The sequence below is a fragment of the Ctenopharyngodon idella genome, chromosome 11, assembly GCF_019924925.1.
Source record: "Ctenopharyngodon idella isolate HZGC_01 chromosome 11, HZGC01, whole genome shotgun sequence".
In the NCBI taxonomy this organism is placed as follows: Eukaryota; Metazoa; Chordata; class Actinopteri; order Cypriniformes; family Xenocyprididae; genus Ctenopharyngodon; species Ctenopharyngodon idella.
In genome coordinates, this window is record NC_067230.1 from 25,447,630 (window position 1) to 25,591,808 (window position 144,179).

The 144,179-nt window shown below is 36.1% G+C and overlaps 5 protein-coding genes and 1 long non-coding RNA gene across 10 annotated transcripts; 1 reads left to right on the top strand and 5 right to left on the bottom strand.

The window, feature by feature from the left end:
- Positions 1 to 3,567: 3,567 nt before the first annotated feature.
- Positions 3,568 to 7,760, bottom strand: tdo2b (tryptophan 2,3-dioxygenase b). The gene is made up of 12 exons (XM_051913290.1): positions 7,599 to 7,760; positions 7,331 to 7,433; positions 7,085 to 7,175; positions 6,920 to 6,990; positions 6,645 to 6,772; positions 6,183 to 6,369; positions 5,953 to 6,060; positions 5,750 to 5,861; positions 4,707 to 4,764; positions 4,540 to 4,619; positions 4,370 to 4,460; positions 3,568 to 4,035 (listed from the first exon to the last, which is right to left on the bottom strand). Exons 1-12 carry the CDS (start codon positions 7,631 to 7,633, stop codon positions 3,876 to 3,878), a joined length of 1,224 nt encoding a protein of 407 aa, XP_051769250.1. The 5' UTR covers positions 7,634 to 7,760; the 3' UTR covers positions 3,568 to 3,875.
- A 3,800-nt stretch (positions 7,761 to 11,560) lies between these two features.
- Positions 11,561 to 52,854, bottom strand: atp13a3 (ATPase 13A3). Of its 5 annotated transcripts, none has more exons than XM_051911967.1 (34): positions 52,669 to 52,853; positions 43,149 to 43,234; positions 39,407 to 39,497; positions 39,145 to 39,318; positions 36,984 to 37,160; positions 36,782 to 36,852; positions 35,610 to 35,693; positions 34,509 to 34,578; positions 34,240 to 34,374; positions 31,298 to 31,370; positions 30,914 to 31,045; positions 30,615 to 30,797; positions 30,323 to 30,480; positions 29,914 to 30,102; positions 28,917 to 28,978; positions 28,656 to 28,806; positions 28,423 to 28,539; positions 27,742 to 27,768; positions 27,506 to 27,659; positions 27,283 to 27,403; positions 27,018 to 27,142; positions 25,642 to 25,814; positions 24,899 to 25,021; positions 24,727 to 24,806; positions 24,216 to 24,258; positions 23,990 to 24,099; positions 21,704 to 21,800; positions 21,465 to 21,537; positions 20,326 to 20,491; positions 19,986 to 20,170; positions 19,812 to 19,900; positions 19,291 to 19,371; positions 17,529 to 17,621; positions 11,561 to 14,905 (listed from the first exon to the last, which is right to left on the bottom strand). In XM_051911967.1, the coding sequence occupies exons 3-34, from the start codon at positions 39,455 to 39,457 to the stop codon at positions 14,705 to 14,707; spliced, it is 3,768 nt and encodes a 1,255-aa protein (XP_051767927.1). In that variant the 5' UTR covers positions 39,458 to 39,497; positions 43,149 to 43,234; positions 52,669 to 52,853; the 3' UTR covers positions 11,561 to 14,704. The 5 variants fall into 5 exon arrangements, with proteins under 5 accessions (XP_051767927.1, XP_051767924.1, XP_051767926.1 ...); XM_051911964.1 differs by having other exon boundaries at positions 24,899 to 25,024; XM_051911966.1 differs by lacking the exon at positions 52,669 to 52,853 and adding an exon at positions 52,103 to 52,588 and having other exon boundaries at positions 24,899 to 25,024.
- Positions 52,855 to 56,768: 3,914 nt separating this feature from the next.
- tmem44 (transmembrane protein 44) lies at positions 56,769 to 65,701 on the bottom strand. Its single transcript, XM_051911970.1, has 9 exons — positions 64,964 to 65,701; positions 64,760 to 64,889; positions 64,113 to 64,203; positions 63,871 to 64,031; positions 63,672 to 63,758; positions 63,266 to 63,436; positions 61,785 to 62,006; positions 60,348 to 60,491; positions 56,769 to 57,985 (listed from the first exon to the last, which is right to left on the bottom strand). Exons 1-9 carry the CDS (start codon positions 65,107 to 65,109, stop codon positions 57,797 to 57,799), a joined length of 1,341 nt encoding a protein of 446 aa, XP_051767930.1. The 5' UTR covers positions 65,110 to 65,701; the 3' UTR covers positions 56,769 to 57,796.
- A 243-nt stretch (positions 65,702 to 65,944) lies between these two features.
- Positions 65,945 to 72,715, bottom strand: lsg1 (large 60S subunit nuclear export GTPase 1). Its single transcript, XM_051911969.1, has 14 exons — positions 72,360 to 72,715; positions 71,870 to 71,996; positions 71,096 to 71,216; positions 70,912 to 70,998; positions 70,740 to 70,826; positions 70,568 to 70,628; positions 70,304 to 70,480; positions 69,188 to 69,517; positions 68,992 to 69,093; positions 68,232 to 68,375; positions 67,782 to 67,905; positions 67,593 to 67,672; positions 67,320 to 67,493; positions 65,945 to 66,322 (listed from the first exon to the last, which is right to left on the bottom strand). The coding sequence occupies exons 1-14, from the start codon at positions 72,459 to 72,461 to the stop codon at positions 66,143 to 66,145; spliced, it is 1,896 nt and encodes a 631-aa protein (XP_051767929.1). The 5' UTR covers positions 72,462 to 72,715; the 3' UTR covers positions 65,945 to 66,142.
- A 1,314-nt stretch (positions 72,716 to 74,029) lies between these two features.
- fam43a (family with sequence similarity 43 member A) lies at positions 74,030 to 76,252 on the top strand. The gene has a single exon (XM_051913042.1). The coding sequence runs from the start codon at positions 74,240 to 74,242 to the stop codon at positions 75,281 to 75,283; it is 1,044 nt and encodes a 347-aa protein (XP_051769002.1). The 5' UTR covers positions 74,030 to 74,239; the 3' UTR covers positions 75,284 to 76,252.
- A 27,301-nt stretch (positions 76,253 to 103,553) lies between these two features.
- LOC127522248 (uncharacterized) lies at positions 103,554 to 119,750 on the bottom strand. The gene is made up of 3 exons (XR_007932547.1): positions 118,021 to 119,750; positions 117,743 to 117,921; positions 103,554 to 105,117 (listed from the first exon to the last, which is right to left on the bottom strand). It is a non-coding gene; the product is annotated as an uncharacterized LOC127522248 (long non-coding RNA).
- Between the last annotated feature and the right edge of the window lie 24,429 nt (positions 119,751 to 144,179).

Below are 144,179 nucleotides of genomic sequence, written 5' to 3' on the forward strand. Positions count from 1 at the left end.
AGATGGCTTGCGTTCGGCGGGTGAACTGCTAACTTCAGACCGCCGCCCTGTGTTTCACTCGTAGCCGAAAAATGCTGTGACTAACTCCATAACCTGGCCATTAATAATCAGTGTACAATTCTGAAAACATATTTTAACATCCTAAGTATTTATACTCTGTATCTTTTTAATACAAGCATAAAGTTGTAGGCAAGGCATCAGGCGTTTCCATCACGCGAAAAGACCGACGCGACACTCGTTTAGGTAAAAATTTTAAACGATTTACAGAACAATAACGAATTTTTCGATAAAAACGTACACAAACCTGTATTTTACCGAAGGCAAGCACCAATTTGATGGAGCTGCACTGCTCTCTCGTGAAGAAAAGCCCGCGATAAATAATTCAACCCCTGGCCCAGCTAACACACGACGTAACAGTTACGTAATGTATTCATACTTTTTGGTAATTTAATGACTTACTAACTGACAACGTAACTACGACGTCGCATGCCAGTAATTTCATTACCTTCAGATTACCATCTCACAACGTCGTCATTGCGATCTCCTAACGTTATAAGAAAATAAAGGACGTTGCAGATACGTACTCTATTTGTAATATAATGGTCATTCCATGACTTACTGGCAAAGTAACAGCAAGTCATGTGCTCGTAATTTCATTACCATCATTTACACGTTCTTTATATGTTATTATTACCAGAATTTGCTATTTAAAATGTGTAATTAAACGTCAGACAGAAGACTAAAATTTCCCTTAAGAAAAAAAAATTGTTTCTTTTCACCAAGTCAGAATATGATGACTGCTTTTTATATATAGTGACATACAGCGCGCGACTCCACAAATGGAGTACGCGCCGCGCGCACAGTATGTTGACAAGAGAGTAAAGTTAATTTTTCTGAGGTGTGAAACTTTTTTTTTTTTTTTTTTTTTTTTTTTTTACAATTTATGAGGCTAACGTTGGCATAATGACAGACAAAGCCTGGCTACATGTTCTCATCTGGCAGCAGATACATAAGGACAACTCAGGCAATTTTATTCAACTGCGTCTGACAGAAGAATTTATTTTTCCGAGGTGACAACGAATAAATGGCTTTTATAAAAAAAATTATAAAATAAAGTTAACTTTGGAAAGACGCTAAACCTTTTTTTTTTATTGTTATGTTTACGTTAGTGCTGGTGGCCGTTAGAGCTGCCATGGCAACCGGGAAAACATCCAAGCTGCTGGAGAGGCGTCAGCGTCGACATTTCTCCGTGTTTCTCGTCAGTTTTATAGCAATAAAGTTCAACAACTGCGTCAGATTGGTTAAGTAACATTACCCACAGTCTACTTTAAGTACTTTTGTTAATATTTTTACCTCTGTGATTATATGGTATCTTTCCTTGATCGTCTGAAATATATGTTAGCAAAATGTTACGCTAGCATAGCATATGTTTTTAATGATACTGAGTGCAAAACGTCTTGAATGCTTTTATTTTATGTTTCTATTATTTTTATTTGGATTTTTGTTCATGTTCTGTGTGTTTTTCAAAATAAATGAATTGAATTCATTTTGAGTCTGCATTCATCATTCACAGCTGTTGAAATAGCCTTTACATTAGTTTGGGCAAATGAGGACATAAATTAGGTTAAACTACTGCATGTCCGCCCATAGAAAAACAAATAAATATAAAAATTACCAACACACAACCATTGATACACAACGTTGCCACGACGTCGCAGTTACTAACTGGCAACGTTACAAAGTTACGTTGTGGCAATGTATCCGGGAATTTCACTTTTCCGGTTGCCACAACGTAACTAGTTACATCGCCACGACGAAAGTTTGGTCACCAAATTACGTTGCAGTTACGTAACAGTCACGCATTTTGGTTAGCTGGGGGGTGTTAAGTCTGACCCAGGATCTGTGTAACACAAAAACTACCCAAACACTGGAAAAATAACCCCAAAAAATGACCCAAAAGGCTCAACTGTCATTCTATCTATGAATTGAAACAGGTAATTATGTATCTGGAAAAGCCCTTTCCAAATAAATAAAACATATACAATAAGATAATTATGTAACTACGTATAAATTTATAGCATTCTATAAAGGAATATAGTATTCTACATTTATAGTCATCTACAGGTATGTAAACTTGAGCTCTTAACTTTTGCTCTTTTTAACAGACCCAATGACTGTGCACTTCTGTTATTTTCCCTGCAAACACTCCATCAGCAGGTTCATGCCCTCTGTACATCAGATTGTGGACAGTGCAGTTAATTTTTGAACAGAACTCACATGTTGTTTGCCTCATATTAAACACATCACTGTATATGGCCACACAACTCACACAAGCTTTGAGACAAAGTGTACTACAGGTTAACTGAATGATCTTGAAAGTTTGTGAATGAACCCTAAAGAAGATGTCACATACAAAAACACATAGTCAACTAATCGATTGTGCCTTAAGACTGTTCAGTAAAAAATATCAATCTAGTTGAGAGTAAATTTTAGGAAAGAATTAATAACCAAATTCATTCTCTCATATATAAGCTTGAAATTTTAGCAGTTAATTTATGACAAGTGGCAATAATAAAAAATACAAAAACGTGCCTTGAACGAAAATAGTTGTTTTTAGATACTATGTCCAGTGTTTTTAAGATATTATGTCCAACAACACACTTAAACTTTAACCTTTTAGAGGATTTACAGACATGTCTTTGTCTTGGATGACTAACTAGACGTGACAGCAGTAAATCAGAGTTATTTAGGAAGGGTACAGGTCAGGGTCAAAGTATTTATCATGAGAGAGAATCTTACAGTGAGGGTCTCAGCTTTATATATGCTTTTCAACTTACAAGTTACAATAACCCAGATATTTATAGTTTTATACTTCGTTCTTATGAAAAACAAAACAATATAACGCTTTACAATATGTCCTCATACGTTTCCATTAGCTAATGCATCGACTAAAAACGAGGAATATATTTTAAAACAATTTATAAATCTGTTTTAATTAATGTTTGTTCATGTTAGTTCACAGTGAATGTTAACATACAACTTTTAATTCTTAAAAATGTATTAGCATTAGTATTTAGATTAAGAATTTATATTAATAAATTCTGTTCAGTGTTGTTTCATGTTAACTAATGTAGATAGCTAATTTTAACCAATTAAAACTTACCGTAAAGTGTTTTTTTTTGGAGTTAGGGTTACATTTTTAGGCATATAAGAAGATTTTAGAATAATGATAGGAAAAAAATACTTTTTGCCTATTTTCACTCATTTGGAGCAGTTCATTTGTTTATTAAGAAGTCAAGGCGGCCCCCAATTCAAAACATTAGATCGATGTGACCGCGGTCACAAATATTTACCAACAGAACCTGGTGAACTGGGTCAGAGCAAATTCTGGAAATTCTGGAAAGTAGTGATGAAAATTTAGCTAGATTTGCTTATTAATATACAGTATCTTCGCTTTAAAACTATAAACTTCAGGATAAAGTTCTGTATAGTCCAAATGACATTCCATATAACTGTCAGCTTACAAAATACATAACCTATATTTACAAATGATCAGACAAATCAATGTGCATCATTCAAAAATAACTTTTTATTGGTACAAAAGGCTATTTTTTTTACACAAATGTTTAAAATATAAATAGTATATACAAGATTTCTTGATTTTTTTCATATATACACAATTACTTCATCATTAAACTTTTTTTTACATCTATATAATCTGTAAAGAAGCTTCTAGTTCTTCAGTATCTTAGTAAATCACATAGATGAAGCAAAAAGCACAAACTTTGGCTGATCAATACAGAGTACTTGGCATTATTCTTGAGTTCCTGGACATTATTTCATTTCATCAGCATGGACAAACAAGTTTGATCTTTCTAATCTGAATCCTCACTGCTGCATGAATTGTACGAGCTGTCGTAACACTCGGCCATGTAGGGGAACTTATGGACGTTTGGGTTCAGTTTGGGCACCCAAGCACGAGGTACCAGGAATGTCGCCAGGTTGAACAAATCCACAAACACTTTGTAACGGTCACTGAAAGAAGAGAGAATGTGGCATCATTGGTTTATGGCAAACCTTCATATTGTGGTCACTCTTATACACACCTTTCTGAGGTTAAAGTGTTACTGTTTATCACAGATTTTTATCGCCGGGTGAAAATGTGAATAAAAGCCTTTTATCTGCTTCAAACACTTGTAAACCATATCAGTAGAGATAAGTGGATCATAACTTGAAATAATTACGAGTAAATGAGTTGTATGAGTAATATGATGACCAAAACAACTCAAAACCCCACAGGAAGTGACTATTTCACATTGGCACAGAAAAAAAAAAAGCATCTTTCTCTGGTAATTTGTGAGACACACACCTGACAGTGGAGCGCAGGTAATGGTATCCTGAAGATCCACCTGTCCCTGCCTTGCTACCAATCATTCTGTGCACCATACAGACATGGTTATCTGAAGAGAAAGGTTTGTGATGTTAAATGTGGGATATGGCTGTAGATTCCTGAATGAGAGCTCAGAATCAAAGACTTACATCTCCACTTGGTCATAAGCATATCGATCTCCATCAGCGCAGTCAGGAGCTGGAAGGGCACCTGGAAGCGAGGCTCTTCCCTGGAAGGGGAAAAATGAAGTCTTCATTGTATAATGAACAAAAATAATATTTATATGAATATAGTGGATATTGTATGAAATGCATACCTATAGAAATTGATCATTAGAGCTCCCTGAAGGGCCTTGTAAGAAAGTCGACGTTCACCTTTTGGAAAAAGATTCAGATCTGATTGTTTATTATTGTTTGCATGTATTTACCATATTTATGCACTATGGTATTGAAATGGTACTATACAGTGACGGTAGTGTCTAAAACATACCATCATTTTGCCTTTGTATGAGTCCATATTAGGCCCTGTCAAAATGGCACCTGCTTAGTAGCGGTGTTTAGTATTGTTTGTATACTATTTTAGTTTTTATTATTTTAAATTAGCTAATATGTTTATATTTTAATCTCATTTTAATTTTTAGTAGTTTTGCTATGCATTTCTATTCATTTTAATTATTATATATTACTATTTAGGTTTAATTTACTTTTTATTTCAGATTTAGTTTTAGTTTTATTTATTAATTTTTTTTAAATAATAGTAATTTTAACTTAAAATAAATGAAAATTATGAAACTGTTGCTTTGGGAACTAACTGCAGTAAGTTTATGTTTTTCATGTAATATTTATATATTGTTTTATTTTTATTTTATTTCAGATTTATTTTAATTAACAAAAAATGTTTTTAATGGACCTTTATCACGTTTCCGGGGTTCTCAGAGTCATCATAGTTGGGTAAACTTCTATAGTGGTGAATGGGAGAACTCAACAAATATATATATATATATATATATATATATATATAATGATATAGTGTTTTCACGACTTTCCAAAACAGGATAAAAATATACAGAGATTGATTACGTAGGTCAGAAGAGAGAATGATATAAAAGTTGCCATCACTCCCTCAGCCGTTGTATTAGAAACGGTATTGTATTATTTTTTTTGTCATTTACTGCCAAGGTAATATAACACAAAGTATAGCATTATAAATGTGTATTTAAGTTTTTTAAAAATGAAACTATGAAAAACTTTACTTAGATTGTTATTATCATTAACTAAAACTATTAACATGATAATAACCCTATTATTAGTCTACACTACCTTAGCGGTTACCGGCAAAGCATTGTGGACTGGTCCTTACCTTTGCTTAAAAGATGCTCATGGCGTTTTGGGTCAAATAGGGAAGTGAAGACCTCAGACTGTTTGTTTAGATCTTCTAGAAGCTCCTGCTTTACCTCAGAATCTTCCATTTTCTATCAGTCAAAGCAATAAGTTAACCTTCAGCTCAGTAACATAACAAACTGGAAAAAAATCGTTGTGATTAAAAATGAGAGCAGAACGAACTTCCAGTTTGTGCTTCTCCATCTTGAGACCCTCTTCGATGTTGGATTGCAGTTTCCCCCAGAAATTGAATCCATCTCTTTCAAGTCCAGGAGTCCTCTCCAGCCATTGCTACAAAACACATAATAGCAGTAATTATGTAAAAATAGTGCCAAAATGCTAATTTCAGAATATTCTGAATGGGTCTTTGAAAGAGTTGTGTGTCTTCTGAACCTGAAGATGAGAGGTTTTACCTCCACCAGCTGAAGGAGAGAGGGTTCCTGCTCTGAACTCAGCAGCGTCTCACTCTCGTGTCCGTGGAAGTTATCTCTGTAGTGTCGTCGGTTGTAGGGGACTCTCAAATGATCCGCCACACCAATCTTACCCTCCAGAAGACGAAACTGAAGACTCTGGAACCCCGAGGCCGGGGACAGATACTCCCTACAACACGTACACAACAAAGTCTGATTTGTGAATGAATCACTCAAGTGATTCACTGAAAAGATTCAGCTCATTAGATTCACACACAAATTCACTCACAAATTATCTTCAATGATTTCTTTCAAGGACATAAATGTGGATTTTCAATTTCACAACTTTGTTTTTTAGTTTTGCTTTTGAGGCCTGTTGTTCAGGGTTGTTTGAGCTGAGGAAACCCGAGCTCATGAGAAAAATATTTTATGAGGTGGCGATTTTGTATGTTGACTGAGACTTACCTGAAGTCAAAGAAGTCCAAAGCAGTCATGGTCTCCAAGACCGCAAACTGTTCCACCAGCAGTTTGAAGATCATGGTGATCCTCTGGATCCTGCTCACCACCTTCAGCATGTTTCTCTCATCCCGAACCTGTGGACAAAGTCCACATTTTGTCATTTTTAATTTCATCACAAGAATATACATCTAAATAAAGTAAGAATGCTTGCGGTAAAGTCAACAATTCTCTTTAAAGTCACACTTATTTGAGTCAATATTCACTTTGTTAGTTTAACTCACATGGTTTTTAATGAACAGGCCCCGAACTGAATCAAGCTCCCATAATACCTGCTTAAACCACAACTCATATGCTAAAGGAGAAAACAGGATAACACAGTCAGGATTTGTGGAAATGGAACCTTAAACTGTAAAATAATGAGAGCTGAATACATATAAATAGATTACCTTGGTGGGTAACGATGAAGAGATGCTCATCATGGATTTTGTTACCTTTCAGTTGACTCTGCAAAACTTGAGCGCTCAGCACCTTGTCAAGCTAACAGTAAGATTGACACTATTACACTTTAATGCATTTCAGCTTTTCTTGCTGTGATTAAATCATTTGCAGCAAAACAGACTGAAATGTTAGATATGGATAATTAATATTTGGATCAGTACAGATATAAAGGTTGATGACTTTAAGTTAATTACCTGTAGGTATTCTCCATAGACGATTCCTCCTTTAGTGGCTTTGTTGATGCCCTTTTGGGATTCATCCTCTTCCTCTGCCTGACTGGGCTTACTGGTAAACAATCTAAATTTGAGAATAAAATATATATATATTTAAGTTTTTTCAGGTAAAAAAATAAATAAATCAATCAAACATTGCATTTTATTTTGATAATTTATTTCATTTAATTCTGACAGGAAATAAGAACACTTAGTTAAAAACAAATTCTAAAACAATAAAAAAACGCACTGATGCTTTCTTCCCAAATACGGACATCCACTCATGTTTTTCCTCAAAATGTCCGAAAGTAATTGATCTTATCAACGTTTACTGAATGTTATCACAAGGTTCTGGGTGTTTCACAGCAAAGTGAAGCATTTAAAGACTTGCAGTGTCCAATCAAATACTGGATTGCCAAACCCTGCCTATCCAAACAGTTGCACAGGCATGTGAGTCTGTGTGTCTGTGTGTGTGTTTGTGTTTGTGTACAGTTTATAGTGATTGTTTTGGATTTTTTTTTAAATCGATTATTATCAGGGTTATTATAGTTAATTAAAACTACAACCATAAAATATAGTTAGTTAAAAAAAAATGAGAACTGAAATAAAATATAAAATCTCACTTATTTTTATTTCAGCTAGTTGCCAAAGCAACATTTCTCATTTTATTTTAGTTTAACTTGATGCACTAAAATAACTAAAATTAAAACTGAAATAAAAATTTCTAAAAACTATATAGACATTAAAAAAAACTATAATGTCAAAACTACAAAAATTAAAGCTTTAACATGAAAAATATCTAAGAATATATAAGAATATATATATATATATATATATATATATATACACACACACACACACATATAATAATTAATAAACATAATTATGTACTTATAAATGTACTTGCATTTCGATTTTTTTTTTCCCACTTTAGCTTCTACACTAATGGCACCATACGTTTATGGACAGGTAAATATTTAGTCCGTATGGTCTTACTCTCTTAAAATTTAACAGAAACAGCCAATGGCAGCACACGATGGTCAGGGGGCTTATCACAACAAGGTCATGTGGGGTTAACACATTTCAGTGTAGAAACTTATGTGGGGGGAATCAAAACACAAGCACATTTTGAAAATGAGACACGGCATAAAGTCACAAGCACATTATCAAATGAAGAACATTTAGATGTAATTCATTTTCAAGACTGTATTAAATGGTCAAAAGTAACTGGACACCAAATTAAATATTCAACCACATTTGCTTGCGGTGTTTGGGACGGGGTGTCAACTTTTTGGCATCACTGACAGTCGCTTAAAGGCATTTTTATCCGTAATCAAACCTTTCAAGTCACTTAACCTTATTGAGAGAGGTCCTTTTGTACCAAGATTGGCCGTTATATAAGAGATGAATTTTGCAGTCGCATATGTTCTTGTGGAACCAGCATTCTCAAACAGTCACAGAACATCACTTGGAGCCTGACCTAAAAACTAAATCAATATATCAGAGACAGAGCACACAAGCAGTGATGACGTTGGAAATAGAGTTGGCGCTCAAACAAATCAACCTTGACACTGCTCGGGTCACATGGTCTGCCTGACAAAGAGTTAAAGTTTCTACGAACTCTTACACATAAAATGACTCGGACACATGAGGTAGCCAATCACAACGCACCTTTTGGGACCCAGCAGATGAAGAAATATCCCTCTAGCCATGTGACATTATTGTTAAAATTATGTTAGTGTGGTTGAAAACAGTGGAAGATCCTGGTATAGAAGATATTATGTTGGCTTGACAACAGGCAAAGCCTAACAGCTAGCTTAAAACATGCTAGCAACATGCTAATTCATGCTAACATGTTAAAACTTGTTAGCAATGTGGTAAAACATGCAAATTCATGGTAGAAAAGTGCTAAAACATACTAATTCATGCTAGCAATGTGCTAAAAAATGCTAGCAAAGTGTTACATCACAGGTGTCAAACACAAGGCCCGCGGACCGAATACGGCCCACAAAAGTGTCCAATCCGGCCCGGGAGATGATTTGAACAATAATTAAAAAAACAGTTATGCATGGTCCACCGGCCATAAATCCGAACGGTTAATTAGTTTTATTTTGGCCAATTCTGGACTTGCAAACACACTGCTTTGCAATAATTTCCCAAACTGTCGTTTGTGTGGAAATATTACGAAGTCTGTAAACAGGACGTTAACGCAGCCACATGCTGAATACGGACGCAAAGAGAAGAACACAGACGCGCCAGCAGAGCAAATACTGTACCAGGCTCACTGTTTGTGAAATGTAGGAAGAAAAATATAAATATTGAATTGGGTTTTATATTAATGTAACTTAGAAGGGAACTGTCTTCAGAAAAGTTTCGATCTCCATATAAGTAGCCTATTTTATTAGCGCAGTGCAGCGGTAACCAAGGAAACGCTATATCGCTGCTGTTCCACAAGCGCCACCTACTGTTAGAGAGTGAATTTGCATTTTCATTCAGTCCGTCTGCTATTTTTGTTTTGTTCAGGTGTCTTATGTAGTATAATTTCACAAAGCTATAAAGTCAGACCATGCTGTAAATCTTGAAATTATACAATCTAATTTAAATCAAAAACAACTGTTCATGCTCAAAATGCAGTGGGGTGCCTGTATACCAGTGGCTTCACATATTTTTTGTTTAAGGCCAGTTCGGCCGGTTATAGAACAAATAAAAAAATAAATTAAAGAAAATATCGGTATCAACCGGTATCAAATTTGCTCCAAAGGAATTGGAATTGGCCATAAAAAAATCAATAATAAAAAAAATTAAATTAAATATTATTTTAAAAGTCTAATAAAGTCTTTTCACAGTAAAAACAAATGCAGTTTTCAAAGAGCAAATTAATGTGTAGTTTGTATGGTTAATATTAATGTAACTGTCAGCTCACTAAGGTTTAAAAAAAAAAATCGGTCCGCACATGGTTACATTTTTTCCCATCCGGCCCTCAACCTAAAATGAGTTCGACACCCCTGTGTTAAATCATGTTAGCAATGTGTTAAACATGCTAATTCATGTTAATAACGTGTTAAAACATGCTAATTCATGCTAGCAACATGATAAACATGCTAACAACCTGCTAATTCATGCTAGCAACATGCTACAACATGCTAGTAACATTTTTTACTTTCTCTGAGTAGTAGAAGTCTCTGAGTAAAACCTTTAAACTTAAAGCTGTTCAAAGTTATTTTAAACTTTCAGACCTGGCTTTTTCAAGCCAACATCAAAGTTCGTCATCAAACTTTACTCATCTAGTTAAAGGATTCCTCACGATTGTTTCCTTTTCACCATATGTCAGCGGTTTCCAAACAGCTCCCTGTTCTACACTGTCTGTATTATCACCTGCTAAAATCCAACAAATGAATGTCAAGTTAAGTAATTCAGTAAAATCGCAGACACAGAACATCATACTCTAAATGATAGTCACAAGACCAATTAAATGTCACTTTCCATATTAGATTTTGCCAACTCTGCAATTTATTGTACATTTTTGCACTATCGTTCAAAAGATTGGTGTAAGATTTGTTTCTGCCGTTATGTCAGACAAAGCAGTCAAGGGAGTTTAACGTAGATTAACGTCGGTGGACTTGAACTTGAGAAAAGGTGTGTACTGATGTCTTCCTGCGGTTGAAACAACATTCCTTCTGATGTTCATTCATGTTTATTTGATGCTATAAATTAACTATTAGGAAGAGGTGATCGGTTCATGAGCCGCTTGAACTGAGGTTACAGCGATCTGTCACGACGCATTAAAGAGCCACAAAACAGTATTTATTGTTTAAATTTCTTTAAAAACTACAAAATTTGAAAATTGAGACCATTTCATATAAAAAGTAACCTGCTCTGTCTTGTCTGTCGATGCGTTGTTAGTGTCCTCTTTGCCCTGCAATGAATTTTTCACTGCATGAGAATGTGGCGTGAGAGCGGAATGGCTTGTCGTACATAGCAACAGTAACTAAAAGGGGCGGGACTTTGCGAACAGTAAACATTGCTTGTTGCACCCTGGGTATGACATGGTAAAACAAGTAATGACCAATAAAACAATAAGCAATAAAGTCAGCTAAACATCTGGAGAGCTTCCCATACCACATTTTACAGAAACATGCTGATAGCAATGAACAATAAGAATATTCTGTTTTCGCTATTTATTGCAGATCAGTAAGTGGGAGAGAAAAAAGCTAAGGAAAACTTACAATATTTATTAAAGCAAATAAAATAAAAATAAATTACATATATATATATAAAAAAGCGGCAATCACAAATTTACATCTCTACAAAAATAAAACGTGGTGGGACTTATATAATATCTACTGAACATCACCAAGAATACTGACCCACGTGACTTTTCCATATTTATTTAATCAGCATTAATCATTACAAATACACACATTTCCCTGAGGAAATTAACCACTCCAGCTTTAAAATAACCAGTGGCTGAACTTTTGCTCATTTTTGATAACACCTTCGTTCTCACACAAAAATGAATATGACATATGGTACAAAATTAATTAAGCAAAAGGAGTAACAATGTGTATTTAATGACCTCCAGTAATCAAACACTTTTTTTCCTGTGCGTTTGTATCCTAGAGAACTGCAGATATGACATACAGATGACATGAACATGGCCCCAGTTTTGGAAAACTAATTTTTCAGCACATATATGATTGCTATGGAACTTAAAGGGATAGTACACACAAAAATGAAAATTCTGTCATCATTTACTCAACCAAGTTGCTGGTCCCCATTGACTTCCAGAGTATTATGGAAGTCAATAGGGACCAGCAACTCTTCGGTTACCCACATTCTTCAAAATATCTTCTTTTGTGCTCAATAGAACAAAGAAATTCATACATGTTTTGAACAACTTAAGGGTGAGGGGTTTCATTTTTGGGTGAACTATCCCTTTAAAGAGTGACATAACAGATATTTCAGTGTTCATCTGCAGGTGTAAAAGTGAACAAAACCAACAAAAATGTACATAAGGTGCAGGTTTGTTATTGTGAGAGGATTTAATGATATTCTCCGAATAGAGCAACCTACTGCCTCCTAGAGGAAGAGAAACTGATTGCCACACCACACAGTTCAGATCAAGACAAACTAAACAATTTAAATAAACAAAAAAAATAATTACTTCAGCATTAACAATACAAATAATAAAAAAAGAAGAAAGAAAATAATTTAACATTCCCCAATCCCAAAAGCATTCAGCATTGCATTCACATTTAAGAACATACATGTTTAAAAAAAAAAAAAAAAAACAGATCGGCGTGTTTGTTTAACCATCCGGGCTCAGTAGATGGTGCGAGTAGATGCTTTGAAAAGGTTGTTTATAAAAGTAATACATCGTATAATTGTTAGTGTCACCCAGGTCAATAACAGCAAGGTGATCTGTTTTTGCCTCATTCAAGGAATGCCCAGCAAACACGTGTTTATGATATAAACAAACATACAGATGCAACATCGGACAAATACAGCTGAAAAGAACACATTGCAAATATGCCAGATGATCAATACCATTTCAAACATCAAACAGTACCAAAGTATTGCAGAAATGGAGCAATAAAAAGACAGACAAATTTAGCCCTTTTTCAGATTAAACTGAAGAATTAAAAATGCCCCATATACAGCAAAACAAATCAACATGAACTTGAAGACCAAACAATAAATAAATGCAAACATGAAGGAAAACCTGTGATTAGACTGTTTGAACTTCAATGTTTGCACATATCATTCCATCGTATTCAAAGAAGATTTCATTTCAAGGTTCATGTAGAACATGTAGATCTTTAATATTCTATTCTAATGTTCAATTATTAAATGAAGTGCTGTCCAGAAGACATGTGATTGATATTTACTTTTATAATAGTACAATTTTACTATTAATCATTTCCCATTTTTTGATAAAATGGAAAGTTGTCAAAAGTAATCAAAGGCATGAAACTTACCTCAGAATGACTGACCAAAACTCTTCAAAATGCACTATGAATGGCTTGGATTTTTCAGATGAGCAACAATACAAACTGTCAGTGTAAAGAATAAAATAAAGGTGATCACCTGATATTGCTTAGTGGTTCTTTTCAGAAAACACCACATGTAAAATTATATGAAAAACATGGTTTTTTTTTTCTTCAAAAATCAAATACCAAAAAGGCAGTGAGACAAGCCTGCAAGCTGAGGATAGTTGAACTGCACTGTATAAATGATGTAAATAAATCACATCTGGAAGAAGGGGAGAGATCATCTGCAACAGATTTCGAACCTTCATTTAGGATGGAAAATGTTGCTTTGTTTCCTAGATTAGCAGCAAAACCAAAGTCATGCACAAGTAATACTGTTAAATGGCCAATTCTGAGAGATTATTATTATTATTATTATTTATTTATTTTTTTTTAAATCGGCAACCTGCTTTGAATTGGATTGCAAATTGTCCTCACTTTAAAAAAGGACTTTTAAAGCTCTATCATTTGTACTTTTTCCAAATATTTCTCAATGAACACTTAAGCCCCTTTCCTCTTTACTGTTGATGCCGTGCTTTTGATTTGACTTCAGATGCGGTTTTCAGCAAAATTGGTTAAAAGTTTCAGGATGGATCAAATCAAACCAAATCACCAAATACTGCGCCAGGAGAAGTGAACAAACCACAAACGACTTTCACAATGTTTGGCCTTCCACAACTGAATCCCATCTCCATTCTTCCATGGGAAGAGATATGAAAAATAAAGATCAAGTATAATTATATATCTACGTCGATATATTTTTAAAAACGAGCTGGCTGAAAACAACGCTGGATCTTGGATTCTGTGAGCCACTAGAGTTTGGTTTGGTTTGTTCCGCATGCAGCGATGGTTTCCAAAGCGTTAGCATGCAGCCTCTGTAGAGATGATGCACTACAGACTACATTAACAAGACGGCGCTTGAAATCCAGTGAAGAGCCTCCTTGATATCTGTTGGAGAAAAGGTGAAGTTCATGGAGAAGAGCCACATTTGGTAATGAGTTCAATGACTTTGCGGTCTACAATGTCTTAAGGGAACATCGGTGATGTGTTGACAAACCGCACGCCTGTGTGGGCGGGGCTTCCACAGTTCCCAGCCTGTGAACCCCGCCCATTAAAAAAATCATCTTGAGCAGCAGAATCAAAAGAAAAATCAAAGAAGAGAGACAACAAATCCTTGAAATATCTTCGAAGTGTAATTAAAAGCTCTCTCCGTTGCAGGGTTTTGTTTTTGGTGTCTTTTTCGTATCTATTTTAACAAAATCGTTAAATTCAACAGTGTTTAGAGAACTCCCTGGTGGTTTGGACGTGCAATACGGATTGTGAAATGCTAGGAAACAGCCTCGATCTGGTAGGAGCAGTCGTCCAGATGAGGGGCGGGTTTGGCTTCAGTAGTGCTCTTAGGTTTGGGAGGCCAGTCGGGATCTACGCTCAGCTCTTGGGCCAGGTGCATGTACCGAGCCTTGGGCACTTTTCTCCGTCGGTAGCACAGACAGGAGAGGCATTTAGATCCAAACAGGTCTAGTCCTTCCTATAGACACACATATACACATACACATCAGAGAAGAACACAGGGGAGTTTTTTTTTTTATCCTTTTCTTCAAAAGACAGAATTCAAACTTGTAATGGAATCACTGTAAACTACAACAAAATGAAATGAAATATTAGTATTCATCTGCAGAAACAATGTCAGAGCCTTTGGTCTGTCTGTAGAGTATGTCATGCCTCTGAGCACATGCAAGGGTAATATTGACTGTTTATTCTTATCCAAATTAATACCAAAATTCAATGAAATATACATTTTTGCTTTAGCTCAAAAGAATGTTCCGGGTTCAAATCCATGGCATGCTGTCAGTTACCACAGAAAATAACTTTGACTTGTCATCAGTTTTTAAAACAAACATAAATTGTGTGCTTACAATGCAAAATACAAATACAAAATATATGGGGAATGACACTGCATTGTGATAAAGGTTCAGTTTTAAAAGACTGAAAAAGGGAACTAGTCAGACAAAACCACTTACTAACCTAATGTGCGTAAAATGTCAAATTTTTGACTACGTAAAGGCCCACTACTATAAATAATTTTGGCTTGTTTTAACAATCTGAGGGCTTGAAATTATTTTTGGTGATAATCGAAGGCAGGCCACAGATACTGTCAATAGAGCTTCTTTTAAACCCGGAACATTCCTTTAAGGGAATATTCCAGGTTATTTGCAATCTAAAGTCTATTATTATAACATAATGACAAGCTCAAAAAAAAAAAGTCAACCTGGTTACTTTCTCAGTATCAGTGTAATTAACTAAAACCGATTCAATTTTTTGTTTTCAGTAACTGAAATGAAACAGAATAAAAAAAAACAAAAAAAAAAAAACAAATAGTAGATGAAAAACTTAAACTAAAAAGAGTTTAAAACTTAAATTAAACTACTAAAATGACTAAAAAACTGAAATTAGTTAATTCAAACTAAAATTATGACTAAAAAGTACATAATACTAAAACACTAAACATGACCCTGGACCACAAAACCAGTCATAAATCGCACAGGTATATTTGTAGCAATAGCCAACAATACATTGTATGGGTCAAAATTATCGATTTTTCTTTAATGCCAAAAATCATTAGGATATAAAGTAAAGATCATGTTCTATGAAGATATTTTGTAAATTTCCTACCGTAAATATCAAAAATTTATTTTTGTGAGTGGATATGCATTGCTAAGGACTTCATTTGGACAACTTTAAAGGCGATTTTCTCAATATTTTGATTTTTTTGCACCCTCAGATTTCAGATTTTCAAAAAAAAAAAAAAAAAAAAAAAAAAAAAAAAAAAGACCCTCATGACTGGTTTTGTGGTCCAGGGTCACAAATATAATATAATATAATACTAAAATAACACTACTCAGTGTCTGCATGAGGACACCGTACGTGAGTAAATTAGTAACTTGAAGTTCATCCACCTACAAAAATAGTCCCACTTTAAAAGGATGATTTAAGCAAGTATAAATTATTTGTCTGTGATCATCGACAGCAGGCCACAAACTCGTTCTAAACCCTGAACATTCATTTAAAGGAATATTCTGAGCTATTTACACTTTAAAGGGGACCGATTATGCCCCTTTTTAAAAGATGTAATATAAGTCTCAGGTGTCCCCAAAATGAGTCTGAAGTTTCAGCTCAAAATACCCCACAGATCATTTCGCATACCATGTTGTAAATGCCCATTTTTGAGTGGAAGTTAAAAAACATGCTGTTTACGTGCATGTATCTTTAAATGCAAATGAGCTGCTGCTCCCCACCCCCCTTTTTAGAATAGCGCTGTGCCTTTACAGCTCGTGGCTCAGATACTCTGCCAAAAACTAACCACGACATCCTTTCAAAAGTTTGGGATCGTAAGGTTTAACCGTTTTTGCAGTTAAAGTCTCGTACGCTCACTGAGACTGCATTTATTTGATCAAAAATACAGTAAAAACAGTAATATTGTGAAAAATTGTGAAAGAACTGTTTTCTATTTTATTTTAAAATGTAATTTATTCCTGTGGTGACAAGGCTGAATTTAATTTCTTTCAAACAAACAAAAACATACTGACCTCAAACTTTTGAACAATAGCGTAGTTTAAAAAAGTAAACTGGTTGCTTTACAACAAGGACTGGTAACCATAAGTAGAAAAATTGTCCCGATTTCAAAAATGCTTTCCACAGACATTAAGTTGCAAACAACCCAGAATATTCCTTTAACCAAACCAGATGCTTTATAAACACACAAAACACAATGTATCAGAACTTTAGTGCAAGTTTTAGATGTTAAACATTGCTCTGTTTGGCACATACCTGCAGCGTCATTCCAAACACGGAGTTTAATACGCATAGCATAGCTACAGAAGGAGCATTAAAGGAAAATGGGGAGGAAGAGGAGTGGGGTGGGGTAATCGTAAGCCCCTGGAGAATGACAAAACAAGAGTCCCCACAGGGGGCACTAGAGAGCGTTCAGAAAAATCATGTTGGCGCATGCAAGGCCAAACGTTAAAACAGGGTGCTGGGTGAGAGAGGGGGAGAGAGAGAGAAGAAGGAGGAAGGAGAGGGGGAAAAGAGTGGGAGTGGACACCAGGAAGTGAAAAGGCAACGGTGAACAGAAGTGTCAGATTTTTCCCAACCTGTGGTGTCGGGCCTGCAGGGGAGACGCCATAGCTTCCCTGCTTGTCTCTGCTGAACACATGCTTCCAAAAGATGACATCAAGCACGACGGTCTAAAGAATATCGCAGTAGGGCGGAAAGAATGAAGAGAGCTACGGATCACATGGCTAGCAAAAGATTTATGGTCATCAATTGTTTCTGCTTTTTCTTTGTCAAGAGCAAAACTAAATACATTTCTTCTTGAAAGGGCAGTGATTTTTTTTTTCTGGATTGTGTTAGTTAAAAAGAAATAGAGGGATGCAAGAGAATTATGTTATTCTGCCCTAAAAATAATTTCATTGGCAATGAACATACAGTGAGATCACAGGATCGGGTCCCACTGATTAGCTGCTGCAGTCTAGTATTCTACTGATTAAAAGGTGAGAGAGAACGGCTGAGAAGGGGTGTGAACTGTAGTCCGCACCAGGAAGTCGGCGGGATCTAGAGGCGAAGCAAACAGCCGCTATGCCACTACGATGATTGCTGGCATTTCTTAATTAGTGTGAGGAGTTTGCCCAAAGAGGACAAGAGTAATTTGACCTTTTCTTTGGGATTCAGAGGCAGAAGGAGCTGCTGATGGAATCAGACACACTGTACAATTCATGGCTGAGCTGGATATGTAGGTCAAAATTTAACTGCTGTTTCCTTATCCTGTGAATCAGCCTCAGCAGAGCAGATGGAATTTACTTTTGTATAGGGATGGGAATCGCAAGGAATTTCAGCTCCTTCCATTCTTTAAAGATTCTTTTAGTGTGTTTCAGGATTAACTACTGATCCTAATACTTTTATACAGTATTTTTTGTATATAATATAATATATAATATAGTGCTGTCAAACGATCAATCACTATTAATCACATCCAAAATAAAATGTTTACATAATGTGTACTGTGTATATTTATGTATATATAAATACACACACATGCATGTATATATTTAACAAAAAATATATTATAATATATAAAATATAAATATATATAAATATTACACACATATATACATGTACATATTTCTTAAATATATACATGTGTATATTTATATATACATAATAAATATACACAGTACACACAAATATTATGTAAGCACAAACTTAAAAACTTTAAAATAATTAAAATTAATAAAATAAATAACAGTTGCTTACTACAACAAAAATCAGTTTTTCAGATGTTAAAGGGATAGTTCATTTTTGGGTGAACTATCACTTTAATTCAGTAATCGCTTCAAATACTTTAGTGATCAAGCCATTTTAGGCAGATGAGTTTGAAGCTCTTTTGGCTCAAGTGTTCTCTAATTTTTAAAGAGTCATTTGTTTTGACTATAGAACATGAATAATTATTATATATATATATATATATATATATATATAAAAACTTGTGTTTAAAGAACCAGCTCTTGATTCCCAACCCTATTTTTGTGTTGTTGTATAAGTACAAGTGCACAAGTGTATAAGCTATCAAGTACAATTGAGGGTTTTAATTGGGTTACAGCAAGAGCAGTGTGTTATTGACCCTGGCTGAAGGGTCCACTACATCTGACAGTCACATCCTATAAGAAAACGTATCATCCATAATATAGTACTGTACTTCCCCAAATACTGTATATATGAACTAGCAATAGAACTACATAATGATTTAATTCCCCCAACATTGATTTTAACAAAAATGACCAGATTGAAATGCAATTCATAAGTGAATATCCACAACAAATAATGTGGCAGATGTAAGAGTCTGATGTTCCCACTTACCTCGACGAACACACACACTAAAGTGTTGCCCAATACAATAAGCACCATAGCCACACGCCAGCTCAAAGGAACACACACGAGCTGAGAAAAACAGAGACAATGTAACGGAACTTCTTAAAACATGTAGTACAATAAGTAAGATTTTTGTTTTGTTTTTTTGAAAAAGGTGAATATAGTACAAAGGTGCATTCAATTGATCCAATGTAACAGTTAAGACATATAATGTTGCAAATTATTTCCATTTCAACTAAATGCGTGGTTTTCACAAAAACAGCACAACTGTCTTCAACATTGATTATAATAAGAAATATTTCCTGAGCAGCAAATCAGCATATTAGAATGATTTCTAAAGGATCATGTGACACTAAAGACTGGAGTAATGATGCTGAAAATTCAGCTTTAAAAAAAAAAAAACACATTTTAAAACATATTAAAATAATTATTAATAAATAATAAAGTGATAATTATTCAAACAATAGGAGATATATTATCTAAAGGAATCAACCAAGAAACAACTATACCTCCAAAAATTTATAGATTCCAGAGACTGGGACAAACATGATGAAAAACAGGAAAACGGTGAGAATTAAAGCGGAAAGAACAAACGGCCCTGAAAGAAACAAAAACAAACACCCAGAAACAGTCAATGAACAGTAAATGAGAATTAGATAAAGTTGAAAAAGCTTCATCCTTACAGTTCTTGTAGCTGGGCTGGCGGAAAGGTTTTCCTTTGGAGAAAACAACGGCAACAATGAGGTACTGAAAAGAGGAGACGAAGAAGAGTGTGGTATTCACATCAATCATGATTTTTTCTTCTTCTTCTTCTTCTTTGGTCTCTGTGGAGTTGTCCAGGTGATGGGGAACAGAGCAGTTGTAGAAACTGTAAATTACAGAACAAGCAAATGAAAAACAATTAACTAGAGCTGCAGTAAGATTATTAGATCGTTTTTAATGCAACTAAGATTAGAAAAAATGTCTTGCAGTACCACTAATGACCTGCAGGGGTCTGCATTGTACACAGTGCACCATACTCACTCTGGCTTGGAGTACCAGTCGAAGTTTTGGATCAAGAGAAAGGCCATGATCTGGAAACCCAGGCAAATGAGAATCTGGGTCAGAACTGAGAAGAGGAGAGGACCTGAGACGAGACCGGAGGGAGGTCTTCGGGGGACGAGCTCCTTCCATGCGGAGTTCAAACTCACTAGAGAGAAATTACAGCAAAAAAAAAAAAAATCAATAATGTACTTACAATCAGTGGTGGACAGCAACAAAGTAGTTTTACTTAGTTACAGTACTTAAGTACATTTTTCAAGTATCTATACTTTATCAGAGTATTTTTCTGTTGGGAAACTTACTTTTTCCAAAGCATAATATCATACTTTTACTCCACTACATTTAAAAAAAACATAGTTCCTCATTTATTTTGAACTGAAGAAATCACCACGAAAGAGACGTTTTTTTCCAATTAACCTGAGGTTTAACATTAAGGTTGAACCACTGTAGTCACATGGACTATTTTAACGATGTCTTTACTACCTTTCTGGGCCTTGAAATTGTTTATGACATTGCTGTCTATAGGGAGGTCAGAAACCTCTCGGATTTCATCAAAAATATCTTAATTTGTGTTCTGAAGATGAACAAAGGTCTTATAGGTTTGGAGCAATATGAGGGTGAGTAATTAATGACAGAAGTTTCATTTTTGGATGAACTAACCATTTAAGTACTTGATTTGTGTACTTCATCCACCACTGCTTACAATTTATTAATAATGTACCTTAACTACCATGAGCTCAAACTCTTAAAGTTAAATCTAAATGCTTATTGACAACATGAAATCAGACTGGCTATTTACTCTATAATCTATTTCTCTGATCTTATAATGCAATGTAATCACAATGGATACTATACAGAACAGACCTATTTTATTTCCTACTTAATATTCTGTGTGCCTCTACTATTTCACATTTGGTTAGTTAAATTCAATGAGAAATGCATTGTGGAGGTTGAAAGGTTCAAACCCGATTATCAGAATCCACTAATCTGCAATACAGAGACTAGTTTGCCTTATTGCATAATTCATAAAAACTGAAAAGATCGAACAGACTAATAAAACAGGCACTGCTGAGCTAAATTTGAGCTGAACAAGAAAGACATTACAGATGATCATTACTCACTGGTGAAGACAATTAGAAGAATGATGGCTATGTCGATGAAGAGAAACTGGAAGTCGCCCAGGTTACTGCCAATCTGAAATGCATTATTAATGGATCAGGGTTGTATCGCAATCTCAATCGCAATCTCAGCGAGAATCTCCAGTCACTCACAAACACAATCTGTCTTCAAGCACAGAAAACCAAGTAAGATGTATAACAACAACAGTTCAGTGAATTGAAATCATGACAGGAGAACTTACGGAGTAAAGAAGGGCGACACTGAGGCACTGAATAATACTGTACAGAGCCATGAACTTAAACACACAGAAGGAGGTGATGAGAGCCGCTCGTCCCTCCCTGTGGAGAAACAACACGTGTGAGACTCGTTTGTCATTGGGAAAAACTGTCTACAATATTGAAGGCCAAAACAGGCACCCTCATCAACTCCAACTGATTCATTTTCAAACCATTTCATTTTGAGGCACATCAGCATCATTAAGACCAACACAGCATCATAAGCAGTTTCCAAAGAAACTAAGAAACCAAGCCATCAACAAAATGTCCCATTTCCCATTGTGGTTTATTAAAGGTTCAGTAAGTGATTTCTGAGAAACGCTGTTGAAAATTGGTTGTTGAAACAACCAAACAAACAATTTTGTGAACATTTGCTAGATTGTCTTTTCTGTGTGCATAGACCTGGTTGTGTAAATAGGAGAAAATCTACCAATCCACTGACCACTAAAACACACCTTTAGCCAATCAGCAGTAGGAGGCGTATCCGCTCATGATGGGGGTCATTATGGCTGAGATATTACCAAAGAGGAAAAGCTCAGAAGAATATTATTGGAAAAAGAAGGGTTAGGATCAGGCAAGAGCTAGGACCCGTGTTAATATTAGAAACCTTTCGAGCGCTGGAGAGATGTTCGAGAACCTCTGAGGTTGCTTTGTTTCTGCTCGATATGTGAGTAGCGTTGGTTTTTTGCTGTTTCACAGAATCCATTTATGCTGTTGTATGCCGTTTTTGTTGAATCACAGCTGATTCATCCATATTTGCGAGAGCTGTCTGATGCGCCAGCTGTTAGCCGTTGCCTGTGTCGCATAGTGGGTTCATTATTTTGGGGGCGAAGCAATAAAGGGAGGGGTGTGTTTCATTTGGATAGGGGTGTGTTTGTTTGGGTGTTGATTTCAAATATTAACAGCGTTTCTCAGAAATCGCTTACTTTGTGATTTGTGATAAAAATTGCGATTGTGATTAAAAATGATTAAAAAAAAATATCCAGGTTTGCCGTGCTTGTTTGTAGGTCAGCACAATTTAGCCCAAAAATGTTAAATAATAATAATTATTATTTGAATAGTTTTATAACTGAACAAAAATAGTAAACAATAAGAAATATTATCATTGTAATAATAATAATAATAATAATAATAATAATATTATTATAATCATTTTATTTTACAATACAACAGTAAAATTACAATGCAAATATTTATGGCTGTCTTAAATTTCAGGAGGTCTATAAAACTTTTCTTTTGTTGACAACAGCTGCGTTATAAGCGCTTCAAGTTCTCATTACATATTGTAAGTGACCCAAACTCAGACCACATGCATAGATAAAGGGTTAGTCCACCCAAAAATGAAATTTCTGTTATTAAATACTCACCCTCATGTCGTTCCAAACCCGTAACAAATTAAAAAGTATTCTTGTCGCTTCATAACATTAAAGGGATAGTTCACCCCAAAAATGAAAATTCTGTCATCATTCACTCCCCCTCAAATTGTTCCAAACCTGTATAAATTTCTTTGTTCTGCTGAACACAAAAGATGATATTTGTAAGAATGTTTGTGACCAAGCAGATCTCGCCCCCCCACTGACTAACATAGTAGGAAAACAAAATACTATGGTAGTCAATGGGGGGGCAAGATCTGCTTGGTTACAAACATTCTTCTAAATATCTTCTTTTGTGTTCAGCAGAACAAAGAAATTTACACAGGTTTGGAACAACTTGAGGGTGAGTAAATGATGACAGAATTTTCATTTTTGGGTGAACTATCCCTTTAAGGTTGAACCACTGTAGTCACATGGACTATTTTAACGATGACTTTCTTTCTGGGCCTTGAAATTTGTTATGACATTGCTGTGTATATGGAGATCAGAAACCTCTCACATTTGTTTTCCGAAGATGAATAAAGGTCTTACAGGTGTGAGAAATTAATGACAGAATTTTCATTTTTGGGTGAACTAACCCTTTAAGTTTGTGTGGAGCAGCATTTATTGCAAATTCATATTTATTTATCGTTATTTATTAATCCAAGGCGTAAATGCCTGTGTAAATGCGAAACATCATGCATTTTTGGGTTTTTGAGCCCAGAAGCCAAATTTTTGCAGTTTAAACATATGTTGTTTTTGGACTGGAGATGTTTTGAGTTCTGAAACTTACAGCGTCTTGTAGAACAATGTACTATGTTTCAAAAGATACTGAAAGTTTTGATTTCTCATTATAGGACTGCTTTAAAACAGAGCCGTGCTGTGGTGCAGTTAGGACACCTGATCAGATTGGGCACGCAGGTGATGCTGGGAGTTGTGGAGGTGAAGGGAGACGCCACTGAAGCCTCCAGCTCCGACAGGGAGATCCCAGCATGAGCTCTCTTCAGTGCCTGAGCAAGAAACAGACAGACGTTATCAGCTACACGACACTTTCAGAACCTATGACAGGTGTAAAGGACACATTACCACTGAAACGGTTTGACAACAGATTTTCGAAGTCACTCACCCCACAGTCATTTGCTCCATCTCCACACATACCTACAAAATAGCTGCAGCACAGAGTAGAAAAAAAAGTTAGTAAGATTTTAAATTGTACAATTTAAAATCAAGTTTTTCTATATCAATATATATTTTAAAATGTAATTTATTCCTGTGATGGCAAAGCTAAATTTTCATCATCATTACTCGTCTTCAGTGTCACATTATACTTTAGAAATCATTCTAATATTATGATTTCCTATTTTTTGTTAATCACCATTATAAAAAAAAAAAAATCACAGTTTTTCATGATTGTCAGAACCTTGCATTCAGGTCAGTCGCACGAAAGTTGGAGGACGAGTTACACTTAACTTATTGGATGGGGGTTTGTGCAAATTACATCTAATTAGATACAAATAGTTAATGAGCCATCATGGTGTGTGTGTGTGTGTGTGTGTGTGTGTGTGTGTGTGTGTGTGTGTGTGTGTGTGTGTGTGTGTGTGTGTGTGTGTGTTTGTGTGTGTGTGTTTAATACTCACTCTACACTTTCCAATGTTTCAACAAGCTGAGTTTTCTGGTCAGGCGCCATCCTTGCATATACTGTTCCATGAAGCACCATCTACAGCAACAATAAAAACACCATATATATCATATATAATATGATACACATGTACAAATATGGTATAAAAAAGACATCTGCTTTCAGCCAACCTTCTGTAGCAGGTCCTGGAAATGCTCAATAATTACAGCAAAAGACTTTCCACTCATGGCAAAGTGATACTGTTCCTGAGGTCTCGTCTCAGAATGCCCATCTTCCATAATAATCTCCATCTCCTGCTGTCAGAAAACACAAATACAGAGAGATACTGAAGCTAAAGCTTTTTGCTTTATCAATAACATTTGAGGTCTTAAAGTCACCATTAAAACAGAACACACAAATTCTCTTTTTTTAATGGAATATTGCGGCATTTATCACAAATAATTAATCTGTGCAAGTGATTTTCTCTTTTTTTTTAACTCATGTGCCCTTGTGATATTCAATTAAAATCACTTCCCCTCCCTCTTGCAGCGACAATCTCTTCTCTTCGCTGATGATGTGCTTATTGGTGTGAGGGCGGGGCAACCTGTCATTCACATGACATCACAGCAATAGCAAACCACAATGATCCAATCAATTCCTGATGGACAAATCAAGTCACAACCTAAATTTTTGTCTTGTTTGAGAAGTCGTTTCATTCGCACAATAGGGAAGAAAAGACTTCCGTTTCATAATTAAAGTTTTTTAATGTATACTGTACAGCCTTGAGTCTTTTCATTGTAAGTGTCCTACTGTAAAAGTGATTTTGCTAAAGAACAAGTTGAAATTATTTATAAATAATGCTGTTGATAAAGCTTCACATGTAACATTCCTGTAACAGCAGTGACAGGTTCTGCCCAGGAGATGGCGCACTGACCTCTAGTTTGGTGGGCTTGTTCGAGTGTTTGCTGGGTTTGTCGGCATAGTGCCAGTTGATCTTGGCAGCCTGGCCGTCTTTAGGGGGCAGAGCGTCGGCAATAATGACTCGGTCTTGCGGCTGAATCATGCCGCAGTCTCGTGCCACAGAGATGGCCGTCAGCATGTTGTCACCTGCAGGAGAGAGGAAAAGGCGAAGAAAATAAGAAATAAACCCTTACTAACACCAATACACTTTGATAGAGCCATTTTTAAATCCCATTCTTTTAGACCTTGGTACACATCCAATACACTGGTATAATGGTGCTTTTTTGTTAGTGAACAGATGATGGCTGGTATCTGGCAATGACCGAATGTTCCTCATGATTGTAAGAGTGGGTCATGTACAAACTCAATCTGCTTACGTTCACAATGCTGCATTCAGCCTCGTCTGAACTTTGGAGCACTTGGCTGGTAATCTGGAGAGCTGAGAACCTTATTAGATTCCAGGAATACCTAATGAATTAAGCTTCAAAGCTCCCAGACTCCTGTCTGTCTGCCTGTGGCTGGTCACTCTAAACGCCCTACCATCTTCAAACAACATGGGCATATTCCACTCTTGATATGCTAATCAAGTAAACTAACACAAATAAGGTAAGCAGTAAGTAACTGAACCAGGTTTGTTGGACCTAAACTGAAAATACTCTGTCAGAAAGTCCCCAAGCACAACTGCGACAAAACATTTATGATATCTAGCTTCATGGGCAGCACATGACGTACATTACTGTTCAAAAGTTTGGGGTCAGTAAGATTTTATTTTTTTAAATAAAGTACTTTTATTAAGAAAGATTGCATTAAATTGATCAAAAGTAAAGTAAAGACATTTATAATGTTCCAAAAGATTTCTATTTGAAATAAATGCTGTTCTTTTGAATTCTTTAAAGAATCCTGAGAAGAAAAAAAAAGCAGCACAACTGTTTTCATCATTGATAATAATAAGAAATGTTTCTTGAGCAGCAGATCAGCATATTAGAATGATTTCTGAAGGAACATGTGACACTGAAGACTGGAATAATGATGCTGAAAAGTCAGCTTTGCCATCCAAGGAATAATACATTTTAAAATATATTAAAATAAAAAACAATTATTTTAAATTGAAACAATATTTTACAATATTACAATATTTTTACTGTATTTCTGATCAAATAAATGCAGCCTTAGTGAGCATAAGAGACTTTTCAAAAATCTCACTGACCCCAAACTTTTTAATAACTATGTTCTACAATTTAAAATGACCCTTTGAAAAGAATATTCAGGAACTGTATTAAACTCCCAGGTTTTCTGACCTGACACAGATGCAAGCTAGGAAAAATAACCAGCAGAACATGTCATGTTTACCTGTGACCATAACTGTGCGTATGTTGGCACGTCGTAGATCTTCCAGCACCCCTGGAGTTTCTGTTTTCAGCTTGTTCTGCATGATAATCAAACCCAGAAATTCCATATTTTTCTCTATTTGATCCCTGTAGAAGAGAAAACAAATACAATGTGACAAACATATAGTGGCACAATGATAAAAGTCAATGCATAACAATTTTATAAAAAAAACAACAAAAAAAAACCCTTAGTTTTGATTGCCAGTAAAGAGTTTAATGAACTTTACCTGTTAATGTTCTGCACTTTGTGAAATGTAAGTTTGGATTCTAGCCGTCTGTGTGCCAGCGCGATGACCCGGAAGCCCTGTTTGGTGTAGTCCTCCAAAACCTCTGCAAAATCCTCTGGTACTGTGGTGTGTTGTAAGAAAAAAAAAAAAAATAGCAACTTCAATCCAATGTTGATTTGAAATTCAAAAAAATATGATAATATTGGACGAATCTTCCACTGACCTGACTCTTTCTTACACAGGCTAGCCACAACCTCTGGTGCTCCTTTCAGATAGGCGTCCATGCGCCTCTCTCCAATCTGACGAACGACCACGCTCATTCTTTGCAGGGTGGAGGAGAAGGAGAACTGCCGCACAATACCGATCATATAGGACGCCTGCACGAGAAACAACAGAAAGCATGTACACACCCATATACGTCCATAATGAAATTCATAAAATAATAGCCATTGCACATACCGAGAGCTCATCGAGTTCTGACAGTTCCTGAAAGGAAACCACAAGAGATTAGTACAATGTAATACAAACTTCATATCCAGAAGTGATGCTGCCCTCACGTGCAATCGGAAGTTTCATAAACAAGAGTTTCCTAGTCAAAAATTGCACATGAACGCCCTTTCTGACATTTTTGGAGCACTAGATTGTCCTGTTTTGTTGTTGTCGGTATGCCGGAGCATGAGTTCTTAAAACTCTGCCCTCTTCTGGAAAGGGGGCCGGGATCAACAGCTCATTTGCATTTAAAGGGTCACACTCAAAAATGGCGCGTTTTTGCTCACACCCAAATAGTGCTAATTTTAACATGCTATAATAAATTATCTGTGGAGTATTTTGAGCTAAAACTTCACATACACGCTCTAGGGACACCAGAGACGTATTTTACATCTTGTAAAAAGGGGCATAATAGGTCCGAAAAATAGGTCAAAAAAAGATGTCTCTCAAATAAATGCTGTTCTTTTGAATTAAAAAAAAAAAAATCAAGGTTTCAACAAAAATATTAAGCATGACAACCATTTTCAACATTAAAAAAATATTAATAATAACAATTTCTGAAGGATCATGTGACACTGAAGACTTGAGTAATGACTGCCAAAAATTCAGCTTTGCCATCACAAGAAATAAATGACATTTTAAAATGCTCACCATGTCCTGTTCAGGTGATATCACTGGTGGCGGAAGAAGCTGATTTGGCGGTTTTACATAAGTGAGTTCAATGCGGTCGTGTTGAGCCGTCTCCTCTTCTGTGGCTTCCACCAAGGTCTGAAGACCATAGATAGACAGAGTGACACCAAAAAAAAATTAAAAACAAGTACAACTTGTTCCAAAACTCGAACAAGGACATTACAAACTGTTCTCCTGTCTCAGCAGACACCGACCCAGCCTGTGGCCTCGAACATCTTGAGGTCCAGCGGATCTCCAGAGAGCTGACCCTCAATCTTAGTGAGGGAGTGACAGGTGGCCATGCAGGAGACAAACTTGGTTGTTACTAAGCTCTTATCATCTGCTTTTTCTTCTGAATGGTGGAATCTAGGGAAGAAAGATTCTTCAGTCAGAAAGACAATTAAAGTCTCCTCCATGCTAATTTAAAAACAGCTGAGTAAGTAGGTAGGTAGGTAAATAAATAAATATGGTCATACCTGCCATCTTCTGCTCGTTGAATTCCCCACATGTCCAGACCATCTTCTGTGAGGGTGCCTGTCTGAAATTGTACAGAATAATGAAATATTTAAAATGACTAAAAAAAGCAAGCCTTAATTGTTTTATTTTGCATTATAATAACATTAATTATTTATTAATTTATTAAATCTTAGTTAATTTCAACATTTACTAATACATTATTAAAATCAAGAGTTGTATTTGTTAACATTAGTTAATGCACTGTAAACTAACATAAAAATACAACTGTTCATATTATTCATAACTAATGTTAACAAAGATGAATAAATAGTGTAACAAATGTATTGCTCAATGTTAGTTAATACATTAACTAATGTTAACAAATGAGACCTTATTGCAAATTGTTTAGTTTAATTTAATAAACAATTTTTGCATTATTATTATTAGTAATAGTAATTAATTATTATTAGTAGTAAAGTTAATTATAATTACTATTATTAACATTGTTAATAATGATAAAACAGTTTAATACATTTTATTTTATTATTATTATTATTGTTATCATTATTATTATTAGTAGTAGTAGTAATTAGTAGTAAGTAGTAGTAATATAAATTAGTGTAAGTTTATTAAATAATGAATGTTATAATTTAATAGTAAATGTTAATAAATAAACAAATAAAATGTAACTAATTTATATAATATAATAATAAATCTAATGCTAAATATTAAATAATTATTAGATAAATATTAAGTATAAAAATAATTATTTGTGAAATAAATAATTAAACTGAGTATTTTATTCATTTTTAAGTAATACATAATTTATTATTATACACTGAGGTGTTAAAATGTCACCCCAATTTACCTGAATTAACCCTAGTTTTATGAAAAATAACCAGATAGTGTGTGCTAAAGCAAAGTTGTTTTTAAAAGTCACCCTGAATATCTGACTTTTATTTAATTTACGTCTAATTCAGGTTACAAGACAAAAGGACTTCAGTTTTCCATATTTACCTTGTCAAAGCACACCAGGTTCAGCTGCCCACAGATGTTAATTCTTTGTGGGCTGATGGAGAATATCCCCACTTTCTTGAGACGCCGCTGAGCATAGACGATGCCCGCTGTCATGGCTGCCGGCAGCGCAGGGGGCACCGTGATGGTAATAATGTCCAGAGACTTGACTATGATATCTTTTACTGGTTCCTGCAGAGTACACATCATAACGGTGAGGTGCACGTTTTCCACACTATTTTATTAGTTACTAGATTAATTCATTGGTCAACATGTACCTAGCATTTAAAATTCTGCTCAAAGCTACATCCTATTTACACAAATTCTGTTATATATCCTACATCTAAGAGGGACTGACATCACAACAAAAATGCTGCTGCTCCTTTTAAAGACAGTAAAGATGGATAAAAACCTGATTTATGATTTTCATGATTAAAGAATAGAGAAAGACGATGCTGGCAACAGCCACCAGGCACAGCAGGAACAGGTAGGCGTCCCGGTACAGCTTAAAGTCTGTGGGTTTGGGGTACAGGATAGACCGGATGAGCTGCCCTTTAGCTGTGCTGAAACCTAGAAAAGAAAAATAAGAAACAGTATTTTAAGGCATCAGATAAGCAGCACAATTAGGCTGTCTACTAAGGTAACAACTTTAAGGCAGCATCAGACATATCCCACAATGCATTACAGTAGTTCTGGTTTCTAACCTGTCCGGACCACCACAGCTTTAACCATTTCTCCCGTGTAGTAGCGGGTCTGTATGACGTTTGTGCCACAAAAGAGCGTATGTCTTTTGTGTTCCTCCGTGCTGTAGATCATGTCACCATCCACGCCCTTCTTGTCCCGCTGAGGGTTCGGAAGGTCTGTCTTGGTGACCGGAACACTCTCACCTAACGGCAGGAAATGAGAGAGGAGAACATAGAAATATCTGTGAGACATATTTTTCTTTATTTTACTCACAAATAACAAACAATTCGATCAAGTAAAAAATACAATCGCCAATCACCTGTGAGCATGCTCTCATTAACAATGCAGGTTCCACAGATGAGCACTGCGTCACAGGGCATGATGGTCCCGTTGCTGGGGATAACGATGACATCACCGGGGACCAAGTCTGTGGACAGGGCTTCCTCCGTTTCTGTACAGCAAAAACAGAAGCCAAAGAAAGGGAGGGTGGGGGAAGAGCGAGCAGTGAAATAAAACCAGTCTGTCTCAGCAGATCACTTATTACCCATGCTTCCTTGCACAGGAGGCAGAGTGCTGACTCATCCTGACTTTGGCCACTGCATCAGGCTCCCTGAAGCAGGTAATCCAGGCCTGCAGCAGTGCCCGTCATTACAAATATACTTAGAGTTGAGGGAAATGCTATTTCAGTACATCTGAGCCGTACCGTTTTCGCCCCTGCAGACCGTAACTCGAACAGTACTGTGTGTTGCCACCATGTCGTGTAGCATTACATATTGCTGTAAAACAAAAGAAAATGTTCCTGTGAAGGACAAATAAACATTCACCTGTCCAGGCAGCACAGAAAATCAAATAGGCATTTAAAATACACACATTAACTGATAGCATACCTCAGTTATGCAATCAGAAAATTAACAACTCTAACCTTGGATGCACCCCATGACTAACACTTATGTTTGATGACTCTAAAATCCAATTTTATACTGATCTATTAGTAAAGACAACATGAAATCAAATTGTTACGTTTATAATACGTTTACGTCAATAAATGTCTATAGTTTTAATAAGCATGATTCATCAGGGCTTGTTATTCTACAAAAACAAACATACAAAATAGTCTAGAATTTTAATATTGACCATTTCTAGGTTAATACAGGCCGAATTTAGACTTTTTTCAGGCATTTTTGTCTTTTTAATAAAATAATATTATAATAATATTTAAAATAGTACAAATTTATATTGTGTATAATATACATATATTATAAATATTATTTATTATTTATTTATAAATATACATTTATACAAAATTTTGTATAGTATACAAAATAACAGAATTTTAATGATCCATTTTTCAATTAATTGTCAATACTTCAAAATAATTATTGACTTCTCAGTGTTGGTCAGAATCTCACAATGATCCCAAAATTTTAAATGTAACGACTGAGACAAATAAGACAATTATTTGTTATAGTTAACCAATAATTGTTTAAAGCTCACTCTGGGGTCTGTCCCCCATCCCCCGAGAAGTTCTCAGTTATAAGTTTTATTGCAGCAAGGAATGTTGGTTGCCACATGGAAGAGCAGAGAAGACCAGAGACAAAGAGACACACAGAAAACCTGCATCTTTCCCACAGAAAAAAAGACTTTCCTGCATTAACAGACTGTTCTATAAATTAACATGCATATCCCTAGGAAATGGTATCCATTATTACTGTTTGTTGTATTGTACTCCGTATTGTATTCACATGTTTTATGATACATTTAAGGTAACTTCAATTATACCATGTTTAGTGTCTATGGGTTTGTATCGAGAAGATTTAAATGCTTGTGTATACGATATGTTGATACCTGTGCAACACATCAGTATTACAAGAATCTTTAATAGTTCCTCTTCAACAACTCAGCCATTTTAATCACGCTCTGTCGTAAAAGCCCCATAGAGGAATTTTGCCGCTCGGAGATCCTACCCATTTCATTGGTCTGGTCAACCCTTAGGGGTGTGACTTCTCCCAGAGCTTAAAGGAACACTCCACTTTTTTTGAAAATAGGCTCATTTTTCAACTCCCCTAGAGTTAAACAGTTGAGTTTTACCGTTTTCGAATCCATTCAGCCGATCTCCGGGTCTGGCGGTACCACTTTTAGCATAGCTTAGCATAGTTCATTGAATCTGATTAGACCGTTAGCATCTCGTTAAAAAATGACCAAAGAGTTTCGATATTTTTCCTATTTAAAACTCGACTCTTCTGTAGTTACATCGTGTACTAAGACCGACGGAAAATTAAAAGTTGCGATTTTCTAGGCCGATATGACTAGGAACTATACTCTCATTCCGGCGTAATGATCAAGGAACTTTGCTGCCGTACCATGGCTGCAGCAGGCGCAATGATATTACGCAGAAAATCTAGAAAATCGCAACTTTTCATTTTCCGTCGGTCTTAGTACACGATGTGACTACAGAAGAGTCAAGTTTTAAGTAGGAAAAAAATTTAAACTCTTTGGTCATTTTTTAATGAGATGCTAACGGTCTAATCAGATTCAATGAACTATGCTAAGCTATGCTAAAAGTGGTACCGCCATACCCGGAGATCGGCTGAATGGATTCGAAAACGGTAAAACTCAACTGTTTAACTCTAGGGGAGTTGGAAAATGAGCCTATTTTCAAAAAAAGTGGAGTGTTCCTTTAAAGCCAGCACGCAATGCTCCTCCCTCTCTCTTACTTTTCCGACAACACAGCGACTGCAGGGGCTGCCTATGTGCCGGTGGGCCTGCCCCCAACCATGTGCTTGACTAGGAGAGGGAGAACTCTTTCCCCACTAAGAGTCAAATTAACAGCTCAAGTTGTTTCATATGTCTTTGACCAATGCAGAAGATATCGGTTACAACTCCGGACCGAATCATCAAGGATTTCTCCTCAGCCTGCAGATCCGATGCTCCTCAGCCTAAAGGCATTTTGCAAGTATCGTACATTTGAACACTAAACAGCGATTTAGTATTAATTTGTAAACCACCTGTGTCAGCTAAGGTGCTATATTACTTAGGAAACTGATGATTCTTTTCCAGATTGTCTTTGACTTTTCCCATAGCTCCATTTCCGGTCCCACTTCCGGTTCAACTCTATCATTGTTCATTTTTACCTACGTATCTGTGTGACCTGCGTGTATGTTATGTGTTTGTTAGTTTAGTTATGTGTTTGTGAGTTAGTTAATAAAGCTTGTGCACAATACATGTTTGGTTCTGAATCCGTCTGCTAATAAATTGCCTCTTAAATGATTTAGATCTTGACTACATGCTCCGAGTAGTACTGTATAATAAGAATGTCGTTTCCCATAAACTTGGAAATAAACATTTCTTAGAATTAATAAACAATTAACACTGAGTGTTCACTGGACGAACAGGTTAATTGATTGTAATATTAATTTTAATGTAGCTACATCAAGTTAATCTGATTAACTGATTCACATATTCATAATTAATCACAATTAATAATCATAATGAGTTATGAATAATTATTAATATCTCCCCTTTGAGTTAATTCGCTACATAAATCAAGTTCTGCTCACTGACTATTCCATTCCACTCAAAATGCATCATTACGGAAATAAAATATTTTGCAAATGCCGTTTCAAACTGTTTTACAAGCCTGCTTACCTTTTGAATAGTGTAGAGAGAGGTAGCTATTGATATGACAGACATGACGACTATGGCCATTGCGTAGTAATAGTATTCATCGGTACACCACAGGATAACACTGAAGAGCTGGAAGATGTAGAAAGGATTGAGGACCTGCAAAAGAAATGGAGAGAAGTTTCAGTTCATTTATTTCATGTTCCTGATAAGACATATTCTCAAACAGCAGAGTCAGCAGTGCTGTGTCATGCCGTTCTCCGGCCTGGGTCAGTTTCACATTTCACTCGTACCTCCTTAATTAGCAGCTTGAAAACAGAAGGCACTTTCACGTCTATTTCATTCAGTCCGAAAAAAAATCTCCTAAAATAGAGAAGAAAAGGACAAAGTGAGATTTGTACAGTGCAATCCAGTTCAGAATAATTAGGATGGATTCACCACAAAACACTGCATTTCATTATTAGTGACATCTTTTTAAGTGTGGAAATATATTTTAAAATATTGGTAACACTTTACAATAAGGTTTCATTTGTTAGCATTAGTTAACTACATCGCTTAACATGAACAAACAATGAACACCACTTCTACTTCTGTAGAATTTATTAATCTTAGCTAATGTTAATCTCAGAATTTACTAATACTTTTTCAGATCAAAAGTTAAATCTATTAACATTAATGTACTGTGAACTAACACAAATATAAAAATGTATGTTAACTACCATTAACAAAGGTTAATAGATGCTGTAGTAAAATATGGTAACACTATTTTACAGTATCCTTGTTAAATGTTACATGTACTTACTATAGTAATAAGAGTACATTATGCATAATTACAAGCAACTAACCCTAACCCTATAGTAAGTACATGTTAATTAATATTACTGAGTACTTAATTGTTATTACACCGACCCTTAAAATAAAGTGTAACCAATATATTGATCATTAGTTATTAGTTGCATTAACTAATGTTAACAAATGAGACCTTATTGTAAAGTGCTACCGAACTATTATGTAAAATGGTGGGTTTTTAAACACTGTTGCTAGAAAATAATGGCATATTGTGATTTGTTTATAATTTTTCCATCCAACTAAACGATGCTTCCAAGACCATCCCAATTACTTTGGTAATAAAAACCTCATCTATGTTGTATGTCATCTACTTTACATCGGTGACCTTTAAAACAGTGGAATTTGGAAAAACAACATTCAATACATCAAGGAAAAGCACATTTTTATGATGGTAAGACATAAAACCACATGTACATAGTCAATAAATGTACTGTGGCCTGATATGGTGAGCGACAGTTCTATCAACTGGCCAAAAACCCCTGACAGGTCAACCTTTTTGCTGAGCTTTTACCTCTAGAAATGACACATTCAGCCAAATTTTTCACCTGTACTCCTGCTGGTTTTTGTTGAGCCCGGCACTGTGCTTTGAGTGAACAGATGAGCAGGTCATACTCAGATCCTCCAGGCCTCTGCAGAACAGAGACGACAGTAGTTTTAACAACAGTACCAGAGATTCACAGAGCAACATTTTCACTAATCTTAAAGGGATAGTTCACACAAAATTGAAAATTCTGTCAATTACTCACCCTCATGTCGTTTTAAACCCATGAGTCTTTCTTTCATCCTCTGAACACAAATAAAGATATTTTTAATGAAATTTGAGATTTCTGTCCCTACATTGAAAGACTATTCACCAAGAACTTCCAAAAGTTCATAAAGAGATTGTAAAAGTAATCCATATGAATCAGTTTAATCCAAGTCTTCTGAAGAGCCACGGTCGCTTTATATGATGAACAGATTGAATTTAGGCTTTTATTCACATTGATCAGCGAACATAAACAGAAGCTCAACCATACTTACTTGATGTGCGAGAACAAACCTTCTTGCAGAAGCTCAAACGTGATGCATAACTCATGAGAATGAACCTCATTGGTTCTAGCGCATCAAGCAAGCATGATTGAGCTTCCGTGACCAAACCTGAATACCCAAGTTTTCTAATCAATGTTTATATGTAAATATATATTCTTTTATATGTTCTTCATATAAAGTTGTGTCTCTTCAGAAGACTTCAGCTGCTTTTCCACTATCGGGCTGAACGGTTCTAAGAATGGTAAGGAATGTTTCTGGTTATATTTCCATTTGAGCTTGGTTCGGCACAGCATGATTACAAACCATTCTCGGCCCAAAATTCTCAGCACGGTTGGCTAACCGTATATAATAAGCTATAAAGGAACGGTTAAGCAACGAGTACGGTTTGGCCCAACGCAGGAAAAGCAGCTTTAGATTAAAACACTCGATTCTTATAAATTTCTTTTACGGTCTCTTTATGAACGCATTGAAGTCTGAATAGACTTTAAATGGAGGGACAGAAATCTCTCAGATTTCTTTAAAAATATCTTCATTTGTGTTCCAGAAGATGAATGAAAGTTTTATGGGTTTGGAACAATTTGGGTGAGTAAATGATGCCAATTTTCATTTTTGGGTGATCTAGAGTAGTAGAGTCTTTAGAGGCTATCTAAAGTAGATTCAAGAGCTATAATCAGACATGCTTCCTTACTTCAATACTTCAAAGTTGTGGATGGTGTCGTTCCAAAAGTATTTAGTACTGTGAAGGGTAAAATAACGTATCTGTAATACAAAAAAAGAAAAAGGAAAAAAGACCAGTCACCAATGAAGCTTAACTACTTTGTTTAGTTTGTAAAAACTAGAATTTGTGGAATTGCAGAATTTGTGTGGGAAGGATTTTGTGCATATAATACCTGCACATGCTGGTCCCCTGGATTCCTGGTGATTTTCTCAGAGGCGGAGTCAGAGGGGTTGTGGGCGTGGTCGTTGGCCTGAGGGGAGGCAGTCTGAGCGGCCAGGTTGTCGTAAGGGTTCTTCCCAGGGGCCAGCATTATCCGAACCCTCGCTCGAAACCAGCGTTTAAACTCATCCTATAAACAAATACACAAACAGATTATACCCAAACACACATAGAACCAAAACAATGGCATTATTCATTACAAATAGGCAACAACTAAAACTAATTGTGATCTTAATGAACATAAAAAACACTAGAAATGTTTCAGGCAGATTAGAAGACTTCAGATTAGTTTTATAAAACTTTGCATTTGTTGTAAAGGCTGGATTTACATAGTACACAGGCAACTTTCCAATAAAGCCTAGGAATGGAAAAAGGAATGTGGAGTAAAGTGACGTACTTGATTGTCAGTGTTAACTTTACAACACAACCAGACACACCAAAGCACTATAATCATGACCAGCTGCCATTCAGTTGCCTCAGAGTTGAGCGTTATCTACCACTAAAGATCATGACGTCTGAAGCATTATGCAATTCAGAATTATGTTAAAGACTATCAAGATGAAGTATTTGAAATATATAGCGCTCATAAACTCCTCTACATAAGGTTAGGCAGGAAGACATGTGTACCTTTACAATAAGGTCTCATTTGCTCATTTGTATTAACTAACATTAAAGGGTTAGTTCACTCAAAAATGAAAATAATGTCATTAATTTCTCACCCTCATGTCGTTCCACACCCATAAGACATCATTGTTCATCTTCAGAACACAAATTAAGATATTTTTGATGAAATCCGATGGCTCAGTGAGGCCTCTTTTGCCAGCAACGTCACCGAACTTCTCAAGATCCAGAAAGATACTCAAAACATTTAAAACAGTTCATGCGAGTACCGATTTCAGAACACTGCTTCATGAAGCTTCAAAGCTTTATGAATATTTTGTTTCAAATCAGTTGTTCAGAGCGCCAAAGCTGCGTGATTTCAGCAGTTTGATACGCGATCCGAAACACTGAAAAAGTATTCTCGTTGCTTTATAATATTAAGGTTGAACCACTGTAGTCACATGAACTGTTTTAAATATGTTTTGAGTACCTTTCTGGATCTAGAGAGGTTCAGTGCTATTGCTGGTAATGGAGGCCTCACTGAGCCTCCATTGAAGGATATCAAAAAAATTAATCGGATTTCATCAAAAAATACCTTAATTTGTGTTCTGAAGATGAACAAAGGTCTTACGGGCATGGAACGACATAAGAGTGAGTAATTAATGACAGCATTTTCATTTTTGGGTGAACCAACTAACCCTTTAACAATAAGCAATACATTTGTTACAGTATTTATTCATCATTGTTAATGTTAGTTAATAAAAAAAATACAACCGTTCATTGTTTGTTCATGTTAGTTCACAGTGCATTAATGTTGAAATTAACATCAACTAAGATTAATAAATCAATAAATGTCTCTAGTTTTATTATTTATTTCTTTAGGGAAATTCCTGTCTTTATTAAAATTTAAAATATTATTTTATTTAAAAGTTTTTTAAAATAATATAGAATACACCATTTATAGTATGTATTGTATTCAAGAAATATTTTGTATATTATACAAAATAGTATAGAATTTTAAAATGGCCATTTATCCGTTAACAGCAAAAATTAATTGTCGACTTGTTTGTATTGGTCAATTTTTTTGCTGTATACTTATTTGTCATCTTTTTATTAAGCATTTTCATAGTTTATTTTTAATGTCAGTAAAAATTAAAATACAGTAACACTATTTACAGTGTCCTTGTTACAGGTTACATGTATTTTACTGTAGTACCTAAGTGTAGTGTAACCTAAAATACTATAATGTTTAGAACTTGTTAATGTGACACCGATATCACAAGAACTTCTGTGGCAAGTTCTTTTAATTGTACTAAGCGCTTTATTTTCTAAGTTTAATCTATTATTAGAATCATTTGTGGGAGCATTATGATATGACATGTGACATGAGCATGATATAAGATCTAAATGCAATCTAGAATATCTAAAAACTTAGATATTATTCAGATTTAAATTGCATGTTAATGTAAGGTGTAAAGAAAGCCCAAAAAGTTTTGTGGAGGTTTAAGACATACAGTGCTTCGTAAGAGAGCGACGTCTGCGTCTCTGACAGCAGTCCGTGTGCAGGTGGCCTTCACACACCATTCAGGCATCCAATAGAGCAGCAGGAAAAGAAAACCGCCTGTACAAAGACCACCCAAACCGACCAGGACCAGCTTCCATCGGCACAGCCGATACCCGCTCAACTCCTGCACGGAAAGAAAATGAGTGTGAATGAACGAGCTTTATAAGAGGGAAAAAAAGCTTAAAAAGGAAGGAGAAACAAAAATAACATACCATCTCATCCTCCAAACCCCTGTTGATTATCTTCATATCTTCCTTCTCCATCCTGATCTTCAGTCCTAGATGGATGACTGCTGCTGCGCTCCTGCACACACACGCAGAGATCACACGCTAAGTGTGTGTGTAGTGCAGTAAGGATTGTGTGAGGCCCAACAACAGCTGTTATACCATTGCTTTGTATTGACAACCAGCTGACCTGAGAGGACACATAATCATGTGCTCACGTAAACACAAACACTCGGAGAAGAACTTCCCGTGAGTCATGATCCTGAGCACTACAGCTGAGAGCCACGCTGAGAGTCTGAGAGCCAGACAACAGCTGTCAAACCAGTGGGTATTTTGACAATCAAACACGATTAAAAATGTCTCTAAACAGAAAGAGAGATGTATATCCACAGGGTCAAAAAATTATTTGGACCTACCAATGGTAGATGAACTGAATTTAAATACTTAAAAATATTTCCTATCACTTTATTAGTTTCACATTAGGTGTTTTTTTTTTTTACATTAACATTCAATTTTACATTTATATTAAAAACATATTTGGAATTATTTAGGTTTTCATAAACAATGAATATATACTAGCAGCAAAGTATGGAAGCTTGTTTCAGCCACAGAATAAAACAATATAAAAGATAATTGCAACTTCTCACAATTGTGAGATATAAAGTCAGAATTTTGAGATATAAACTCACAATTCTGATATAAAGATATAAACTCGCAATTCTGAGAAAAGTCATAATTGCAAGTTTATATCTCGCAATTCTGACTTTATTACTCATAATTCTGACTCTCGCAACTGAGTTTATATCTCACAATTCTGACTTTATACCTCACAATTGCGAGTTTATATCACGTAATTCTGAGAAAGTCAGAATTGTGAGGATATATCTCGCAATTCTGACTTCTTTTCTCAGAATTGTGAGAAAATTGAGTTATAAAGTCAGAATTGTGAGATATAAACACGCAATTGCAAGAGTCCGAATTTTGAGATATAAACTCGCAATTATGACTCTTTTCTTAGAATTGTGAGAAACTTGCGAGATGTAAAGTCGCAATTACCTTTTTAATTTTTTATTCAGTGGTAGAAACAAGCTTCCATAGCAAAGGTTATATTTATGGCCAAAAAAACCCCAAAAAATTAAAAGGAAATAATTTTTTTTTTTTTCCCTCACATGTAAGAATTGCGCCACATCACCATACGGAATTATAGATTTAAAAAAAAAAAAAAACCTGATTCAGACATCCTATGAATATTTTCCACAGAGGAAAAAGCTGTTCAAAGACATCCAAGCTCTAGACTTCGCTCGAGTTACTTACATCGGCGAAGGTCAAACTATCATTCTCACAATTTAAATCATACCACAATAAAAGTAACCACCCAACTACCTTTTTATTTTCAACTGGTGCTTACTAGGCATTCATTTTGGACCTTGGATGCAAACACTGAGGACGAAAGAGATTAATGGTTGAATTCCATGTCTGTGCAATTCAGAGCTGCAGTTGTCTTGAAGAGTGACAGGAATGTACAACGTCCTTGTGTACTTGTGTATGTGTGTGTAACCGAAGCTGTTTGCTGAGGAAGGAGTTGGGGATCGGTGAAAAACACTGCAACAGTCATTCAAGAGGCTCTTTCCAGCTCTCATAATCATTAGACAAACTGGCCAATCCGCCATTCTCTATACAAACCACCAGCCGAACAAAGTCTCGATAATAAAAGACAATGTTTTTCCCCCTCAATGTTATAAAAGTATTCTATAACCCAGTGAAGGATTTATTCACCATTTACATAATTTACATATATTATACACTATCATTTGTAAGGGTGAATTTCATGAAGCTTGTCAAGAAATGAACACAAGAAGATATTTTGAAGAATATGGGTAACCAAACCATTAATGGGGCCCATCAACTCTTTGGTTACCGGCATTCTTTAAAATATCTTCTTTTGCGTTCAGCGGAAGAAAGAACTTCATACAGGTTTGGAACAACTTGAGGGTGAGTAAATGACAGAATTTTTATTTTTGGGTGAACTATTTCTTTAAGCAAAGGACGAAAAAAAGTTTACTGTGAGTATATGGGGGCCCTTAGAAGGCAGCTCAATAGGTTTTGGAACCTGCTCAGAGGGGACAGCAGGGAGGAAACCAGCGCCGTGCTGGTGTGGTCACCTCAACAATAGGGCAGCAGGGAGGCAGCATGACAGAAAACAGGGAAAGTGTGTGAGTGTGTGTTAGACAGACGGGTGTCAGTGGTCATGCCCCACTCACTGCTCCCTGCCCTCTGCCACAGGCCTTGATATTATCAGGCCCCCGCACCCATGCCGCACACCACGGAAAGGGGAAACCCAACTCAGGACCGAGCCCTTCCTACCATTTTCCCTTTCTGGAGCAGCTGCTATGTGGCCACATTCTGCTCTCAGCTACAATTTAGACGCAAATCGCGAATGCAACATGTGGCATTTTTTTTTTTTTAACTTCCTCTTGAGCAGACTGTACAATGAATGCAAGGAAACACCGCAATCATAAACCTGACAGGAGTATTTACCCAACCCATGTCAATGTGTCATGCAAGTACGCAAGCGGTTATTTAGCAGACACTTTTTTTTTTTCCCCCCCCTCAGACAATCTTTCAGTCACCAACCCAGGTTTAATTTGACAGCAAAAAGATCATCTTAAAACCAAATAATATCAGCATGAGCCGCAGACTGAGGCTGCATCTCACTGACCAATCTGGAGTAAATTAACTAATATTTCTTTTAAAGTAATATTCATTACTTAAGATGCGATATTAAAGGATTAGTTCACTTTCAAATGAAAATTACCCCAAGCTTTACTCACCCTCAAGCCATCCTAGGTGTATATGACTTTCTTCTTTCTGATGAACACAATCTGAGAAATATTAATAAATATCCTGACGCATCTGAGCTTTATAATGGCAGTAATGCGCTACCAAAAGAGTATGAGGTGAAGAAAGTGTCTCCATCCATAATAAATGTACTCAACATGGCTCCGGGGTGTTAATAAAGGCCTTCTGAAGTGAAGCGATGCATTTGTGAAAAAAAATATCCATATTTAACAAGTTATGTAGCAAAATATGTAGCTTCCGCCAGACCGCCTTCCATATTCTTCAAAAAGCTTACGCTGTACGTCCTACGCCTTCCATTTTCAACTTACGGAACTGGTGTCGCGTAAAGTCGTTATTTTGTTTTTTTGGCGCACAAAAAGTATTCTTGTCGCTTCATAACGTTAAGGTTGAATCAATGTAGTCACATGAACTGTTTTAAATATGTCTTCAGTAGCTTTCCGGGCATCTGAAAGTGTTAATTATCTTGCTGGCAATGGAGGCCTCACTGAGCCATCGGATTTTATCAAAAATATCTTAATTTGTGTTCCTAAGATGAACGAAGGTCTTACGGGTGTGGAACGACATGAGGGTGAGTAATTAATAACAGAATTTTCAATTTGTAGCTTTAACAATGTTAAAATTGTGTTATATTTATGAATTTGACTATGTACTCATCCATTTCGTTGCGAGAGCAGTGCGCTTGCAGAGAGGCTCCGCCCACACACACTTTTGATTGGCTGTGATTTTTGATTGTGTCGTGTCTTATAGTCGCATCAGGTGTGGACAGACAGATTACTTGTCGCTGGAATCTTATCGCATCTGCTTAGGACAAGATGTAAGGGAACTGCAGGAATAAAGCTAAATGATTTTGTACACATTCACATTCCCTTACCTTGAGATTCTGGGCGCTGTGGCCCTGGGCAATCCTTTCACCTATAAAGAGGCCTCTCTCTTTTACGCTCTCACAGACCTGGACTCCTGAGAGGAAACAAAAGAGGAAATCTTAATTAAAGTCCATGAATCACACAGCCTTCGGTCTTTTAATGGAAGTGTTCTGCAGCTCTCTCAAATGAGACATGTGAAGAAAATTTTCAAAGATTTACTGAGTCTTTATAAGCAGCTCGCAGTGAGAGAAAACATTAAAGTGAACAGTGGTTCAAATTTTCCAACACACTAGTTTGGATTTAAATGTCGGAACAAAGACACTGAAGAAATGAAATAAAGAGCTCTGTACATTAATAAAACAAACAGTGTCTGGCTGAAAAATATAAATAAGCCCCAACACTGCCAACAGCGCAGCATAAAGCCCACAGGAAATTTATATCATGAGTGCCTTATTCAAAACATCTGACTCTATATTTGCACAAAGACCGAATAAAATAAAGCTCAGAGAGGTTACCATGCCATCCTGTGCTGTGGGGGTTGGAGCGCCACTGCTAGACTTCACCTGATTGGTTGGATAGCCTTTACCATAACTTACTAATTTATCATTTAGCTGACGCTTTTATGCAAAGTGAGTGACTTACAGTACACTTATTAATTAAACTTATTATTAATATAAATAAAAAGTTGTCGGCGCCGATGGCCTCATGGGCGACCCGAGTTCGAGTCCCGGCTCGTGGTCCTTTCCCGATCTCGTCCCCCTCTCCCACTTCGCTTGCTGTCTAATCACTGTCCTATCATAATAAAAGGCAATAAAATTATAAATAAAAAGTTAAATATTTAAAGGGTAAATAAGCATTAATTCGGAGTGTGAATAAAAAAAATAACATAAATATTCATTTATTAATTCTGAGGGCAAATAAATAAATATTTAAAGCACAAATAAAAATTTATTTAATTATTTATTTACGCCATGTCAGCAACAAGACTATTTTCACGGCGAAAACAGAATAAACAACAAAATTCATACAAGTAACAAAAAAAACTATATAAGACATTTCAGATTAATACAAGACAGAAATTCAAAAATATATTCAGGTAAAAATTTATTCATTTAGGATGCAAATAAATAAATATTTAGTCATTTATTCATTCTGAGCACAAATAAATATTTATTCATTTATTTAGTCTGGCCGCAAATTATGGAGGGCCGAATTACTCAATTAAATTATTTTAATACAAGTAGATTATTAATTATGTCAATAGCTATGTTTTTGTCCACCTATTTTTATGCGCATTTTGGGATATCACATAAAAAAAATACTGGATGGAAATGCTAAGATGCGCATCATTCAAAAAATATGCATTAAAAAAAAAAAAAAAAAAAAAGCGCTCAATTGAGGAGGATAATTTTTTTTTTTTATCCAATAAGAAGACAAGCACAAACTATGATGGAAAGACATTTACAGAATAAATCCCACAATGCGCAAAAAAAAAAAAAAAAAAAAAAAAATATCACATGACTTTGCCTCAACAGAATGTGATTGGATAACTGACTATCCAACAGACCAATTTTATTGCACAGGATCTCAAATGCCTGATCATTCTGAAATGCCTGAGCCGAAGCCTGTCATCAGAATGATTTGGTACAATTCCCTGCCGGATTGTCTTACATGATTGTGTTCCCAAATACCAGCATCCAAATGCAAGAGAACATGACAAAGTTTATTGCATTTCGTCATTTATGATGAAGGAAAAAAGCAAGTTTCTTCCATGATTGCAGCAACTTCCATTTTTATTACAGATATTTTGTGCCAATTTCCCAGGAAATTGTTCTTTTTAACACATGGGATGGAAACACCACTTCATTCGCAAATGTTTTATGCGATTTTCCAATTTTGTGCATAAGTTAAATTCACAACTTTGGATGAAAACATAGCTAAATTCAAGGTTTCAGTTAACAACTTCATCCACAAGAGTCAACAACAGATATTTTGCTGTACCTTGCTCAGCTATAGTTGTCATGAACATCAACAAGAAAAACAGGCCTAACCTAGAAAGACCAAAGAATCGAGTTTGAAAAGTGACACCCACTATTGTTGAGTGATGGACCATAAACTGTAACCCTGAAAAAGCTAATGAAATTTAATGAGCTCATGCTTAAATGAAAAAGCAATCCAAAAATAATGCTAAAAAAATAAAAAATGAGCGCAAACAAATGCTAAAATGAAATAAAAAAGCACATTTACCAATTGTTTGATGATTTATTAATTAATTGAATGAGTTAAGTTTAACCATTTTATTACGCATTTATAATTTAAATACATACATACATACACACACACACATATAATAAATACGTATATATTTATTTTTCAACTGACAAAAAAGATTGTTGGATGACTGGCCTAAAAGGAATTACTGGCACAAAATTCACTTATGACAGGCGACAATCATCTGATGAGCAAATTTGAATATAGCCCATTGTGTTCCATATTCCACCTCTTTTCCTTTCCACAATAAGATTTCTTCTCAATAAAAACAGATTTAAAAGAATAAAAAAAAAAAAATAAATAAATAAAAAAAAAACTAAAAACAAACAGCAAATCATTCAGAATACCTCAGTTAAGAGTGTCTGACACCAAATTTCACAAAGTCTGTCTGACAAGCTCATTCTACATGCCTGGATTTCTTCAGCTGTCTGATATCCTTGCTGATTGACTGATTTGAAGTTTTCGGAGAGCGCTGCATCCGCTGAGTCAGTATTCTGCAGGTAGCTCCATTTACAGCCAGTTTCACAAGAACGCTCTCTGGGGTGTGCATCAAAACAAGCCGTTTCAGCAGTCAGATGCAGCCAGTCTCGGCTTTCCAGAAGTGAAAACCCAGCCGAAAACAACAATATGCAATGAACCTACTGACGGCCCTCATGATAATTCATGGAAGCCTTCAGAGGAAAAAGTCATGTTTTGGGTTTAATGCGCTTTCTTAATCACAGCCTGTTTTGTTTCCCGCTGCATTGGGTCACCATCGCTTTGACCTTAACTGCAACAGCATGACTCCAGTATCACTGCGTTCAAAAGTTTAGGAGGAAAATCCTTTCGAACAATGACGGAACAGCCTCATGGCATATTCGCTGATAAGCGGTAAGATAAACGGTAAGGGTTTAATAATTTGATGGCCTCAACAATGGAGCTGACCGTTGGGTTAATGTGTCACAATAAAGGCGTGTTTTGTTACATGATTTAGACTAACTTCATAAAGATAAAACAGAGCAGGGGAAAAGGAGATAATGCTGAGAAAAAAAATAATTACATGAACAACATTAAGCTTACAGACAAACACAAATTCAAATCAGACTTTATAAAACAAGCTGGTAAGTTGTTGATTTGATCTACGAGGACAGAGTATTGATTTCACCAGTTTGTCACAAAGTCCAACAAAACGGAAAAAAAGAAAGAAAAGAAGGAAAAAAATCCCTGTAGAAAACAATCATAATCCCTAACTTTTCTAACTCTTCTTCAACATCGTATATGAAACAACATACCCACCGGCATCATTTTATAATATGATTATTGACATTGCTTTGTGGATGACAGACGTCAATTTTGGACCTTGAACCAAAACAACCTATAAAACCCTTAAAAACATGATTAAAAACACACAAACACTGTGGCGGCACCATAGTAAAGGGATAACACTAAAGATATATCATGGTACCGGTTAATTACCACAATAATCATAGTAAAATATAATTTACTTGGTACTTCAAAGTATTTCAAAGAACATTATATAAAAGAATATAACAATTTTACCAAGGCCAAAAATGGACTATATCAAGTTTATATGAAGATTATTGAGATCGTTTTGTGGATGGCATGGCAATTTGGACTTTGAACCAAAACAACCTATAAAACCCTTAAAAATATGATTAAAAAGCCTTAGATACTGTGGCAGTACCATAATAAAGTGATAACACCAAATATATATCATGGTAGTGAATGATACAATACTCATAACAAAATGTAATTTACTTAGTATTTGCTAAGTATTTCAAATAATATCACAATTGTACCAAGGCCAATAAACTTGGTTTTGCCATATTATTCACTTTTTTGAGAGGTTTAAGTGTGAAGAAAGTTTACAAAAAATTATCACCAGTTTCCATGAAAAATAAAACATCGTTCTTACAGTAGTAAACCATGGTAACATGGTATTACAGTTGCTGTCATAAAAATAGACTTTTGCCTCAAGCTTCTAATTTACTGCTTATTAATAGTCAGATGTTGTAGCATTTAAGTTTAGGTACTGGGTAGGATTAAGGGATGTAGAATAAGGTCATGCAAAATAAGGCTTTAATATGTGCTTTATAAGTACTAATAAACAGCCAATCTTCTAGCAATATGCATGCTAATAAGCAACTAGTTAAAAGTGAGAATTGTTCCCCATACTAAAGTGTTACCCTTAACTGTATGGTATTTGGGCAGAAAATACTGGAATAAGGGCATCTGGTTTTCACTGAATATTCTTGTTCCTCAATTGTTTCTTTCAGGTCCTCAATTTGCTTATTTGTCATGCAACTTGTACATTAAATGTTAGCCTTAATATTTAACATAATTAATAGGAAATCTGCTTCAAAGTCCTCTAATAAGCTACTAAAAAAGCTCAGTTAAACCATTTGAAAAACATCTGAATCTCAAACACCAACAGGGCAAAGCTGCTTGACTCTCAGCTGGACAAGCGGTTCAGTAATTCATGGGCACATTTCTTGCCATCCTTCGGGTTTCAGAGAACAAAAAATGTGTGCTTTTCTCATGCATTTTTGAAGCGATTCTTCTGTAGTCTAGGACAGCGCAGAAAAATCCTCTAATCCGATTGCGGTCAATAACTCAGGTCAAAAAAGTATGATCAAAGTAGTGAAAGAAAGGAAGAAAAAAAAAGGACAACCTCTTGCCCATGAGAAATTCTCACAGATCGTTATCCAACTGCTGTGATCCTGTTTAAGAAGGTGCAAATGTGCAGTTCAACAAAAGCATCTGATTTTGATATACATTGTTCAGTGTCTACAAGTGTAGACCAAGAAAAATTCATTCACAATATAATATTTAAAGTTGGCCAATATCACTGCAAGATAAACCCAAGCATACCTGAAAAGTTTTCTTATCTTCTCCTTTAGCAATTATCCAGTTAAGCGAATAGTTGATAGATCCATTAAAGCTTTGCAATCAAAATTTAAAATTCTCAAGCACTCCAAGACCCTTTCATGCAAGATATCAGTCTTTTATCGCACTACAGTTGACTTTATAGCTGAAGATGATGGCAAGACGGGAGGGGAAAAAAAAGAGACTGAGTTTGGAGGAGGTGTACCCATCGAGAAAGAAGCAGTGGGCAGAAATAAAAACCAAAAGATCAAATGGAAAAGGGGACCAGAGTCTGGCCACATGGTCCTGGATTAGCAACTCCCATTGACAATGCCACTTGGGAAAGAAAAAACCGCGGACCTTCGAGAGATTACATTATGAGTTTACATATAATGCTGCCCGTTTCAAAGTACTGCAGCCTAGAGTAAATTACCCTTCATAAAAGTCAGTTCCTTCTGGTTTTAGGTGCGGTACACAACCTTTATCAATCCGGAAGTATAATGAGGTCAAACAAGATCTAATAAATGCAAATGAAGCTTTATTCATTATGAATTTTAAAATAAAATATTTTAAAAATAAAATAAAATATTTTTAAAAATAAAATAAAAGTGGTTTAGTCAAATACCAAAAATGCTTACTGGTTAAAAACTTATGTTTGTTTCCCTTAAAGTCAATTTTGGCTGTAATATGTTGTTTTTGGTTCAGACTTTGATCCCAAATTCTATCTACAATACTCACTATTTTAATCCAGTGCCTTTTAATCACATTCAAATTATTATTATTATTGTTAATCAAACTAACCTTAAGCAACAGTAACCATCTGTTATGGTCACATTTATTTGATAAAAAATACAGTAAAATAGTAACATTGTGAAATATTAATACAACTCAAAAAAAACTCTCTCTTTTAATATATTTTAAAATAAAATGAAATATAATAAAATAGGGTTTTAAATGTTGAAGTAGTCAAACAGCTAAAACATGGTTAAAAACTGGTTAAAAACTTCTACAGTTTCTCTTGAAGACTCTTTTGGTGTAACCTGTGGTTTTTGGTTCACACTTTGGTCCCAAATTCTACATTCGTTACTATTTTTAATCCAGTGTCTTTTATCGCACCTCCCATGAACAGAATCGGTTTTCTGGGACTTGTCGTAGGTAAACCGCGTACGGACAGCTGGAAAGGTCTTGTTGATTCCAATGCCGTCGAGGATTCTGAAAGCAAACACTAAGAAAGCTGCACAAGGGACTTGCACCATGTCACGATATGTCACACTTCGGCTCTGATTCAACACTGGCAGACTTTCTGTCATACGCTGTTGTCTTAGAGCGCGTCTGCTAAAAGTATTCTGTGAGTAATCTCGGCATCACCTCAAAGCTCTTCGGTACATGAGAGCAAAACCGCACAGACAAATTTGTAAATTCCAGTTCATACATGTCAGCATGTCAAAGATAAATCACTGGAATAACTAAATATGTAGGCTATGACTGCAGAACAACGCAGTTAGTCATTTTCTTCATGGTGATCCATTTTTAGTTTTACACTCTTTGCTAAAGTTTCACTAAAGTTAAATGCTTTTTTGAGCCATGACAATCATAATATTTACACTCCACAAAAGTGTTGCATTGTTTGAGAGCTGTTGTGAACCTCCTGCCCCTTATAAACCTCATCTTAACTACATACATCAATATCTGACCAGTGACGCCCTACACTTGACCTCTGCGGTCAGATAACAACAAAACTTTTTATCCTGTTTGATAAAGTAAATGATGATGATTTCTCTCTTTTCATATTAATCAAACTAACCTTAAATAACAGTAAGCAGCTGAAAAGTTTATGGTCGGTACGAATTTTTGGTAAAGGTTTCATTTGTTAACATCAGTTAATTACATTAGTTAACAAACTAACAATGAGCAATACTTCTAAAGCATTTATTAGTATTAGTCAGTGTTAATTTAAAAATGTACTAACACATTATTAAAATAAAAAGTTTTATCTGTTAGTATTATTTAATGGACCTGAGCTAACATGAACTAACAATGAAGAGTTAACAAAAATTAATAAATACTGTAACAAATGTATTGTTCATTGTTGGTTAGTTGTTAACGTATTAACTGATGTTAACTAATGGGACCTTATAAAGCCATTATCATTCTAATATGCTGATTGGGTGCTCATGAAACATTTCTTATTATCATCAATGCTGAAAACAGTTGTGCTTAATTTCTTTTTGGAAACAGTGATTTTTTTTTAGGATACTTTGATGAATAGAAAATTCAAAAGAACAGCATTTGTTTGAAATAGAAATATTTTGTAACATTATAAATGTCTTTACTTTCACTTTTGATTAATTTAATGCATGCTTGCTGAATAAGTATTAATTTCTTTTTAAAAAAAAGCATGCAGAGCAAAAACTCTGCCATTTTTAGTGGATTCTGACTAACAAACACATCTGATTGGCTATTGCGTTCACACGCTCAACAGATAGGTCTGTGATTGGAATAAGGCAGGAACACACCAAGCCGACGCCGACGAACCAGTGGCGACGAAAGCAGACTGTGGGGTTGGCTCACGTCGGCAGCGTCTGGGTCCAAAGTTGCCCTGACACACCAAACCGACGCTTGATAGCTGACGGCCAAGTAGCACGTCCGTTCTGCGCCTGCGTAAGATGAAATGCCTTTCCGTACCAGCAGGTGGCAGTAGCTGAACAGCCAATCAGAATGATCAGATGGCCCGACGAGCTCCGACGCCGATTCAACATGTCAAATCGGCTGAAAAAAAGCAGATGAGGACCAACTTCAGCCGACAGTGCGGAACACACTGAGGAAACTTAGTCAGCCGACGAACAAAAACTGCCCGACGGCCGACCGTCGGCTTGGTGTGTTCCTGCCTTTACAAAGCTCAATGCTGCAAAAACACTTTGTAAATAGAAACCTTTGACGGTCTTCACAGAGCACTTACAAACACTTTACGGGAGCGTTTTAAAGCTGCCAGCTATTAGCGGGTACCAGTACTGCTTGAGCAGCATGTATCATCACATTAAATGATCAAATAGCAGGACAAAGAATCATTTTGGTAGACTAGCCGCCAAAATATTTTCAATGTAGGAAAAACCCTGGTATTGAGATGCATGTTAATACCAGGTGTAAATTGCAATTTGTCTCAGCTGGCCACTTGTGATCAGATCACCTGAAACAGATCTTAATAATAAAAGATATAGAGAGGGCCAAAGTGGGTCACTATTGAAGTTAGCCAATCAAGACATCCTAAGAAGCCTCTGGTAAATGGTGATGACACAACTGCCCTTTGAGCCAAGGTACAAAAACTACAAATGCAAAAGTTAAAACTTACAATGATTAAAATGCGGATGCAAAACATCAACTACGCATAAACATCAACAGTGCAGCTTAAGAAAGCAAAGTTCCTGGCATTAAGTTTTGAGGTTAACTTGTATACAAACACTACCGTTCAACAGTTCGGGGTCACAGTAAAACACAGTAAAAACAGTAATATTGTTAAATATTATTACAATTTAAAATCGATTTTCTATTTTAATATATTTTTAAACTGTCATTTAATCCTGTGATGTCAAAGCTGAATTTTCAGCATTATTACTCCAGTCTTCAGTGTCACATGATCCTTCAGAAATCTTGCTGATTTGGTTCTCAAGAAATATTTCCAAATAGCTCATAAGTGACAAACCAACCATTTCAGCTTAGCCAACACAAAATCTCTACTGCTCTGTTTCATGAAGCTCAAATTAAACGTGAAATGTATTACTTGAATAATTTACACAAAAATGAAATTTTTTTGATTTGTATTACTTACAAAAGAGGATGTCAGAATGCCATTTTTAGTCCACATTCATCGTACCGTTCGGCAAAACGATGCAATTAAAGTGAACTGTGACTGAGGCTGTCAGTCCCTCACATTCTGCCTAACATCTCCGTTTATGTTCATTTGAAAAAAAAACAACAACAAAAAAACAATGACATACAGATAGAAGAACATGGCTGAGTAAATGATTGGTGATTAGTTTTTCGGTGAACTATCCCTTTAAATCATGCCACTAGATGAAACCACTAAAACGTAGTCAAATTCAAAGGACACGTTCTCCACTACAGATCACAACAGCGTTACCGACTACTCGGATCCATATAAATCAATATATTAATCACTACAGCGAAATAAATACGATCTAGTTCATTTCCAGTCATTTAACAATGTAATAAAACCCATAAACTGTTCGAAGACACACGAGGAAGAAAGAATACAGGCAGCCATGACTTCATACTGACACATCAATGAAGAGATCCGTGCATGTGTTTGTGTGTGCGAGTGAGCGCGCGTGCGCGCGCGGTCGTGTGTATGTGTCCGTTTTAAATCGCACTCACCCAGAACCACCGGGACTGAGGATCACCTCTGGGTCATGATGAGAGCGCTATGATCGCGGACAAAGAGACTCGGGGCTCAGCTCGTGTGTGCTGCTGTCAGCGGAGCAGATGAGAATGTGTAAATGTGCCTGATTCCCCAAGATCTGCCTCTCAGCATGTACAGGAAGTGATGCAGAGGATGTGAGGTCACCCCGTGGAACAGACTACGTCAGGTGGGCCAGAGGCTCTATGAAATGGTGTAGGCTCCAACTATTTTTCTATATTTTCTATTTATATATATATATATGTGTGTGTGTGTGTGTGTGTGTAAACACAAATAATTCATGTAATATTCAAACATAATTGTAAAAAATATATTAATAAATATAATTATTTTAGTAAAATTATAAACTCACAAACAACTTACTAAAAAGCCTCTATTATGTTGTTAAATATATTTATGTTATGAATTTATACAATGTATTAATCACAATATTATTGGCCTAAATGATGTTTTTATATTTTTTATACGTTTGTTTCACATTTTTTTCTTTCATAATTGTTTTATTGTTTGAATTTAGGGGTATTTGGGGTACTTATGTTTCTTAATGTTTTAATACTTAATGCTAATTTATTTTCATTTTATTGCAGAAATTGACTTTCAAATATAAACTTACTTAGAAATATTAAGAGTAAATCATGTGACAACTTGTCCCAGACTCTTCTATTATATTATGACTATAAAGATTATCTTCAGAAAGTGTTGGGATGATGTGAGGAGATGCATTATGAATTTTTTTTACTGTAAAAAACTTTAAAAAGTTTACTGTAAAAGTTTACTGTAAAAAAAATTTTTCCCCCCTCAATATACTGAACTGTTCGTTTGAAAGTTGATTTGAAAGCAAAGTGAATGTTGCAATAATCTCTGGCGGGGTCTTAGTGACATTCAGGATATGACATCACCACAGAGCTATGTAGCTGCCCTAAGCTAATCCTCATTGGTGCTGAGAGAGAGAGAGAGAGCGCCTAAGATTTATCTAATCATACATGCTATACTGCATTAACACACCATATATACTGATAAACAGTGATAGTAGGCCTTTATTATATTCAGATAGCAGCATTTAAGAATGTGTATGGCCTTTCCTTTTTCCATGTGTTCATCATTACTTCCTAGCCTAACTGACTAACAATAGTTACACTATCTACTTTAAAATCAATATGATAAAAAACATTTGAGCAAGTGGTGAGCAGAGAAAAACTGAAATCATGTAATTATATACGAAGCTGTATTGTTTTACTGAGTTGAGCTGTATTACATAACAATGAGTTGTCTAGATATTTGTCCGTTCAAAGGTCAATAACCTTTCAGACCTGCTGTTTTAACAAGTCAAAATCTCTAACCACGAACTGCTCTTTAATTTACGTTAAGAGGAAGTGATGTAACAATAAATTAAGCTCACAAAGCATTGTACATCTGATTAGCCCCATGTTCAATGCATTTCTGACATGAAGTTGGAGATCTTGGGTGTTTGTATATTGTGGTAAAACCACAAGCCTTAAAACAGAAACTATCCATTGAAAACCACACAGGAAACGGATGAACATGAAGCATGAGGCGTTCAGATTGTCTTCTCAAAAAAAAGCAGAAATGGAGTATCAGAAATTCCTACATTTAAATTTGAACTCAAGCCACCTCATACACTCTTAAGGCCCGTTCAGACCAAGAACGATAACTATATTAGCGTCCACACCAGCGGACAATATTTCTGTTTATTCTAAGCACGCGCTGCTGCAGTTTTGTTGCCTGCCGCTTTAAATGCTCGAGCTCTTTCAAGCAGGATGGATTATGATTGGCTGTCAATGTTTTTATCATTCATCAGCTGGGAAAAAAAAAACAAAAAAAACCCCCCAAAATCGGTGATTCCAATGATATCGTTTTTTTGTGCAATTATCGCTATAGTTGTGGTGTGCCAATTCTTTTATATTCAGAACGATTTTTAGAACTATATTTTTATCGTTATTGTTATAGTAATCGTTCTTGGTGTGAACGGGCCTTTAACAAAAAAATAAAGGTTCTTTATTGGCATTGATGGTTCCATGAAGAACCTTTAACATCCATGGAACCTTTCCAATGGATAAAATGTTCTTTATAGTAGAAAAAGGTTCTTTAAATTGTTAAAATGGTATTCACACTAAGAAGAAAAAAAAGGTTCTACTCAGAGCGGTTCACAAAAGGTTCTTTAGTGAAGCAAAAAATGGTTCTTCTATGGCATTGCTGCTTTATTTTTAAGAGCGTTCAAGATGACGTACATGCCAATCCAAAAGACAAACAAGAGTCCTCACGCACAACTGCAGCTTCAGATGTTCTAATCCATGCTTCGAGTCAGATATGCAAACAGAATTCCACCTATTTAAACAAAGCGGGCAGTTTGCTTTCATTTCTCCAAGTTCAAGGGGGGTGGAGGATTAAACAAACTCAGGCCCCTTATAGGCAGGCCACTCGCTGATGCCCAGCCAGAGTTCAGTGACATCAGAGAGGCGCATCATCCACGGCATGTTACGTCAGACGCACTGTGAAATGATGGCTCAGCATTGTCTGTGTCAAAGAGCAAACTGAAACCAGGGTTGTCATGCACAGAACCTAAAGAAAAAAAGTGGATAACACAAAGACTGAGGGAACAAATTGAGCATCTTTCAAATAGAATTAGGTCATTAGAATATTCAAAGAAAATTTTAACTGTGAAATGTTTGTAGTTTACACTGAAGCTTAAAAGCCCGTTCACACCAAGAATGATAACTAGCGATTACTATACTAGCGTCCACACCAATGCACAATATCTTTCTATTTATTCAGTTTTGTCAGACTGTAAAGAAAAAAAAAAAAAAAAAAAAAAAAAAAAAAAAAGATACTTCTTCACATTAAGGTTGAACCACTGTAGTCACATGGACTATTTTAACAATGTCTTTACTACCTTTCTGGGCCTTGAAAGTAAAGTGTGTTTCATCAAAAATATCTTGATTTGTGTTCCGAAGATGAACAAAGGTCTTAAGGGTTTGGAGCGACATGAGAGCGAGTAATTAATGACAGAAATTAAATTTTTGGGTGAACTATCCCTTTAAATGCTCGAGCTCTTTAAAGCAGGATGGATTCTGACTGGCTGTCAATGTTTCTAGCATTCATCAGTTGGGGGAAAAAATAAAAAATAAATAAATAAATAAATAAAAAAAAAAAAAAAAAAAAAAATAAAAAAATCGCTCTGAAAGTGAATCCAACAATATTTTTTCTATGTCGTTATTGTTATAGTTGTGGGGTGGATTCTTCAAATTCTTTTATATTTAGAATGATTTTTAGAACTATATCTTTATCGTCCTTGGGCATTAAAGGGATAGTTCACCCAAAAATAAGTATAATTTCACCTTCATGGCATTCCAAACAGGGTTATTATAATTAACTAAAACATTAAAAACTTAAATGAGTAAAAATAAAAACTTTTTTAAACAAAACTGAAATCAAATAAAATATAAATGAAAAAACTAAAAGTTGGAAATGTTGCTTTGGCAACTGAACTAAATTTAAGTTGAAGCACTAAAATTACTAACTAGAAATAACTAAAACAGAAATAAAAATAAATTAAACCTAACTAGTTATATTTTATTAAAAAAAAAAAAAAAAAAAAAAGACAAAATGCACATAAAATTACTAAATACTGAACTAAAATTAAAATAACAAAAAGTATAAAAATTTAAATTCTTTAAATTTAAAATCTGAAAAAAAGAAAAAAAAAAATATTATATATAAAAAAATACTAAAAAACACTGGTTCCAAAAGGAGATATTTTTTTTAGTGGGGCCCAAACAACATTGGACCCCATTGACTTTCATTCTATGGACAAAAAAACAAGACATTTTTCAAAATATCTTCTTTTGTGCTCCACAGACCAAAGACATACAGATTGGCATGATGATGAGTAAATGAAGAAAGAATTTATATTTTTGGACAAACTATCCCTTTAATATGTCACATTAGCAGGCCTAGGTGACGAATCTGCAAAATATTCAGCATGAATCTTCAGAAATTAGTGGAATGTATTTAAGCATGGTAAAACATTACTATACTCTTAATGGTAGCTGAAAGTATAATTAAATTAACTTTATTAATTTAATTTAGTCAGCAAGGAAAAGTAAAAAGATAAAATACTGACACTAACAGTCAGGACACACAGCTGTCTCTATAGAAACTATTAAAAATGAACAAATATGCAAGACACACGGAATGCGTAGAGTTCTGCAGATTCCGTGTGGGCCTATACATTCACATCCCCAACGCAATGCCACCAGAACAAGAAATGTCCTCATCTGCTTGACATACTCTAATCAACGCATTGTCTTGCTATCATGGTTTGAGGAAGTCTAATGAATATCCATCTGTTAAACCCGACTGACTGAGATACAAAGAGCATGGGAGGCAAAGTCACAAGCCAAGGCAGGCCGAGTCTGGTGACCAGCAGGGACGCTGAAAACACTCACCGTTTCGTCTACGCCCTATCTCGGGCTGCTGTGCCTTGTCCAGTCCAGCTCAAATAAACCAGCAGAAACTATCAAAATAAAGGAAGTGACCTCCCGACCTGGCGAGCCTGCAAAATGGTGATATTGTTTTTATTAGGGCAGTCAATGTGACACCTCCCTTCATTTGTCAGTGTTCTCTATCGTCTATGCAAATGACAGGTCTGATAAAGTTTTCAGAGCCATCCCATTAATCAGCGACATGACTCTGGAGAGGAAAGGGGACGACAATGGAAAAAGCCATCAGCTTGAATGACAGGGAAGTACCGAGAGCCTTAGCTGCCATGAGGGAAATATACAAGGGTAGATCAGCCTTCTAAAGCTGGTACTGCAACAATAGTCAGACCAGCTCTGAGGTTTGAGAGACATCATCAGTCATCTCCTTTGCTTTTCAAGTAAACTCAAAAATATGCCTCATCAAACGAGTTCCATAAAAACCTTGTTGGTGATGTAAACGATGGCTTTACACTGTATGCGAACATGACATCCAGTTTTACACTGCTTTATTAAACTTACAATCAAATAGTGTTATATAATTAATGCGTGATCATTCAACTTAGTGGCACGGGGTTCAGTTTTCTAATTATTTGGATATCAACTTCTCCACTAGCTGCGCGCGGTTGCAGAAGCAAATACGAGAGCCAGGTCTGCCGGTTGACTCCGAAATCGAACCCACTGGCCACTCCTGGAGAGGGAACGCATCTGCTTTCTGCAGATCTTCAGGAGCTTCCTCTACCGGGATCCATTGCGTTTTTGTTTCTTCAAAGTCCCACTGCATAAATCAAAGACAAAATGTAAATGGTTTTTAAAAGAATTACAGTAAGAAATAAGAAATATTAGAGTAATGGCACATAAGTATGGAAGCTTGTTTCTGCCACTGAATAAAAAAAATAAATAAAGGTAATTTTCTCACACAATTCAGACTTTTTTTTTTTGCAATTGCAAGTTTACATCTCGCAATTCTGACTTTTTTCTCAGAATTGTGTGATACTAACTAGCAATTGCAAGTTATAAAGTCAGAATTGCGAGTTATACAGTCAAAATTGTGATATATAAACTCGCAATTCTGACATTATAACACGCAATTGCGAGTTTATATCTCACAATTCTGAGGAAAATGTCAGTCTTTTTTTCACTCAGAACTGGACTTTATAACTCACAATTGTGAGTTTATATCCCACAATTCTGAGGAAAAATGTTAGAATTGACCCTTCGCCGGGAGTTTGATTGACAGGCAATCTAACCAATCATAATGCCGAATCCGCCATTTTGTCTGACAAAGCAGTCAGGGGAGTTAGTAGATTAACGTTGGTGGACTTGAACTTGAAAAATGATGTGTACTGACATTTTTCTGTGGTTGAAATGTGATTCATTTATGTTTATTTGATGATATAAATTAAGAACGGTCAACTGCGAGATATAAACTCGCAATTTCGAGAAAAAAAAGAGTCAGAATTGCGAGAAAAAGTCAGTTGCGAGTTTATATCTTGCAATTGTGAGAAAAAGGAATTGTAATGAGATGTAAACCTGCAATTGTGAGGAAAAAATTAATAAAAAAAAAAAAAATATTTGATGAATAATCATTCAATTTAATAAACAGTTAATGAATAATTCATATAATAAATAAAATAAATGCATTTAATAAATTATTTAAAAAAATAATTTAATAAATAAAAGCATTTAATGAATAATTAATTTAATTAAAAAAACTATTAATAAACAATTTAATAAAGAAATTCATTAAATAAATAAAATGCATTAAATTAATACACTTAAATAAATAAAAATAAATAAATAAATAAATATACTTTTGTGTTATGCAGAAGAAACCAACCCATATGTGTGTGGAACGAGATACGGGTGAGTAAATATGACCTTTTTTTTTTTGTTTGTTTTGTTTTTTTGGGCTAAACTATTCGTTTAAGGCATGAATAGCCGCACAGGAGCGTTTAGTTACTCATACGCTCAGACACAAACAACCCCTCCTCAGAGAACAGGGTTCAGAAAACCCCTCAGCGTGTCCACTGTTCTCCATGCATCGGGCGGGCGACAGACCCGCTCTTAAAATAGCAGAGTCGCGGGCCAAATCTCCTGTAGACTGAACAAGCATTTTGTACCACTTCCGATGCAGAAAGGTCCTGCCCTGTTCCTTTATTATAGATCTTTAACAGCAGAACAATCAAGCAACAACATGAACTTCTGGAACACCAAGCCCAGCTTTCTCTTTCACTGCTGCTTACGGTAAGTGACTCAATAGAATGGAATTGCAAGAATCTTTCATTTTAATTTGTCATAGTTTTAACCAAATATGGCCATAAGACAATCTTTTCTCATTCCGATACTTTTTAGATTTGTTTAATTATTTTATTCAGCTCTCACAGCTAGTTATGAGTCTTTATACAACTTATTATATTACAATTTCGCCTGATGGTGACTGATGCTAGTGGCTCAAAAATTAAACAACCTCCAGTAAGAGCTGTCGGAAATCATACATTTATCACCTGAAGACTGCTCTTGACATCAAGAAAGATGTCATGGTCTGAACTCTGGGCTGTCCTTTATCACACACTGTGTCTGAGGAGGTTCACATGCTTAGCTTTTTCCTGTTTAGTGAATAAAACAAAGTTCAATTGTTTTCGTCCAGGGCGATTTGCCTTTGTTTTAGATTAAATGACATCCTCAATCACTTGGCATTCTCAAAAGCCACTTAGAGAGCCAAAAAAATTACTAGACCGCAACACAACAACATTTTCAGCAATACTGTTGCAGGTACAATTTATATTTAGATGTTATATTGAGTGATCATAGTATAGAGACAAGTGTGCAAGCAGTATGTTAAATAAAGACTGTAGGATAAATTCTTTTGAAAGACTTTCAAAACTCAAAAAAGCATTTTCTTCTTCTTCACATTTTACATGCGATTTGTTTCAAGTTACCTTTCTTCTTTAAAACCACCTTCTTTGCTACCATCTACCCTCAGAGAGCAGTACTGCAGCCTCCAACTACTACACTGCATGTTCAATAGAGTTATGCTAGTTTTTCCCCCATGGTTTGTGTTTGATTAATTGAAATAATTTTAAAAATGGGAAAAAATGGATACACATCTGAAAAGAAAAATAGAATGGGGTTCTAACCTCTAGTTCTGAGCCGATAGAGGATGAATCAGTCGAGGTACCAGATGAACACTGTTCATCAACCCGCACCACCCTGACAGTCCTCTTCAGAGGAAGACTCTCGGATGAGCCATCCCGTGAGATGGTCACCTCCTTTAAACAAACCTGGAAGAGGAACCAATCATAAATTTGATAGTTAATCATTAACATACCTTCAGCATACTATTCAAAACACCACACCGTGCTGCTTGAAAGTTTGTGAACCACTTGCAGAATCTGTGAAAATGTGAATAATTTTAACAAAATAAGAGGGATCATACAAAATGCATGTCATTTTTTATTTAATACTGTCCTGAGTAAGATATTTTACATAAAAAATGTTTACATATGGTCCACAAGACAAAAAAAATAGCTGAATTTATAAATATGACCCAATTCAAAAGTTTATGAACCCTTGATTCTTAATACTGTTTGGGGTTACCTGGATGATCCACGACTGTTTTTATGTTTTGTGATGGTTGTTCGTGAGTTGCTTGTATGTGAGTTGCTTGTTTGCTCTGAGCAGTTAAACTGCACAATATTCTTCAGAAAAATCCTCCACGTCCCAAAAATTCTTCATTTTTCCAGCATCTTTTGCGTATTTGAACCATTTCCAGCAGTGACTGTATGATTTTGAGATCCATCTTTTCACACTGAGGATAATTGAGGGACTCAAACACAACTATTAAAAAAGGTTCAAACATTCACTGATGCTCCAGAAGGAAACATGATGCATTAAGAGCCGGGGGGTGAAAACCTTTTGAATTTTGAATTTGGAACCTTTTGAAGATCAAGGAATATTGTACTTAATTTGTCTTCTGGCAAACATTTAAGTGTCTTCTGTTGCTTCCGAAAGGCAGTACTAAATGAAAAAAAACAAAAAATTTTAAACAAAATAAGAAAATAATTGGACATCTTTATCCTGTTCCAAAGTTTTCACCCCCCGGCTCTTAATGCATCGTGTTTCCTTCTGGAGCATCAGTGAATGATTGAACCTTTTTTAATAGTTGTGTTTGAGTCCCTCAGTTGTCCTCAGTGTGAAAAGATGGATCTCAAAATCATACAGTCACTGCTGTAAAGGGTTCAAATATGCAAAAGATGCTGGAAATGTGAAATAAAAAAAAAACAGTCATTAGATCATCCATGTAACCACACACAATATTAAGAATCTAGGGTTCACAAACTTTTGAGCGGGTCGTTTTTATAAATTCAGCTATTTATTTGTCTTGTGGATATAAACACTTTTTTATGTAAAATATCTTACTCAGGACAGTACTAAATACAAAATAACATGCATATTGGATGATCCCTCTTATTTTGTTAAAATTATTCACATTTTCACAGATTCTGCAAGGGGTTCACAAACTTTCAAGCAGCACTGTATAACCACTTTACCAAAATGAAAAAACAAGTGCAAACCTTCCTCATTGGCTGTATATTGACATCCATATAGAGTCCCATGTCAGTCCCTTTGGGAGAGATGCCTCTTGCTGAGAGGTGCTTCTTCCTGCAGCATTCAACGTTGTTGTTGCACAGCTGATCTTTGACAGAAGAGTCACCTAGTAAAGATTCAGTATCTGAGTCTAAAGACCGGACAGAAGGGCGTTTATGGCTGGATCTGAAACAGATGACGACCACAATCTGAAAGATCAAAGTTAAAGAGTGGATGGAGAACGTGTACATTATTTAACACTTAAGCCCAGAACACACCAAGCCGACGCCGACGAACTAGTGGCGACGAAAGCAGACTGCGGGGTTGGTTCACTTCGACAGCGTCTGGGTCCAAAGTTGCCCTGACACACCAAACCTACGCTCGACACCCGACGGCCAAGTAGCTCGTCCGTTCTGCACCTGCGTAAGAAGAAATGCCTTTCTGTACCAGCAGGTGGCAGTAGCTGAGCAGCCAATCAGAATGATCAGATGGCCCGACTGACCGACGAGCTCCGACACCGATTCAACATGTCGAATCGGCCGAAAAAATGCAGACGGGGACCAACTTCAGCTGATGGTACGGAACACACTGAGAAAACTTAGTTGGCTGACGAACAAAAACTGCCCGATGGCCAACCGTCGGCTTGGTGTGTTCCGGGCTTTAAAAGCACTCCTATTATGGTATTTTAAAGGATCCTAATTTTGTTTTGGAGGTCTTCTACAATAGGTTTACATCCATCCAAGGTCAAAAAAAACCCTCAATTTTCTCAGTATATACATTGCAGCATCAGATCTTCTCTCACAGTGTCTGAAACAGTAAAGGATTCGGCTTCTCTAAATCCCTCCTTACCGAGAGCCTACTCTGCTCTGATTGGTCAGATGACCCAGTCTGTTGTGATTGGTCTGCCGTTTACAGCGCGTGACAGAAACCAAACAGCTCCAGAGGCTTCCTCGGCACTTGGATACACAGTGAAATAAACAGTAACGATGGCGTCAGTTTTACCGTATCAATTTGAGTTCTCATCATGAAAAGTGGATTTGTTTTCGCGCACAGAAAACAGTGTCTTCTTGACATGTCGACAACATGATCCAAACTCTTCCAGGCCTCAGCTACAACTTCAGTGTTTGAGGGCGGGACAAATTAGGCATTGTTCGTGGGCAGCCAATGAATAGCCATTGGCTGGCATTATGCAAATTTGTTACAAACCTGCGTAGGTTTGAGCAGGTAGTAAGGATGGAATTAATGGCGACTCGTTTCAGGCAGTTCAGAATCGGTTCTTTCTTTTAGGAGTCATGCACTTTGTTCTTTGCAGACTTCTTACATTCAGAAACAGCTATATTACACACTACATGAAAGGTAATATCCAAAAAGCTTAATTGGGGCACTTTAATTGCACAGCAAAACATTTAAATCCAGACTTTCCAATAATGAAGACATACATTCACTCACAGCATGTGTCAAAGGATACAGAAAGATCCAGAACAGCACAGCTGATAGCAGAGAGTATCCATGGCATTGCTTTGATAACTGATCTTAGCTCTGTGTCGTAGAGAAGAATGGCAGAGCCATAAAGAGCTCCAGAAACAGAAGACAGAACTCTAGAGGACACTTGCACAGCAGAACCCTGCTCTCCTCTATTCTGAAAAAGACAGAAATGTCACGGTTTACACAAAGTGCATTGAGGACTCAGGTATGATGCTCACATGCATTGCATGCAACAGTGGTTTGTAACTGTATTCTTTAATTTAATGTTCTGTTGACATTATGAAATGTGTGCACAAACTATTTTATTAGGCCAAACAAGAGAACAGACATGATTGTGTGTTGGAATGTGGAGCTAAAAATAATTATTTAGATCAAAAAAGACCACCCACAGCTTTCAGGACGAAGGGAAACTTGGCAGTCCAGCTAATTGCGAAGGACAGAAGACCCAGCACGTAGCCAAGGTTCTCAGTATGGTCCTGTTCCCAAAAGACACATGCAAAGTCTGACTTATCAGTATTTTGCATATGGCATAAGTTTACATATAGTATGGCTCCATATACTCTCTCTTTTGAGAATGACTTTACTTACATTGAGGAAGATGCCAAGTAGTCTCCTCATGGTTGGAGATAGTCTTTTTGCACTCGTATGGACTGGTAAACCCAGGTAAACACTGCCGCCCATTACAAACAGCAGACACACAGCTAGAAAATTCTGCCGCCTCCTCCTGGAAATCATTCTCATTTTCTTTCCTTGAGAAACCAAATGATACACCATTTATTGTGACAGTACAATTATACCAATGAGTGATATATATAATATCTATCCCTTACCCATTTTTGACTTATACCATAAATAAATGGAGAAAGATATTGACAGGAAATGAACAACATCCAAAATTGCCATATATGAAGCCATAGAAATCTGCAACAGATGCACAGAACATGTGACTTTCATTCAATGGGCTGTTTATAAGAAAGAGTAGACTGTTAGCATTGCTTACCTTTAGTATGGTAAATATTGTGGCATATAATGGGATGGTTTATAGTTTAACCATTCTTCTTATGGACAGAATGTCTGTAATGCTCAAATTCACTCTGGTCATGTTCAAACTTCTCTCTTCTGTATTTTACAAATCATTTTTGGTGTGACGTGACATTATGTTTCGGTAGACCCTGCTATGTCACTGACTAGGCCGCATTAGCGGTTACCTCTCTCTATTTCATTAATGTTATCCAAATTCATTCTGATTATGTCTACACTCTTCTGTTTCATACCCATTTCATTAGCATTTTCTTTCATAACCCCAAAAGCATTTTTGGTCTTATGTGAACACATTCAGCAGTGTTATCAAATCTGCTGTTGAACAGTACCTGTTCCGGCCGGTAGGTGGTACTGTCAGTCGGGTGGTTTCAACTGTCATTGATTCAAAGAGCTCATAAGGTAATGATAAACTGCGAACTTGTGTCTAATTTCTCACCAGAAAATCAAACTGTTTGGAAAGGAAAGCGCCCACTGCGCCGCACAAGTTGCCCACGAAACAATACAAGGCGCAGACTGCTTCATCGCCCCAACTGTTGCTTCGCGTTTTACATCTGTGATAAAGAAGACTGAGAGGGAGAAACAAATTATGAGAGTTTATCCATTCACAAACTTAGGCTTATTTTAATCGCACGACACTCACAGTGAACAGGAAACCAGTAATATAAAAGCAGACAAGACGTAAAGAGCAGCCGAGATGCAAATATGTTCTTCATATGTCGAAAGACAACCTTTAACAAACTCTGGGCTCCATCGGTGGACAATGTCTAAGAATGTAATTTTATCCATATGTTTCCTTTATACTGTCACCCATTGAGGGAGAAGAAACTCCGAGAAAATCAAAATGTTTGTATTTCTAACTTCTATCATTAGCTGCCAGCTGTATGGATGGTAGAGTCTCACGACCGCACATCAAACACCAGCACCTGTATCTTTTTGGTAACACCCACATGGATGGCTCATTCATATTAATTAGGTACGGTTACGTTCACCCAGCTGATTGGCTGCGGTTACAAAGCAAACTCTAGCCTGTCTTGTGAAGTGGCTCGCAAATCCCTATTTACATTAACATACGTAAAAGTTAAGTTTATATTTTGCCTCCAACAAAAACAGACATTTCCTAAAAGGCTGAAGCTGTACTTATGTAGCTTATATATGCTACCATATGAAAGCTTGGAAAAAAAAAACATCCTGCAATGTGATATGCTGTTGCAATAATACAAGTTTATGACCTCCTATCATTGATATGATCAATAATTCCAAGTATGTGATTAGAAGGAATGGAATAATTTGCAAGCGATCTAAGCATCTAAAATATACAAATTCCCTTCTGTATTAAGATACATTTTACCCTTTAAGAGGTTATTTACAACAGACAATTCCACAATACCTCATTTTTAAACAGCTCGGAGAAAATTACAAACTGCAGTCCAGAGAAATTACACTAAGAAACAGTCACTAAACTTAGATGATAATCGTCAGCTATGCTAGACATCTATATATTCTACTAAAATTAAATCAGCAATTTTATTTAAAGAATAAAATTACTTTTAATGACATCAGGAGAGCTTCATATATTAGCGTTTGTCTGCAAGTCCATTAATCTTGACATCCCATACACTGATAAAATAGTGAAAATTTCTTTATTATTATGAATGGTGACATTTCAAACAAAGAGGAATGTCCAAATGTCCAGCAGCACTTATGAATCACTTCAAGGTATGATGAAATTTGAAAATTCATTCAAGAGTCTTTGCATTAAAGAGTGTATTAAATCCAAACATCTTCAGAGGTCGTGCTTGCAGATTGATTAGAATAGGGATCATGCATCCAGATGTTTGGTGAGTCTTCTCACTTTCTCCTTCTTGTTCCGGTTTCCGTGTTTTTTCCAGGGTTTCCCAGCCTGCTGTTCTGTGTTTGCATTTGCAGGCCCAACAGGACCACTTCCAGGCTTATAACCCATCACCATCTGCACACCCTTGGTCAGAGCTCGCACATTTTCCTATGAAAAATTACAGATTATATGATTTAGATTTCAAAATTTCATATTCATATTAAGGGTTAGTTCACCTAAAAATAAAAATGATCTCACAATTTACTCACCATCAAGCCATCCTAGGTGTATATGACTTTCTTCTTTCAGGCAAACACAATCAGAGTTATATTAAAAAATATTCTGGCTCTTCCAAGCTTTTTAATGGGAGTGAATCGTAACCGAGGTTTTGAGGCCCAAAAAAACACATCCATCCATCCTAAAAGTAATCCATACAGCTCCAGGGTGTTAATAAAGGCCTTCTGAAGCGGGCCGATGCGTTTTTTTAAAGAAAAATATCCATATTTATAACTTTATAAACTAGAATCACTGGCTTTCGTACGCGAGTCGAGTTCCGGCAGAAGAGTGAACTTTGACCTGACGCATAACAAAACAAAACTGGTCACAAATTAGAAGTCTAAAATGAGAATTTTTAAAGAGAAATGTCGAAGGAGCTTGAGTTTGTTGCCCAGCCCTATTTGTTTGAACCGCGAGAGGCGTCTACTCTCACCTAAGCTTACGCTACACCTATGTCATACACTGGAACTCAACTCTCTCGTAAACGCGCAGATGGACGTTACCAGAAGCTAGTGATTCTAGTTTATAAAGTTATAAATATGAATATTTTTATTACAAAAATGCATTGCTTCACTTCAGAAGGCCTTTATTAACCCCTTGGAGCCGTATGGATTTCTTTTATGATGGATGGATGTGCTTTTTTGGGCTTCAAAATTTCGGTTACTATTCACTCCCATTAAAAAGCTTGTAAGAGCCAGAATATTTTTTAATATAATTCCGACTGTGTTTGGCTGAAAGAAGAAAGTCATATACACCTAGGATGGCTTGAGGGTGAGTAAATTATGAGATAATTTTCATTTTTGGATGAACTAACCCTTTGAATAGCTGTGTAATGTACAGTCAACAGAACATTATCACAAAACAAATCCCTTCATGGGTTGAATCTCACTTGATGAAAGAAACTTTTATCCACTGTGTTCTCTATGCGTTTGACTTTTGATGGTTTGTCGGCATTGCTAGCAATCTGTTCGGCCTCTGCTATCTGCTTGGCAAACCTGGCGTGCTGAGGCTGGAAGTCTTTAGGGTTGATGTGGGGTGGAGGGTGGCAGTAAAGTAGTTTGCCCTACAGAGATTCAGAAAACAACAGGTTAGCATCTCCCATTCTCCATGTTCATAACTATAAAATTCCAGAGCTGGTAGTGGCAAATGAAGAGGCACTTACACTGACATAGTCTTTCAAAACATAACGGGCTGATCTTGACTGGTCTGGCTGGCCGTGTGCTGTCATGAAGCCTCTCATATCTGCATGAAGAAAATAGATTATGATTGGTCAGTTGTAGCAGAGTTTAAAAAACAGTTAATTAATTGGTGTGAAATGCCTTAATGTGTACATCATTCAAAGTGAACTGACATCCATATGCCATGAGCAGCTCCTCATAGGTAGGTGGTCGATCAGGGTCCTCATCTTCCCTCGGTCTGATGATGTTGATACCGTAGGTCCCCTCCAGCACAGCTCGAGGGATAGTCTGACATACGTATTTAGGTTAAGGGCAACATCCTGCAGTTCAAACTTTGCCACTTTGTCAGATGTTATAATGCTACAAAAGATTTCTATTACAAATATATTTAAAAAAGGATCATGTGACACTGAAGACTAATGATGCTGAAAATTCAGCTTTGCATCACAGGAATAAATTATATATTAAAAAATATTTTGATTTGTAATAATATTTCACAATATTACTGTTTAACCACTTTTCATCAAATAAACGCAGCCTTGGTGAGCATAAGAGACTTCTTTCAAAAAAACATCAAGCAAAAATGCAATTGTCATGATCATTGCTGTTAAAAAAAAGGTTATCAAAGAGATGGCTGGAACATGATCTCTCATCTGATCGATGGGTAGGATCCCGCAGCAAATCATCTCAGCTTTGGTGGACACAAAAGATGGCATGACCAGTCCGGGACAATCACACAGGCAGAGACCAGGTTCAACAAACAGAGTCTGAAACATAGACACACCAACAGTCAATGAAACCCCAAGAACAAAGTGACCTTGTAATTAAAACATGCTTATACATTGCTAAACTGCTAGTTGCTAAATTCTTGATTCTGATTGGTCAACAGCTATTGGCATACAGCTTGAAAATTGGTGGTGTAAGGAATTAGTTAATCCCTAAGAGTAATTTAGGAAAAAAATTCAAAAAATGACATTTCTGTCATTAATTACTCACCCTCATGTTGTTCTAAACCCGTAATACCTTCGGAACACAAATTAAGATATTTTTGATGAAATCTGAGGGTTTCTGAACCACACATTGGCAGCAACATCATTGCACTTTTCAAGGCCCAGAAAGGTAGTAAAGACGTTCGTTAAAAGATCATTAAAATAGTCCATGTGATTACAGTGGTTCAACCTTAATGTTATGAATGTGGTTCAGAAACCCTCGGATTTCATCAAAAATATCTTAATTTGTGTTCCAAAGATGAACAAAGGTCTTACGGGTTTAGAATGACAGGAGGGTGAGTAATTAATGACAGAAATTTAATTTTTAGGTGAACTAACCCTTTAATTTCCAGTAACTCCATTGTGAATTGTTCCTTAATTAGAAAATAATCACCTGAAAATGCTTTGTGTGTCCAGGTGTAGCTGAAACTGAGACTTTCTTATTCCTCAGGATGGTGTTGATGGTGGAGCTTTTTCCAACATTAGGATATCCCACCTTAATGAGAATTTAGAGTGGAAACATGAATATGAGTTCTGATGGACAGTGACATAAATGTTTGATATATTATAAAACTGTAGTTTAAACTCACCAATCCAACTGTGATTTGTCCATCTTTGCATGTCGGCCCAGAATGCACAGACTTAAACATTTCCAGCAACTCATTTTTGCGTAACAAACGGCTTGAGTTGTAGAAAGATGAAGCCGCTGTAGACTCTGCATGATCTTCGTCTCCTGATTCCTCAGAGCATGTCTGCCATTCTGCCTCATCAACACAGACTCTTCCTTCTTCATCTTGTTCACTCTCATCTTTCTCTTCAATTGGTGAAGTGCTATTTTCCTCATGATGATCTGTGGAATTTTTGGAAGCTGCTTCCTGTTCTGTATCACTCTGATCTTCTTGGTCCATCAGCTCTTCTCCCTTAACGACCAAACATTGAGGAGAAACAGAATAATGAACACTCAGTTCTCATCACAGAAATACTGTTGCTGACAAGAATGAGTCGCTTCAAAACTTAACAATTCATTTGCATCATGACACAAATATTCACGTAAAATTAAATATTAAATATTAAATTATATATTTTATACAATACCATTCAAAAATTTGTGGTCGGTAAGATTTTTTTAAGAAGTCACCAAGGCTGCATTTATCAAACATTAGCATAAACAGTAAAAGTGTGACATATTATTACAATTTAAAACAACTGTTTTCTATTTTAATACATTTTAAATTGTAATTTACTTCTTTGATGGCAAATGCTGAATTTTCAGCATCATTACTCCAGTCTTGTCAGTGTCACATGATCCTTCAGAAATCATTCTAATATGCTGATTTGGTGCTCAAGATATATATGTATGTGTGTGTGTGTGTGTGTGTGTGCTTGTGTTTTGTGACATATCGGGACACAAATTTGTATAATGACATGGGTATGACATAGGTATTACAAGGAGAGGGTGACTTATGAAGGCATTACCCCATGTCCCCATTTTTCAAAAGGCTTATAAATCAGACAGAATGAGTTTTTTTGAGAAAGTAAAAATGTGCACAGTTTTCTGTGATGGGTAGGTTTAGGGGTAGGGGTAGTGTAGGGCGATAGAAAATGCGGTTTGTACAGTATAAAAACCATTACGCCTATGGAATGTCCCCACAATTCACAAAAACTTGTGTGTGTGTGTGTGTGTGTGTGTGTGTGTAATATCTTACCTTCTCCTCTGCCTCGAGTCGTTGTGCCTCAGCTAAAGCAGACCAGAACACTGCTCTGATCCCCTCTTTCTGGAAGTATCGGGCCCAGGCTCGCCGCTGTTCTCTAGTGAGCAGGTCAGCTTTGTTCAGCAGAAGCATGTTGACTTTGTGAATAGAGACCTCTTTTACATATTTTTCCTGATGGAGACAGAAAATGAAGTATGATTAAAATAGGAAGAGTGTAATTGTGTAATTGTTTTGAGCCAATGTCTCATTGTTACTTACAAGATCTGGACAGCGGAAGAGAAGTGGGTTTCTGGCATCAACGATTTGAACCACTACATCACTGAGGATTAAACGAAAAATTAGTATTCTAAGAAACCATCAAGCCTACATCACAGTGTGATTAGAATAAAATAAAATATAAATTGCAGAAAAAAGGCAAACAAGAGCTCACCTCCTCTCAATAACTCTCCAGAGTTGCCTCCAGAAATCGAGATTCCTCTCAAAAGGGGTAAGAATCAACTTCTGTTCCTCTTCCAGCCTATAACAGAGAGTGCATCTGTTCACAAACACTATTCTGTTGGTGAATTTGATTTGTCTTTGGATTGAATTTATCAAACATTCACCGAGCCAGTTCTCTTCTCCATGTAAGGAAACTGTCCCTCTCAGTCTGCTGTAGAACCTCAGGGCTTGTGCTCTCGTCCCAAGGAGGCCTGCAGTGACAGAACACAATAATTCTGTATCTATGACAGAGTAGTGAAACTTTAATACGGATTTTAAAAAATCACATTTAATTACACAACAACATACCTTCGGGGGATTCGTAAGAGCTCTTTGTTGTCCTCATGGAGTTTCTTCAGTCGTCTGGACTCCTCGGCGGAAAGCAAGCCGGCCCTCGCTTCAGCTGGGACAAATTTTATGTTCATCTTCTCTGCAAAACAATAACACATATATTGTTCTGTTCCTATCAGAGTTATTTTAGTAAGTTTAGTAAGTAAGCTATTTTCTTTGAATGTGTGAGACTTCCGATTCGTTAGCCGCTATAGGGAAATAACTAGAAGAATAACAAAGTCAAAGAAAAAGGTAAAACTATATGTGCCACAAACTAGTTTGTTTATGATTATGATAATTCATTAAAATAGTATGATAGCAAATACTACTTTGGAATATACAAACAGACTGTTTTTCATGTCGGCATGAAACTGAAATTGTGATAATATTTCTTCCCTATTGTGATGTATATCTGTGTGAAACGGCTTCTCGAACAAGAAGAAAACCTAGGGTGGGACTTGATTTTGTCCAATAGGAATTGATTGGACAGGTTGCTCCGCCCCTTGCGCCAGTAAACACATCATCAGAGAAGAGATGTCACTCCAAGAGGGAGGGGAAGTTATTTTGATTAAAGATTATGAGGGCATGTGAATTAAAATAAAAGTGTTTATTATTTATAATAAACGTGTAATATTCTATAAAATAATAAAAATAGTCGAATTTGATTTCATGCTGACTTTAAATTTTTCATCTAATATTTATATTTTATTTTAGTTAACAATAACAATCCCCGGTTCAAGAGATATCGCCTACCTGCAACAAATTCAGTTCCAGCGAGTTCAGCTGTGGCAAGAAAGTCATCCAGAGAGCTCTGCTCTGTGACAGACTGTAGATTAAGTCGACCCCAATCATATCCATCATTCAGCTCGCTGGTGTGGAGCTAAAAGACATAAAACAATGAATAAACATCAGATTTGTTGAACAACACTGGCTTAATTTACATCCACTGAATCATGTTAACACTCCATCTGTTTCCCTATTGCCTAAACAAAAGCATTCTATTTTAACAGGATATTTTGTACTCCAAATGATGAAAAAAAAACTTTAAAATCATAAATATTTGTTTCTACACTTAATTTTGTTACTCATATCGTACGTTTTTCGATCCCTCCCTAATAAAAAAATGACAAAATAATAAGTCGTTTCTCCAATTATTTTATACATTTTTCTATATTGAAAGAGCTCTAGACTAACGCTATATTTTTAAATACGCTTTTATGATCCGACAGTCACTTTTTCCTACCCATGTGTCATTTCTCCTGTATCCACGGCCTGCGTTTAGTCTCTCCTTTATTAAAGCTCTCCCCAACCCTGAGCCTTCTCCACGAGTCTTCTTCTTTCCCATATTAGATACTTTTACACGGTAAAACAGCAATATAAATGTGTCAGTGAGCTGTTCATGGATATACGAATAGACAGAACTTCACCCATGTGACATGTTTGTTATGGCAAAGGAAGGAAGTCACACGGAATGGTTTATGAGGGGAACCTCCTCTTCAGAGGAAAAAGGCGTTAGGAATAGATCCCTTTTTATGTTTGTTCAGCTTAGTCAAGAGCATATGTTTATATTTTAAAGACTGACTGAAATTACAGCGAAAAGATAAATCGTCGCAACACGTTTGGTTTGTTATAGGGTGTCTCACTAAAATATGTCCGAGGAAAAACCAAAGGCTTTGCTTTGAATAGTTCCGGATGGGGAACTGTTTTCAAACTGCTTGAAGTCAGTGAACAAAAATGTGACCCTGGACCACAAAACCAGTCATAAATCGCACAGGTATATTTGTAGCAATAGCCAACAATACATTGTATGGGTCAAAATTATCGATTTTTCTTTTATGCCAAAAATCATTAGGATATAAAGTAAAGATCATGTTCCATGAATATATTTTGTAAATTTCCTACCGTAAATGTATCAAAAATATATATTTTTTGTGAGTGGATATGCATTGCAAAAGACTTCAATTGGACAACTTTAAAGGTGATTTTCTCAATATTTTGTTTTTTTTTTGCACCCTCAGATTCCAGATTTCAAATAGTTGTATCTCTGCCAAATATTGTCCTATCCTAACAAACCATACATCAATGGAAAACTTATTTATTCAGCTTTCAGATTTCAAAAAATGAACCCTTATTACTTGTTTTGTGGTCCAGGGTTACAAATAGACTGTCTGTTCCCTTGCATTGTTAGCATGCCACCAGTAGAGGGCATTACATAACAAGTTTCAGATTCGCCCAAATCCTTCTTCCTGCTCTATGCCCCAAAAGGGGCAATAATACTAATCCTAATAGTAATACTAATAATAAAAATAAAAAAGATAATAATAATAATAATAACAATAATTAAATATTATTGTTAATAATAATTATATGTAATATATTTAATCATTGTAATATTTAATTAATAATTACATTTTGTTGTTGTTGTTAATATATAGGCTAATAATAGGCTACATACTTAAACTTTATTACGACAGATTATTTTCATTATTGTAGAATATGTCGTAATAACAATAATAATAATAGTTGTTGTTGTTATGTATATAATATCAGGTTAAATACTTAAATTTAGCTATTTTTAGCCTTATAGAAATTAAAAGAATATGACACTTCGGTGTCAATATCGCTAAAAAAGTGGTATATCTGCAGAGAAAAAGATTTTTTTGTTGTCCGCAAACTAAACAGATATAAATATACTCCTTGACATACGTATAAGTCTGTGCATAAATGAGAACAAATTATCCGATATGAAACACTTCACATAAATAAATAACTTTAATAAATAAATATATGGATACTTGAGCAACAGCTGGGCGAAAAATCCCAGGCACCTTTAAGCCCCGTCTTGGTATCGTCCTAACTCCCCTCTGTGAGGCTGAATTGGTTCATTCCGATATATAAGTCACTGTTTCACGCTCGGACAGTACAGTGTGTTATTTAGTGATGCGGCGATTATAGCGTCCGACGCGACACTCCTCCGCTCACAGGTCTATGAAGTGCTCTGCAACTTTGAAAATGTCTTAAAGCAAGCCGATAAATGACTAAAGTCTGTTTCGTGGTAGAATTTAGGCGTAATAGAATTACTAGAGTAGATTTAGTATCTTCTTTGTCCTCAAGACGACCAGTATGTTGCCTTGGAAGAAGAACAAGTTCGAGCTGATCGAGGAAGACAAGCAGCAGTCCAAGCAGAAGGGCTATGCCGTGAGCCTCAACTACTCTGCGCTCACCTCCTTCGCCAAATCCTGCCCAGAAAGCGCACTCAACAGAGTCGGGAGCATGTTCAAATCCAAGAGGAAAAAGGTGAAAATCACCAGCGAGGACCCTACGTATACAGTCTTGTATCTGGGGAATGCCACCACTATCCAGTCCAAGGGGGACGGATGCACGGACGTGGCCGTCAGTAAGATCTGGGGCAAGAGCGAGATGGGCAAGAACGGCACCAAAATGAAGTTGACCATCAGCTCGCAGGGCATCCGCATGGTTCACGTCGACGAAAAGGCGAAGAGACCAGGACATCTCTATTTATTGCACAGGATCACCTACTGTGTCGCAGACCCGCGGCTCCCCAAGATATTCGCCTGGATTTACCGGCACGAGATGAAGCACAAGGCGGTGATGCTGCGCTGCCACGCCGTGCTGGTGTCCAAGCCGGAGAAGGCGAAGGCCATGGCGCTGCTTCTCTACCAGACCTCAGCGACAGCCCTGGCCGAGTTTAAAAGACTCAAAAGAAGGGACGATGCCAGGCACCAGCAGCAGCAATTGATCGGGGAGCAAACGATTCCCTTGGTGCCCTTGAGGAAGCTGCTAAACGGACAGTGTTACTATAAACCCCCGGTGGAGCGCAGCAGGAGCGCACCCAAGCTGGGCTCCATCACGGAGGACCTGATCGGAGAGGAGGAGGAGGAGAAATCCATGCACTTTGAGTGCGAGGATATTCTGGACAACGACAGCGACTGTATGGCCAACGGCAAGCAAGAACTGTGCCAGATTATCAATGACTTGGGCTCCATGAGTATAGGGAACGACGTGCAGACGCTAAAAGCCGACCTGAAAGTGACTCGCCTGCTGTCCGGGGAGAGCACGAGCAGCGAGTCCTCCATAGAGAGCAACCAAGAGCTGGTTTCTCTGCCTAATGGCATTGTGGATGGGAAAATGCAAGAAGTCGGCTGACCGAACAAAAACAATCTAGCCACACTTACATGGTAACAATGATGATGATGAAGAGCGTTTGGGTGCATGAATGTGCCACTTCATCCATTTGACTTGAACGCGCGCTGTTATTCACGGGATGTGTGTGAAAACCTAGTCAGCTGCCTACCTAGACATCATGTTTGGGTGAAAAGTGTAAAAAAGTTCACTAAAATTTAATTGCCGCCTTAAGTAAAATCAAAGTGGTGCCAAAGTTACAACCTGCACTTTTTCAGCCATTTTGAATTGGTTTGCTGATTAGGAGAGTTGAGTTTAAATGGCAGAAGTGATTGTGACAAGATGGAAACCAAGAGAAACTTTCCATTTTTTTTTTACAGTGAAGGTTTTGAGTTCAGTAACTCGGAGTGCACCAAAACGTTGTCTAGATAGGCAGCTCACTAGGATTTGAGACAAGCCATGGAGATGTTTGTGGACTTACAGACACTCGCACAATAATCCCTCATTAGGGGCCTGGATGGAAGTTGCTCTGCGCAATAAGACGCTTAAAGTCTCTGCTTAGCCTCTCTATGGGGAAAGAGGTTTTAGGAAAGATCTGTTTACCTAATATGTTTCCCTCAAGGAAATGTTTAACAGTCCTGAAATATGTAACTCAATCTTTCTTTCTTTCTATATTTCTTTCTTTCTTTTGAAAGAAGTGTCTAAACTAGTTGAAGAACGAGTTACAAAACTACTTTCCTTTCAGGATGTTCCATTATTGTTTTAAATTTTGCACTGTGGTGGATTTCAGACAAGTATTCTGTTATTATTTATGTGCATATTGTTTTCCTTTAAATGTTCTTACAAACATGTTTTATCTTTGCTGTGCAAAAGAGACCATTTTCCTGATGTACAGAGATGTATATATTAAATACATAATGTGTAAACAAAATGCATTATTTTTTAAACAATGTGGTTTGTTTCTGTGAACACCAATAAAAAAAGTCAAATGCACATTGATGTTGAACATTCTCTGCAACATCAGCTGTAAAAACAAAGTAGGTCAAATATCATTTAGACAACTTGAACTCGAATATGCTCTCAAGTGCACTTTCAGAAGCATACAGGCTTACGTTCCCATTGGAATCTCATAATAGCTGGCACGTTCGCACTTGAGGGGGAGCTGCATATTCCCTGTGGTGAGAGTGTTAATAATGTTGGCAGAGATGTCACTTCCTACAGCAGTAGTGTTACAAACTAGCAGCTCTTCTTCGCTGTACATGTTCTAGGGTCTGCAATTGTAAACAAGTTAAAATTCTGGCAGAGAGAAAAATAATTGAGAGGCAGAATCTATAAGTCAACAGAACTTAGATTTGTAAACACTGTAAAAAATTATTTTCATGATTTGTTATCACAACATTTTTTTCTTTTGTCAAATCAACTTAGATAATTAATGTGGTTCAGATAACGTATAATATTTTGAGTTTCTGTTGATTAAACCAATCGCCTTCATTGGGTTAACTCAAATTTTTAATTTCAATGAACTCAAAATTTTAAGGCAACTTACTTTTTTTAAGTTAAACCAACAATTCTTTTTTCAATGCAGTTATAAAGAAATAAACCAATGCTTCCTTGTTAGACATGATAATATATAGGCTACTTTAAAAACAGGACAGTGAAATTTCAGATCTGAAGCAGCAGTCTAAGCATCAAACAAGTTCCCAAGTTCCTTTGCGTTGTTTCCCACATCCATGGGATTCATCATCATAGCTTCCATATGCATATGTAACACTGCAGAACAATAAACGGATATGAGCTAAAATGAGCCAGCATATGATATAATTAGCCTATAAGGGAAAAGCCTGTTACCTAACTGATAAAATGTGTTTTCTGTGCTGGTAGCTTATTAAATGTACGTCTAATAGCAGATGCATTAACAGATATAGGCCAGCTTCACAAATGATTTAGGTCACAGATACATTTACAAAATTAGCTTTATTCAAAGATAATTTCTGTCTCCAATTGTCAAGAGTTAATCTTTGAAATAAATGTGTGTGTGCAAAATTAACTTTCTGCTTTTAAAATACCCTTCGATTTGGCAGAGATGTAAACAAAAATGAAACATAGAAAGTTTAAACAGTCTTTGGAAGAGTTAATTCTCACCCATGTAAAATCCATCTTGAAGTGAACTTTGTCATTGGCGCTCTAATAGAAAATTGCCTAATTGATTTAATGGCTCATGCGTGAAATTGAATTAAAGAAAGCACATTATTGGAATGCATCACAGCGTTGATTAGCTAACTAAATAAAAAGCGAGAGGGAAATGCTAAAATCTTGATATTTGCCTCCACAACGGATTTCTGCTTTTTAATAAGTGCTATAGTCTTTGCATGGCATGGCAAAGGAAAGCAATATGAACTTAAATAATTCATGCTGTTGTTTAAAGCCATGCTGCCTCACAGGTTAGTCTCCTGTTACACCTGTCTAAAAAAAGAACAACTCACCCACAGTCTCTTTCTCTCTCACACACAAACACAGGATTCCCTAATGTTTTGCATCACATTTTGCGTCGGTGCATGTGAACAAGCCCTAAATACTATACAATGTCATCATAGCAACCACGGCAATTGTTTGGATTAGAATCACATTGTTTTATTTTGATCCCATTTATTTATTGGTTTTTGAAAGCAGACAAACTGTCACAGATTAGTCCAAATCAAAGTCAAATACAACAAAAGGTCCAACTTGTTTGGTAAAACAAAATAGTTGCAATTAAACGTCTTGGAGACAAAAAAAAAAAAAAAAGAAAAACAACAAAAAAATCAAACCAAAAACAAAAAACAAAAAAACAAAACAGGTTTTGGCTGGTGTTTGATGATATAAACCAAAGTCCCTTTAAGACAAGTAATTTCACTCGGCGGCCATCTTAGAAACGCCTCTCGGGCATTCAAATGCAGCTCCTATCTCTTTGAATGGGGGAAACATCAAATTCTCCAAAGCTGTTTGCCAAACTTTCGATTAAATTTCATATTTGAAATCACCAATGAAATCTGACAACAACCGTCTCATAAATTTTGTTTCTAACCGTTCAAATCATAACAAAAAAATTGTATTTTTCAGACTGGATCAAGCTAATGTGCATGCGCAGTCCTAAACGCGCCTCTCTTGTGTCTCATTTCGGAGGCGCGCATCTGACGGAACCAGAGCTTCTAACGGCCACTACAGTGACGCGATGACTTTACCAATCGGCTCTTATTTAGAAGGCGGGACTTATTCCGCCATATTGCGCGTGGCACTTTCTCCCATTCAAAACAATACGAGTAATGCTCTTATAAATTTAGATGTTTAGATGTTTAAATTTAGCTTAAATGTCTACAATAAATTACTTTATTGTGTGACAACACATCCCATTATATTTCAGTCTCAACATAAAATAAATGAAATAAAATCAAATATCTGCAATAAAAATATCTGCCTCGGCATATTTTTAACAGAGAAATGTGAAATGGGAGTAAAAGTAATAGGCTGTTTTTGCATAAAGACAATTAGCATGATTTTGGAAATTTGATGAGACAGATAATACACCCACAAGCTTGTCTCATGGAGACAGAATGTTAACCACTGAGTATCTAAACAATACTGTCATTTTGAAAGTAAGGTGAGAGTGCAAACAATTGTTATCAAGTAGCGCTCTCAGTGCGGGTGTCATCATTATATATGTATGCCGTCACAAAGTTTATCTTTCACATCTTGTTCCTGTCATGCCCACTTTTTCAAGAGTCAGTGGCATTGTCTCAGAGAGCTCATGAAATGTTAACACTATAGAGGCCTGCACTAGCAAGTGGCTCCTCTCCTTAATGTTTTCTACACAAACAGTTCCCCCAGAGAGCAATACATTTCAGTACAGCTATTTTAATCCTTCTACTTACAGACAGGAAATGGAATAATAACAGGAAAACGGGAAGAATCACAAGACACACTCCAATCTGCACACTTAGATTGGGAGATTTCATGGAAATGTCCCTCTCCAAGGGCTCATATTTCATTTCCACTCGGCCAGAGTGTTTTTACTTTGTAGGACACAACATGGCACCTGCTCTGTCATGTGCAGCCTAAAAGACAAGAAGCAACTGCTTTTTTAGATAATTAAGGAAAATATGATACAAAGCAGCATGTCAAGTCTTTTTAAATGAAATAAAACCATGAAGAAAACAGGATGACGATTATCAAATGGCTGTGCAGCTCTCTTACTGTAAATAATAAATGTCAAAGTTGACTTAGCCATTTGAGATGTTTTGCAAGACATCTGGTACAAAATATTATGTGATATAGCTTACAACTATCCAACATCAACAACACCTAGAAAAAATAAATAAAATAAAATAAAATAAAATATCTCAACAGGGTATAATGAAAATACAACAATAAAATAAAATAAAATAAAATAAAATAATAAAATAAAGTATAAAGTATAAAATAAAACATCTCAACAGGGTATCATGAAAATAAAATCCAAAAAGGGTATCATGGAAATAAAATAAAATAAAATAAATAAAATAAAAAAATAAAATAAAGTATAAAATAAAATATAAAATAAAGTATAAAATAAAATAAAATAAAACATCTCAACATGGTTTCATGAAAATAAAATAAAATAACTCAATAGGGTATCATGAAAATTAAATCCAAACAGGGTATCATGAATATAAAATAAAATACATTAAAATACAATACAAAACAATACAATACAAAAATAAAATAAAATAAAATAAAATAAAATAAAATAAAATAAAATAAAATAAAATAAAATAAAATAAAATAATTCCAAACAGGGTATCATGCTGCCTTCATAAATAATAATCATTAAAAAAAAAAAAAAGTGTTGAGAGAGTAGAGAGGCGCAACGCCATGGGCTGTGCAAGAACACAAAAATAAACCATGTCCAGACAGCATCACACCACCCAGTCATGGTTTATTTTACTACATGTAATGTTAGTACTTTATTTTTACCACTGTGTATATACTCAGAACACACAGACACACAAACATCAGTAGATAACTTTAAAACCAAAACAAGCACATTGTCAAACAGGGTTATTTGAGTATACAGTGCTTTTCACAATACTAATAGTGCCAAAGCTGATCTACAAATGGTGCCTTGCAATCCAACAAAGACGCTTATTAAACAAGAAAACCACCAATAGCAGCTTGTACCTTTGCTAATACACAAAAAGCGAACATCAACTGAAATCTGAAGTTGCTGAGCTTTAACTGGATTGTTTGACGTCTGAAAGTGTCATTAACCGAGGTTGCTAATGGGGGAGTTCCGTCTCTTTGATGTGCTAGTGGTTTGTAGGAGTGCTAACCAAGTAAACACAGGTGAAAAACTGCTGCGATGGAAAAATCTGGTGGAAATCTTTGCACTATACCCATCAAAGACCAGTTTAGGAGTTTGGGGCTTTCCTCTGTGGTATAGTTTTGAGGATTTTGCAATAAGACAACATTTATTTGTAATATGACTCAGCAGTGCAACATTCGGAGTTTTAAAGCAAACTGAAAGTGGGTTTGAAGCTTGAATGGCATTCTTATCAGCCAATTGTTTCCATCTGATTTTATGTGATTTATTATTAGGGTTGGGAGAAAGGAATCATGTTCCAGGACCAACAAGATGTTGATCCAGGAACAATTTTACTTGGCAAAATCATGGTGACCCATCTCAAGAAGCAGCAGTCTCTTGGATATGGAGTGATTCGCTTTGTTTGCTGTCGTTTCTCTGTGTTCATGTTGACAAATGATCTATTTCACAGCCTGAAAAAGCCAAATAAGCAGATCAGAGGATGAGAGAGCAATGGAGAACTTACTTCAGAGGCTCATCGATATCAGTCATTAACAGCAACTCTTTCCGAAACTGAGTGGGAAGTAATGCACACCCCTTAAATTTGCACTCTTGAACTAACTCCCTTTTCCAGTTTCACAAGAATGTAGGCTATGTAAGTGAAATATGCAGCAAGTTATCACATTCCAGCATTCATGGAGTTTTATTATTATTATTATTATTATTATTATTTAAATTGTGATTTATTGACTGTTTGGATTTGAAAAGTTGTGGGGTCCCAACTGGGCGTACTTAAAGGGTTAGTTCACCCAAAAATGAAAATTACCCCATGATTTACTCACCCTCAAGCCATTCAAGGTGTATATGACTTTCTTCTTTCAGACGAACACAATAAAAGATATATTTAAAAATATCCTGGGTCTTCCAAGCTTTATAATGGCAATGAATGGGGGGAGTTATTGTGAAGCAAAAAAAAGTGCATCCATCCATCATAAAAAGTACTCCATATGGCTCCAGGGGGTTAATAAAAGCCTTCTGAAGCAAAGCAATGGGTTTTTGTAAGAAAAAAAAAAATTAATAAAACATTATTAACTACACCGATCAGGCATAACATTATGACCACCTTCTTAATATTGTGTTGTTCCCTCTTTGCTGCCAAAACAGCCCTGACCCATCGAGGCATGGACTTCACTAGACCCCTGAAGGTGTGCTGTGGTATCTGGCACCAAGATGTTAGCAGCAGATCCTTTAAGTCTTGTAAGTTGCGAGGTGGGGCCTCCATGGATCGGACTTGTTTGTTCAGCACATCCCACAGATGCTCTATTGGATTGAGATCTGGGGAATTTGGAGGTCCAGTCAACACCTCAAACTCATTGTTGTGCTCCTCAATCCATTCCTGAACAATTTTTGCTTTGTGGCAGGGCGCATTATCCTGCTGAAAGAGGACACAGCCACCAGGGAATACCGTTTCCATGAAACGGTGTACATGGTCTGCAACAATGCTTAGGTAGGTGGTACGTGTCAAAATAACATCCACATGGATGGCAGGAGCCAAGGTTTCCCAGCAGAACATTGCCCAAAGCATCACACTGCCTCCGCCGGCTTGCCTGCTTCCCATAGTGCATCCTGGTGCCATGTGTTCCCCAGGTAAGCGACGCACACGCACCCAGCCATCCACATGATGTAAAAGAAAATGTGATTCATCAGACCAGGCCACCTTCTTCCAGCACTCCGTGGTCCAGTTCTGATGCTCACTGTTGACGCTTTCGGCGGTGGACAGGGGTCAGCATGGGCACCCTGACTGGTCTGCGACTATGCAGCCCCATGTACAACAAACTACGATGCACTGTGTATTCTGACACCTTTCTATCAGAACCAGCATTAACTTCTTGAGCAATTTGAGCTACAGTAGCTCGTCTGTTGGATCGGACCAACACGGCCCAGCTTCGCTTCCCATGTGCATCAATGAGCCTTGGCCACCCATGACCCTGTCGCCGGTTCACCACTGTTCCTTCCTTGGTTTTAAATATGGATATGGATATGGATTTTTCTTACAAAAACCCATCGCTTCGCTTCAGAAGACCTTTAATAAACCCCTGGAGCCGTGTGGAGTACTTTCATGATGGATGGATGCAGTTTTTTGGCTTCAAAATCAGGCCCCCCCATTCACAGCCATTATAAAGCTTGGAAGAGCCAGGATATTTTTAAATGTATCTCCGATTGTGTTCATCTGAAAGAAGAAAGTCATATACACCTTGGATGGCTTGAAGGTGAATAAATCATGGGGTAATTTTCATTTTTGGGTGAACTATCCCTTTAACCAGTTTTCAGGGGGTAAAACCTATAAAAATGAAATAAAATCAATTTAACTAACTATCAAATAGTTGTGGTTAAATTCATTTTTTCAGTTCAGAAAGAAAACAATATAGAGCTAGAACAGGAAAAAGTATTTTAATGGTAAACATACTTAAGTTGCACTGATGTGGTGGTATATAAGACCAAAAAAGTTGGGAAACACTATTAGTACGTTCAGTAACATCAATAATATTTGTTTGGTGACAAAGAAAGCAACATCCCCCTGCTGCATTGTTCAGAAAAGTTTCCATCACTGTTGATGTGGAGAGACAGAGGGAGACTGTTTTAAAGTAAATCGCCATCACTTCCTTCCTGTTTCCTTTCATTCAGATTTCCTGTGAACTTTGTAGACAAATAAGCCACAATTTGATTCACAGGGTCCCTATGCTGTGTTCACCATTTCCTACACTTGAGCAGGAGATATCTACTGGAGTGTCTTATGCTCATCAAGGCTGCATTTATTTGATTAAAAATACAGAAAAAACAGTAATATTGCGAAATATTATTGCAATTTAAATTAACTAATTTTGGTTTTAAAACATTGTAAAATGTAATTTATTCCTGTGATGAAAAGCTGAATTTTCAGCATCATTACTCCAGGTTTCAGTGTCACATGATCCTTCAGAAATCATTCTAATATACTGATTTGCTGCTCAAGAAACATTTCTTATTATCAATGCTGAAAACAGTTCTTGTGGAAGCCATACAGTTTTTTTCTAGGTTTCTCTGATGAATAAAATGTTTAAAAGAACATTAATTTGAAACAGAAATCTCTTTACTGTCACTTTTGATCAATTTAAAGCATCCTTTCTGACCTTACTGACCACAAAATATAATATTTATAATGTCTGTTTATTATATATACATTTAAATTGGTGTAAAACTTACTACAATTTGGAATCTTACTTAAGATGTGCAATGAAGTCTTTGTCTCCACATGGTTCTTACTGAAATGTAGCCCTTGTCACCTGCACAATCTGTGACAGACAAACACACGTCATTTTGTTGCGTACATATGAAAGCACAATGAAAGCAAAAGATATGTAACTTGAATACAGTGTGCACACCAGTCTGGCTGTAACTTGACTGATGTCTCAAACTTGACATAAACAAACTCTAATTCATTCTGCATGACAGTTTTGATCCTTGGCTATTTTGCTGAACTGCCTCAAGTCAGTTTGTAACAGGTTTGTCTCCTTATGTAATGCCAGTGTGGCTGTGAGCTCTGCATGGGAACGCAGTCTTGAAGCACAGCCAGAACCCAGTGTGATATCAGTGCTAAGTATGTAGTATTTCAGGTAAGACTTGTGACTAGACTCTTACCAAAAGTTCATTCATGCACAACAACAACAAACTCTATGTGCTTTTTAACACTACAGTAAATGGAAAGGTCATGACATATGATAGTGGACTTTGATTTGGAGGAAATGTCTTCATCTGGCTTGGAGAAAGAAAGTGACATGTTAGAGATTGTGGGCCGAACTCTGCGAACTATCTGACATGTGCTTGTGAAGTAAGTGTGAAGGAGGAATTCACATCATACCAGCTGAGCTTTACATTCCACTGAAGTCCAAGGAGATTTTGATCACACAGAAAAAACCTGTTTGTTCAAAACCTGAGTTACTTTTAATCTTCTATGGAATTCAAATTATATATATATATATATATATATATATATACACAGTACTATGCAAAAGTCTTAGGCACGTAAGTGTTTTCACCCCCAAAAAAGGGTTTTAAGCCAGTTATTTATATATTTTTTCAAACATTCATTTTGCCATTATTCGTAATAATCCAGTGAGATTTTTGAATGCACAAGGAGTCTGACAACAGCTGGTGCTTCACACGAAGATGTGATCTCACCATCATTAAATCTGTCTGTGATTACATGAAGAAACAGATGAAACTGAGACAAACTAAATCCAGAAGAACTGTGGCCGTGCATGTCTCCAAGATGCTTGAAGACATCGACCTGCAAAGCTACCTGAAAAATGATGTGCAAGTGTTCCTGGACAAAAGCTGTTTTAAACGCATAGGGTGATCACACCAAATATTGATTTGATTTGGTTAATAGAAGTTAATTGTTAAATAAAATCTATTTATGACAGTATTTTTGAAAGCATCCTCACTTTACAGCATTTTTACACAAGTGCCTAAAACACTTCACAGTACTCTGCAGGTCGGTTTCTTCAAGCATATTCTAATATGCTGATTTGCTGCTATAGAAACATTTATTATTATCATCGATGTTGAAAACAATTGTGTTGCTTAACATATTTCAGGATTTGCAAGTAGATTTACTGTGGTTTTAGTTTCCTGTGAAAAAAATAAATAAGAAATTTTCACAAACAAATTGAATTTGCAAAAAAAGTATGCTCTTAAAGGGATAGTTCATTCAAAAAGTAACATTGTCATACACAGTAGTCTTTTCCTTTCAATTATCCTCCTGAGGTGGATCTCAAGTAGCAATCCTTTGACTTTATCAGTAATATTTTTGCATTTCCCTGTGGATTCTTTGTTCACCTGTTGTGTAATGATTTTGCTGTCTGCATGATTCTCTCTGATTATCATTCTGAGAATGTTACATCATGCTTGCAATTGGTTGATATATAATCTAGACGCACAATGAGCATTATATCCCGCAGGTGTGATTCTGACTGTTTTCAACATTGACAATAATAATAATAATAAATGTTTCTTGTGCATCAAATCAGCATATTAGAATGAATTCTGAAGGATCATGTGACACGGAAGATGGGAGTAATGATGCTGAAAATTCACAGGAATAAATTACATTTTAAAATATATTAAAATAGAAATTTTAAATAGTAATAATATTTCACAATATTACTATTTTACTGTATTTTTGATTACTTAAAGCCTTCTTTCAAAAATATTAAAAAAAAAAAAAAAAAAACCCTAACCCTTTTGAAATACATACTAAGTTGTTATGTTACATGTTTTGATAATGGAAAGAACTAAATGGAAAAATATTAGCACAGCTGCATTTTTTTTTATTATTATTATTTTGCAGTGCTGAGTGATGGCACAGCTGGGCAGCATGATTTGCTGAAGGAGTTGAGCTATTAGTGTTAACCTTATAAAACCCCGAAGAGCAAAAACAATTAGCCACAATCTGTCCCTAGTTAATGGGGACACAGTGTGCAACCTCCTGGGAAGCGCAGGGAAAGTATTGGATTGTCAGCATGGAAAGATCCATTACAAAGACTGTCCATTCATTTAAAAAAGACCGTCTGACTGTTTTAGCCTACTGCGATTTGCTCGAAATAGGATGCAGCAACAGCGCCCACTTCCCCTGCACACCCTCAACGCAAACGTGCTAAACGTGCATTCGGTAAACAAGAGAACACAGACTAAAAATAGAGCTGAGTCTTTCAGCTGTGGGCGCTGACTTCAAGGAAAAATGCTTTGGGACAGACAGAACAGCTGGTGTCCGTTTCTCCATATTTGTTTCTTGCTCTCTAACAGAGAACGGAGGGGAAGGGATGAGTTGGTCCCCAAGCTGGTTTGCACATGCTGACTGAGACTCATTAGTATCCATGCAGTGCCGCGTTTCGTAGGTCATTGGCTCGAACACGGCTCGCGGGCCTGTAATGACAGATGCACAATGTTCTGATTTATAGCAAAGATGAGAGTTAGGGAATAAGGGATGGAGGAAGACACAAAGGGAGGAGGAGTTGAAGGGAGTATGGAAGCTTTGGGCTGATGCAAAACAGGAACCACAGAACAAGTGCAGGAAATGAAGGAGATAAACAGGTGTGACAGAGGACAGCGTAGGCATCAAGGCATGCAGCTTTTCCAGGTTCCACATTCTGCGATGCATATCTCTATTTTATGATCATAGATCATTGTGACACATAGTGCAGTCAAATAATTTTATATAATTGATGTTTTATTTATTTGGTAAGTACACTACTGTTCAAAAGTTTGGGGTTAATGCTTTTGAAAGAAGTTTCTCATGCTCACCAAGGCATTTATTTGGTAAAAATCCAGTAAAAACAGTACTATTGTGAAATATTGTATAAGCGTAAAATGTTTTCAATTTTTAAAATGTAATTTTACAGTCTTCAGTGTCACATGATCCTTCAGAAATCATTCTAATATGCTGATTTGCTGCTCAGGAAACATTTCTTATTATTATTAATAGGTTTGCAAACTTCCGGAAATTTTCAAAGCTGGAAACTTTCCATGGGAATTAACGGGAATATATGGGAAATAATGGGAATATATGGGAATTAATGGGAATATATGGGAATAAACAGAGAATTTGCAAAATTGCAGGTTAGCCTATAACATGGTACTTATGTAGTTGAAAAAAAAAAACATCTTGCAGCATAATTTTGGTTAAAACAACCAGATTTAATGCAATTTCAGTTGAATTTTTACCCTGACATTCACACAGCACACTATTTACTGCAGGGCTATTGAGGCTACACCCCCTGCATGCACTGTGCATTCCCCCAGTCCATAACATACACATTTGATCGAAAATACAGAAAAAAACAGTAATATTGTGAAATATAACCACAATTTAAAATAATGGTTTTCTATATTAATATACATTAAAATATAATTTATTTCTGTGGTGCTGAATTTTCAGCATCATTACTCCAGTCTTCAGTGTCACATGATCCTTCAGAAGTCATTCTAATATGCTGATTTGATACTCAATTATCAATGTTGGAAACAGTTGTGCTGCTTAATATTTTGTATAATGTGATACTTTTTTTCAGGATTCTTCGATGAATAAAAATTTAAAGAACAGCATTTATTTAAAATAGAAACCTTTTGTAACAATATACACTACCGTTTTTTTTTTTTTTTTTTTTTGAAAGAAATTAATACTTTTATTCAGCAAGGATGTGTGAAATTGATAAAAAAAAAAAAAGTGATATTAAAGTGATATTGTTAGAAAAGATTTCTATTTTGAATAAATGCTGTTCTTTTTAACTTTTTATTCATCAATAAATCCTGAAAAAAGTATCACAGGTTCCAAAAAAATATTAAGCAGCACAACTGTTTTCAACATTGATAATAACGGAGTATCAAATCAGCATATTAGAATGATTTCTGAAGGATCATGTGACTGAAATAAATAACACATAACAATTGCTGCAATAAAAATATTTATTTTACATATTTACTAAATTAGAATTAATTGAATGCGAAAAAGAAATTTCACGTTATGACCAAACAAAATGTTTATATTTATGTTTGTATATGATACATTTTATATAAATATTATACATTTATATAAATTTCCCAAAATTTCCAATTAATTCTCATAAATTCTCATAAATTCCCATAAATTCCTGTTAAGTTTCCAAATTGGAATATTTCCAAAATTCCCCAGGTTAAGTTCCCGTGGAAAGTTTCCGGTAATTTACCGGAAACTTTCCGCCCCTTTGCAACCCTAATTATTAATGCAAAAAACAGTTACTGCTTACTATGGAAAAATATATTTAGTATTTTTTCAGGATTTTTTGAAGAATAGATAGTTCAAAAGAATATTTTTTGTAGCAATGTAAAAGTCTTAACTGTCGCTTTTGAACAATCCATGCTGAACAAAAGTATTAATTTCTTTCTTTTTTTTTTTTTTTTAAAATTAGTGCTGTCAAATCAATTAATCACATCTAACATAAACGTTTGTAAATATATATGTGATTATATATGTATATAAAAGTATTATATATATATATATATATATATATATATATATCACTCTAAAAAAAATCATTAAAAATAGGGCACGATGTATCGTATTAATTTGACGGAATTTTGAATTTAATTGCGTTGTGTTTTAAGGTTAATGGAAATGTCCGTAAAATTACTGGATAATGTCCTGGTAATAAGCTGCCAGTACTTTTTCTGTTATTTACTGATATATATATATACACTTTTATGCACAGCACTAAGATTAGTGTTTTAGTATATTATAATATTGTTAGTATATTATTTTTATATAACTCATCTCAGTTGATATTTGAATGATTCTTGAATGGTTTCTTCTAACATAATTAAATATTTTCAGCTCAAATCAATATTTCATGTACATTTATTTGGTAGCTGTGAAACAAGTATGATGATATACAGTCAGCTGTCGCAAAATAAACCCCTTCAGGATCACCTGATCACCCTGTCTCGAACTATTTTGTGATAATGACCATCTGAATCTACTTTAATGTTTATAAATTAAGGTCATTAATCAGTTAAAACAAATTCAAGATTATACAAAGCAAAATATCCCTTTGAGCAAATGCAAATCAGGCATTAATTGTTCACAAGTCAAACAGGTTTCTCTCTTTTATAGAAGCACCACAGGAAACAACATATTCTCAGATCTCTCAACACCTCAAAATTACACCAACACGTGGCTTGCAACATTTCTTTTTACAAGCTGTAAGCTTTCAACAACTATAACGGTCTGTAAACCTTCCTCTTTTTCTTATAAGCCCTGCTTTTGTACCTCTAGCAGTCTGAAATGCTCAGGCCACTGCACAGAACGTAAACAGGAAGTGGATGTGGAGGTTGAGGGCTCTGGGGAGGACTCGAGGGTGAGCAGAGATCAAGACCAGCAACAGCAGAGGGGAAATTAGCCGACAGCTAGCAGCTAGTCAAAAAACAACTTCAGTCCATCTGACAAATGACTTGAGCATTGCAGGAATGTCTGTGAAACAATGGCTTTGAAAGGTGATTTAGCAAACAAAGGGATTTTTCCATGATTTTCCTTTGGCAGGGACAAATTTGCCGGGTCAAATTTGCTGGACTGTTAATTAGGTCATTTTAGATACCATAACAGTTTTTGTGTATTCTGGTGATTGCTAGGGTGTTCTAAGTGATTGCTAGGGCATTGCCAAGTGGTTGCAAGGGTATTCTGGTGGTTGCTAGGGTGTTCTAGGTGGTTTCTATGATGTTGCCAAGTGGTTGCAAGGGTATTCTGGTGGTTGTTAGGGTGTTCTAAGTGGTTGCTAGGGCGTTGCCAAGTGGTTGCAAGGGTATTCTGGTGGTTGCTAGTGTGTTCTAGGTGGTTTCTATGATGTTGCCAAGTGGTTGCAAGGGTATTCTGGTGGTTGTTAGGGTGTTCTAAGTGGTTGCTAGGGCGTTGCCAAGTGGTTGCAAGGGTATTCTGGTGGTTGCTAGAGTGTTCTATGTGGTTTCTATGATGTTTCCAAGGGGTTGCAAGGGTATTCTGGTGATTATTAGGGTGTTCTAAGTGGTTGCTAGGGCGTTACCAAGTGGTTGCAAGGGTATTCTAGTGTTTGCTAGGGTGTTCTATGTGGTTTCTAAGATGTTTCCAAGGGGTCGCAAGGGTATTCTTGTGAATGTTAAGGTGTGCTAAGTAGTTTCTATGATGTTGCCAAGTGGTTGCAAGGGTATTCTGGTGATTATTAGGGTGTTCTAAGTGGTTGCTAGGGCATTGCCAAGTGTTTGCAAGTGAATCCTGGTGGTTGCTAGGGTGTTCTAGGTGGTTTCTATGATGTTTCCAAGTGATTGCAAGGGTATTCTGGTGATTGTTAAGGTGTTCTCTGTGCCACCCAACCAGAACACTCTACAAGTCTATGATATTCTGGTCTGCAGATATGATCATTCATTTCTGTAGCACAAATGGCACAGGATGATTTATGTTCCTCATGTTTTCACTGCTTTCTACTATCTAGCTTCATAAGTAGTTTTCCATGCCCCTGAAAGTATATTCTGCCATTTTTTTACCAACTCAGAAGACAAATCACACCGCAGGGCTTGAACGCACCTTATTCAGTAGATATTTAATGTTAGGTATGACTCACTTCTATTACTTTGTATTGTTCACATTCATAGATGCTCTTAATTTAAAGTCACACCCTTAATGTTGCAAATACATTTTCTTTTACCAGTGTGACAGGTTCAGACTATCTCTGGTAAAAACCGATGTTTTCACACCCATCCCACATGCACTGTCTGCATTAAAGTCATGTACACATGACTTCCTTCAGCCAAACACGTCCCTCCCATTAAGTCAGATTAGTGAGTATAAAGAACTTAAAACTGTTTTACAATCCTTGAGCTCTTATTCAAGGCAATAAACTTCCAAAAAAAAAAAAAAAATGCCCAAACCCAAAGTAATGGGTGTAAATGTCAATGCCAGTGGAAATACGCATTTACCTTTATGCCAGCTGAAACTCCTGGAGCAAAAACACAAACAATTCCTGTAACAGAATACTCAGAGAGGGTAAAATGAGTTATTGTTATGGGATGAAAACAAGGGCCTCATGGCCAAAGGAAGCCAAAGTGGGAAATGCCCTCGATCTGCCAACATTTCAAAACAATAAGAACTAAATCTGACTGACTGACTGTAGCCTTCAAAACGTCCTGCTGGTTTCCACACAAACAATAGCCAGTACCTTTCTCCACACACACTCACATTTGATATGTAGTTTACATAATACTAGTTAAGACGTATGACAGTTGATTTCGGGAATGCAGACAGTCTTCATGGAGACAGAGCTGTTTCAGCTCCCAGCAGACCCATATAGTGTTTCGCCTCCACTAAATACGAGAAGCCACTGTAACAAATTGGGTTCAACCGCCCCTGGCAGTCACTACTGGTACAAGTCTGTGCTTGGCCTGTGAGCACAGACCTTTGTTTCACACTACTGTCCCAAAAGGGAAGTGCTGATGATGTCAATAAGTTTTACTATAATGTGTCATACACACTTTCACTATTCGTAGAACTGCAGTTAAACCTCCAAAATACAAACATTTATAGTAACTGAAACACAAACAGACACTCAAACACTCAAAAAGAAATCCCTCAACACCTGCTACATGTGATCAGTTCCTCAAATGATCTCACAATCATTGATCTCGACCCTGAGAAAGGATGCAAGACTTGTATTTGGGGTCTTAAATTGGAGTTTAGTGCCAATTCTCAAATCCCAGAGAGTTTTTGTGTAATACAATCTGGAATTCCTGTTTTTAAACTAATAGTTCATGCAAAAGTGAAAATTCTGTCTATTATTTACTCACCATTACGTTGTATATTTCCATGGAATACTAAAAGACATGAGAGTAAGGATATAATGACAGAATTTCGATTTTTGTGTCAATTATTTCTTTAAAGGTAGGGTAGGCAATTTCAGAGAGGCTAGCAATAGCAAGCTAGCTCTGAAAGCATTAGACCCCACCCTCCCTTCAGAACGTCTCCAAAACCACGCCTCCTCCAAAACACAGGACACACATGTGTCACATGCACACATGACATGCGCACAGCCAGAGCAGAATCTGCAAAGCATCACGAGAGACAGCATTAAATTACCTCATGTCTCAAAGCACATATCATTACAATAATAATGAACGCAAACAACTTACAGAGCTCGGACTTGTACCACCTGACTTTTACCGTTGCGGCGTTGATAGCGTTGACAGAGAAACGCATAAATCCGAGTCTGAGGATGTGAACAGCTCCAGGTAGAACTTCAAGGGTTGCCGTCTTGAAATTACGGAAACGACATAGCGTGAACGCAGCATAAGCTTGTTGTTTTGGTTCAGGAGGAACTGTAAAAAGGGGCTGCTGTTTGTTTGTGGTCCTCTGTGACTGTCTGTCTACAACTCTGCATTTGGACTGAATGCAATGATTGAACGAATTTTGGTCCTGAGACTTCCACAGAAGATGTATATATACATTTTTAATATTTGAACAGTTTAGTTCCAAAACGTAATAAACGCCATTTAAAAAAAAAAAAAAAGAGTTCTTGCCAAAATCAGTATTGCATCTGGTCGGTATTAAGTCAATTTTCAATTTTACTCAAAATGCGATATCCGCCGTGTTATTCTGTCATGTTTTCGCCCTATTTTTCCAAACCGCGACAAACGCCACTCTCCCTTCTCTGCAGAATGCAATATATCCACTCAACCAATCACAGCGCACCATTCCACGCATTGTAAACAGTAATGACGGCGCTCTGAATACACCCGGCATTCTAGTTTTCCTTATCTACTTTGTACTTTGCGATCAACAAAAACAGAAAAATGAATAATTTTGACGGCATTGATGAACATGTGGTGGTTTCTGCGGTGGGTAAGAAACGTAAGCCATCGAAATCTAATCATTTACGTGAGGAGATTAAGAAGATGATGCACTCGGGAGGAGGAAAAATGCTGGCTGTTGCTTGTTCCACGACAGCATCAAACTTCAAACTTCATGGTCCCCAAAACTAAATCATGAACAGTTTTTAAAAGCCGTTTGACCAAGAATGATTAATTCTCGAATCTGGCATTGCTAGTTTTGATTCTAAACATCTGATAGGAAAAAAAAAAAAAAAAAACATAACATGACATGATTGCTATTTGAATGTTTGCAGTATAGCGACGCCCCTGGGTAGTTGCAGTCAATTCCAATGTACTCGGCAAATGTGTTTTTATTTTAACCGTGCGGTGGCGCCAGATACTCTTTAATCGGTAATGACAAATGGAGACATAATTACGGGTCATAACAAGATGACCCGTTGAATTCATTTTGGGAGTGATGACTGAATGTATTTTTAGTCCAGTGCCTGTATATAAGATTAGTTTTGACCAAGTTCAGAGGCTGTCATATATGTGGATCAACATACTTTGTTGTGTATTTTCAACAGTTTTAATATGAAAAATAACTTTTATATTGATTCAATGGATTAAATGCATTTTAATTGCATTTTGGAAAAAAAACGTGTCATGGATTTATTGCATTTTGGGAAAAAATAATCAGTTTTTATAATAAATCTTTGAAAATCAAAATCTGGAATTGAATTTTTAATGTTATTATAACCTAAAGATGCTATGTGAAAGTTTGATACAGAAAATAGTGGGTTTCATCTTGCCACTTTCTTGGTAAAGAAAACACATTTTTACTCAAATTAATCAAAATGGATTTATACACTTACACCACTTCTATTATTGATTGCTATCATGATGTGAAGAGAGTTTCAACCAGAATAACAAAAAGTGTTTATGAAAAAATCGCCTACCCTACCTTTAAGAGATGATTTTAGAAAGTAGCAGACAAAAGTACTTTGGTTTAAAAAGCTTAGAATGAAAACACAACTAGAAGAGAGAGTAAAACTAGGAGTAACCAGTAAGACCAGGATGAGGTCTCTCAATGTTTCTTAACGTTGCATGCCAGGACTCCTCGCTGAGCGGCCATCTGTAACATTACCATGGTGCTTCAGAGCAACTTGGCCACATTGTAATTCACTCACACAACCACATGCAGAAAAACAAGAGAAGAGATCTCTGTGGAGAGCAAATTGTAAAATTGGCATCTTCTTCAGCAAAGCCAAGATCATGAGGGTCAGTAATAATAAAGCCGACTCAGCAAACATCAGAAGAAAATGTGTTTCACCTAGGGAGTTTCACAGCCTTTGTACATTACAACTTTCTTGATGTTTCTCAGAGCTGCAAATTGTATCTGGCCTTGAGTACCAAAAAAAAAAAAAAAAAAAAAAAAACTTGAAACAAATTGAATGAGACAAGATAGTTTTGTAGCATTTTACAATATATAATATAATATATGTATTTATTTATTATTTCATAATTATTTTAATTTAATTACATATTTCTTTTCAGGTTTATGCATCAAACATTACTTTAAAGTAGGTAAAAAAAATATTTACTCAACATAATATTATTGTGTTAATAATATCACATATAATATTTTCTTCACACAGTATAAACAAATATTTATACATGAAAATATAGAATTATTTTTATATTTTAGGAAGAATGTTCCTCACAAAAAGATCAGCATTAATAATTTGGGATCCTTGACCTCAAGAAACCACTTTAAAGTCAAAACACTGAAAGGAGATTTCACGAACTCAACAGATTTCGTTCACATGAATGCATTTGGAGCCCGATTTAATTTACACATTACTAAATGAAATTACATTCATATCAACCTTATGGCACTCATAAACAAGATAGCTGATGCTGCAAATTAACAGAAGCTTACTTTCATAAAGTCACCAGAACTGGGCCATCCTGAAACTGTCCTTTAGTGAAAACCCTCAAGCTATCTGTTCCCAGCCTGAAAAAGTCTAAACAAATTGTGTTTTTTATCCATTTAATCTCTCCACTCTAGGGTTAATATTATTTTAACAATCAGCCTGCCACCACAAAATCTTTTTTACACGTGTCCTAATCTCATTTAACCTCTTTTATTTGGATATGAAGAGAAACAGATCATGTTCTCACCCACCGCTACCCTTAAAAACACATAACCGGATGATGTAACCCGTTAGAAGTGGAAAATCACTATAAAATATTTCACGTCTGTCTGCCACAAAGCTGGTTTTCATCTATTCGCAGTGTTTGTGTAACAAGCTCTTGCGCTTAAGCCCCTGTCTGAATACATCATCTCTAAGCAATTTTTACTTCTAGAAAGCAACTATTTCTATTCAACGCAATAATGAAACATAGACAGACCTGTAATACTACTATCACTAGAACTGCTTTGTCAACACCTTATGCACAAGCAATGGAGTCATTGAACCATTATGGGCTTAAGAGTAACATATTACAGAAACACTTCACAGCAAAGTTCACTGGCATATATAGTAACACAAAATGTGTCCAATAAACATGGAAATAATAAGGTACAATGTCCAAAAGACCATGATATTGTCTGGTAAGTGATCGCACAGGAGAACTGCACATTCAAAGATTTTATGGAATGATACAGTGTCTGGCAATCATTGCTTAACTTCGAGGAATTAGAAGGTTACAAAATTATCCAAGATGCAAACTCTCAGAATTTGAACTTAATGACCGACAAAAGCAAAACAAACTTAAAGTTCTTGCGCGCGCGCACACACACACACACACACACACACACACACACACACACACACACAAACAAACAAAAGCATTTTCCTCAATAGACTGAGTGCTTTGTTGTCTGCTGTCCAGTGGCGTAGCGTCTGGGCATGCAGTGTATGCACGTGCATACGGGCCCGAGCGGATTGTGGGCCCGCTATTACGGCTATTATAGGCTACTTCGGGCGTCCGCATCGCGTAATTTTCGTCATCAGGAGGGTTCGCGGACCCTTTAAGTATTATAGAAATAATGTTGTCAATAACTTGCCATATCCTATCTATGTTAAATGTACTAAAAATCATTATGAAGCTAAATAAATGGACCATAAAATGGTCCATGCCATGTCTTAGCGCTGATCTATTGTATTTGACCGGTTCTCGCTATTCTGTCGTTTTTAAAGTGGGTTTCTGAAACTTATGCATGCAGTAATGTAAGCAGTACAGCATTTTAAATGAGTCATATTGGTTTTCTGAAGAAAAAAAAAACAGCACACGTCTGCACATTTTAAGATACTGCACAAGATGTGAATAAATGTAACTCGTACACTCGCTGAGGTGGATACTTTTTATTAATATATTTATACTTATTAAACTTCAATGCATAACTCGCCTCAACATTTCTGCTACAGATATGAATAAGAATCACATGAGCAATCTTTAGGAGAACATTTTTACCTGATGACAGAATGAAGAGGTGCAAGAATTCTCTGCACTCACATTCATTCTCACATTCCTAACCGACTTGTTTTACCCAGCCCAGTCTCATTAGAAAAATTTACCTATGGGAACATTTTTGCAAAACAAAAATACGTAGCGCCCTGTACGTTTCGTGACAGTTTCAATGTGAAATGTCCACTGAGTGGCGCTAAAAGCGTGTTCAGTTTTTTTCCGAAACAGATGAACGCGAATATGGCACATTTATATTACGTTGGTTTATACGTATCACCGCAGTTCTGATTTGAAATGTCCGGTGAGTGGCGCTAATGTTCCGTTACATTTAAAAATAACGTACCACAAACACTACACCTAAACCTACCTGATAGTGTTAACAAAAGCAAATGTGACATAAAAAGCATTCATAATCATGCTATTTTAGCTTGTTTTGTTCTCTCGTCTTTGAGCTCTTCTACGTCTTTTACGGGATTCGTACCCAAGGCTTCCGCATCCTAAGTACAACTCCGTATCAGCTGAGCTACCGAGCAAACTTTCTATGACTGAAAAGCGAAACATATGGAGCTGGTTAAGCGATGCCAAGTCCAAAATGTATTTGTTTACAAATCGCGCACTTTGGTAAAAGCATTTTGAGATCATAACATAATATTTTGCAAGGAGACGTAAAAAACAAGTGTTTATTAATCCATAATCTGACCCTGTAATCATAACTGTGTATGAAAACAATTAAAAGTGCTTGCTGTTTTACTCCCCCTAGTGTTAATTTCTTTTGGAAACTGCAGTGATATGTAGGCTACGTATTGGCACGTATTTTGAGACTTGCAAAAATGTTACCACAAGTACGTCTGTCCATGAGACTAGGTTGCAGCTACCACTAAAATCTGCTACGAGGTGAATCCAAATGTTGAACATTCTTTAAAGGGGACCTTGTTTATAATTTCACTTTTTTAACTTCAGTTACTGTAATGTTGCTGTTTGAGCATAAACAACATCTGCAAATTTACAAAGTTCAAAGTAAAAGGAGATATTTTCTTTTAAAGAATTTGCTGTACAAACGGCTGGTAGGGACTACAACGAGCTTCTTCCCGGGTTAGTGACATCACAAACCCTAAAATTTACATAAACCCTGCCCCTGAGAACACGCAACAAAGGGGGTGAGGTCATGTTGGGCTGCTTTAGAGAAGAGGAAGAGTTGTTGTAGTAGAGTGTTGTTGCCATGCCGTCATTTTACACCGGATTGCTTCACAAACGAGGTTTAATTCAATGCCAGATTTGCACAAAAGAGTAACATGACGGCACATGCTCGATGAGTTGAATCAACTCCACAGCAGCTACATAAATTTATCCACTAACCATTCAGAAACATCCAGTTACATTCTAAAGGTGTAACTTCTTCCTGGGTCTCTCCATCTGTGTTCGATTTGAACACCATTACTGAAAATCGTAATTTTGGCTGCGTGAGATTCTCCTGCTTTGTTGCTGTTGAGCAACCGAAACGCAAGCTGTTAAAGCTCTGCCCTCTTTTGGAAAGGGGGACGGGATCAGCAGCTCATTTGCATTTAAAGGGACACACACAAAAACAGCATGTTTTTGCTCACACCCAAATAGGGTGATATAATGAATAAATAATCTGTGGGATATTTTGAGCTTCACAGATACATTCTGGGGACACCAGAGGCTTATATTACATCTTGTAGAAAGGAGCATAACAGGTCCCCTTTAAGCCATCTGTTTAATGGGAACTAAAGGGGTAACCGTAGCACTGGCCAAATGATTTTGTTATGAATAAGAATTAGTCACACATTTTTAATATGACAAATGTATAGGATATAGGTTTACACAAAGGTTTGGGTCCTGAATGCAACACATACAACACAAACCAACTAAATGAATGAAGCACAATACACAAACAAAGACAATTTTTGAGGTTATTCCTTACTGACAATGCCAGTGGCAACAATAAAACCTGTAATATGCTCCATTATGAGCATAAATATTGCTTTTGTTCTGTGCAGTGCATGTTTATGTGTACCTGATGCAATAACATGTAACAAAAGCACATTAAATGAAAAACTAGAAAACAAAAATGAGGATGCAAAAGTAATATTATTAATATCATCCATCCATCATTATAATCCATCCATCATGCTGCAATACAAGTGGTTTGTTGTTCAGTGCTTTTAGATGCTGATGCATAAATGTATTTAAAGCTTAAAATGAGTGGATTGACATAATAAAATAAAATACATTAATAATTAACGTTGAGTTATTAGAGTACTGTCTGCTTAATATCTGCTTATTCTTGTTTTCCCAACAGATATTTCACTGACTATAAGTAACTTTGCAAGTACATATCAACTTAATCTACTAACTCTAACCCTACCAGTCTACTAATACCGTACTAATACGATGATGAGAGTTAGTTGACATGTAGGTGCAATGTTATTTATAGTCAACAGAATATCTAAAGAGGACCATCAAAATAAAGTGTAACCAAAAAACGAGTTCACTGATCATAGCTGCTTCAATCTGGTTTTACCAGTCTACTAGTGTTTAGCTAGTCATCCTGCTGGTCTCCCAACTCAAAAAACTGGGTAAGAACAGCTTTGGCAAGGTAATTTTTTGCTTTCATACCGAGAAACCTTGTTTTTGATTTTTCAAGAATGAAAAATGAGGAGCGAGAGAGAAAAGAAGGTGGTGCCATCTGTGTATTTGTCATTTACCCCTCTACAAGGGCAGCTGTGTAAAGAAATTAGACAGCAATAAGGCCTGAAATCTGCAGCTAAAAACAACCTCATGTCCCAGATCCCGGCTGTGTGCCCAACCGCATGAACGCTTTCAAACTCACCCTTACCAAAACAGGACCGCTCACTGCCCTCTCCTGATGACAGAATCATTGAATAACGAGTGATTTTGAAGGTAACTGGGCCTGGCTATTGTATTTTAGTTATTTTTATCAGCATAGGGGCCGGATTCTTCAGCCAAGCGTGTGGCCTAAAGCCATATTCTATGGTAGTTACATAACCAACAATAAACAACAGACACATAACATGACTTGATACCACACAGACTCTCACACACACAATCACTGTGACATAATTACACCACATACACTTGAACTGAGCTCACATACTAATTTCATCAGAGCTCATCAAGTTGTTTAGCAGCTAATGACCACATTCTCAATGGCTTTAAAGCCATGGCACAGGACATAGTTTAATTAACGGCTAAAAATCTTGTGCAGATGCCCATGACCTCCATTTTTGTATTGTACGCTCTCATTAGGGAGAGGGGTTATATAAACACATGGAGCTGATAATAGAGCACACTTTCAAGTTTCGAAAATCAGTGGAGAGCATCCAAAAATACTCTAGAGAGGGAGAGAGATCTTACCCAGAAGATTCAATCCTTTTTTCTATGGAAGCCTGTTTCTGCCACGGAATAAAAAAATTAAAAAAAAAGTAATTGCATCTTTTCATCTCAAAATTCTGACTTTTTTCTTCACAATTGAAAGTTAAAAGTTTATTTGAAAATATCTCACAATTTGGTCTTTTTTTCTTGCAATTATGACTTCTTTTTTTTTGCAACTGTGAGAATATAAACAGAATCATGAGAAAAAAAGAAGGAATTGTGAGATGAAAAGTCAGTACTCTGAAGAAATGTACAAATCATGAGAAACTTTTGTGAAAAAAAAAATCAGAATTGTGAGATAAAAGTCGCATTTACCTTTTTTATTTTATTTTTTTATTTTGTTGCAGAAAAAAGAATTGTGAGATATAAACTCAGAACTGCAAGAAAAAAGTCGTAATTTCCTTTTTAATTTTTTTTATTTTGTGGATGAAACAAACAAACAAACAAAAACAGAATTATGAGATATAAACTCGCATTTGTGAAAAAAAAGTCAAAATTGTGAGATGTAAACTCGTAATTGTGATAAAAAAAAGTCAGAATTGCGAAATGTAAACTCGTAATTGTGATAAAAAAAGTCAGAATTGCGATATTTAAACTCGCATTTGTGAAAAAAAGTCAGAATTGCGAGATGTAAACTTGCAAAATTAAAAAAAAAAAATTCAGAATTGCAAGATGTAAACTCGCAATTGTGAGAAAAATAGGTTAGCATTGGGAGATAAAAAGTCACGATTACTTTTTTAATTTTTCATTCCGTGGTGGAAACAAGCTTCCATTCTTTTCCTTCCACTTCACAATCCAAACTTCATGGCTGCACTTTGTGACAAAGAAATATGCACTGACAAATATGACCTATTTCTACTGTAGTATGAAGGCCAAATAGTGTCTTAGAAATCCCTCAGCTTTCATAACAACAGTCCCTGATGCCGCACACCCTGAACATCCTATTTTTACACAGGTTGTACATCATCCCGGCTTCTGTTACAGGTGCAAACACGTGCAATGTAGTCACAACACAGCTGGGGATTTTACCCCATTTGGCAACACACCAAAATTGGACAATAAATTTAGTTACACTTACTGCACCACTGAGGGCATCCATCCTCATTAGCATGGCATGAAATACCCCACTGTCATTGTTGGCGCTGCCCATCTGTCTGTCGGCCTTGGGGATAGACTAGAAGGCTTGCAGGCTTTATTGTGACCAATTACAATGATCAAGCTTATTTTGAATGTAGAATATGCCATAGTTCATCTCAAAATCAAATGAAAGAGAAAATTTAACATTTACAATATTTTCATCACAATTCAACATGTTTTCCTCTTTTTACCAGAATGCAAAAATGTATGTGAATTTTTGAGAACCTTCATTTTGGATTTACAAATAAAAATACTGATAATAATAGCCTAATGATAATAATAATAATGAAAAGTGTCCATATGCATTGCTGTTATGAGAATTCTGAGGGGTAATGTGCTGAAATCTCACACTTAATTTTAAATTGCAAGAAATATATATTTATTATTTTTAATATGCTAGTTTTATCCAGGTGCTAGGTTGTTTTTGTCACTCAGCTGCTGGGTCAATGTAACCCAATGTTGGGTAGTCTGTGCCAAACCAGTTAAAACCGGATAAATTCGTCAATGGTCATTCTGTTTTCTGTACTGAGAGAAAACTTCCTGAGGAGAAACTTCCTGGATGAAATTAATGTTTGTTTTACATTGTTTTTCTATTAAATTATTACTGTACAACGTCTGTAGTCTCAAATTTACCTTCTTTGTTTACATGTATGTTGCAGCTAACGTCTATAGCCTTCTACAAACGCAGCATACACCGGATCTACACTCAGAGCCATGATGGAAGTTTCACCTCCCGCCAAACGAATGGCGCGACCCGGGCTGAGGCACGACTCGACATCGCTGTCACGTGTTACAAATTTGCAGCGCGCTAGTGTCGCAGCTGTGGTCGCGCTATTCGCTTGACGGGTTGAAACGTAAATGTCTGACAGACGAGATGGAAAAAGGTAAAGTTGTTTTTGATTGCAAACATGAATATTAATTTAGTAGGCTATAAGATTGTCATTTAATAAACTACAACAGTCTAATACCAGTTCCCTTTCAGTCGGTCACGTTCGACGTACGTCTCCGTTCCCTCCTTCAGGGAACGAGGGTTACGTACGTAACCGAGACGTTTTCCTCGGATTCACAGACTGCTCTTGCTGCTCTCGTTACTTCCTAAAACGTTTACTAAATGTTTTTGAGTATTTTATGATTGTAAAAGACTGACTTGCCATTGAAAAAAATATCTTAAACTGTTCCTGTGTTATATAGATAATTTAGATCGCATTTTTATTATTTAAAATGAAAAACCTTCAATATCAGATTGATTGGCTGAGCAGAATGCCACAACCCAGCAAATAGGTTAATGTATAAAACCCAACAAGCTGGTTCAAAATAACCCAGCATGTGTTGACCCTGCACTCGGTAGTCAAATAACCCAGAAATGATTTTTGATATTTTTAACCCAGAATTTCAGCTGTTGTTGTGAAGTTTCACCCAATTACAAACCAAATAATTCAAAAAATACACATGCTGGTCAATGTTAAAATGCAGCTGTCACTCCAGACAATGCATGTATGAAGAGCTCTGCTGAGAGGATGCTGGGAACTTGAAAGAATACAGACAACAAAGAGAAATGTGTTTTTCAGAGTGCCGTACGAGTCCCTCAAATCTGATGCAACCATAGTGCACTCTTCCAGCCCTCCTCTGCCGGATGGGTTGAGTACAAATACAATGTAGAAAAACACATTTTTGAATAATGTGTCCACATTTTCTTCTTGATAGTGAATTTGTTTCTAACTGAGTATGGCAAATATGCGTTTTCAGTGATCAAATCACAGGCACAAACAAGAGCTGGTGGCAACAGTAAGTTTAAAATAAAACACAATACGTAACAAGATAATTTAAAAATCTATTCTGGGCAAGACTGGGCTGATTATTTTCTGTGGCGGCCTATAATAACATCTGAGTGTCGCTCATGGTCAGAGATGAACAGGAATAGACAGATGTTCTATGTAGGGGTCAGGGACGGGCAGCTTCAGTTGACTCACCATGAGTCGTGTTTAACCTTACCAGTTGTTTTTCTTGCTTAATGCCCCTCTCGCCTCGTCTCCCGAGAGCTTTAAATGCCACCTGCAGGTTGTTGTCATATATCTGACAGCACAATAGCGACTAATTCAATCTTATCATGTTTGGCTTCAACAAGCTGTTTAAATTCAATTTCCTCTGCAGACCCTTTGCTAATGACAAATGTGTCAAATGATTACAATAACATTGTCCAGTAAACATGCAGTGCTAACTGAAAAGCTAAGACTAAACAACAGCTAAACAACAGTGCCATGCTCGTTTATTGGATAGCTGGTATTAAAAGAAAAGGATGCTTGGCAGTAGTGTTTGATATAGCAGGTATCACAGACTTTAAATTGGCCTTAACTACCCTATATATTAAATAACAGTACTAAACCAACAAAAAACATGGTAACATACTTCATCAAAATGCATAATGTTTTTAAATGCACATTTTCATATGAACAACCAGTCAGTAATGCCACTAATTTAACCAAACTATAACAGTTAGTTGTAAGCGGAATGAGTCTGATTCACTAAAAAGAACGGACTTATTCAGTTCGTAAATCACAAAGCAATTCATGTCACATTTATTCAAAATTTATCAATTATGAAACAAATTCAATTCAGCTACAAAGCAGCTCTACAGAAGACAATAGTTTATTCAGCTCATTATTCAGTTCAAGTCAGAAAAATGTTAATTCAATTCAGTTCAGTATCATAAGAATCTTTAGTTCTCCTTCTTCCTGAGTCTCTCCATCCGATTCCGGTTTGAACAATGTAAGGCTGAACACCGTTACTGACAATCATCATTTTGGCTGCTTGAGATTCTCCAGCTTTGTTGTTGTTGAGCAACCGAAGCGAGAGCTGTTAAAGCTCTGCCCTCTTCTGGAAAGGGGGCTGGGAGCAGCAGCTCATTTGCGTTTTCAAATTTGTCAAATTTGACAAGCTATAATAAATAATCTGTGGGGTATTTTGAGCTTAAACTTCACAGACACTGTAACACAGTTCGTAGATACGGGAAGAAGGAGGCAGGAACCGGCGAAGGTTCAACATAATTTTAATATATAAAATATACAAATACAAAACGAAAGTAATTCCGGCAGACCCTCACGGACGTCTGCCAGCCACACAAACATAATAAAACAAAGTCCAGGCCTGGTCCTCTCTCGTCCTTCACTGTCGTCACTCCCCTTTTATGCTTCCAGAGCTCCTCCGTGAGAGATTCGAGTCATTCGAGATTCGCTCATTATCACTTGCGTCCCTCACGGCTCTCGCCCACCCTGCTCGTCACATACCTCCATCACCCCTCGCAGGCCGGGGGGTACTCCCGAGACTGCGCTCTACTCCCCCCGGGGGCCAGTCTCAGCGGCCGCAGCACCTGGGTGTAAGGACAGATGAGACGAGAGAAAAGGAGACGGAAGCACAGGGAGCGACAGACGAGAGAGGGAAGAGAGGAAAAAGGAAAAGAAAAAAAAATTCTTGGTCCGGTTCTCGGACACACTGCCGCTCGGTCCTCAGCCAGCCGAGAGGCTCTTCCTCGCAGTGCCATGCGATGGTACTGGACGCTCGGTGGACGGCTCGATCCTCCTCCGCCCCCTGGCGGCCGGCGATGGCTCCTCCGGCTGAGGGCAGCCGGTAGCGAGTCCCCCATTCCCTGCTCCTCCCCTTCATGGCGGACGGTAGCAGGCTCCAGCCCACAGAGAACGATGGCAACTCCTCCACTCCCTCTTGGACAGCAGCCATCCCACCTTGACCCAGGAGCACGGCAATGAGCTCTCCGTCCCACCTGCTGTATGCTTGCTCCAGCACCACCGCCTCAGGCAGCCACTCGCACCCTTCAGTCTTCTGCGCTGCCCGACCTCCTCAGCACCGCAATCCTCCTCAGCAGTGAGGACTCTCCCTCACGGATGTCTGCCGGCCACACAAACATAATAAAACATAACTTAAAGTCCAGGCCTGATCCTCTCTCGTCCTTCACTGTCGTCGCTCCCCTTTTATGCTTCCGGAGCTCCTCCATGAGAGATTCGAGACCGGTGCAACATGCAGCTGTCGCTCATTATCACTCTCGTCACCGGCCTCGCGCCGTTCCCTCATGGCTCTCGCCCGCCCTCCTCGTCACAGACACATTCTGGGAACACCACAGACTTACATTACATCTTGTGAAAAGGGGCATAATAGGTCCCCTTTAACAAAGCACATGCAAAAGCGGAAGCTGTTTTACAGAATACAGAAGTTTGTAGTGCATAACCTGTATTGCGCTGTATGTTCTGCACTGTATCGGTAGCAGCATTGCAGCACCACTGAATAAGTATCGCAGAACACTGTGCAACGGTAAGCACGTGCGATAATGTCATTCGCTTCTGGGTTTTTTTAAAAGAATTCTTAATTAGACAAAAAATCAGCAAATGGTTATGAAAACAAGAACACAAGAATCCAATTCTGGGACAGACAGGTCAACTGAGGTCTAAAACACAGTGAAAGGCAGTTCAGACATTCACAAGCACATTTATCTGTTGTTCCTCTAATAGCACCTTTAGCTACTGAATAATCACAATACACCTTTTTTGTCCAGACACACCTTCACACACATTCCATTGAGTAGAATCTACAGTTGCTCGGAGACAGCAGGGTAACGCACCCATTTACACTGATATGCTCACAGTCTGTAACCCACTATCACTTCTTTCAGACCAATGATAGTCCACATTTGTTTAAAGATACAGCACCACACCGACCTTTAGCATCGTAATTACAGTTTCCCAGGCCTGTTCCCCTTATCAAAAGCCATGTCATCTTAAACGAGAGAATGCAAAGAAACGAAATGGCTTCTGAGGGAGTTTAAATGACTGTTCTGCCCCAGTGTCTTCTTTTGATCTCAGCATGTTATAATTCACAGCTATCAATTGATAAATGTCATCAGCAATGTGGCATTTATGTATCTCTCAGTGCAAATTTAGCTCACCATCAGAGCTCTGTGCAGTTCTAGATTAATTAACGTCCCTGTCTGCAAGAAATAATCATGTTTTATTTCTTAATAATCTTGTATAATAATAATAATCATGTCACTCTTCTACCGGAACTAGACTAGCGTATGGCCATTACTGGAAGCCAGTGATTATAGTTTATAAAATTATAAATATGGATATTTTTCTTACAAAAATGCATCACTTTGCTCCAGAAGGCCTTTATTAAAGGGTTAGTTCACCCAAAAATGAAACATTTGGTCAGTCAAACATTCCAGGATTATTCTCCTTATAGTGGACTTCAATTGGCCCCAAATGGTTGAAGGTCAAAATTACAGTTTGAGTGCAGCTTCAAAGGGCTTTAAACGATACCAGACAAGGAATAAGGGTCTTTTCTAGCGAAACGATCGGTCATTTTCTAAAAAAAAAAAAAAAAAATTATATACGTTTTAACCATAGACCAATTGAAGTCCACTATAAGGAGAATAATCCTGGAATGTTTTAATCAAAAACCTTAATTTCTTTTCGATTGAAGAAAGAAGGACATGGACATCTTGGATGACATGGGTGAGTAAATTATCAGGAAATTTTTATTTGAAAGTGGACTAATCCTTTAAGGTAGAACCACTGAACTCGCATGAATTGTCTTAAATATGTTTTTAGTGCCTTTCTGGGCAATGAAAAGTGTAAATTAACTTGCTGGCTATAGAGGCCTCACTGAGCCATCGCATTTCATCAAAAATATCATAATTTGTGTTCCAAAGACGAACAAAGATTTTACGGGTGTAGAACAACATGAGGGTGAGTAATTAATGACATTATTTACATTTTTGGGTGAACTAACCCTTTAACCCCCTGGAGCCATATGGATTACTTTTATGATGGATGGATGCACTTTTTTGGGCTTCAAAATCTAAGGTACCATTCACTCCCATTTAAAAGCTTGATATTTTTTAATATAACTGATTGTGTTTGGCTGAAAGAAGAAAGTCATATACACCTAGGACAGCTTGAAGGTGAGTAAATCATGGGATAATTTAAATTTTTGAGTGAACTAACCCTTTAAATATTTTCAGTGAGGTTTTATAAACCTTAACCTGATGTTAACTAGCCTGACTCACCTTTTCAGCATACACATTTTTCAGCATACACCCATGATAACATGGTATTCCTGATTTGTTATCTTGGACACCGTTATCAGTGGCCATAAAGTTCAAGAGGAATCTGTGACATAAGCTCAAGTGTTACTGAATCCTGAAGAGCATTACATAATACAATTTAGTTCCAAGTTTCAATTTATTGTCAAATATTTATGACGACTAAATATGGCAGCATTCAGATTTTATATACACTAAGAAAAAAAATTCGTAGAAAAGGTACTAGTGATTTTGGTAATAAATTCTGCCAGGACATTATCTCTTAAATTTATGTACATTTCCTTTAACCATAACACAAAAGACAATACAATTCATTATTCAGGTAAAACTGTAAAATATCAGTATAGAAAATTCCTTCATAATAGTACATTAGCCCCTATTTTTACAGACTTTTCTTAGAGTTTGTATCAGTCAGCTGATAATTGTAAACACACACTGTTGCACTACTCTAGGCAATGCTTTTCCATTTTTAAACACACAAAACATAAATAATGACATAGACATACACTATACAATAGTGGTTCTCAGCTGGTGGGTTGCAAAGCAAAAAAGGGCTGCATCTGTTTTCAGCAGGGAAAAACAGCAGGGGAAAAATGCAATCCATATAATCATGCACAGTTAGGACAGCAAAATAAATAAACTTAGCAGCTTTAAAAATGGAGGAAAAAACATTTCCCATATCTTTTGCTGTCCACATCAAACTCTACAATATTTTGAATATTGTACATGATAGAAGCTAGGCAAATTGCTAAAAACAGATGCTAACATAGATATGTTTTGTGACTTGCCCTCATCCTCAAAAAACATGAACAAAACACACAAAGTGAAAAAAAAAAACTTTTCAAAAAAAATTCAATAATAATAATAGAAAAAAAAAAAAAATTATATTCAGTCCAAGTAAAAGGTCAGTAGAACCAACTGAGAACCTGAATGGATGGATGGAACTTAAAAAAAAAAAAAAAAAAAATTCACAAATCGAAAATAAAAAAATCCTTCAAACCTCAAGGACAAGTAGGTCATGTCATGAAAGTTCACTCTCAGAAATCTAATGCCAGAAGCTTAAGTTGACTTCTAATATATCAGCTGCAGCCAGTGTGGCTTAAGGATCACTGTGCAGACTTTATTAGTTGGAAGAAAGTTTTTGAAGGATGAAATAAATCGGCTTTGAAATTTCTGACACCAGAATTATCATCACACCAGATGATAACAGCTATCTAGTGCATCAAACCAGACTTTAATAAGAAATTTCTCTGCCGGTATGCGTGCAGGATACAGGCCCGCAGAGAATAACCTAAGAAGACTGAATTGCAGCCAGTATATTCTGAAATGAAACTCATTTTGTATGAAGCAAGGAAAACAACGCTTGTTGTATGCTTCTGTTTGTCCTAGAGGCTTAATGATCAACATTTGTTGGTCATATAAAAAAAAAAATCTAACCCAGGAGCTGGAAATAAAAAACAGAGTACATAGAATAAATTCTATGAAGCACAAAAAAGACATGTTTTATTTGGTACTGGGCAATAACAATTAATGATGAGATGGTAGAAAATACACCAAACACTACAAAGAGTAAAGAATTTCCTTACCATACATTATGTGTAACCAATTAGTCAGGATGATTTATTCATATTAATTAGCATTTTCACTACATGAAGCACATATATATTTGTACACTCACTGTTATACCTGTTTCACACTGTATACCATAAGCAGTGCATATTTTTACTTTTTTGTAATTTATCATCTGTTGAGTTACCTTTTTACATATTTTTTTCTACTCATTATAGTACTGTATACTGTTATAGTACCATATTTATTTTGTTTTAATTGTTTATTTATTTACTCATTCATTATTTATCTTAATCTAATTTTTATTTACTTTATTTACTCATTTATTCACTTATTTATTTTAATCAAATTTTTATTTATTTTTATTGTTTATTTACTCATTTATTCACTTTACTGTAATCTAATTTTATTTGTTTGTTTTAATTATTCATTTATCTACTTTTATTGTTTATTTATTTATTCACTCATTTATACACATTTATTTTAATCTACTTTTTATTGTTTTGTTTGTTTTATTGTTTATTTCTGTAAAAGCACAATGTGAACCTGCTGTTGTAGTTACGCTGCACCAAGCACATGTGCTGCATATGCATGCAGTGTGAAAATGCATTTCAGTTTAATGTTTTTCTCATATAGAACTTTGACACTCCCGCTGAACACTTTCAGGGCTGACGGGTGAAAATGAAGCCTTTGAAGACCACTGCTTTCACACCTTACTGTGATTTCCATAAGTCTCCCTGAGTCGAGGAACAGAGTCTAAACTTAGTGCTATGAATCAGATCATAGCTTCGCAAAGCATGGAGTCTAATCTCTTAGGACAGACAGGTTTGGCGGACACCGACTTCCACTTTTCTGATTGCTTATAGATCTGGGTGATTCAAAGCAGGTTCATTCTTAAAAGTCTTATAGCAATTCTGAATATCAGAAAGTTTTGTCATTATTTGTAGGTTACAGAAGTAAACATTAACATTTCTGAGCAGCTCTAGTCAGGCATGTCTCTCCATCACACTAGATTCAACACTGCTCAGTGATTGGCCAGTCAGAGCAACAGCTACATGAGAAATCCATAACACTTTCTCAGAAACTGACGTAACAGTTACAAGTTAACCTCATAAGCACTTAATATTGGTGCATTAAATATCCATTTTAAACACAAGCAAAGTCAAAGGTCACATTTTCTGAAATCAAATCTGGGTCATTAATCTTTCATATGTCGCATTGTGAATGACTTAGCAAATCACAAGGCTTTGTCAAACCTAAATGGCACAAAGAAGTTACTGTGACAATGCAAATGTCACTTTTAAAAGGAAGACAAAAACATGTGCACTAAAACTCATCTGGTTCTTAAAACTATAACTGTGGATTGCATGCATTAGCTTTCACAAAGTAAAGAAGATCATTTGTTTTTACTACAAGGCATGATAAATGAACGTGGTGAGCTGGTTTGGCCGGTGTGCGATGGAAAGAAGCACGTCCTGCTGTTGGGATGCATTTCCACCTGCAAACTTGATTAATGGCGACTTCTCTCTAGGACAAGGACAACCTTGGCTTAAAATCTGGACATTTGCCTGCAAGACCCTGCGGTCCGCACAAAATAAAATGTGACTTTTGCGTCAACTAATACAAAGCTAGCAGCAAAAATAAACCTTGGAGCTTGATTTTACCTGCTAACCTGCTCTATTCTGAAAAAAGAAATGAGGAACAATTTAGGAGGGAATCTTAGCAAATGCTTAATGCAATCTGCATGCCGCAATTCAGAATTCAGGTCCATTTTGAGTGCCCTTTGGTTTGAATGTGTCATTATAAATGTGAACTAAGCTTCGATAAGTCCAGAATTATTTAATAAGTCATTACCCTTCATATTAGATGGATGGACTGTAATAAGGGTATATATCGCTATCTTTGTTTTCTCTTTCAGCAGAATGCCGGCAAGCACATGGGGAGAGTGCTCTGTGAGAGCAGTGCAGCGTGGGAAGCTATTAGTGCTTTCTTTAAAATGCTTCTGATAAAGACACGTGAACACAACAGAGAACAAACAGCATGTTGCTTCACACACACCAGTATCAGGACTGGGGCTGTTAATCAATTAAAACAATATAATCAAATTAATTATGATATACTGATTAATTAACTGAATTAATCATTCATATCCATATTTTCTTCAATGCATCATATTACTGAGGTAGGTGATGCTTGTTGCTGGACTGACTGAAGAATAAAAATATTTGGAATTTATATTTAATATGGAATTTATGTTTATGTTTAATATTTGGAACACATTATTTTAACAAATATATATTAAAATGTTATGTATTTATATATGTAATATATATTAAAATTATATAAACTAAATAAATATATAAAAGTTAATGAAATATATTCTATATTAATATTATATATTTATGTAATATTGAATATTATAATATTTTTTATATTATTTATATAATTAAATATATATAATCACATTATATATGATAATGACATGATAATTACACAAAAATGCATGATTTCATATATATATAATTATATGTATAAATATAATTATTATATTATTTATATAATTAAATATATAATCACGATTATGTATATGATAATGACATGATAATTACACAAAAAATGCATGATTTCATATATATCACATACATTTTTTATTCTTTTGTATTTATACATTATATACATTAAATATGTATATAATATTACGTTCTTCATATATATATATACACACACACACACACACATATATATATATATATATATACACACACACATATATATATATATATATATATATATATATATATATATATACACACACACACACATATTATATATATATATATATATATACACACACACACACACATATTATATATATATATATATATATATATATATATATATATATATATACACACATTATGCCCTATTTTTACAGACTTTCTTTTACAGTGTATGATAACAACACGCGATAATTACACTAAAAACAACAACAACAACAACAAATATTTAAAAATGCATGATCTCATACAGTAAGCTCAAAGACTACACTACATCTGCCTAGCAACTGAGAGGACAAACAAAAGCTCCAGCCAATAAAAAGAGAGTACTGGCATAATGAGAATGCAAAGAGTGTCTCTTGCACTAGACTTGCATCAGACTCGGCACCAGACTTACTCTGAAAAAGAAAAACTGTTGAACTGGCGCGCCAATATAAACAAGTAATGGGTTTTGACATATGAATTACAGTAGCCTGACAGCACAGGTGTTGTGAAGAGCACATCCTCACTGGTGTCAGACTCTTGGCACTGCCAGGGGAGTTTCTCAAGGTTGGTGTTTCATTAATACGCTAAACAGCAGCCTCAAAATATAAGAACTGACAGAACTCAACTTCAGTGATTCTGTCTTAGCGAACTAAAGACAAGCAGCTACGTGTGAGGCTTCCAAAATGACAACTGACAAAATACATGGACTCAGTGACTGAAAAATTCTTATTTGCTGTGAATACATGTTAAATAGACAGATCATCCAAAAAACGAAAATAATGAAATATATAAAATAAAAAGGTTATTTTAATTACAATTTTTTTTTTTTTTTAGATTTTTTAAAAGAAATCTTTTCTGCTCACCAAGGCTTCATTTATTTGATCCAAATTACAGCAAAAACAGTGATATTGTGAAATATTTTTACAATTTAAAATAACTGTTTTCTATTTGAATATATTTAAAAATGCAATTTATTTCTGTGTTCGCAAAGCTGAATTTTCAGCATCATTACTCCAGTCTTCAGTGTCACATGATCCTTTAGAAATCATTCTAAAATTAAATAAATATTCTACTTATTAAATAACTGCACATGGGTTTAGAACAACACAGTGTGAGTATCTAATTACAGAATTTTTCAGTTTAGGTGAACCATTATTTATATTTTATTATTTTTAGTAGAAACAGAGATCGTGCCTAAAACAGTACATAAAATGGCAGACGTCCGTTTAAAAACTAGTTCAAATAGATTTCATGTGGTTTTTAATTATAAGCTCTGTAAGATCGTGTCTCGGATTAAACAGACTCAGCTGGGTTTCTTTTCATACTAGGACATTAATAGCCCTTCCTTTCCACAACTTTTAGCACAGTAGCTGTGGGTGAAGCACTCAGCTGCTTTATAAATAGTTCAGAGTTAGTACATTAATAACAATAGTCCTGTACTAAGTTTACAAAGTACAACATATGTGTCAGTACAAATAAAATGCAATGGGGTGCCTTGTCCTTAGAAGAGCAATTACAATGGAGTACTTCTAAAAAGAGCACAGGAGTATTAAAGGGCCTTTAAATAAAGCTGAACTCCAGCCTCAGTCACTGGGTGAGACAGAAGAGTTTATTTATAGACACCAGAGGAAGATCCAACAAACCGTAACAGGAAGAGTCCTCTCAGGAACATAAGGTCAATGGTGCTATCAGCCAGTAACGCAATGTGCAGGACTCTTGTTTTTCAAAAAACAACAATCGCCTGTGGTAAAACCAACATTAAAGTGTATAATAGCATTAAAAATGAAAACAGGGCCTAATGGATTTGTGAAAAGAGACCATTTCAAATGTTTGATGCATGAAGCCAGGTAGCACAAAAACCTTTTATGTGTTCCTTGCTCATAAAACTAGCCTTTTATGCTTTTACAGAGCAATTCAGGACAAATTCCATATGTATGTCAACATATGTATGTCAATACTGCAGCTTGGTTTTTGAATTTGAATCTACATTAAATAAAAAGATGATGGAATCAAAACATATTTTCTCACATTTCTGCAGTTAGTCAACAGTTTTATTGAACTCTTACCTGTCTGATAGGACAATGAGTGTTTTCACAGAGCTTCCTTGAAGCAAGCTTGGGAAAGTAGTAGGGTGCAAATTATGCATTGCATGAGAATCAGTCAATAGTAACACTTTGGCACAGACTTGAAATGCTAGCTGACGCCCTACACTTTTGTGCAGTGTTCCTATAGACATTAAAGCGTACATTTAATATAGATAATAAAACAGTCCCAGATTAAAACAACATTCCAACCATGCTAAAATAAAGCAATAAGCCCCAAGAAGCCGTGGTTTACGTAAGCAATAAGGTACGAGAGGCTGTGCTGTATCGTGGATAAGTCACGGCTGAAGGGCAGTGTTAGGCAACCCCTTCAGCCGTGACTTATTCACGATACAGCACTAGCCTTGAGAACCTTATTGCTTTTATAAAACGGTTACCACACAATACAAATATTAAAGCCATAAATATGTATCAATGCAACTTTCATGAGGTAAACTGTCACTAAAAGCCTTCCTTCCGCCGGAAAAAAAATAGTCCCCTGACCGTGAACAACAACAGAAGTTATATTATTTCACCATTAGATGGCGGCAAAGACTGTCTTTATGAGTGTGTCAGTCAATAGCGAAGACTTTTACATTGAAAAGACTGAATTGTTCGAACATGGAACAAGACGCAACTGACAAATACTTTGACTAACGCTGTCAGTCACGGGAAAACCCCTTAACTGTTAAAAAGACAAGATAATACACTGGAAATTTAAACAGAATTTTTATTATGAACATTGGACTGACCTGAAGGAAAATGCTAAATCTGAATGCAGGTAATAAACTCGCTCACTCGATCTTTTTCCCACAACACTCTTCTACATAATACAGTACGTTTCAATGAACAATATCAATTGAGAACAAACAGTTTACGTTGCTAAGAGTGGTTGCTAACCGTTGGGTGAAGCGGTCATAGCTGTGTTTAATGTGAATAAAACACAGCTATTGACCAATCAGAATCAAGGACAGGAACTAACAGTTTTATAAAGTGAATTTATAACAGCTAAAGGGTGTTGTTAGGCACGACGTGGAGCTGTTATAAATTATAAATTATAATGCAATTATAATGCAAGCACATTGAATGAAAACTGAAATTGTATTATTTGCTTGTAAAACATACTCCTGTAACTCATTAAATTATTTTCTACTTCATAATTTCATCATTAATTCAATGTGTTACTTGCCATTTCTTTATAATTACTTGTGATATTTAATCTAATTTTTTTAACTATACTCCATTTTTTCAGTGTATCACTAGCACATAGGCACAAAAAGTGTAATTTTAACTGTAAAATATTGTTAAAACGCTATACGAAAAAAAAAACAGCAAATTAACAGCAAGTTCCCGTATTATATACAGGGAAATACTGTAAAAGATCTAACTGGACATTTCATTTCATTTTTACATTAAAAATGCTGTTAAATGCACAGTTTTTAGAAATCAAATTATAACTTACAATGAAAATACTGTAAACTGACATTCCCAGAGTTGACACTTCACATTTAAAAGTATTTTGTTTAAATAATTATGTTTCTTAATAGTTTTTGTTATCCGCTATGCGCATTTGGTTTTTATGTTACATCTTCTGTTGTTTAATGAAAGTATATTGCATTATTTTAGTGTCATGCGTGTTACCATGATGGTGTTTTGTGTTTGCGTGACTGACTCTATGCACCTTCTGTAAACTAGTATGATTCAGCTCGTGGAACTTGTAATGAACTTCTTCATAATTTTTCATGTGGCTTCCTCTTGTACCACCTGCATTATTATGGTGGTTGTCAGTAAATGTTAAAAGTACAAAACAGATTTTAGTAGCAGTGTGAGTTGTTGGATTTATCTGTATAAAACTGCACTTTTCTTGTTTGTAAATTACAGTTTTAGACTGTAAAATTTAAAGGTTGTTCTGTAAATATGTTTACATTTTTACTGTATTTTTTTACAGAATTATTCTGGCAACCGTAGCTGCCAGGATTTTTTTTGTGAAAACAACGGAATTTTTTTTACAGTGATTCAGGGAAAATAGAAAAAATTAAACATGGGAAATAATCACCATTAACTTAAACCTTACAACTGTCATTAGATGATTACAGATCAGTGATTGGATTATACTCAAAAAGCACCACATTGGAGTTCAGCCAGTCATGTTTAACCACAAGGTTCTGTTACTTGCTTTGCTATTGCAGGTATAGTTATTGAACAAATCTAAGTTAAAATAAGGAATAAATAAAGCAAATGCTCTTAACAGACCAGTTAAATCAGGCTACTCCATGCTTCTGTTCCTTTTAAATTTATCCCAGACTTATGAAATAGTTATCCCTGACCTGTTAAGGCTAGCTAAGCCGGCTCTAACTTGGTTATGTTGTTGTGTCTCCTGTTGGTGTGTGAGACCGGTGACAAACAGAGCAGGATGATCGTCTGAAATCAGACACACAAACATGAGAAAGCCCCGGGAGCACACTGCATTGCACTAATGGCCAACACAAGAGCAGCTTAAAGACAAACACACACATCGCCTCTTAGTGTCGTTACATGGATAATGTTGACTGATCAGTTCAGAAAACAGAGGGATATGTTGTCATATTCGAACTGAAGTGACCTTGCTAAATGCACATAAAATCTGAAATAGTCATTTCACTGAAAAGTACATTCAATACCCACACAAATAAACTCCACTGGTGAAAATCCTTTTGAATGTTTCTAATTTAACAGCATTCTTTTCATTGTGAATTATATTATGAGAATAAAAATTACAATTTCTGAATTTATTCATGTTTGGTATGTCGCCCTTGTAGCATTGAAATCTGACTTTTTAATCAAAGGAGGTTCACATTCAGTGCCACAAATTTAATTTTCTTCATAACCTTTAAAACTTTATCAAAAAAATAGCTAAAACATTATTTTTAGATTTAATTGAAGAAAAAAAAAAAGGAATCAAAGATTTTCATGTTTAAACCCCAAAGTTTTTGCTAAGGCCCAAGGGTTCTTATGGTGTCAGCAATTTGATGTTGTCATGATTTAATTTTCTCACAGCTCTGTAATTTATTAGTCACATGATTCATCACATGACATGGAAGCACCTAACCCTGATTGCAAGTCTAAACTTAAAGGGTTAGTTCACCCAAAAATGAAAATTATATCTTTAATTACTCACCCTCATGTCGTTCCACACCTGTAAGACCTTTGTTCTAATCGATCTTCAGAACACAAATTAAGATATTTTTGATGAAATCCAATGGCTCAGTGAGGCCTCTATTGCCAGCAAGATAATTAACACTTTCAGAAGCCCAGAAAGGTACTAAAAACATATTTAAAACAGTTCATGTGACTACAGTGGTTCAACCTTAATGTTATAAAGCGACGAGAATACTTTTTGTGTGCCAAAAAAAAAAAGAAAAAAAAAATTCTAGCAATATCTAGTGATGGTCGATTTCAAAACACTGCTTCATGAAGCTTCGAAGCTTTTCTAATCTTTTGTTTCGAATCAGTGGTTCAGAGCACCAAAGTCATGTGATTTTAGTAAACGAAGCTTCGTTATGTCATAAGTGTTTCGAAATTTCAATAGTTCACGTGACTTTAGCAGTTTGATGCGCGATCCGAACCACTGATTCGAAACAAAAGATTCATAAAGTTTCGAAGCTTCATGAAGCAGTGTTTTGATATCACTAGATATTGTTGAATAAAGTCGTTATTTCGTTTTTTTGGCGCACAAAAAGTATTCTCGTCGCTTCATAACATTAAGGTTGAACCACTGTAGTCACATGAACTGTTTTAAATATTTTTAGTACCTTTCTGGGCATCTGAAAGTGTTAATTATCTTGCTGGCAATGGAGGCCTCACTGAGCCATCGGATTTCATCAAAAATATCTTAATATGTGTTCTGAAGTTGAACGAAGGTCTTACGGGTGTGGAACGACATGAGAGTGAGTAATTAATGACAGAATTTTCATTTTTGGGTGAACTAACCCTTTAAACTGTAAACTTGTCCCTCAAATCTGATTGGTTGATTGAAATGTTGTTCCGGAATCAACAAAAATGTTGAGCCAGGAACATGTTGTACTTGGTGAAAACAGGTTTTGTGATCGGCTCTTGCACCACTCGACATCTAATATTGACATGAATGGGGAATTCTAAGTCGAAAGAATCATAAAGCTCATTGGCTTGTACACAACGTAACTCTAAAACTAAAAAAGAGAGAAAAACACTGAAGACTTTTACCTAGCTGTGATGATACAGCAATACTAGTACAAGCTCGTCCACATGATCTTGGCAGGACTGCTACAGTAGCTCCTGTACGCCTCCAAACTGGGGAGTGTCTTTGTTGGGCCACAGCCGTCTCTATGTCTGATAACCTCCAGGACGTAAGCTCCTCACACTCTCAACTTGAACGAGTGCCACTGAAAACAAAGAGTAGGTTGTCAAGGAAGTCAGACTTACAGAGCTTAGGAGAGAGAGAAAGAGAGAGAGACAAGATAGATGTGATATAAATAGCAGACCTTGCTTGCTAAGGCGTATTCTTTTTTTCTTTTCTTTTTTGGGTGGCCGATGAGTGTTTTCAGATGGAAGACAATAGGGTCTTCCCAATAGGGTCATACAATAGGGTTTGTATGGAAAATCCTTGGAAGGGTTCCGTCCAGTGAATGCTGTTTATTTATGAACAAAAAGAGGCTGCAACACTTGTTAATGTCACGTCATCATCACAATGGTTTGTACATGGTGATCTCTCTATTCAACACATTGTATATTTTAAAAGTGAATTTCTGAAGCAGATAAATAAGATAAAATAAGAGCGCAATGTTAATTGCAGAAGGCAAATAGACAAACTGATTCACACAAATGTGAATCAGTCATGTTGTTCTAAATCTGACTTACTTTCTTCAGTTCAACACAAAAATTAAAAAGTTTGGGGTCGGTAAGATGAAAGAATGAAGAAACTCATATAGGTTTGGAATGACATGAAGGTGAGTAAATGATGACAGAATTTCCATTTTTGGGTGAAATATCCCCTTCAGTACACAAGGTGCAGAGCTATAATTGGCAAGAAATTAAACAGTACCAGTAAAATTGTTCTCAACGTGTCTCATTTTGAGTAATACAATAAAAGGTCCCTACCATTTATAAGATTTTCTACGATCAAGTGAGGGATATCTCTACAGAGCCATCTGGAGGATTACAGGCTGAGATGAAGATTAGAGAAAAGTAGTTTTAAATCTCAATGTGTGAACTTACTAAGAGAACAGCAGTGAATATAAGAAGTGCTCATTGCATTGCTATGAAAATAAGTGTTCTTTGTGTATATTTGTAAAGACCCGCCCCCTTTAGTTACTTTTGCTATGTCCGACAAGCCATGCCGATCTCTCGCCACACATCATGTTCTCGCGCAGTGAAAAATACATCGCGGAGCAAAGAGGACACTGGCAACGCGTCGACAGACAAGACAGAGCAGGTTACTTTTGATATGAAATTTAAACAATAAATACCATTTTGTGACTCTTTAAAGTGTCGTGACAGATCGTTGTAGTGCCTCGTTTAAGCGGCTCGTGAACCGATCATTTCTTCCTACTATTTCATTTATAGCATCAAATAAACATGAATGAACATCACAAGGAATGTTGTTTCAATCACGGAAAGACGCCAGTGCACACCATTTTTCAAGTTCAAGTCCATTGATGTTAATCTGCTAACTCCCCTGACTGCTTTGTCGGACAAAATGGTGGATTCGGCGTCATGATTGGTTAGATCGCCTGTCAGTCAAACTCCTTTTGTTTACGTGTTTGAGTACAACTGAGCTGCATTTGCACAAGCTCACTACAATGGTAAATTGTGCCAAAGGAATGTAATTATCTGGTCCTTTCATTTTCAAGGGGCTAATGGGAATTCCTCCAATGCCACTGAGGCAAAGTATCTTAATTAGTAGATCACCTCTGACCTCTCTCGGTTATCCTGCATAAAAGCAAGCGCAAGAGTTTTCTCTTTGCACAGCTCGATGCCTGACCTCAGTAATACCTCTCAGACGGTTTCTTTGTTAACTCCATTGGCTAATGGACGAGGTGCTTTGATTATGAACATTTGGGGGTGTAATAAAAATGGCATGAACAGTTATGATGCATAATCAGAGTGGTGTCATCTGGGGCCGCTGTCCTTACTCAAGACAGCCACATGAATACTTTTTGTGCACCAAAAAATGAAATAACGGCTTTATTCAACAATATATAATGATGGGCGATTTCAAAACACTGCTTCATGAAGCTTCGAAACTTTACGAACCATTCGTTTCGAATCAGTGGTTTGGAGCGCGTATCAAACTGCCAAAGTCACGCCCCCCAGTGGTGAACCACTGAAATTTCAAAACACTTCTGACGTAACGAAGCCTCGTTTACTGAAATCACGTCTTTGGCAGTTTGATACGCGCTCCAAAACACTGATTCAAAACAAAAGATTCGTAAAGCTTCATGAAGCAGTGTTTTGAAATCGCCCATCACTAGATATTGATGAATAAAGTCGTTATTTTGTTTTTTGGTGCACAAAAAGTATTCTCGTTGCTTCATAACATTAAGGTTTAACCACTGTAGTCACACTGTTTTAAGTATGTCTTTAGTAGCTTTCTGGGCATCTGAAAGTGTTAATTGTCTTGCTGGCAATGCAGGCCTCACTGAGCCTTTGGATTTTATGAAAAATATCTTAATTTGTGTTCTGAAGATGAACGAAGGTCTTACGGGTGTGGAACGACATGAGGGTGAGTAATTAATTACAGAATTTTCATTTTTGGGTGAACTAACCCTTTAAGCAATGGGACTGACTGATGAACCACAAGCATTAAAGGGATAGTTCACCCAAATATGAAAAGAAGATATTTTGAAGAATGTTGGGAACTAAACAGTTTTCATGCCCTTTGACTTCCATTGTATGTTAAAAAAGAAAAAAGAAAAACCACAGAAGCATTTCCCAAAACATGTTCTTTTTTTTTGTTCCGCAGAAGAAAGTAAGTCATACAGGTTTGGAACGACATGAGGGTGAGTAAATGATGATTCATTTTTTGGTGAACTATCCTTTTAAGAATCTGCTGGTGAGGGTGTAATCATGTTGAACAATAGCACTGTGGTGGGAATAATATTTTAAGCTAAATACACACTTATTAATGAGGTGTACAATACAGCAATTGTTGCACAAGAGGTGTGCAATAGATTGTTAGGGCAAACCAAAGGAATCTTTGAACTATAGAATACAATAATCAGCCAGTGCTCAGCCTGTGTTGAACTTGGACTAATGCCATCAACCTATTACAGCAGAGCTCTGTCTATCGCTATATAGATCAGCCTATCACAGCCCATCTGTCTTTTGGAATACAGTGCAACAGTGCCGCCATTGAACACGTATAATAAAAAAAATAAGTTGAAAAAATGAGGGCTTATGGCTTCAACAAAAGCATATACAATCTATTAACAACCTTGTAGCTTATCTTTAAAGTTTTATAAGTTGTTGTTAAAAATCAATACCCCTATGGAGAAAATGAATGTAATTTTTACTTCCAGAACTTGACTGTTGCACTCTGTAGAGGTCAATCGATCGCACACATCTGTTAGAGATTAACCTATCAGAGCAGAGCTTTCTATCACTATAGAGATCAACCAATCACAGCAGAGTTCTGCCTATTGCTATTAAGATCAAACTATCATGGCACACCTTTGCCTTTTACCACATTTGTTGCTGAATCAACGGTTTAAACGGGCTTGAAATGCACACTTGCTCTTCATATTATTACTGTACTACGGTAGATCCGCTAAGCCAATCCAATTTACTCACAAGAGTGTTACTTGCTTTACACCAGCAGAATTTGAACTAATTTTATAAAAACAACCTAAAAGAGAGAAAGTGAAAACAAAACCAACAACTTCACAAAAAAAATTAAATCGGTCAGGATCTATCAGTCTGACGATTTTATCGGCCGATATGAGCCTGTCGCAGATAGGCCTATATCTGCATCGGCGTATATGCCGCAGATATGCCACCGATATGAACAAAGGTATTTTATTCATTTTCTGTACCTGAAAACCACTGTTAGATACCTGAAATACCTGCTGTTGCTTGAAGTTTGATTATTTGTTCTTATTTTCTTTATTATTATTTGACAGCTCAGCACTCGACAGATCAGGCTATTCTCTGTGTCTCCTCTTGGGTTATTCGAACGCTTGCAAACAAAGCAGGATGATCTTCTGAAGTTGGCTCAGAGATCCTACAACACAAACATGAGAATATAAAAAAAAAAAAAAACTTGCAGATTTATGCTTGTACTGATGAAAATGTTTATATTTTATTTCCAGTTCCACTGGGATGTCTCGTGTTATAGCTGCTTTTCCTTTTGTATCTTTCCATCCATTAGAGTGACTCAAATACAAAATTTAATCTTCAGATAAAATGCAATTCCCCTTGGCCTCATGTAATACAACTGGCAGACACACAGGCAATAAAAAACAAATAGGAAAGGCAAATATTCTTTTTCACTATAAGCTTGTACATGCAAACACAGTGTGTAAGAAGATACAAAAGGAGAAACGTTCTAGTAGAGTAACCAAATTACTTATACTATAAATATAAATATATTGATATTAAATATATATTATTTATTTTAAAATTTAAGATTGCTTACCTCAGATTGATTAAATTTTACTGTTTTATTCAACTTTTATTGAAATTGTGAGCATCACCAACAGATCAACATAAACAATAAACTCTGTATAGCATTCTAAACAGCACCAGTCATGTGGAAGTATGTTAATGGAGACTTTTCCCAGGCCAAAGAGGCTTTGCAGATTAAAAGAAAGATATTCAGAAAAGGGAACACAATTCCATGGATCCCTTCCATCTGTCATTAGATGCAACATTGCTGACAATATGTGTGAATCAGAAGATACTTAGGAAACCTAATCCAATATATTATCCACATTGCAAATATATAGCACTGGTATTAAAAAAGACTGGATACAGATCTCAGGGAGCACTGGCTTTGCCTTCAACAAAAACAGTGACACCTAGCTGTGGGAACTGAATCTGATTGTTTTGTTGTAGCTGATCAGATGCAATGTGGTTTAAAGGGCATATGAATGATCAATAATCTGTAATACATTTATTTTAGGTTAGGACATGCTTTACATGTTCAATGAATCTGTCTCACACCGTGACCTATTTGTCAATCCGAATAGAACAGACTGTGAAGAATGTTCCTTTGGCTCGCATCTTCTTTCTATTCATACGACATTTCCTCATAAATATTTGATGAGTACACAATACACTGCACCAGTCTGGGCTATGTGAATCAGGGCAGATACATATTTGCACATTTGACATATTTGTACATCAGACATTACATACATATGGTAACACTTTATAATAATGTTCATTAGTTAACATGAACTAATAATGAACTGCACTATATATAGAGAGCCCAATATAATACTGTATATGGGTCAATGACATATGACATGATGGGTCATTTTTTTGTCCAAAGGCAAATAATAATAAAAAACAAAGATATGACATCCAAAGTATGTAAGGTAGTACAACTAGATCTTCTTTATTGAATCCAAAAGGTTTTAATTATATTTTGCTACATATAAAGGTATTTTAAAGATTTTGAAGTGTCAAAAGGTCATTCGGTTTAACCGTCCAAAGGCCAATACAGCAATTTCATTTGTGATTAAAATATCATAAAATGTAATAAATGTATATATTTTTTATTATGGCATGATTTTATATCATATTTCAACATAGTGCAAAATGGTATTAAAATTATGTATAGAAGTCGTTGCTTTATTATTAGAAAGAATGTCCGGAAAAATGAATTTCATTGATGTCATTAGGAGTAACCAATATAAAGGGACCATTTTGGATCAAGTCATGCAGTCAGTATCATGTGACAGGATGTGACATCATTCAAATACCTGCAGAGGACCACATGGTCATGAAGCAAAGTAACTAACTCTCTCTTAACTATTTGAAAAATTCATGTTTTCACTTGTTCAGACGCATGTCCCGAAACATCAGGTCATTCAGTACAACCGCTATAAAACATGGAAAATGTTGTAATATTTTAAAAACTTGTACTAAATATAAAATGTTTGTTCTTTTGCTAGCTGGCAAGATATCAGCCTGTTAGCATTGTTTGAAAATATTGTCATTCGGTATAACCAAAAGTGTCATTCGGTAAAACCGAAATTTTGGTTAAACAGAATGACTTTTTTGGTGATAAATTCTGTCCATCTTGTAAAAAAAATGACAAAAGCAGTGTTTTACTTGTTAACACTTAATAAAACTTCCAAATTAATTGTATCTCCATTATGTTTTTTTTTTTTTACACTTTTAAAAACCTTCGTCAATGACCCATCTAGTGCATAAAACCATGTTATCATTAATGTCCTTCAATAAGCTATCTGAACTTAATCGCACTGTCAATGTCCAAATTGTGCACAATCAAGATAAAGCAGTTGGTTTGAACATCTACAACAGGATGTACTGATTATTTGGCCCACTTATCTTTCTCAGGAATTCAGAAAATTCAAAAAGAATGCCTAAGCATACTCACATTTGTAGGTGTGAAAAAATTATCAGTATGACCTTCAGGCTTTTGGATGATCAAATCACCCAGTTCTGAACATGTGCAGAGCTGGTAAGATGTGCCAGACCTGAAGCATTGAGTTTAAAATGTCATCTAAAAAATCGTGTTAAACCTTGATGACACAGATTACATTAAACAATCTGTAAATAAATAAATAAATATATATATATATATATAATTTTTTTTTTTTAAAGTGTTAAATTCCAAAAGGGTTTAGAAGATTTGTCACTGAGAAATAGGGAGATTACTCAGCTTTCAGAAGAAACAAGCAGAGTTCACATGATGCATGACTCAACACTTTCTTTGTATAATTCAAACAGTCAGAGTAATGCCTGCTGCTGCTCTCAGAGTGTGAGAAACAGCATGCCTCCAGGTTCCAAATCTGCTTTTTTTTTTTTTTGAAATGCCACTTGAAATGCACCACTGTAACAGCGGCAGCCCGTATTCAGAGAAAGCCTTCTTCAAGTGGTTCCTCTTGTTTGTGCTATTCTCACTCTTCTCTTGATTGCCTCTTATCAAAAGAATGACACAACTCGTTCTGCCCGAGACTGAAAGGCTTCATATTCAGAGGCAGTGAGGGAAAATGTCTTCCGCTATTTAATAAACTCTTGCGTAGCACGTCGTCATGTGTTGATCTTTATGTATACTAGCAAATGTTCAAAGGGTTTAGTTCAGAAATGTCTTTGTGTGACAATGTGTGCTCACACCAGTAGCCTGTTCAATATGTGTGATGGGCAACAACGCTACGTTAATAGATTCAAAAGTCTCTGCATGCTGTTTAACCTGTTGTTTTTAATGCTAAACATGAGCACACACAAACATATATTATGTATATAACATATATTGTTACAATAGATTCAAAATAAGTGCTATTCTTTAGAATTTTCTATTCATCAAAGAATCCTAAAAAAAAAAAAAAAATCACAATTTAAACAAAAATATAAAATAATAAAATAAAAAATAGTCACACTTGTACTGTTTGGAAATGAATGGGAAGCGAATTTCATCTAGTGGAAACGTTTGGTATTGCGCCCAAACAAAATCTTACTGAAAGCTAATTTTTTGAGATATCAAGCTCAAATTTGGAACACAACTTTTTTAGATTTTTTATGCATTTTTCATAATAATAAACTTAAACTTAAATAACTTTTTTGTTTTTAGTTTCACATTTTAAACTTTTTTCACTAATCTGCCAGGTGTCGTCTTTAAAAAGAGACCAAACTTAAATCTGTGCTCCAAAGCATTCAAGATTTACAACAGTTTAAGTTGGAAATTTCATTTTCTGGTTTATGCTCAAAAAGTGATAAACAGATTGGATCATAACTATTCCATAAACATAATATAATACCATAAAATCTCCTAAAACTACAAACTATTAAATATAACAAATTATCATTATCAAACTAAAACATAGTACATTCATTTCATTGATATTAAAAAAAGTCATTTTTGACCACCACACGAGCAGCACTTTGAGGGTTAACATAGAACTTCACTGGTTCTGTGACCTTCACTGATATCAAACTGGATGCTTATTTGACTGTACCATAACTACTTGTAGCTGCTATGTAGGCCAGCAATAATTAACTTTGACTTGAGAAGATGGCAGGTAGGTGTTCAGCACTTTTTGTAAACTGTGTTGACATCAACGGCATGACACTCCTCTGGAGAGTTTATGGCTTTGTTCTTCACGTCTTTTGGCCAATGACAGTATTGTTTACACAGTGTGTCTTCTGAGCGCCTTACAAGAGTTAACGTGATCTCAGAGGCTTAAACAGAAGGGAAAGTGAGAGTGTGAATGAAGGACAAAAGTTCACAACAGGGCAAACTGAGGACAAACGACCAACACACCCTTGATTCATCTGTTCCAGTATAACTACCAGTGTTTTGATTATCTGTGTATGCCATACTGTATACAGTATAAATAGACCATCACCGTGGTGAACAGGATGGTGCATATGTACATTCATCCCACCCCAGAGATCATGAGTCCAGTTTCAATCCGAAGCATTTTCTTCCCAGCAAGTTGGATTTATCAGCTCTAAGCTCCGAGTTTATAAGGTCACAGGGAAGAGCATCTCCATCACCCTATTTATAGAAGCGCATCAGCCAAGCTACAGCGCCGTAAATCGCTCCAATGACATTTCAATGCAGAGATGCGATTTTTATCATTCTCACCTGACCACACGCACGGCATATTCTCTGTGAAGTACACTGGGAGGATTACAGCTTCATCCAGAGAAACAGAAAGACAGGAGAATCTCACAAAAACATATCCAAGTCACATTTGACATCAACATTTTGCATGGAGAAAAAAAAAAAAAGCCTTTTAAGATGAATAAGATTTTTTTAATCGTGGTATTATTTTCAATTAAGCACATTTCCCCCCAAAATTGTTAATTGCAGTAATGTATCCACTTTTTAATTTTGAGGGTTTTTCATTATTTATTATATATTATATATTTGTTATTAGTGCTGATCCAAAAATCCAAGTGGTCCTAAAAAAAAAAAAAAAAAAAAAAAAATCTTAATTGTCTCTAAAAATCTAAAAGGCTTAATTTTTTCTTTACAAAAGAATTTTCTGTTTCTTTGATTTACCTCTATGATTTTGGTTTAAAATATGATCTGTCACTAATTTGGTGAGTGTAAGTCCAACCCTCCTAAATCCTTCAAAATCACATAGGCAGATAGGCAGCAAAAATACTATTTTTAGTGTATCCAACTCAAAACCATTTAGCTTTTTGTAGTCTGAATGTTCAGATTTGATTTTATGACACAATGATAATAATATTTTATTTTTTCCAAAGTTTAAGGTTGTTTAAAATATGTAACATAAAAAATATGCAAAATTGTCTGGAGCTGTGTCCAAATTCACTCATTTTCGTTTGCTCTTTCCTCATATGGTGTACTATGTGATGTTCTCTATGTAGTGAATAGTGTATGAATGAGTCGGTGGTTTTGTACATAGTATGTGCATGAAAGCGTAAAATACCTCCATCGCCGACAGAAATAAGGAGTCATCACACACAAAATGACAGTGCAGACACTGCAAATCGGATTTGGTCGTGTGAACAGAGCCACAATTCAACTTTTGTGTACCATTGATGTTTTTCTTCTCCAAAATGATTAAATTTAGACCTCCTGATCCCTTTTATCTGGTTAATCCAGTGGGTTTGGGGATTAGATCACTTTGCATGATTGGTGAATTGAGCCTTGGGCGAAATCCCACTGTCAGAAAAGAGTAAAGGAGAGTGAGATGAAATGAGAGACAGCGTTTGACAAGTCCATCTGATTCTAGCAGACGCACCATTTTCCATCCACTGTCAAAGAAAACCTGCCTTTTCTGCATTTATACGCTGATGTTTCTGTTTTACATTCGTGAAGAGGCAGAGCGGAGATTACAGCGGTATTAGTGCACATCCTGATGTACTCATGTATAGATAACCTGTCAGTCAGAGTAGCACCAAAGCTCATTAAAATTCCCCTCCTACGGTGTTGTGCACGTGTATTGTACCTGTGATTTGTTCTCACCAGCACACTCTCAAAGTCAATACAATACTCTGTTATGCAGTGCTTATAAAACAACACTTAATTCAAGCTACAAAAAAGTGTTGTGACACTCTTTCCAAAGAGTGTCACAACAACTTATTGTTCAGTGTAACTGATAATACGGGAATGTATACGAGGTACTATGGGATTTTAGACTGAGGGGGAGTAGAGGCAGAAACAACTGACAGATTCAGAAATATCCGAGGCTGTGATAAATTTCCACCTAGTCTGAAGAGCTTCAGGGAAGCACGGATATATTAAATGGCAGCGTGGTGAGAGGCCTCTGGGAAAGGGCTGTCAGTGTGGGAGGTAGGTAGGGATATATCACCACACCGGAGACCAGATCAGCATGACCGTCACGTCTCCTGGTGAGCTTCGGTATCTTCTCATGCTGCTTTCCTAAGCCACACCGCAACCGTATGCAGCACACACCGCGGCTCAGCTTCAACACACACACAGAGGATAACACACAGCTCAGAGACACACAACAGCACTGCACGGTATAGATCCATCAATAAATCCATCAGTGATGATTCTTGATAAGATCAAAGATGAAATATTAAATATTCATGCCTTTTGTATAGTCACAGAAACTCACTGTGTTTCAGCATCTGAGAGAAACTCAAACAATGACAGTGTTTTCATTAACCGATGTTACACGACAAACTTTGTTTCCCCTCTCACAATAAGTCTTTCCAAAAATCATGGCAACGGATGTTAGTATGTTTAAGTATATCGCAGCCAGTATTCCCATAATTCTTTTGTCTCTTATGAGTTTAGTAAAGAACTTTGTCTTGTCTTCTGTTCAAACCATAGACTATAAAAAAGATGGACGACGCACCTTCACTCTCTTCCATTTAAGTAACTGAAGCCGTGTGCCAATATGGCACTGATATCTTGAGTCTCGAGTCTGCGCAGTAGTGAACACGAAGTGGAGCTATACTGCTTCCAGCCACCTGGGGGCAATCGAGACGCTTTGGCTTCACTTTTCAGGACTCGTGTGGCACGCTTGGTTCAAACATAGAGTACGTCAGGGATGACTTGTTTTTGTAGGCAAAACCCGGAAGCGAGTTAGCATTTTAGGACTTCCGGTTCCATCGCCCCGAAGTCAATGGGTTTTTGCTAAATCGCCTGAAATAAGGTCTGTGGTTAACAAAGCCTCTAAATATTTTCACGTTTTGATCTATGACATAAAACACACCAGTTATAACCCACTTGTGATTTTTTAAACCTTTATTGTGTCTTAAAAACAGCGGTTGCTAACAAATTGCTAAAAGGGACTACTTCCTTTGGCGGGGACTTTAGATGTCATCATGACAAACAGGACATTTGGACAGCATTTCTCATGAAAAAGTGGATAAGTATTCATACACAGCGCAGATCATAATCAGCGAACATGTTTTTAAATAAAGTTGTCTTCTAAATAAAGTTTGAGGAAGCTTGGTGGTGGTGGTGACGTTGATCCGCGACCATGGTGTGCTGTAGTCCGTTTATAGCCTACTGTTAGCTTTTTATATCTGATGACTTTATTTAGGCTTCAAAATGTATAAATGTTGTGTTAACTTGTAAAGATTATCTTGATAGACAAAACGTGTAAGTGTCATAACCCTTTGTTAAACACAGAGCTTATTTTTTGCGATTTTCCAAAAGTCTATGGGAAAAATGCATAGGCTTTTGATCGAGGGAACCCGTGCGGTGCTAACTTCCGGGTTGGCCTACAAAAACGCGTCATCCCTGAGGTACTCTATACCGCACCATCTTTAAAGAATGATCGACTTTTACGTACCCAGGTGACCTCTAAATGGCCAAAAAAAAAAAAAAAAAAACTGTTTCCATTGCTGTTTTGCGAAATATTCCTTTTTTGATTTGCCTGAAAAACCACCTCATGCGAGCGTAAAAACTGTTTTGCGATATATGGGAGTTTTTGCGAAATTGACATGTTTCATTGGGCGTATTTTCAATTCGCAATTTCAATTTGTGCAATTTGAAGTGTAACAGAAATGCAGCTAGTGATAGCTGACACTTCTCTGCATTTTCTTTCTTTCTTTTTTTTTTTTTTTTTTTTTTTTTTTACAATAGTTGTTTTCTTTATTTTTCTGAAGAGCTAAAGCGATAGTTCCCCAAAATTAAAAAAAAAAAAATCATTTACTCACATTCATGTCTTCCAAACATCTCTGACTTGCTTTATTCTGTGAAAAAAAAATATATTTTGAAGAACGCTGGGTCCAAACAACATTTGACCCCATACTGTAATGCCAAAAAAACCTCTGCAACTTTATTTTAGTCCACTTTAGATACTTCACCTATACATCAATTACCAGTCATTAGAGTATTAGTAGATTTAATATCTGCTAACACTTGGTTTTGATGTTCCCCTCTACTGACTATATGTAACTTTGTAAGTACATGTCAACTTACTCTACTAACCCAAACTTAAAAGTCTACTAATACTCTCATGAGAGTTAGTTGACATGCAGTTAGTAGAATGTCTAAAGTGGATTATTGAAATAGTGTAACCCATTTTTCAATATACAGAAATGACATGAGGATGAAGATAGATTTTGTATGTACATAGATGTGGTCATGTGCTGTACTGTAAAAGTTATTAATAGTGATGAAACCCAAGTTTTTTTAGGGGTAAAAACTAAAAACAAACTAAATTAATTATTCACATTTATTTAACAATCAACACTCAAATAAAAACTAAATTATATTAACGTTTCAATTGCACATAAGGCAGTTTTTATATCTTAACTTATAATGTCTTATCTACTCCAATCTGTTGTTGAAATATAAACATTTACATGGTGGCTCTAATAACTTGTTTTCATTACAGAATTAAAATAAAAACAAAATCATCACTAACAGTTAAGTAAAAAAAAAAAAAAAAAAAAAAAAAAAACTGAATATGTAATGCAATGCATATATTTACCAAAATGTTATTTTTGTAGCTAATTAACGAGATATGCACATTGAATGGCTTTCCTGATGTAAATGTATAACATTTAGTAACATACTATATTGCACCACTAAATTAAACATGTAAACATGCAAATAAGAACATTAACCCAAGGTAAAGTAGTCATGTGAAACATGTAACTAGATTACAATACTCAACGAAAGGTTTGGCGTTTGTCTGAGAATACAGAGCCTTTAGTTTAAAGAACTTAAGAGGTTCTTTAACTCTGAAGGTCTTCCTTTATGCCCATTCACATAAAACACAGATATGCCAATATGTCGGGTCCACAATTCTCAGAATAAAGGCATTTCCTTGGCCTACTTTTTCTTCTGCCTTAGTTTTTTAAAGAATATTTCTAACAATGTAACCTTCAGTTGGTGCAAGTAAGAGGAGGTCTTCCGCACACACCTGAAAGACATGATGATACACACTTTGACAGGGTGATGATCCACAATAATATTGTACGTAACACTAAAGCATTGTGAGATCAGAGAGTTGGACCTTTCTCAGAGAAAATGTCATATTTAACACTAACCCACAAATATACTTTTTTTCTTACCTTAAAGGGGTCATGGTTGGTAATCGATTTTTTATATACCTGAAGTTAATGACATTCGGACACTGAAATATTCGCTGCAATACTTATTAAATGACACAGCAACATAGCTAATGCATATTCAGTGCAAAACAGACATTGTGACCAGTGTTGTCCGATTACAGAACAAATGACTCTTATGATTCGGTTCTTTTTAGTGAAACAAACCCATACAGTACAGCTAATTACTTAAACTGGTTGACCATTTTCTACAAGTTCGGTCATAGTTGCAGTCAGACAGGTTCCGTTTTTGAGGCTTGTTTAAATAGACGGTCTTTTTTTGACTCTGAGTACTGTTCTAATAGTACATCAAGCACTTCAAAATATCAAGAAAATTTGATTCCTTTTGATAAGACTCCAGTAGGACATGCTGAAATTATCTACACCAGACACACACAAAAAGATTTCCCGTGACACCAGTTATCAGAGAATATTCTGTTCAGAGTTTAAATTGGAATGGCATAGCATTTCTGAACTTCAGAGATATTTAACATTTTGTTCAATAAGGTCTATCAAGGTTTCAGGCTGTGGAATATAACGGTCTGATTAAACTGATTTCTGGGATCCTGCAGTTTCAATAGTCTAGCAAATCTGCCTGATGGATCTGATCTGTTTGAGCAGCAATTTCCTGCTTCTCTGATCAGAGAGAGATGTATGCCGCAGAAAGCCAGAGTATTGGAGAATTAATAAAACATGAGTAAGAATATCTAGTACAGTTTACTGATAAATCAATTACCATAAAACTTCAGGTACTACTCAGCTCTCGGGCCTATTGGACTACTGGATTGTCATTATTGAGGGGCTGTTTACACGACAGCGTTTTCACGACACCATTTTCAACTAAAAACAAAAAACTTTTTATGGGTTTTGGCCATTCATTTAAACGACAACGGCATTTTGGGGGCCTGAAAATGCAAACTTTTGAAAACGGGTTTCAAAGTGCAAGTTTTTCAAAACGATACAATTATTGTCTACATGTAAATAGCAAAAACGCGAATTTGTGATAACAGTAACATCATGCACATGCATTACATGCTCAGTTTATAGGACATTGCCAACTACTGGCCTGGCATGCATAATACAGCGTTTTTAGCCGATTTTAATCGATACACATACTCTCTCACATCATGTAATTCTAAACCTGCATGAATGTCTGAAGAATATCCTGGCATTTTGATCTATTTTTGAAATATTTGTGTGTAATACAACTGTATCAACATCATTTATACCAGTGGTTCTCAAACTTTTTGACTTGATGGCCCCCCACTGCCCAACACAATATTCAAAAATTGTGTTGGAAACTTAAACAAAAGATCAACAGAAACTTGTCTATATAGGTTAATTAACCACAATTCATTTTGTGATTCCAGAACTTTCAAGAACTGTATGTTCTTAAATAAAAATAATATTTATTGAGGAGAAACTGTAATCACAAACAAAACAAAAGCACTTATTTGTGTATTATGCATGCTAGAGCATGAACTTAATATAATGTAAAACCAGGAGCTATGTTTCCATCCAAAGTTGCGAATTTACCTAATGAGCAAAATTGGAATATTGCATAAAACATTTGCGAATAAAGCACCGAACAAGCACCGAACAAAATATTCACTTCCTGGGAAATGAGCGCAAAATTTCTGTAATAAAAATGGAAGTTGCTGCAATTGGGGGCTTCCCCAAGGCTTTTTTTCCCCTACATCATAATTGACTTGTGTCTCAGAGCGGGCAGACGAAACGCAGTAAACGCTGTCATGTTATTTTGCGTTCAGAAGCTAATGGCTGGCGTTGGGGAACACAAGCATGTGATGTCAGAAACTGGCTTAGGCATTTCAAAATGTCCAAACCAAAATTTGAGGTTCTGTGCAATTAAATTGGTTAGTCCAGTTATCCAATCACATATCCAATCACATCCAATCACGGATAAAAGATGTATCTGCCTCAATTGAGCACATTTTGGCAATTCCATACTGCGTTTTTTTATGCAATATCACATTAAATTTGGTGGATGGAAACATAGCTATTTGTAATATGCATCGCAACAATGGCAGTGGGCCAAACCAAACTACCTGGAGCCAGACAGGCTTAAGACTTTCAGCACACTACAGCATAGCTGGATGATAACGGGGTTATTGTGCCCGGATAACCTATAAATAGCATTGTCTCATTGGATAGTTCAAGAGGCTGTTTTGAGTTATGGAATATTATGGAGCTTATTGCATAAAGGCTCTTATTGAGGCTTCACACACTTCATATAAATGGAAAAGACATGGAATGAGTTTTAGGAGGTAGGTTTTGATGCCACTATATGCCTGTACTGATGAATATTGAGTATCTTCCCCTCACGTTGCCAATTAAACCGCCCAGTTATGTTAGCAAACGCTGCATTAGGCATTATCCAAAATTTGGCACATCAATGTTTCACATAATTCTATTCCATACTGTGCAGTTTTGGAATTCAAGGCTAAGAATAATAAGCAAGAAAAGTTAAAGTATAAAATGTCACGATCACATTTCTATAAGAGCATAAAGTTTAGAGTGTTAGAGAATGCAGCTCTATTATGACCTCTGACCTTCAGGCTGAATATGCAAAAAAAAAAAAAAAAGTATAATTAGTCAATATTGTATGCATAATGATTTAATGTATTCATAGCCTATCTCTAATATAAAGTATTATGAAAATATTTCACATTTTAAATATTGAAATATTAATGCATTCATTTTGCCTTATAATGAAGTGGTTTTATTCAAATTTAAACTTCTCACTGTATAATTTAGTTGCTGTTTTTATGTCATTCAGTCTCAAGCTCACTTGTTTTTCCTGTTGAGTTTCATCTAAATGGAGCATGAATAAGAACATCATGTAATTACAGCTAGGAAAATTCTAAGCCAAAGCTCAGTGCAGACAAAAACGCACATACACTCATACAGTTCAGTGAGTCTTTGACTGTTCCTGGGACTATATCGATCTGACCTCTGCAGACCAATCAACTGTCTATGGAAACATCGATGCAGGCATCAGGCCTAATGCATTTTAAATAAGTTCTAATGTTGCCAGCTCCACCAGGATGAATACAAATAGACCATTACAAAACCACGGAAAGTGCAAAGTGAAAAAAATACCATCAAAAATGTTAATAGATATCTATGAAACAATTTAAGCATAAGACAAAAAGATATAAATTCGGGACATAAAAACAGGACTTGACATCAATGAATAAACTCAAGACTGCATGTAGGAACTAGTTTTAAATAGCCAAACCTAATGAACTCCATAAGATTATATTTCATGTAATCTTAAAGCCTTTTTCTCAGCAGCCGGGTTTCCATTACAGATTTGTGCAAAACTTTTGTGATATTTGTGTAAATGCCAAAAAACTGTGCACAAAATATTCCTTTTTCGAATTGCCCAAAAAAACACCTCATGCGAGCGTAAAAACTTTTTTGCGATTATATAGGGAGTTTTTGCGAAATTGACGTATTTCCATTGGGCGTATTTTCAATTTGCGATTTCAATTTGCGGCATTTGAAAGGTAATGGAAACGCAGCTAGTGAGAGATGAGGCCTTTTCTTTTTAAATCAAGTGAGAACAAGTGGAAAAACAAAGTTTTCATGGTGTGAAATCCTTGAAAAGTTAGAGCTCTAATACTCAGCAGGTACTGAGAGGAAACACCTAACAATGACGATATCACATGATTTCCCAACCGCTCAACTGAGAACATGAAAAATGACACAGCTGTTCCATGGATGGATGGATGGATGGATGGATGGATGGATGGATGGATGGATGGATGGATGGATGGATGGATGGATGGATGGATGGATGGATGGATGGATGGATGGATGGATGGATGGATGGATGGATGGATGGTCAAGATCCTCCAGCACATCCCAAAGACTTTCAATGAAATTAAGGTCTGGACTCAGAGGTGCCAATTCATGTGTGAAAACAATTCTTCATGCTCCCTCCCAGCCATTCTTTCACATTTTGAGCCTGATGAACCTTGACAATCTGGAATCCATGGCCATCCTGGAATATAGCCATGATACATCTTCCTTTTTAGCTGGACATTGTAGATAGATAGATGGATAGATAGAATGACAGAGAGACAGACAGAGACTACATTTAATTATGATCTAACCAATGCAGTTTGTCTATGTGCACATACTAACTCTCATCAACACTTAACACTGACAAAATTTGGCAATAGGTCAGAAACGTGTTGAGAATAAAACAGGTTATGCAAGTGTTCTGCTTCCTTTGATGGACAAAAACAAAACATGATGAGTACACAGGGTTTTATGACAGGATGTGACATGCTACTACTGCTGCTGCCAGTCATAGGCACCGCACGTTAAACTCAATTTCCATAAAGAGAGAACAGAACCCAGCCAGCTTCATTAGTGCTGGTACCATTCAGTAGAAACCAGCCAGTGTGTCTCTCCACAACCCTCTCCTGATGAGGTTCTGGACAACAGATGGCTTTTCTCATAAGGCTAAACAAGTGGAGTACATGCTGGACTGGCCCAATTTATTCATTCATCAACTCACTTTTGCATTCGCTGAGAAGCTAAAAACATCCATTGCGCAAGAGAGAAGTTATTTATACATTTTACTGTTGCTTATTTAGTTCACCCTGCATATTAAGGCATGAAAATGATGCTCTTGACACGTTCACCCCTTCACTCTCCACACACTGCCTGAGTCACTGCTGTAGACAGACGAAGGCCAATTGTGACCATCTGTGGCAGAGACATTAGCTCTGCTGACACCCATCTAGCCTTATACATGCTGCAGACATAGTGTGCCAACTTTGACTATAGTGAATGGCTCTAGTCTTCATGCTGACACTAGCCTACTTAACCTACAGGTAAAGATCATGTATTCTGAGAAACTAAGGCTAATTTATATATTAAAAATGATATAATAATGTACACTATACTGTTCAAAATTTGTGCTCAGTAAGTTTACATTAGAATGATTTCTGAAGGATCATGTGACACTGAAGACTGGAGTAATGATGCTGAAAATTCAGCTTAGGAATCATAGGAATAAAGTACATTTTAAAATATATTCAAATAAAAACTACAGTTTTTACTATAATTTTGATAAAATATATGCACCACTATCAGTGAGCATAAGAGACATCATTAAAGGGTTAGTTCACCCAAAAATGAAAATTCTGTCATTAATTACTCACCCTCATGTCGTTCCAAACACATAAGACCTTCGTTCATCTTCGGAACACAAATTAAGATATTTTTGATAAAATCCGATGGCTCAGTGAGGCCTCTATTGACAGCAAGATAATTAACACTTTCAGATGCCCAGAAAGGTACTAAAGACATATTTAAAACAGTTCATGTGACTACAGCGGTTCAACCTTAATGTTATGAAGTGACAAGAATACTTTTTGTCCACCAAGAAAACAAAATAACGACTTTATTCAACAATATCTAGTGCTAGCATTTTCAAAACACTGCTTCATGAAGCTTTGAAGCTTTACGAATCTTTTGTATTAAGTCAGTGGTTCGGAGCGTGCATCAAACTGCCAAAGTCACGTGAACCATTGAAATTTCGAAACGTTTCGAAACACTTATGATGTAACAAAGCCTCATTTACTGAAATCACGTGACTTTGGCAGTTTGACACACACTCCGAACCACTGATTCGAAACAAAAGATTCGTAAAGCTTCAAAGCTTCATGAAGCAGTGTTTTGAAATCGCTCATCACTGGATATTGTTGAATAAAGACTTTTTTTTTTTTTTTTTGGCGCACAAAAAGTATTCTCGTTGCTTCATAACATTAAGGTTGAACCACTGTAGTCACATGAACTGTTATAAATATGTTTTTAGTAGCTTTCTAGGCATCTGAAAGTGTTAATTATCTTGCTGTCAATGGAGGTCTCACTGAGCCATCGGATTTTATCAAAAATATCCTAATTTGTGTTTCGAAGATGAACAAAGGTCTTGCGGGTGTTGAACGACATGAGGGTGAGTAATTAATGACAGAATTTTCATTTTTGGGTTAACTTACCCTTTAATGTTCTCTCTAACATTAAAGGGCTAACCCTTTAATGATGAGAATATATTTTGTGCGCAAAAACAAAAAACAAAACAAAAATAATGACTTTATTCAACATTTTTTCCTCTTTCCTGTCAGTCTCCTACGCATGCATAAACCACTGTAGTCACGTTGACTATTTTAACGGTGTCTTTACTACTCTGTACCTTGAATGTGGTAATTCATTGCTTTCTGTGGGAGATTAAAAACCTCTCTTATTTCATCAAAAATATCTTAATATGCGTTCTGAAGATGAACGAAGGTCTTGTGGGTTTGGAATGACATGAGGGTGAGTAATTAATGACAGAAATTTCATTTTTGGGTGAACTAACCCTTTAAAACATTAAAAAAACATACCAACATACCAGCATTGCCTTAGTCTACATCAGATGAATTAGACATCTCCTGCTGATTTGTGCTGGTTTTGTACATTTGATGCTGTCCCCTGACTCTGCAGTGTCAATTGTTTCCATATTGCGTAGATTCAGTAAAATACTCTGATTACTTGACACAACAGCCTCTTTATAGAGAACCACTAGAGGGGAAAAAACACTGCCATTCGCAATCAATTTAAAGAACAGAGTAAAACTCAAATTCTCTGGCTCTATTGTCCATGTTTACGTCTCTGTTTATGAGCACGTGGCACATGATGATGTACATGTGACGACAGCCACTCCACGTGTTTACTCTGGGGCTCAAAACCCATTTATAGATGTGTCTATAGCAGTCAACTCTTGAATGGGAGGGGAAGAACATCACTTCACCATTTAAAGAACCCATTAAATCAAAATGGGAGTTTTAGCTTTTAGTCCATGTGTTTTGGCTGCTATACACTAGTGTGACAAAAATAACTTTTAGTAAATTTGCTTTTGAAATGTACAGCATATTCTGTGAAAATGTGCCCAAGATAGTGATGACTAATCCTGTATTAAAATGATTTTTGTCCAATCCAATGCTCTCTGGAATGACCCATCCCAGTAATGCCACTAGCAACCAACTAGCAAATAAATCACAATTCTTCCCTGAATTTTCACTTGAATGAAAAAAAAACAGACATTTAAACAAGGAAAAATTTGCATATCAATGTTTAAAGAAAAATCGAAGATTGACGCAACTTTCCATTTCCTATTATTTCATGACCTATTTCCTGCTAGCCCAGTCCCTGTCCATTCAGAACATATTGGTTTCCATCTTTTGTTGAAATAATAATTCTTTCTGCCTGGATTGGATGTACTGAAATTGTTAAGGTTAAAGAATAAAAAACTACCCTTGACACCACGGCACGTGCTGAGGTGAATCATTTCCACACGGATGTCAGGTGGACCATGGGACACGTGCCGTGTCTCCCATACTTCTGATTGCTTCTTCTATCATCAATGGATTGAGAATTCAAACAAGAGACACACAGGCAAATAGAACTATGACACATTTTTGTCAAAGCAGATAATGAATGGAACATGGAAAAACCCAATGTTAAAATGGTCGATTATGAAAAATAAAGCTTTTCATTCACAAGTTAATGAAAGCAGTTTGGGAAGTGATGTCATCTGCTTTGCTAAAAGAGAATCCCGAATGCGTCAGTAAAAATCTTTAGAAAGAGCCTTCATTTAGTCATTTATCCAAAAGGTTTGCTCTTTTCCAAGCCATTACAATGAATGATGATTTCAAGCTATTCAAAAGTATCATAAATCTGATCTACACCATTTGAGTACTATAAAAATCCCATGAAGCAGGAATGTCTGATTTGAGAATACATTGTTCTTTTAAGTCAGATATTTGATTCAATTCACAAAACCAATCTGAAGGATTCATCCATAAATTCTCCCTGACTCAATCTAGTACCTCATGGCGGCAGAAGACTTGGATCTTTATACCACAAGCACCTTAAAAGCATCATAAAAATGATCCATACCACTCAAGCACTATATTCCAAGCCTTCTGAAGTCATATTAATTGATGTCAAGGAGAGCTCCCCTTGTACATGTACATGCACATAAAATTAGTAGAAATATCAGATTCATGAATGAATCTTTCTTTTGAGTTGGATATTTTCAATGAATCAGTTGATCCAGTTCAAAGAATTGGTCTGAATGATTGGTTCATGAATCTGATTGATATGGTTCTCACATTCTCAGTCAATGGCCTGGTTCACCATACAAAGCAGTCGTACTGTATGTCTTCAGAAGACTTGGATCCTTTAACCAGCTACTATAGTTACAAATCATTTCTCTTATCTATACCAACTCAATTCTAAGTTATAGATATCAGCAGGCTCAATGATAACAGACCTTTAAGCATAACAGCTGAATTCATGCTTTGTGGGGTCATTCTGGGACTCTTATAAGGTGCTCTGGGACCTAGGTAACTAATGGCCGTCACCAAGCATGGTTGAGAAGACAGAACTGACCTTCTGCTCAAGGACACTTTGCTTTCAATACATTTCCAATTTAGTCCACTTCATTAGTTCTCATTCACCTCTGGGACTTCCCAAATAAAATACTGCCGATACTGCCATAAAGTCTAGACAATGCACATCTTTTAGACAGAGATTGATTTTAAAGGTCCATGCACTTGCTTTAGAAAAATGTCAGTGCAATTCTGTGCTTCATTGAAGTCATTAGGCTGTCATTATGACAGTGGAAGGAAGAACAGAGGCAAACAAATGAAAGAAAAAAAAATGATTGAGGTGCATGAATAGAAGCATCTACAAAAACGACTGTTAACCTCAAAGTTGCCGCAGTTCACATCTACTTCCAAAGAGCTGCATCTGATGTCTTCGAAACCATAATTCTGTGTTTTAAATCTACTAAAATGAAACAGACCAAACAAAAGCTTCTGTTTTCGGTCACACTTTAGTGTAGGGTCCAATTCTCACTATTAACTAACTATTAACCAAGACTTTTGCCTCAATAAACTCCTAATTTACTGCTTATTAATAGTTAGTAAGGTTGTTGTTAAGTTTAGGTATTGGGTAGGATTAAAGGATGTAGAATATGGTTATGCAGAACAAGGCATTAATATGTGCTCTATAAGTACTAATAAACAGCCAATATCATAATAATATGCATGTAATAATGCTATGCCTACACAGCAAAATCCCCAAAGTTAAATCAACTCTGCTCAGAGTAAAATCAACTCAGCTCAGATAACATCTGGTCCCGCTCTACACAGAGTTAAAAAAAACTCTGATACAGAGTTAAACTTGAGATAATTAAGTGATTAATTAAGTGATGATTGAGCATTAGTGATGAACACCTGCTGTTAACAAGCAAAATCACTGAAGGAAAGAGAAACACAAGAACTACAACTTTCTTCAGCCACAGCCTTAGACGAAATCAACTGAACATAAAAGACATCAAATCTCTCAATATCTGATTAAACAACTCCACAAACAGCACTGCCAACTTCATTTATTACTAAGCAGATTTACTTTATAACTCTGCTTCAGAGTTATTTTAAGTTATTTTATGTAGCGAGGGACCAAATGTACTGAGCAGAGTTGATTTTACTCTGGGGATTTTGCTGTGTAGTAATAATAGTGAGAATTGGACCCTAAACTAAAGTGTTACCCAGTTTTATATATAAAATAAATGAGAGATATTAATGGATTGATTGGCTGCAAAGATTGATTTCAAAGAAAGCACTTCTACTAGGGTCACCACGATTTTGCCAAATAAGACATGTTCCTAGTTCAACATATTTTGTTGATATTTTCTTGATCCTGAAACAACATTTCTGTCCACAAATTTTGTCCTAACCCTATTCCTACTCCAAAACCTAACTCTATACCCATAACGTACCCCTAAAATGGAAATAAAAAATAGAAAATGATAGGTGAATAAGAATTGCAGAAGCCACTAACCCTTGTTGTAAGCCTAAACTTGACATAAACTGTAAACTTGTCCCTCAAATCTGATTGGTTGATTGAAATGTTGTTCAAAGATGTTGATCCAGGAACTTGGTGAAATCACATTCACCACTATAATAGGCCGCTTGAAATTGCTGGTAATTTACTGGTGCTTTAATGCTTTCATATCTGATGTTTGTTGACAACCTCAGAAAGTCAAAATAGAGTCAGTTTTATTTTGACCACAGGATATTACAAGCATGTTTTTCACAGCGCATAAATTATTATATAAATTGTCAGAACATAATAACGGAAAGCAAGAATGATGTGATCTTCTGCATGTTGCATTATGCATAATGTTTTGCAAAGGAAAAAGCCTTGTGTTTTTAAATGCAGGACATGCATATCATAAATGAACACAGACAGCTTGAACATTTATAGACGCTCTCCATTCAGCCCTCTCTATACAGAACAAAACCTGTATGTTCATTCCTTTGAACAAAGTGCATCAAATGTCACCATGGCCTTGAATGAAGAGATGTCTAAGAGGGTAGCTTAGAAATCCCTGCTTCCTCCTCCTCTGTACAGTACAGAGCGGCTGTTCTAGAAAACGACTGCGACAGTGAGGAAAATTACAGGGCTAAAGTGCACCACAACGGCCCTCTAGCCCTTCAAATTAGCTGGCATTCTGCAGAGCTCTTGTCTGCCCGAGTGCTAATTAACATCGACAGGGGGATGGTGAACAGGGGTTTGGTAACAGACTATATTACACTGTCCTCCAAAAACAGATTATTTTATTTATTAGTGTTAGTAACTGATTCCAAGAGAGTAACAGGGACAGAAAAACAACAACAGGAAAACACCGGTACAATTGGTACAAAGGAAATTTGCGTAATATTCTTAAACACATACAGTGGTAGACAAAGTACACAAATCACAAAAGTACAGATAACCTATAAAAAATATTACTCTAGTATAAGAACTCATTTTTAGTTTTACTTGAGTAAAAGTACAAATGTAGGCCTACTTGATTTTTTACTTAAAGGAACAATTCCTACCACAAAATAGGCTCATTTTCCAACTCCCCTAGAGTTAAACAGTTGAGTTTTACCGTTTTCGAATCCATTAGGCCGATCTCCGGGTCTGGCGGTACCACTTTTAGCATAGCTTAGCATAGTTCATTGAATCTGATTAGACCGTTAGCATCTTGCTCAAAAATGACCAAAGAGTTCCGATATTTTTCCTATTTAAAACTTGACTCTTCTGTAGTTACATCGTGTACTAAGACCGACGGATAATGAAAAGTTGCGATTTTCTAGTCCGATATGGCTAGGAACTATACTCTCATTCCGGTGTAATAATCAAGGAACTTTGCTGCCGTACCATGGGTGCAGCAGGCGCAAAGATACTCAAATTGGGTTAATTTGGGTTTCAATTAGAATGAAGATGAGTTTTATGGAGAGATGCAAAACTCATGACCTAGTTTTTTCATGGCCAGGGGTTCGCCTGAAGGCAGGGAATATCGATCTAGCATTCCAATGATTAGAAACACACATAAACACAGCTGACAACTCACAGTGTGTGTTCAGTGAGCTAACCTAGAAACCTAAAGAACAACCGTGCAGACACAGTCGAGACAGAGATTGTGCCCTAATGGAAACAATGTTAAGAGAGAGAGAGACTCATTTTCATGGATGTGGACAACAGAAGTTCATTGTCCCACCTATTTGGAACCCATTACTATAGCAAGATCCAATTCAACACACACAAACAGTAAAAAAGACATCACGTGTAGGGCAATGAAAAGATATAATGAAAGCTAATTCGTCTATTACACACATATAAAGCATTTTGCCAAAACATTTGCTAAGACAGTTCATGTGACTACAGTGGTTCAACCTTAATGTTATGAAGTGACGAGAATACTTTTTGTGCACCAAAAATGACTTTATTCAACAATATCTATTGATGGGTGATTTCTAAACACTGCTTCATGAAGCTTCGAAGCTTTACGAATCTGTTTTGAATCAGTGGTTCGGAGCACATATCAAACTGCCAAAGTCACGTGACCCATTGAAATTTCGAAACACTTATGAAGTAACGAAGCCTCGTTTACTGAAATCACGTGATTTTGGTGCTCCGAACCACTGATTCGAAACAAAAGATTTGTAAAGCTTCAAAGCTTCATGAAGCAGTGTTTTGAAATCGACCATCACTAGATATTGTTGAATAAAGTCATTATTTAGTTTTTTTGGCGCACAAAAAGTATTCTCATCGCTTCATAACATTAAGGTTGAACCACTGTAGTCACATGAACTGTTTTAAATATGTTTTTAGTAGCTTTCTAGGCATCTGAAAGTGTTAATTATCTTGCTGGCAATGGAGGCCTCACTGAGCCATCGGATTTTATCAAAAATATCTTAATTTGTGTTCCCAAGATGAACGAAGGTCTTACGGGTGTGGAACGACATGAGGGTGAGTAATTAATGACAGAATTTTCATTTTTGGGTGAACTAACCCTTTAACGTTTTTTTCTTTTTTTATAATGAGTTCACATGGAAACGTTTTACTTTTAGCATTTCTTTTTTACTACTTTTTAAATGTCTTTGCAGTCCTCAAATCTGGGAAATATGAAACATCAAGAAAATCAAGGAAAACATCACTTGTGAACAAAATATGTGCGTGCACCTCTAAATAAACTAGTGAGAGTATGGAAAGTGTTTTAAGAGTGTTTATTCTCTAAAAGCCCACAGTGCCCATTTCAAGAAACGCCCAGGTGTGTTCGTCTCTCTCATCTTCCTACTGTGAAGAAATGAAGGAATAGTTTGTGAAAGGGAAAAAAAAATCTTTGTAGCTGATCCCGCCGTTCACCTTTGACTGGATCAATGTCTGTGCTTAGATGTCAGAGCTGACTGCTTTTATTACTATTAAATGAGTGAAACTGAAGCTTTGCTGAAGCTCTTTTATTCACAACCCGACGCTTCAGTCATCTAACCTATTTTACATTTAATGGGTGATATAAAGCCATTTT

Excerpts from the sequence above, each read along its gene's own strand:
- tdo2b (XM_051913290.1), bottom strand. The coding sequence starts at position 7,633 with ATGAGTGGATGTCCGTATTTGGGAAGAAAGCATCA. Across the intron at positions 4,461-4,539 it reads GCTTATGACCAAGTGGAGAT|ATAACCATGTCTGTATGGTG; the intron begins GTAAGTCTTTGA and ends CTTTCTCTTCAG. Across the intron at positions 4,036-4,369 it reads TACCTGCGCTCCACTGTCAG|TGACCGTTACAAAGTGTTTG; the intron begins GTGTGTGTCTCA and ends CTCTTCTTTCAG.
- atp13a3 (XM_051911964.1), bottom strand. The coding sequence starts at position 39,457 with ATGGAGAAGGAAGATATGAAGATAATCAACAGGGGTTTGGAGGATGAG. Across the intron at positions 20,171-20,325 it reads GACTGGTACTCCAAGCCAGA|TTTCTACAACTGCTCTGTTC; the intron begins GTGAGTATGGTG and ends TGTAATTTACAG. Across the intron at positions 17,622-19,290 it reads TAGTGTGTGTGTTCGTCGAG|ACCGTCGTGCTTGATGTCAT; the intron begins GTAAGTGGGAAC and ends GATATTCTTTAG.
- tmem44 (XM_051911970.1), bottom strand. The coding sequence starts at position 65,109 with ATGGATAAAATTACATTCTTAGACATTGTCCACCGATGGAGCCCAGAG. Across the intron at positions 64,204-64,759 it reads CCAAACAGTTTGATTTTCTG|ATTTCTATGGCTTCATATAT; the intron begins GTGAGAAATTAG and ends CATCTGTTGCAG. Across the intron at positions 63,759-63,870 it reads TACTTGGCATCTTCCTCAAT|GACCATACTGAGAACCTTGG; the intron begins GTAAGTAAAGTC and ends TTTTGGGAACAG.
- lsg1 (XM_051911969.1), bottom strand. The coding sequence starts at position 72,461 with ATGGGAAAGAAGAAGACTCGTGGAGAAGGCTCAGGGTTGGGGAGAGCT. Across the intron at positions 69,518-70,303 it reads GACTCGAGGCAGAGGAGAAG|GGAGAAGAGCTGATGGACCA; the intron begins GTAAGATATTAC and ends TTGGTCGTTAAG. Across the intron at positions 69,094-69,187 it reads GACAAATCACAGTTGGATTG|GTGGGATATCCTAATGTTGG; the intron begins GTGAGTTTAAAC and ends ATTCTCATTAAG.
- fam43a (XM_051913042.1), top strand. The coding sequence starts at position 74,240 with ATGTTGCCTTGGAAGAAGAACAAGTTCGAGCTGATCGAGGAAGACAAG.